At 47.3% G+C, this 144179-nt stretch overlaps 1 protein-coding gene across 1 annotated transcript; it reads right to left on the reverse strand.

Moving 5' to 3' along the window:
• Positions 1–402: 402 nt before the first annotated feature.
• Positions 403–103501, reverse strand: SDHD (succinate dehydrogenase complex subunit D). The gene is made up of 4 exons (XM_069614282.1): positions 103345–103501; positions 66036–66146; positions 62991–63135; positions 403–1262 (listed from the first exon to the last, which is right to left on the reverse strand). Exons 1-4 carry the CDS (start codon positions 103385–103387, stop codon positions 1097–1099), a joined length of 465 nt encoding a protein of 154 aa, XP_069470383.1. The 5' UTR covers positions 103388–103501; the 3' UTR covers positions 403–1096.
• Positions 103502–144179: the final 40678 nt, after the last annotated feature.

The following is a 144179-nucleotide window of genomic DNA, read 5'->3' on the forward strand; positions in this document are numbered from 1 at the left end:
GGGTTGTTCCTTCGTTTCCCTTTTGTATAATAAGCCCACTGCCTGGCCTCCAACATGTTCCACCCATGTGCCGTTACACACGGTTGACCAAATTACTTATCCTGGGGACAGACTACCAGATGTTGGGCTAACTTGGACAACCAACGCAAGTGAACAGAACGACAATTAGCCTGCAGCTCAACAAAAATACAACTATTCCATACTGGACTCAAAGCGATTTTGAATGCTTCTAATATCTGGACGCCAATTAGATCCCGAGCCAGAATGATGTGATCCGATAAAGGAATCTGTGTTATTGAACTTTGCTGAGTCTATAAGATCCCATCAAACGCCACTTTCCGCCCTTGCATTAAGTTCCGATTTAGAAGTTAGCTTCTTGTACAAAGACACACAAAAGCAGTCTGAACTTGTACAAACACTTTATTTTTGTAATTGAACACAATGCTTTCCCTTTATGCGCAAGCGCTTCACACAGAATTTGCCAAAAGCATTCAATGAGATGGGTGTGCGAATCCACATAGAGCAATCATGTTTTGATTTTTCAACATTCCCTCGACTTAATAAATAAGTATCCGCCAAGGTACCTGGAAGGAAGACACTCTTGTAATTACAAGTTGAATAAAAGAAAGGAAGCAGATGGGTGGGAAATCCCTAGCGGCTGCACTTAAAGACAAGTAAGAGGATGAGTGGGAACTACATTTGGCGTCAACAAATTCTCGATTCATCCAAGTGAAATGCAGGCTCCGCATCATGAAGCGTGGCGTGCGCTTCCTTTCCCTCAGCCTCAGATCAAAAGGCAACTCGCACATACTCACTAATTCCCTCGAGTAACTTTATAGATTCCCTGTACCATCCTCAAGCTATGGTCTCATTTTTGCACAATTAGCTCATGCAGAGATGTAACGAGCTGCTATGTATTAACAATACCATTGGTTATCAAAAGAGCCACGATAAGAGCAGGTTCGTTCGTTTACTCCTTCAGAACGCAGAAGCCAAAAGCTATCATTTTTGGTGGCCATTTGTCCATTTAGATTCACTGCACATCGAATTCTCGAGAGATTACATTTAAAAGCCGAGTCTTCTTCTGCCCTCTGCATCAGATGCTCCAGAGCATGGCCACAGCCTTGCTGATGCCCACGTCGTGATAGTTGAAGTAGCAGAGGCCAGCAAACGTTACGGCTGAAACTGCAAAAAGACTGGCATTGGCGAGTTTAATCTTGGTTTCCCCATGGACATAATCCGTCATGACCTGTCCGAGACCCCTAAAAAAAACAAACAGAATATTTAATGACAAGGAAAAATAAAAACAACATATTTAAGACTATGAAATCCCTGCTGCCGGACATTGCTTTCACGTTCGAAGCTTTAGGGATCTGTGCACATTAGAATGTGTATGTTAACAGTGTATAATCTCCACAATCTCGGAGAGCTGAGGTGTTGAAGTAATGGATGGAGATTGCCATGTGGAGCCTGCCCCATTACGGATCAACGTCATTATGATATGGCATTTGTAACGCGCCTGTACACAAGTGTTTGAAGGTGCAACGAGGCAAGGGCGGGGAACAGAGGGAAGACAGATAGCGATCCTACTAGGCCAGGTGCAATGAGATTGCGCAAATGCTGGGGGGGGGTTGAGGAGGGAGGGGCAGTGCAGTATATAGGATAACAGTAAAATAAATAAGAAAGTAACAGATAGAAGGGCGGCCAGCCGGTGGCAAGTGCGGGGGTAAGTGCAGACATCAGGTGTCAAGTGCTAGTAGGGGCTGTAGGGATACAGAACAGTCCCAGTGTGCAAGGGTGCAACTGGAGGGGAGGGGACCTGGTGCCCCGAGAAGTGCAGTTTCGGATTCAGCCAGGAGATCAGCAGGGGAGAGGAGAAGAGATAGCAGAAGCAAGTTTTAGTGAGGCAGGGAGGCTGTTCCAGAGGGAGGCACCAGCAGAAGAAAGATCTACCACCAACTTGCTGCTTGGAGAAGCGACTAACCCAGAGGGAGTTGGAGGCGGAGGAGCGAAGAGCTCGAGAAGGAACATATCTAGGAAGACAGTAGAAGGTATAGAGGTCCCAGGCAACCTTGTGGATGATGCAGAGGGTTTTGAACTTAATCTTCGCCGCCACTGGGATCTAGTGCAGAGATTTCAGTCCTGGAGAGATACGATCTCTTGGCTTGAGGCCAAGGACAAGTCTTGCAATCCTGTTTTGGATGAGTTGCAGAGGGCGGAGAGTAGAGGCAGGCATATTTAGAAAGAGGTTGGTGCAGTAGTCCAACCTAGAGAGAACCAGAGCTCAGGAGACAGTGAGCTTCTGGGGGAAGGAGAGGAAAGGAAGAGTACCTCTGAGGAGGTGCAGCTGGTAGTGTGACTTCTTGGAGATGTCAGAGATATGAGGAGAGAAGGAAAGGGTCGAGTCGAAAGATTACCCTGAGGTTTTTAGCCTCACAGGTGGGAGCAGGAAGAGGGCCAAGAGAGGCCGGCCAGAGATTGACAGGAAAGGAGGGAGAAGGTGTGCAGATGAGGAGAATCCCGGTCTTACTGCCATTAAGGCAGAGATCATTGGCGTCACACCACTCCTGGATGGCCGATAGACAGTCAGAGATGAGAGAAAGGGAAGAGGTGGCAGAAGGGAGCCTGAAAATTAGTTGAGCGTCATCCGCATAGCACTGAAAGTTGGGGCAGAGAGCAGCAATGCAGTGGGCAAAAAGTGACGGGTATTGGTTGAACAGCCAGGGAGAGAGGTTATACCCCCTAGGGAACACCACAAATAGAGATAGAGGAGAGGAAGGACCCAAGTTGGACCTGGGAGGGTCGATTGTGAGGAAGGAGGTCACCCAAGCAAGGGCCTGGTCGGCGATACCCAGGTTATCACGGAGACGGTTGAGCAGGATGGCATGGTTGACCGTGTCAAAGGCAGAAGAGAGATCAAGTAAGATGAGGTCACGGGGGGGGGTGGTGGAATCCAGGTTGGAGAGCAGGTCTTTGCAGATATTCAGGAGAGCAGTTTCCGTGCTTCTGGCAGCTCTGAAGCCAAAATGATTGTCATGAAGACAGCCAATAGATTGTGTGGAGATTAAGCTGGGAGATGGCCAACTTTTACAGGAGTTTGCCCAGGAAAGGAGCGATGGAGATTGGACGATAGTTAGCTGGGCAAGAAGAGCGATGGAGATTGGACGATAGTTAGCTGGGCAAGAAGGGTCGGCAGAGGATTCTTAAGAAGAGGGTGCACAAGGGAGTGCTTCAGGGGGAGGGGGAAGACTCCAGTGGCGAAGGAGTGGTTGCAGAAGTCAGCCAAAGCAGGATCCAGTGTGTCAATGTAATCCTTGATGGTTTTGGAGGAACAGAGGTGGACCCGTTTTGATGAAACTTTCATAGATCAGACTTGTGTCTAGAAACCTCATCGGAGGAGAACCGGGGAAAGGCAGAGGAGGAGGGGTGGCTGAAGGGCCAGAAGAAGAGCAGGAAGTAGAGGAAGGAGGGGTAGAGGAAGAGAGAGGACAGGATAGCTTGAGTTTTAAAGATGAAATGAGAAGCCAGGGCCATGCAGAGGGCCTGGGAGGGGACAGGAGATGTAGAGACTGCAGCAGGATTGGCCAGCTCCTTGCAGATTTTAAAGAGTTTAGCCAAGTTGTTAGATGCCGCAGAGACGCGGGCTTGGATGTGGGCTCTCTTCTTGGTGCAGACGGAGAGCCGGTATTGCCTTTGGAGCAGTATGTACCGGAAGCACACCATTTCCTCTCAGCCACCCTGCACTTGCGTTTAAGGGTGATGAGGTCCGAGTCGTCCCAAGAGTTGCATTTGGCTTTGGGCTTCAAGAGGTTCCTCATGACGGGTCAGAACACAAGAGTATCAGAAATAGAGTGGAGCAGGGAAAGTGCTGTGTCAGGGTGAGAGTCAGCCAAAGGGGGAGGAGGGGATGAGAAAGTGGCAGCGAAAGCCTCCACTGACACGCTTCATGGGTCGGATAACCGAGAAGGTAGGTGGCAGTGCTGGAGTTGGCTTGGCCTGAGGGATAGAGGATGAGATGAGAGGAAAGGAGAAAGTGATCACTCCAGGAGAGAGGAATGGTGAGAGGGATCGAAAGGGGAAGGTCCGAAGAGATCAGAACATACAGAGTGTGCCCTGTGGAGTGAGTCGGGCCAGCAGAGAGAATAGAGAGTCGCAGAGGTCACGAGAGAGTCCAGTGGAAGGACAGGAAGAATCCAGGTGGATGTTGAAGTCTCCAAGAAGGAGGAGTTGAGTGGTTGAGACCAAGAGGGAAGAGGAGAGGTCCACCCACTCACAGGAAGGAGGAGATCTGACCAGGTGGCCGATAGATTGTAGACACAGTAAGGGAATGGCTAGGAGAGAGATTGGAACAAATATGTTAAAGCTGAATAATTCCAAATGACCAGTTTTAATAACAAAAATAAGGATGAGCATGATATGAGTCTTTCTAGGCATAATGGGTAGGTTTATCTTGCAGCGGTATTCACAAACTTCACAACTTACACTTAAATGATGTAGGTGCAAGAAGCCCAGCAGTCAGTATAGGATTGTACTGCCTAATCGGCAGCATTTTTTGAAAAAAGTTTTAAACTGGAGGACATTTTTGCATAAAGGGCGGTTAGTGGTTAATAATTCAAATATACGTTTTGTAATCCAAATATGTGTATTGTACTCATTCATTGCGATGAAGAAATGTTTTCACTTTGTTCCAATTCCCTAAAACCTGCATACGTTCTTTCGAACAAGTCAGTGTTAAGATAATTTTCTGTAACAGCCATGTCTACATAGGATTTAGGACCCAACACAGGTGTAACTTGGGTATGATGTAAAATAAGTGTTGAAGCCCTAACCTCTGTGAATCAGTCACAAACTAAACAAAGGGTATTTTTTTAGAGTCCTCTTCATGTTTGTTTAAAGTCAGCCAAACCAAAAAGACACTTTAAAAATACATATTTTTTGTGAATGTACCTGTTAAGACAGTTTTTCTAAAGTGCTACAAGAACTTCAGAAAACTATACCTGAGGCAATACAGAATCTCCAACTCTTAGTATAAGGCTGTACCACCCAAGATGTGTGGATAGCGTAGACAGAGCAGCCAGGCTTATCTTAGGAGAGAGAGAGGGCTGTAGGTAAGCACAGAGAAACTGTAGCATACATATGGGCCACAGAAAAACCGATATGTTATGTATTGTAAAAATAATGGTTTATTTTAAATACACATAGCTTTAGTGTTAAATTAGTTCTAAACCTAATCATAAAAACCAACTCAATTATGGTATACACACAAAGTAGAACCTTATTTAAAAGAGCATTCAGCAAGACAAGTTGAGTTAAACCTATAAACACACATTCAGTATGGCAATAGGCTATTCTTGGGAAGTAAAACCAGATTAGTTCTACTTTTAGAATACAGAAAGTAATTCCAGGGCAGCAGACCCCATTGGTCCCAATTTACAGGATACCTAAATTTCACTGAATCCAATTTCACCTACAGAGAAATCTTCAAAAAAAACCTTTTCTTCGTATTTGGTTGGGTAAGTGGGTACATTTTAAAACATAGATGGGGTGGGGTAAGGGGATAGGATAAGGTAGGGCGAAGTCAGGGAATATTCAGTTTCAAGTATCACTTAGTTAGACCAACACTGCTACAAGCATATATGTATATGTAACTTTCTTCTGTTAGGAATGGATACAGTTACACCACCACTGTTCTGCATGGATTCACATGCTCATGAATATTCCCTGTCAGGCCGGGAATCCTCGGTATAGAAAAAAATAAAATAAAAAAAATCAGTATCAGTTTCGTTTCTGATCTGTCTTTCTCAGTAGTAACCAATCACTGGTCTCTGGGTCATACTGCCCCCAGCCAATGACTGCCCTCTCCCTAAGCCCCTCCCCTGGCAGCCATCCTCAGATTTTTACCGCACGTTCAAGTGTTGGGAGTCCTCGTGCTTAGCTCGAGCTTTTGCTGCGTTTTCGCGCTTTTTTCCGGAGATTTTCTAATTTTCTCGGTTAAATAGAGCCTCAAGCTCCACAGTTTTTACTTCCGATCAACGTGGATCCGTTTCAGAGTTTCTACGCGCCTCAAGGGTGAAGATTTCATCGAGTTACGCTTTTGGAGGATTCCAGAAGTTCGAGGCCTACCCCGGACATGGCCCAGGACAAAGGGAGCTTGACGCCCGGGAAGCTGTTCAGGACCTGCCCTGGATGCCAGCTTCAGAACGTTTTCAAGGAGGACGAGCATTCGTTATGCCTCTACTGTCTCCATGAGGACAAGACGCACAAGGAAAAGGACTGCGCGTTTTGTGGGAACATGTCGGAGCGGACCATGAAGGATCGCCACCTCCGTCTCGCCAACTGGCTGGAAGGTAAGAGCCCGCCAGGCGAGAAGAAGAAAAAGAAGTCCGAGCGGTCTTCTAAGTCCTGTGAGGGTTCTCCGGGGACGGGGGCCCAACAAAAGGCTAAGGTCCGCGGACACCGGGAGCGCCGAACGGTCGGGCTCTTTGGCTGCCAGGCAGGGCGCATCCTCCCCGGCGCCATCGACCACGAGCAAAAGCTCTGACTCGGGTAAGAGGAAGTCCGAGAACCCGGCAAAGCTTCTGGAGAGGCCCCGGCCGATCTCGAAGATTCCGGCAGAGGGGGAGCAAGGCTTGGACCCTACCCCCCCAAGGTGAAGGCCCCAGGCGTACAGAAGGTGACGTTGGCCTTCATTCACCCTGCTAAGACCTCGATTGAGGATGTCGCCGCGGCCCTGGCTCAGCCTGTGGAGGCTACACCAGTGGAGGCGCCCTCAGGTACCAGAGTCTCCCTGCCACCGTGGAGGGAGTTGTCTTTCAGGCCCATCGAGAAGACCCCCACAAAGTCCTTGTTGGAAAGGGTGGGGGAGGGGTTGGTGGCCGTCGTGGATACGGACACGACCTCTGAAGAGGAGCTCATCCAAGTTGTGGAGGAGGCCCAGCCCATCGGGAGGGATCCCGACAAGGCTCTTCAAGAGCCCTCGCTCCTGTCGTTTCCGGCGCCGCAGGACACCTCACCGGCCATTTTGTCAGCCATCCAGTCCTTATGCTCGGAGATAGGGACTAGGTTGCCCCTACCCCCGACGGAGGTGCCTGAGCCAGACCCGACGGAGGAACCGGAGCCAGGACCTTCGGAGAGCCCACCACTTAAGAGGAGGAGGACGCAAACTAGGCCTCCTCTCCCGCCTCTGCGGCCTTCTCTGCCTTCCTCCCGGTCCACTACCAAGGGGATGATACAGGCATGGACACGACTACGACGGGTTACGGATGACGACGGAGGCAAAGGAAAAGAAGGAGGGGTTCCTTTACCAACGGCGCGAGGCAAAAAGGAAGACGGTCCTCGCCGTACTGCTTCTTGATGACATCTGGGATGAGGGGCTCGCCCTCCTCAAGAACCCTGCCACGGCTCCGGCGAAGAGGGACCGGTACGAGAAGTACCGGGTCCCAGATGCTGCCCCCCTTGTGCCTTAGGGCGCAACCTACCCTGGACTCGGTCGTTTCGGCGGCAGCCAAGAAGAAAGCAGGGGGGGGGGGCATCGGCCTCGACTTCAACCTCCCCTCCGGACGGCTAGGGTAGGAAGCTGGATGCGATGGGATGACTGGTCATCTCATCTGCAGCGACGACCATCAAGGCAGCCAACGCCCTGGCCATCGTAGCCCGCTACGACAGGTAGTTGTGGTTCAAGATCGCCCCTCTGTTGGACTTCCTTCCGGATGCCAAGAGTGCTGAGGCCCTGGAAATCTTGCAGGAAGGTGAGATTGCCTCGGACCACGCCATTACGGTGGCTACGGACATCGCCAACACCGGTTTCCGTCAGTTGGGCAACAGCGTTTGCATGAGATGACGAGGATGGCTCAAGGCGACGGATTTCCGCCAGGACGTTCAGACCAAGGTTTTGGACATGCCTTTCGATGGGAACAACCTTTTTGGCAAGGCGGTTGATGAATCCCTTCAGGCGATCAAGACGGACACGGAGACGGCCCGTGCACTGGGTGTGCTGCAACAGCGACGGCCGTCCTTTCAGAGCTCCGGAGGCCTCCAAGGGAGCCGGCAGCAGCTCCTCTACGTACCGTCAAGCGGCAAGGTCTTCATCGCAGGAGGCCTACAGGGGACGCGGCAAGTCAGGTGGATCCCGCCGTCATCGCCATGGTGGTCAAGGAGGCAAAGCGGCCTCCAAGCAAGATTGAACTGACCGTCGGGTCGGGCCCCTGCTGAAGCACCCCGGTGGGAGGACGGCTGACGAAGTTAGTCAGAGTGTGGGAGTCCATCTCCACCGACCGTTGGGTGCTGGACGCCCTGGCCCTGGGGCACGCCCTCGAGTTCCAGAAGAGGTGCTCTCGCATTCCTCCCGTGGCCAGGAAGGAAAATCACGTCCCTCAACTGCTGTTGGAAGTAAGGGCGATGCTCAGGAAAGGTGCCATCGAGCTCGTCCCGAAGAGGCTTCGGGGCTCCGGAGTTTACTCAAGATACTCCCTCGTGAAGAAGAAGACAGGAGGATGGCGTTGCATCCTGGACCTGCGACGACTAAACAAATACATCAAGGCACAGAAGTTCCGGATGGTCACCCTCCAGCACGGGCTGGGACAGCTGGAGGAGGGCGATTTCCTGTCGTCGTTGGACTTGGAGGATGCTTACTTCCACATACCTATTCTAAAGAGACACCGAAAGTTCCTCAGGTTCGTGGTCAAAGGGCGGCACTACCAGTTCAAGGCCCTCCCGTCGGATTAAAATCGGCACCCAGGGTGTTCACCAAGTGCCTAGCACCAGTGGCGGCGCGGCTGCGCCTGCAGGGGATCCACGTTTACCCCTACCTGGACGACTGGCTCATACGGGCAAGAACAAGGGAGCTCGTCGTGGAACACACTGCGAAGACCGTCCAGCTGCTTACGGACCTGGGGTTCTCCATCAACTTTCCAAAATCCCACCTGGTCCCGTCGCAAGTCGCCCTGTTTCTGGGAGCACAGCTCGAAACAGTGGCGCGGCGGGCCCCACCGTCGGAGGAAAGGATAAGGACCATCCTAGGAAAGGTGCAACGTCTGCTGGCCACGGACGTGGCCAGAGTGAGGTCTATCAAGTCCCTCCTCGGAATGATGTCCTCCTGCATTTATCTGGTGCCCCACTGCAGACTTCGGATTCGGCCCTTGCAAGAATTCCTCGACGCCCACTGGATCCAGACGACGGGGAGCTTCGAGGACAGTATCCCGCACGACGAAGCATTCCGTCAAGCGATACGATGGTGGGATGTCCGCGCTCATCTGACAGCGGGAACAGGTTTCCTAGCCCCGGCCCACCAGGTGACAGTGACGACGGATGCCTCCCTGGAAGGTTGGGGAGCGCACACCGGGGGTCTACAAGCGAGAGGCCTTTGGCTCCCGGAGGAGAAGACTTTCCACATCAACATCTTGGAGCTCCGCGCAGTGTTCTGGGCCTTCAGGTCCTTCCTTCCGTCCCTCAAGGGCAAGGTGGTGAGGATGTTCACCGACAACACCACCACGATGTTTTACATTCGGAAGCAGGGCGGAACCAGATCCCCTGCCCTATCCAAGGAAGCCCAGGATCTGTGGCATTGAGCCGTCGCCCAAGGGATGATCCTCGTCGCACCGGTGTGGCCGAGGCAGATCTGGTCAGCGTCAACACCAGTCAAGCTGCCGACGGACGCGGATCTTCCCTCCAGAGAAAGAGGCGCCATTCCTCATCACGAACCAGAGTTGCTGAACTTGCAGGCCTGGCTCCTGCAGCACTAGAGTTTGGAGGATAGGACATCCCGGCCGACTGCAGAGAGGTTCTTGCAAAGGCCAGGGCATCCTCAGCTCTCAAGTGCTACGGACATAAATGGAAGAGGTTCTCTGTCTGGTGCCGTGCACAGAAGATTAACCCTCTGCGGATTACGGCCCCTCAAGTATTGCCGTACCTACTGTCTTTGACCAAGGCTGGCCTATCTCACGCTTCCATCAAGGTACATCTGGCTGCCGTCTCACGTTACACCAGTACTACAGGACGGGCATCCTTGTGGTCTCATCGTCTGGTGAAGGAATTTATGAAAGGACTGTTCCGATCATTCCCGCCGGTGAAGGCCCCTGCCCCGGCGTGGGAGCTCAACGTGGTGCTGACCAGGCTCATGGGGGCCCCATTCGAGCCTATGCATTCAGTGCCGTTGAAGTTTCTGTCGTGGAAGACAGCATTCCGCGTGGCCATCACCTCTGCATTACGAGTGGGAGAGATCCAGGCCCTGTCTTGCAAGCCTCCATACTTGACTTTTCACGACACAAGGGTGGTGCTAAGGACGCACCCCTCCTTCATGCCCAAGGTGCCGTTGGACTTCCACCTCAACAAGCCCTTGGTGTTGCCAGTTTTCTTCCCGTCGCTGGCTGAGAGGACTTTGCACTCGCTGGATGTAGCTAGAACGCTGAGGTTCTACGTGGACCGCACGAAGAGTTTTCGGAAGACATCACAGCTGTTTGTGAACTTTGGACCTGTGAATCAAGGGAAGGCTCTCTCTTAGACTTCCATTTCCAGATGGCTCTCCGGCTGCATCATGCACTGTCACCGATTGGCAAACCGACCGTTGCCAGGCCGTCCGAGGGCCCATTCAACCAGAGCGATCGCTGCTACTACGGCGTTCCTGTCTGGTGTGCCCCTGCTCGACATCTGCAGGGCTGCTATGTGAAGGTCGACGCACACCTTCACGAGATTCTACTGCGTCGACCGGGATTCCAGGGAGGAGTCCAGAGTCGGCCAGGCAGTGCTGCGCAACCTGTTCGCCTAAGGTGAGCCTGGTGAGGAGGTAAGAGTTGCTTAATGTTGAGTTGTTGTATTGCTTGATATTGAGCCTTTTGCCACCTCCCGTGGTTGTGCATGTGTATACTGCTATGTATTCTTATATTCATGAGCATGTGAATCCATGCCAGACCCCATGCTGGAGAAGGAACAAGTTACTTACCTGTAACTGTTATTCTCCAGCATGGGTCTGGCATGGATTCACATGCGAACCCTCCCGCCTACCCCTCTGCGGCTCTTCACTTGGTCATACTGCCACTTCACGTGCTACCAAATCTGAGGATGGCTGCCAGGGGCGGGGCTTAGGGAGAGGGCAGTCATTGGCTGGGGGCAGTATGACCCAGAGACCAGTGATTGGTTACTACTGAGAAAGACAGATCAGAAACAAAACTGATACTGATTTCTTCTATACCGAGGATTCCCGGCCTGACGACGGGGAATATTCATGAACATGTGAATCCATGCCAGACCCATGCGGGAGAACAACAGTTACAGGTAAGTAACTTGTTCTTTACTTTAGAAAACAGTTCAGGGATAGTAAAATAACTCAAACTTTTCAGAGCGGCAGTCAGCTACTCTTGGAGAGGTAACAATCTAGTAAACTATTTTAGAAGTTCACTAAAGCAATTCAAGGTAAGCATAACCCCAATGTTACAGTTTAAGAAGAGCGGCAGCTATTCAAGGTCAGTATAGCCTTTGGTATATAAACTATTACATTACTTCTAATACAGCAAGACATTTCACCAACGAAACCTTTCAGAAGTGTGGGACATAATTCTAAGTTAAGTAGTAAGACTAGCAGACGTTTATGAAAGGCAATCAGCAATTCAAGGTAAGAACCTATATACCTTTCAGAGGGGCAGTATGCAACTATAGGATAAGTAGCAACTCTAAGACTATTTTAGATGCGCACTAAGCAGCTCAAGTGAAGCAAAACCGAATGGTACACTTTGAGAAGATCAGCAGCTATTCAAGGTGAGTAAATCCTATTGGTAAGCTTTTACACTCATTCAGTTTCGGAATAATAAACAGTACAACTCATACTTTTTAGAAGAGTGAAAAAGTAAAAAAAAAAAAAAGGGGGCCTGTAAGCAACTCAAAAGTAATAACTTCAGGACACTTTGTAACTTACTGTGTTCAGGAATCAAAGCTACCAACACATTTACAAGTATGTACTTTTCAAACACTTGATATAGTTTCATGCCTCATCTTTTAAAGTCCTTCCCTATTCTAGGGCAGGAGTTATCTGAGAGGCAGAAGAGGGACCCTAGTGGTCTAGTAGCCAGCAGTAGGCAGGTCAGGATAGGGATCTGATACAGAAAAGTCAGAGTTCCAAAGGATATGTCGTTGAACATGAAAGTATGGACTATAGAGTTAGTAGAAAGGGTTCCGGGACTCCGAAGAAGGCTCCCTATATGTGTTCCAGCATTAGGCCTAGGCGAACAGAATGGGCGAACTCACAAACACATGAATCGCCCACGGAATCGACACAAGACTTAAGGCAAGTATTAACCAAGCCAACACAATACCTCAGCAAAGAAGAGCTTCTGGACGCACGTCTTCACGATACAGCAGCACAGGACCCAGTCCCTGGAATTTCGGTCTGGTGACAAAAGAAACGGACACTGGATGGGAACTTGCAGCAGTCGACAGACGAGGCTCCCAACAAAGGATTCTTCAAGGCTTCTTGCCTCTATCCATGGTTAGATTCTCTCCACTCTCTCGGTCTAGCACTCTGGTGAGGGAACTTCAGGGATTTGAATCGTGTCTCTGGAGGTCCAGTAGGAGTCTGTAGAGAAGCAGCTGATGGCATCTCTAGTGCCCACCCTCTCACCTCCATCATACTGGAAGCAAAGCAGGAAGAGCCTGTACATGACACAAAGTATTGTCCCGATACAGCTTGGAAGTTATGAGAGATATTATGCAATCAGAGCCGTATCAAATGTACCCTCATACTGGAGGTGGTGGAAGGATGTTGGCATACACCATTGGACATCGACGAGCTATAAATAAAATTGAGACCAGAGAAAAATGACGTTATGAAGAGGAGATACTAAGACACAGTGAAATGATACTTAAAGAATAATGTAACTGAAGTAACAAGACAAACATGTATGCAGAGACAAATCATATACATTAAAGATGAGTAGCAAATGAATAGATGCAGAAACGCAAGCTAGATGAGACATATAGAAGCTTGCTGCAGTAGAAACTAACATGGGGAAAGCAGCCGGGGCGTGGCTTGATGGCTACGTGAGAGGACGTTCCTTGGAGGAGCTCCCGATGATCCGATCTTGATCCTGGGAAGAAGTGATGGTTCTTGGCGGCCTTTCGAGCCCACGGTGCATCCAATGGCGCATGAAAGTGGGGGGGCACATGGTGAGTGCCCTCCCCACTAGCGAGACTGCATATCCACAGAACTAGACTTCGAAGAAGGTGGTGGTCGTGCAATGGAAGGGCAGCACCCAAGATGGCCGCCTGCGGACAAAGGGCCATAAATGGTCCGTGGAGCCGAGGAAGACAAAGTTGGTCGGAACGTGGGCGAGCCCAACCAGATAGACGTGTCGCAAATGCGCCTCTGGCTGAAGGCAAGAACATAAGGGCGAGCCCCCACTGAGGAGGCCCTGGATCGTGGCGGGCTAGCAAAGTGAACCCGGGTTCAGCAGAACCTCGCTGTGATGGGGCCGGCGAGTGAACCCCGTGAGGTACTGTGCAGCGCCGAAGATACAGCTGGGCGCGCGGGCCCAACCGACACAGCAGGAGGTCCTCCAAGGTGGTGCGACCCCGGATCAAACAGCCCACGATTGAGGCCTATGCTAGGTCACCCTCAGGCGCGGAAGGGGGCAAGAGCAAAGACACCCCGGTGGCGGCGATGGACCCACCGGGTACTATCCAGGAGGTGCTGGCGGCAATTGCCGACTTGAAGGTGGCCTGGGAGACGAAGCTGGGCCTGGCCATGAAAGAGCTGCAAGAGGGCCTAAACCTTAAGATCGGAGCGGTCCGAGAAGAGGTGAACCTGTTGCGCCAGGACGTGCGAACGATCGCGGAGCGCACTGGGGAACTGGAGAAGGAGTTGGCCCCGACCACAGAGGCGTGCAATACTCACGCCAAGGAGCTTCATGCCCTCGTGCAACGAGTGGGCAATTTGGAGGACAGAGCAGAGCAGGAAGAGGGGCGCGCCAGGCGCAACAACATTCGCATAGTGGGGGTTCCGGAGGGAATGGACGGATCGAACCCCACGGATTTCGTTGAAACTATGCTCTTGCAGGATATTACAGGTGGGGAGCTGACCCAGGGGTTCGCGGTCGAAAGGGTGCATAGGGCCCTGACCAGGAGACCGGCCCCAGGAACCCCCCCGCGGCCGTTGATCGCGAAGATCCTGAACTATCGTGACCGCAAGAAGATTCTCGAATTTTTCCGGAAAGGAGGCACGATAGAAAGGGGGTCAGCGAATATAACGGCGTATCCGGATTATAAGCTGCTTGTACAACGGAGTCGAATGAACTTTGGAACGGTGAAGAGGAGGCTTAGAGAAGCAGGCCACCGCTACATGTTGCTCTACCCCGCCAGGTTAAAGGTGTTTCATAAGAACAGATCCCTCTTCTTTGAGACGTCGACTGAAGCGATGGAATGGTTGGATAGGCAAGGTCGACCTCAGGAATCGGATGCCCAGACAGAAGCGGCTGGAGATAAGTAGCACGTTGCAGAGGCGCCCGTGAGGCCATAGTTATGACATTGGGACTGGAATATAGTATGATATTGTGCTTGGGGGGGGGGGGGGGTCACGGTATCTGCCGGCGGGTCCCGTTGAATTCACTTCTCCTAAATAGACGACTGGGAGCTCCTGGGGAGCAACCTCTGCACCCAATAGTAGTATATTTAGTTGGTCACTGTTAGAGTGGTGACACCCCGCAGGGTCCTCGTTCTCAGACACGAGACGGGTCCAGACGTGGGTAGGCCTGAGATCCAGGGATGGAGCTGGGCTATTGTTGGGGGTTGGCGGTGGGGGGGTGGGGGGTGGGGGAGTTGTGTGCAGTGGTGTGAAGTTGGGGAAGGGGGAGGAGGGCACTGTTCGTGAATAGAAGGGAAAGAGCCAGGGAACGACCCTAAGTAGGGAGCATTATGGGAAGGGATGGGATGGAGATAGACCGACCGGATGGCATCGGGTAATCTCAGAATTGTGACCTGGAATGTACGGGGCCTCAACAGCTACCTTAAACGTAACAAAGTGATGTTGTATTTAAAGAGGATGCGCGTAGACATAGCCCTGCTGCAAGAGACCCACCTCACTAGGGAAAGGCTGGAGGTGGTCAGGAGGAAATGGAAGGGCACTGCTGTGGGGGCGGCGTACTCGGCGTATGCTAGAGGAGTTATTACTTGGGTGGCGCCCCATGTGCCGTTTCGGGTGCTTGATTCTACGGTGGACCCGGAGGGTAGAATGGTGGTGGTAACGGGTCTCTTGGAAAACAGAGAAGTACACATCATAAATTTGTACGCCCCCAATAATGATACAGCGGCTTACTTTAGGACCCTCTACGGTAAACTTGGCTCCCTGGCAGGGAGTACGGTAGTGTGGGGGGGGGGGGGGGGGGGACTTTAACTTTACCGTAGATCCCAGAATGGACAGGTCCAAGGACAGGGCAGGAAAAACGGCACCGGCGGCTAAAGCGCCGAGTACCTTACTGAAAGACCTAGGCCTAGAGGATGCGTGGCGAAGGCTGCATCCCACGGATAGACAGTACTCACACTAGGCAGCGCCACATGATTTGCACACAAGGTTAGATTACATGTTTGTAACAGCCGAGATGGTGAAGACATAGAAGGGGCGGAATACAAGGCCCGAGTACTATCGGACCACTCGCCCTTGGTGGTAGACTGCCGACACCAGCCCCCACGACCGCGGATCCCTACATGGAGACTTAGGACCGAAGCTCTGCAGGACGAGGGGTTTCGGGAGGGCCTGAGGGATGCCATCGAAGAGTACTTTGATATAAATACGGGAAGCGTAAGCTCTGTGGGCACACTGTGGGAAGCGTTTAAGGTGGTGGTGCGTGGGGTAGCTATTTCCCAAGCTAAGGGGCTACAGGGCGGGGGGGTCAAAAGGGAACTCCAGGAGGTGGAAAGGGAGCTAGAGGATCTCGCGCATTGTGAGAGCACCGCTCATGGTAATAGAACCAAAGTAGAGGAGCTACAGTTGTCCTGCAGCGCACTCTGGGATAGACTGTGCAGGCTCAACTACAGGAAATATACGGAGAGGATACACGCAGGGGGGTGACAAGCCAGGCAGACTGCTGGCCTGGCTGTATAAGAGTGAGACCCCCCCCCTCGGTGATTAGTGAAATTCAGGACGAGAGGTTGCATATGCAACACCCAGAAAGAGGTAAATGAGGAATTCCTTAAGTTTTACAGACACTTGTATGAGGACACGGGGGGAGGATATGTGTCAAGACATACTGGACACATTGGGGGACATTGAGCTGCCCACCTTGGATGATCTAGAACGCACTGAGTTAGACGTACCCGTCACCTCGGATGAGCTGGAGGTGGTGATTCGGAACTTGCCCACTTGCAAGGTGCCGGGTTCGGATGGGCTGCCCAGCAAGTTCTACAAAACATACCAGCAAGAGTTGCTTCAGCCACTGCTTGCCACTTTCAACGAGGCCTATGAGCAGGGAGAACTCCCATTGTCCCTCCGTGAGGCTGTAATCATCCCACTCCTGAAACCAGGCAAGCCGGCCGTGGAGTGCGGGTCTTACAGACCGTTGTCCATGCTTAACCAGGACGGCAAAATACTCACAGCGGTGCTGGCTAATAGACTGAAGAGGGTGATTAAGAAACTGATACACCCAGATCAGACGGGATATGTTCCAGGTAGGAACATCACTGATAACCACAGGAGGCTACACCAGGTCATAGACCAAACTGAGGAAGACACGGGCGAGCTGGCTATAGGGTCATTAGACGCGGTCAAGGCCTTCGACTCGGTACGATGGCCCTGGCTGAAAGCGGTCCTGAAGGGGTACGGAATGGGACCTGGATACCTCAGATGGGTCCAGTTGTTTTATAGCACCCCGAAGGCGAGGGTCAAGACAGGGTCCAGTGTCTCAGATTCTTGGCAACTTTGCAGGGGGACCAGACAAGGATGCCCCTGGTCACCCATGCTATATATACTGGCATTAGAGCCGCTGGCAATATGCCTGCGACAACAATATGGGGAGATGGGTATAAGCACTGCCAGTGGAGAGCATCTGATATCATTATATGCGGATGATATGCTCCTTTAGTTGCGTTACCCAGAGGAAAACCTACAGTATGTGCTAGTATGTGCTAGAGGTAATAGAACGGTACGCTATCCTCTCGGGCATATCGGTGAACCCTGGAAAGTCCAGTCTGTTCCCTTTGGGCAGATATAGGAATGTCCCGGTGCAGAGGCTGCCTGTCCTGCCAATACCATGGCAGCCCGTGACATTTAGGTATTTGGGAATAAACATTTACCACAAACATTTAGAACACAAGCACAACACGGAAAAGGCGATAGAGGGGATCAAGAACAGCATGATATTTTGGTCCGGATTGCCCCTGACCATGATGGGGAGGGCGGCCTTGCTCAAGATGGTGGTCCTGCCTAGACTTTTGCACTTCTTCGTAAACGTCCCGTTTCTGATACCTAGGAGCCTATTCGCAAAACTTCATAGCGTGTGCAGGGTTTCGTGTGGGGCAGCTCTAGGAATAGGGTTGCTCTGTGGAAGCTCCAGAACCCATATGACGGGGGTGGGGGGTGGGGGGATGAGTGGGGGATAGGCCTGCCTAATTTTGAACTCTATTACCTGGCGGGGCAGCTGCAGTACGTGGCCAGGTGGCTCTCGGCTGAAGACTCGGCAGAAGCCAGGCTCCTGCGTGGAGATACAGCCCAATACTTTCTGATGGAAGTGGTGTGGTTGTGCAGAGACAAACTGGTGGGCAAGGGGCGGCTACTGAGGCTGGGCTGGGAGATCTGGCACAGGACATGGAAGATTGGCGGGGGGGGACTCTGAGCCGTACTCCCAGCAGGCCCCTTTGGCGGCGCTGTGCGGGAGTGACTCAACTACTTGAATCGGTCCGCAGATACTGGGAACAGGTAGGCTTAGCCACCCTCGGGGACATATGGCAGGAAGGGGAGGCAGTGGACTTTCAGAGGTTGCAGGAAGAGACAGGAGTACATGGTGGCCAATATATAACCTACACTAGGCTTGTGAAAAAGACTAGAGAAAGATGGCCTGAGACAGTGCTAGCGGAAGACCCAGACGCCTCCCTGGAAACCATGTATGATGTATCAGAGGGCGGGCACGAAATATCGAGGATATATGAGCTCCGGCTAGTAAGGGCAGGGAAGGAGTTGCTCCAAATGAGACAAGATTGGGAGGAGAAGGTGGGAGGACCCATGACGGATGGGCAGTGGGAACGGGCCCAGAGGTACCACACAAAGGTGTCCCGAAAGGCGAGATTCCAACAGCTTCAATTGTACGTTACCCACAGGGCTTATTTAACCCCCGGGAAGATTGCAAAGTTTGGGGGACCAACTACGCAGCAATGCCCCAGGTGTGGGGAGGTGAATGCGGGACTGCTACACATGTTTTGGGCTTGCCCGGAGGTGCATAGATTTTGGGACGAGGTCAAGACGAAACTGGCAGGTGGGGGGGGGGGTGCTGGATGTGGAATCGGCCTGGTCATGCATGCTTGGGCTTTTTCCTAGACCCCGGCATTTGAAACACAAGCAAGATGAAGGACCTGGCTTATGCTTTGGCCAAATGTAGGATTGCCATGGGCTGGAAGGCAGCCCACAGACCTATGATGGAGTTATGGTGGACGGACCTCTTGAGGTGGGCGGAAGCTGAATCTGTAGTCTGGTTTGGAGCAGTCACCGGGGGGGGGGGGGGGCGAGGAGGAAGTAGGGCCCTTGTTGGCCTGGCGGCCTCGTTGGCAAACCCTCACCAGGGTGACAACGAAACAAAGGACCCGGATGATGACTGCCTAAGTATTGTGCTACCCAATGATGCTCCCGTAAACGACATGTGAGAATCGGCTCTAGTTTAAGGGGGGGGGGGGGGGGGGGGGGGGAGTTGGGGAGTTTTGATGAAAATGTGCTGGAACATGATGCTTTCTATGTTTTGAAACAGTTGTAGTGTGTTTGTTTGATTTTAAAATAAAATAAAAATATTTTAAAAAAAAAAACAAACATGGGGAAAGCAGCCATGATGGAAAGATGGACATCGGATTGTGTCAAAACTACCTCAGAAGACAAACCAAGGCTGAAAGATGCTGAGGAAACGGTTTTCGTGCAAGGAAAAAAAAAGAATATCGGATTAGCCGAGTCTGAGGATGGCACATCAAGAAATAATTGGAATGTACAAAGGGAATCATCATGGACAAGCTATGAACCAAGGACATTTTTCTCTTGGAATAAGCAGAAGCGAAAACATTTGCAAGTGCAAAGTACCTAACAATTAAGGAGGCAGAAAGCGCATGAAAGATGGAATGACCAAGTCTCTAGAGGCCAAGAGAGGTAATGACACCCAGTATAATTGAATCAAATAGCAGTAAATTGACACATTCGTGGTCTACCGACACGTGGGGTGAAGCTCGAAAACCAGGCCTATTCATCAAGCCTCAACTGAGGATAGCGGTGCTCCTACACTCCCTTAAAAGTCCCAGAGAAGAGAACAGCCAGCAAAGTCAACTACAAAGGAGAAGCCTTGGCCCTTGGTTCATGGTCGAACGTATGAGAGAAGGTAGGCTAACTCACCAAAGCGGGCAGTGGTCTGATGTTCCCAGCACATGGGTTTCATTTTGCTTACAAGATGCCAACGAGCCGAATGTCCAAGGTTGAGAGAGTATGCCAAACAATCATAGGGGGCTCTATAGCACCATGCTATACAATGTTGCTCAGGCCAATACAGTAGTTTTCATATAATCTGTATTATACGTATTTAAAGGTTGTTTGAGGGGTGCCTAACAGATAAGGGTGCAGCCAATGGTGTCATATATATGGTAGGTTTTACTGTTTGCCATGTAGGATGACATCATAGCTGACGCACATTGAGGTATAAAGTCTTTGTACAATGGAAGTGATTGAGCTGTGTTTCGTATTGCCACCAGATTTCCATACTTTATAGGTAGCCGACAGAGTAGTACTTTGCCATATTCTTTGAGTCTGTCCAGTTATTTGGGTTTGAGGTAATTTATTATGGTAATTCCATTCTGCGCATGAGATCCGCTCCAAGGTGCTACTGCACATTTTGGTATTGGTGCGGATGGTTCAAGGGCCAGTTACCTAGGCCCAAATCTAGATTCTTGGACTATCAATGACTTTCGTCATTAGCCAGAAGATCACAGCTTCCTGTGGAGAGGTGTGTGCAATGCACACATGTGGAAAGAATCGGTCTGCAGGTGCCCCTTTGAAGAAATTGCTGTTCGGTTTACGCAGGTGCCCCGCGGACTGAAGGCAAACTGGTCGATTGAGGAAGAGTCGATGCTGAGGGACTCGAGCTGAGCCACGGATGTAAGTAGAGCATTGAAAGTGGCAAATAAAGGGGGAGCGGCTATAGTTTAAGTGTAAATATATGGTAACAGGATTTCTTTACAGACATAAGATACATAGATTATGGGTTCAAAGGGAACCAAAGAATACGCATTAAACTTTAAGTAGAGTATATGGATAGGGATTCCTGAGGCAATTGCCAATTAAGAAGAATGGTATTACACTCCAAAATGGAGTAAACAGTGAGATGAGATACATTTCCTAAGGAAAAGTAAAGGAAGGTCATCACAGAGAAAGAAAAGTGCACATTTATTTGGGGTTATAAATAGGTCAGTGTAAAACTTGTGTTGTGTATAAGGAACAAGTTACTTACCTGTAACTGTTGTTCTCGAGCATGGTGTCTGGCATGGATTCACATGCTCATGAATAAAAGAATACATAGCAGTACACACATGCACAACCACGGGAGGTGGCAACAGGCTCAACATTAAGCAATACAACAACTCAACATTAAGCATCTCTTACCTTCTCACCAGGCTCACCTTAGGCGAACAGGTTGCGCAGCACTGCTTGGCCGACCCTGGACTCCTCCCTGGAATCCTGGTCGACGCAGTAGAATTTTGTAAAGGTGTGCGTCGACCTCCACGTAGCAGCCCTGCAGATGTCCAACAGGGGCACACCAGATAGGAACGCCGTGGTAGCTGCGATCGCTCTGGTGGAATGTGCTCTCGGAGGGCCGGGCAGCGGTCGGTTTGCCAACCGATGACAGTACATGATACCGCCGGAGAGCCATCTGGAAATGGAAGCCTCTGAGAGAGCCTTCCCCTGATTGACAGGTCCAAAGTTCACAAAAAGTTGTGACATCTTCCGAAAACTCTTCGTGTGGTCCACGTAGAACTTCAGCGCTCTAGCCACATCCAGCGAGTGCAAAGTCCTTTCAGCCGGCGACGGGAAGAAAACAGGCAACACCAAGGGTTCGTTGAGGTGGAAGTCAGACGGCACCTTGGGCATGAAGGAGGGGTGCGTCCTGAGCACTACCCTCGTGTTGTGAAAAGTCAACTATGGGGGCTTGCAGGAAAGGGCCTGGATCTCTCCCACCCGTCGTGCGGAGGTGATGGCCACAAGAAACGCTGTTTTCCACGACAAGAACTTCAATGGAGCTGAGTGCAGAGGCTCGAACGGAGGTACCATGAGCTTGGTCAGCACCACGTTGAGCTCCCACGCCGGGGCCGGAGCCTTCACCAGCGGGAACGATATGAAGAGTCCCTTCATGAATTCTTTCACCAGACGATGAGACCACAAAGACGTCCGTCCCGTGGTTCTGGTGTATCGGGAGATCGCAGCAAGATGAATCTTGATGGAAGCGTGCGCCAGTCCAGCCTTGGCCAGCGTCAGTAGGTACGGCAGTACTTGAGGGGCCGTAATCCGTAGAGGGTTAATCTTCTGTGCGTGGCACCAGACAGAGAACCTCTTCCATTTGTGCCCGTAGCATTTAAGAGTTGAGGACGCCCTGGCCTTTGCAAGAACCTCTCTGCAGTCGGCCGGTATGTCGTAACCTCCAAACTCTAACGCTGCAGGAGCCAGGCCTGCAAGTTCAGCGACTTCGGGTCGTGATGGAGGATGGCGCCTCCTTCCCTGGAGAGAAGATCCGCGTCCACTGGCAGCTTAATTGACGGGGACGCTGACAAGTCCAGAAGGTCTGGGAACCATATCTGCCTCGGCCACGCAGGTGCGACGAGGATCATCCTGCACCGTGACCTCTTGAGCTGGTTGATGAGCTGGATCAGCAACGGCAATGGAGGGAACGCGTATAGAAACAGGCCCTCCAAGGGGAACGAGAAAGCATCGCCCATGCTCCTCGGCTGGGGAAAGCTGCTGGCGGCGAACCTCCGGCACTTGGAGTTCGTCGCGAACAGATCGACCTGGGGTTTGCCCCACCGTCGGAAGAGGCGGTCCACTAGATCCTGTCGTAGTTCCCACTCGTGGCACGAGCGCAGCTCTCTGCTGAGCGAGTCGGCAATGGTGTTTTTTATTCCTGCCAGATGAAACGGCACCAGAAACATCCCTTGGGCGACGGCCCAATGCCACAGATCCTGCGCCTCCTTGGACAGGGCTGGGGATCTGGTACCGCCCTGCTTCCTGATGTAGAACATGTTGGTGGTGTTGTCGGTGAAGATCCTCACCACCTTGCCCTTGAGGGACGGAAGAAAGGACCCGAGGGCCCAAAACACTGCACGGAGCTCCAGGACGTTGATATGGAGGGACTTCTCCGTCGGAAGCCAAAGGCCTCTCGCGTGCAGATTTTTGGTGTGCGCTCCCCACCCTTCCAGGGAGGCGTCCGTGGTCAATGTCTTCTGGTGGCCCGGGGTCTGGAAGTCCATGCCCGCCGCCAGATGCGCGCGGGTGCCCCACCACCGGATCGCTCGTCGGAAGCTCTCGTCGAGTGTGATCCTGTCCTCGAAGCTGCCCGTCGTCTGGATCCAGCGAGCGTCCAGGAACTCCTGTAACGGGCGCATCCGAAGCCTGCACAGGCGGATGAGATAAATGCAAGAAGACATCATTCCGAGGAGGGATTTGATGGACCTCACCCTGGCCGCATCCGCAACCAGCATCCGCTGCACCTTGCCCAAGATGGCCCTCGTCCTTTCCTCCGACAGAGAGGCCAGAAGCGCCACTGCGTCGAGTTTCGCTCCCAGAAACAGTGCGTCTTGCGCGGGCACCAGGTGGGACTTGGCATAGTTTATGGAGAATCCCAGGTCCGTGAGTAGTTGGACGGTCCTCGCCGTGTGCTCCGCGGCGAGCTCCCTTGTCTTTGCTCGGATGAGCCAGTCGTCCAGGTAGGGGTAGACGTGGCTCCCCTCCAGGCCCAGCCGCGCCGCCACTGGTGCGAGGCACTTGGTGAACACCCTGGGTGCCGACCTCAATCCGAAGGGAAGGGCTCTGAACTGGTAGTGACGCCCTTGGACCACGAATCTGAGAAACTGTCGGTGTCCCTTTAGGATGGGGATATGGAAGTAAGCATCCTCCAAATCCAACGACAGGAAATCGCCCTCCTCCAGCTGACCCATGACGTGCTGGAGGGTGACCATCCGGAACTTCTGTGCCTTGATGAATTTGTTCAGTCGTCTTAGGTCCAGGATTGGACGCCATCCTCCTGTCTTCTTCACGAGGAAGTATCTTGAGTAAACTCCGGAGCCCTGAAGCCTCTTTGGGACGAGCTCGATGGCGCCTTTCTTGAGCATCGCCTTTACCTCCAAGAGAAGTTGAGGGACGTGAGGTTCCTTCCTGGCCACGGGGGGGTAGGTTTGGGTGGCGGGACGCGCGGACACTTCTTTAGAAACTCGAGCGCGTGACCCTGGGCCAGGGCGTCCAGCACCCAACGGTCAGTCCGTGTCCGTCTTGATGGCTTGTAGGGAATCGTCCACTGTTTTCCCAAACAGGTTGCTCCTGTCGAACGGCATGTCCAAAACTCTGGTCTGCACGTCCTGCCGGAAGTCCGTTGCCTTGAGCCATCCACGCCATCTAAGGCACACGCCGTTGCCCAACTGGCGAAACCCAGTATCAGCGATGTCCGTCGCTATCGTAATGGCGTGGTCCGACGCCACTTCTCCTTCCTGCAAGATCTCTAGGGCCTCCGCCCTCTTGTCGTCCGGTAGGAAGTCCAGCAGGGGGGGCGATTTTGTACCACAACTCCCTTTCGTTGGCAGCCTTAATCTTCGTCGCAGCCGATGAGATGACTCTGCGTCCCATCGTGTCCAATTTCTTTCCCTCGCCGTCCGGGGGTGAGGTTGACGTAGAGGCCGAAGCCCCCCCCCCCTGCTTTCTTCCTGGCCGCCGCGGAGACGACCGAGTCCGGGGTCGGCTGTGCCCGAAGGCACAAGGGGCCACGTCCGGGACCCGGTACTTCTTCTCGTACCGATCCCTTCTCGCAGGTGTTGTGGATGGGTTCTTGAGGAGGGCGAGACCCTCATCCCAGATATCGTCCAGTAGAGGTACAGCGAGGACCGTCTTCTTCTTGGTCTTGCGCCGTTGATAAAGGAAACCTTCCTTCTTCTCTTCCGGGCAGAGCTGGAAAAGCTCGGATGCCCTGGCGATCATGGCATGAAACTATCCAATCTCGTCGGGCGGGGAAGCCCGGGGAGGAGGTGACGACGGAAGATCCTCGTCGTAAACCTCGTCGTCTGTACCCGTCGCGGCCGTGTCCATCCCCGTATCATCCCCACGGGTCGTGGACGGGGAGGAGGGCTGAGCAGGGCGCGATGGTTGAAAAGGAGGTGGAGGATGAATCCTTCTTCTCTTAGGAGGAGGGCTCCCAGAAGGGCCTGGCTCCGGGTCCCCCGTCGGGAGCGGTTCCTCCGTTGGTGGTAACGGCAATCTCATCCTTATCTCCGACGATAAGGACTGTATAGCCAACAAAATGGCCACCGCGTTGTCTTGCGGCACTGGTTGAGGGGATTCTGACGGGCAGTCAGGAGCCTTGTCGGCACCCTCGACGTTCTCGTCGTCTCCTACGTCAGGGTCCCTCCCGACGGGCTGGTCTTCTTCCACGCCAATGCCGTGGCTTAAGACTTCGATCAGCTCCTCTTCAGAGGTTGAGGCCAAATCCACGACAACCTCCTGCCCCCCCCCCCTTTTTCTTCTCCGGAGGTTTCACGGGGGTCCTGTCGATGGGCTTCAAAGAGGACTACCTCCGCGGTGGCAGGGAGACTCTGGGCCCTGAGGTCGCCTCCACTGGTGTAGCCTCCACAGGCTGAGACAGGGCCGCCGCGACTGTCTCGATAGAGGCCTTGACAGGGTGGATCAAGGCTTTCACCACCTTCGGTGCGCTCACCGCCTTCTCCTTGGGGGGAGGGTCACCGCCTCGCTCCCCCTCCGATGGGGCCTTCGAGCTCGACCGGGGTCTCTCCAGGAGCTTCGCCCGGGTGCTCGGCCTTCCTTTTACCCGAGCCAGAGCGTTGGCTCGTGGTTGATGGCGCCGGGGAGGATGCGCCCTGCCTGGCAACCGTAGAGCCCAACCGTTCGGCGCTCCCGGTGCCAGCGGACTCGCGGTGCTTGGCCTTCTGTTGGGCCCCCGTCGCCGGGGCGCCCTCAATGGTCTTAGAAGACCGCTCCGACTTCTTTTTCTCGCCTGACGGGCTCTTCCCTTCCAGCCAGTTGGCGAGACGCAGATGGCGGTCTTTCATGGTCCGCTCCGACATATTGCCGCAAAACGAACAGTCCTTCTCCACGTGCGTCTTGTCCTCATGCAGGCAGTAGAGGCAAAGGGAGTGTTCGTCCTCCTTAAAGACATTCTGAAGCTGGCATCCAGGGCAGACCGTGAACAGCTTTCCGGGCGTCGAGCTTCCCTTCTCCAGGGCCATGTCCGAGATGGGCCTGAGAAACTTCTGGAGTCCCCCAAAAGCGTGGCTCGAGGAAATCTTCACCCTTGAGGGGCGTAGAAGAATCCGACACGGGTCCCTGTTGATCGGATAAAGAAACGGTGGAGCTTGAGGCTCTTTTGACTGAAAAAAGAGAGAATTTTCCTATGAAAAAGCGCGAAAATGCACTAAAGCTCGAGAGCAATAGCACGAGGATCCCAACACTTGAACGTGCGGTAAAAATCTGAAGATGGCTGCCAGAGGCGGGGCTTAGGGAGATGGCAGTCATTGGCTGTGTTCAGCATGACGCAGAGATCAGTGATTGGTTACTACTACGAAAGACAGATCAGAAACAAAACTGATAATGATTTTTCTTTACCGAGGATTCCCAGCCTGACGGGGAATATTCATGAGCATGTGAATCCATGCCAGACCCCATGCTGGAGAAATTAAGAAATCTAAAATGATAGTAATAAAATTGGTTGAATACTAGGCCTTAAAAATCAAGTGATTGATGCCAGAGAAGGATGAAAGCGGAGGAAAAATAGTAAAGTTAAATAAAGGTTGTTCTGGTGGCAATAATAGAACAGGCCAGTAAGAGCCAATGGAATTGTAAAAGAAATCAAGAGAAATAATATCAAAACTTTTAAAATGTTTTAAAAGGATTGGTTTTTTGTGGTAAAGGGTGCGATTGATGCTGCCCAAATCGATTTTTGTATTGTGGGGGATTTAAGAACACGGTAGGTATTGGCAGTCAAAATCGACTGGTCATCATGGGGGACACTCCTCTTTTACATCTATGTAGAACATTACCAGGATATACACACAAAATAAGGCAGTATCACGCAGAGTGGGTGAAGGGCACGACTTGTACATTTATGCCGTGGCCTCAAGAAGGCTTGTTGTCAAAAACAGTATTGCGACATATGACAAGGTATCTATCTATATGCTACATACATGGGGAAGAATCTACAAAACCAGATGGCCATTTTAGAATTTTGGAAGATGTATCAAAACGAGAAAGATAACCCGCCTGAGCAGTGGATGCTTAATCAGCATAAAGAGGACGATGTAACGACCTCAGCCCTTCTTACTCCTCCCAAAACTGATAGCTTAATGAAAGATACACAGGGAATGTATTCTTTAAAAGGAATTAAAAAAGGCAGTATGGTATGTTAATCCAAAATATGCACCTCCCGCTTAGAACAGTGAAGACCGCATGGAAGAAAGTAAGTTTACGGAACGAAAAAAAAAAAGATCGACACGCAATGAAAATAAAGAGCGTGAGAACGAAAAAGAAGTAGACAGAAATACAGGAGGAAGTTAGGAGACACAAAGAAGGACAGAGCCAAGGAAGGGATTATAGTGCAAAACAAATGGGAGAACAGATATTACTCATATTAGATGAAAAAGCTATTGATGGTGTTTGAGAGTGGGAAGAAAGAAGAACGGGAAGAGAAAAGGAAAGGGCATTCAAAGAGGAGAAGGAAAAAGAGGAATCGAAAGGAAGAACAAAGAAGGTATGAGGAATAAAAAAAGAATAGAGTAGAAACACAGTGAAATAGAGGCCCAGAGAATGAAAGAAAGTACGTAGCAAAGAAGGCAAGAGGAAGATGAGAAATGGGAGAGGAGGAGAAGGGAAGAAGAAATGATAAGGGGCAGAGAATAGCGTCAGTTGAAGCACGAGAACGGATCACAACAGCCCTGTAGAGAGCTGCAAGGAATACAGAGATGGACCGACGAGCCAGAGGCGGAAGGCATAGGGAAAAGGACTGGGATTCTATATAGACAGATGAGAGAGAAAAGCGGTTACGAGGGTATGGGGAGCATCGCAGAACTCCACCAAAAGAAACAGGAAATACAGATAACACATTGATGGACTAGCATAGATTGATGGACTAGGATAGAACGCTGTCCCCAAGTAGACTAGCTATTGATGATGAGGAAAGGGATGACTGTCATACCAGTTGGGGTAGATGGATGTCAGACGAAGAAAGGGAGGAGAATGAGAAAACGAGAAGAGAAGGAACATGTGGTTGAATAGATCCAAGTATAGAAAAAGGGCTAAAATGGTCAGATTTAGAAGACCATAAAGAGAAAACACCAGTACCATATTCTAAGCGGCCTCCAGTAAGATTGTGCAGTGCAAGGGATATATCCCCGCCATATGTGAGCAGATTAAGATCGCTGCCAGGACCAAGACAGACGGGTGTAAAAAGCCCCCACCTGAAGAACGAAAGTGTTGGTGGGTATGATTATGGGCGAGGGTATATGCAATTCCCATCATCAGAGAAAGGGGAAGGATGATCACAATATATACCGTGGCCACAGATGGCTAACGATAACTTGAAATGTAAACTGCCTAGTTTGACTGCAGGTGTGGCAACATGGATCTACGAGTTAGAAAGGATGACAGCAGGAATGACGTTAGCAGTGGGTGATGTAAAGGGTCTCCTAGCAGCCATTCTAGGAGAGGGCGTTGACGACATTTGGAGACGAGCAGGGTATGCAAAAGTAACAGCACATGACATGACTGAGCACCATTTAATAATTACAGAGCAGATGTATGGAGAACGCTTAGAGTACAGTATCCCAACACATCCGACATGGGGGCGATTATGACAAGGAAAATGGGTGAGGATGAAGACCCTGTGGCCACAACGCTGCATCCGAATTTGAAACCAGCTTCCAGCTGCTGAACCTACACTGGTAAGGCACTCCCTCCAAGAAAGCTGCAGCACCTGATCTCCACGCCGCCATCGCCTACGGATGCGCTCCGATGTTTCTGCTTTTCAAAATTTGAATTGCCCCTTCCCTATGATGGCCGCTGCAACCTACACTTTGCATCTATTATGTTTTTGCCCCTTATTTTGTGCAGCTACTTGATGTTCTGGGATACTGTTACCATGCTAAGATAGCCCACTTTTGTTGTCTCGTTACTGTGACGAGCCTGTGCATAACTTCTTTTACGTACTAGCCTTTTTACTTGCACTACTACCAGATTTCCTTGTACACTGCTTCTACCACGAACTAGCCTACCCATTGTACTGCTAGATTGACAACACTGCACGTTGCTTGAACTTCAATCTAGCCCACTCCTACGTACTATTGTCTCTGCCCCTCTCAATCCAGTCGTCCCATGAGAGCTGCTACTCCTTGCGTGCCTAACCACAAGAGCTCCCTAACCCTGCTTTATGGCAGCCTTCTACAGAGTCGCCCTCGCCATGGCATCCCTTCCTCCCACTTGCCCATGCATGCATTCCAACAACTCCTTCCCACCACTCTATTCCATCAAAAATTACAAAAGGGCTCAGCTACTTACCCTAGGGACTTACCTGACACCATACTCAGCCCTACAGAATGGATCATGCGCTTTGCCACTCCACGTATCCCTTGTCCGGTGGATATCAGAAACAAGACACTAGGCTCACGCTTCCCTAATCACAAGGTGACCTTAAGGACCTCAAGGATACATGCCATACGCATACCTTTTCCACCCAAAAAACAATTATCAACCACTTGCCTGGCAGCTATAACAGAATGCCCTAACCCACTTACGCCCACCACCAAGACCACCTTATCTATTGCGGGACCAAGCATAGAAGGAGTACCTCATGCTTCACTGCCACCTACCATCAAAGGAGTCCTTATTAATGCTCATTCCCTAGTCGCACACGCTCTCAACATTGCTGACCTTATCTCTAACCACTTGGACTTCATGGCCATTACTGAAACCTGGCTTCACCAGGCGGCGGGCCCTGCAATCTCCTTATCCCTCCCAGAGGGATAAGGAATTATCAGAGCGGATAGAAATTCAGGCAAGGGAGGGGGGAGTTGCCTTTATAGCAAAATCTCATTTGGGCCTCAGAGCCACTTCCCTTACCAGCCTTCCTTCTGCTGAACTATTATCAGTCAAATTCCCACTCTCACCTACGCAGACCATCCTCATGCATCTCATCTACTGCCCACCAGACCCCATCTCATCTTTTGAGGAAGACATCACAGACCTCCTCTCTTGAAACACCAAACTTGGCTCCCAAACTATATTACTGGGTTTCCAGGACCCCAACGATACCAACGCCCTAGCCTTGGAAAACTCCATCCCCCAGCTTGGCTACAAGCAGTGAATCACAGAACCCACACATATAAAGGGTCGAACCTTGGACTGGGTGTCACACCTCAACTGCTCTATCACTATACACCAGAATGAACCTATCGCCTGGTCAGACCACCACTTCCTATCCACCTTTATCCAAGGATAAAACACCCCTGAACTCTATCCCCCCCCCCACTCTCACTAGAAACTGCTGAAATATCACACTGCCCAACCTTAGACCTCTAATCAGCAACATCCTTGGCGCCTCCAACTATAAGAATCTAGAAGCGAACAAACTAGTTGACCTGTATAAGGATATCCTAGAGAGTCAGCCCTAAATGTTATTGCACCGCTTAAGCTAAAAAAAAGCCAAACCAACGGCTCACCTCAACAAATGGTACACACCTGAACTTAAAATGCTAAGAAACACTGAAAGAATGGCAGAAACCACATGGCATAAATCACCTACCAGCCCCAACAAGGCCGCGTTTGCTATAGCGGCAGCTACCTACAAATCCGACGTCCTAGCCACAAAAAAAGAATCTTACAACACAAGAATCGTTAACGCTAAATCAAGCACCAAGGAGCTCTTTAGCATCCTAAAGTAACTAGAATCCCCAGCTCTGCAGTCTGAGGATTGTATAAAGGATGCAGCATGGCGAGCCAAAATCCAGCAAGCCCTTGCTAACAAAATAGCACTACTTCAAAACAAAATAGAATCCAAAATGAACAGCCTCACAAGCAACCCTACATCAAAGCACTCGCAGGAGCAACAACCCCCTCAATGCCCGCCTTTTCCATTCTCCCAAATCACTCCAAAAGAAGTGTAAGAGATTATTAGAGGCCTAAAACCCTCCCATTGCCAAGGAGACACCTGCCCTGCCTCCATCATTAAAGAAGGGGCTAAAGAATTATCTCCCTTCATCGCCACCTTGATAAATTCCTCGTTCAAAGCGAGCCTAGTCCCTAACAACTTCAAGGAGGCCTGGGTTATGCCACTACTAAATAAAAAAAATAAAAATAAAAATTTACAAACACAACATAGAACCCAACACTCACAAATTATAGGCCCATCACAACCCCTTCCTCCTAAAAATTCTGAATAAAGTTGCATTCCTGAAAATCCAGAAACATTTGGAGGAAAACAATCTACTTGGCCTTAGACATTCAGCCTAGACATGCGACGGAGACAGCACGCCTGGACCTGAAAATCCAATTGGATGAGGCTAGGGACAAAGGTAATCTGGCAATCTTGCTGCTGTTAGACCTGTCGGCTGCCTTCGACCTGGTCGATCACCAAATCCTAACGGGTCACCTGACCACAGCAGCTGCTTTTTCCACCAACGCTTCAAATTGGTTCAAATCATTCTTATCCAACCAAACTACTAGAGTCTTCTCCCCTTCAGCATCTGCTGTCCCGATACCTACACACTGCGGGGTTCCTCAGGGCTCTTTACCAACACTTTACAATATATTCACGAAGCTCCTCTTCAACCGCTTGGATAACATGGGTGTCATCTACAACATGTATGCAGATGACACTAAAGTATTCATCACGCTCACAGGCCGGTATGAAGAGGACTCCAAGTTAATTCATGAAATCTATTTGGAAATCCAGGCTTGGATGGCTGCCAACAGTTTTTGCCTCAATGACGAAAACACTGAGCTCTCGATTGTTGGCACTCAGGCACGCCTTAATAAACTAGATCTGCGGTACACCACCTTCATTATCGATGGGAACCTGATCCCAGTCGCCAAGGAAATAAAAACCTTGGGAGTCTATCTGGACTCTACCTTGTCCCTCAAGAAACAAGTCCACTCTGTAGCGTCGTCTACAGCCTACACAAACAAGCTGATCTATGGCTGTAAAGCCTATCCGTCCCCTAGTAGCTGCATGACACTAACCAGAGCTCTAGCATTGTCAAAGATCGATTACTGCAACACACTCTTCATAGGATCCACCAAACAGAATCTTAATAGGCTACAGGTCCTCCAAAACAACTCCCTGAGAGCAGCACTAAGCATTCCAAGATCCAGCCATATCTCAATTCTCAGACAGGAGTCTAACTGACTGCCAGTGCGTGATAGAATAACCCTTTGTACTCTGGCAATCACACATAAATGCCTGGAAAATGTGGCTCCCAAATACCTATCTGACAAATTCTGCAAATATCAACCAGCTAGGCCCACCAGATCTGCCCATGCACACTACCTCTTAGTACCAAGGTTCAACCTAAAAACGGCAGGAGGAGCCAGCTTCCCTGTTCAAGATGCCAAGTGTTGGAATTCCTTGCCCCTCACCACCAGACTGGAACCTTCCGTCCTAGCTTTCAAAACCAGAGTAAAAAGTTGGCTTAATGATAAGCCTCTCTGATGATGGCATTGTCCAGACGCTGATGTACCTCACTGATGTTTACTTAGGTTCATATTAACTCTTTACCTGTAATGTTTTGTCATTTAGACCCTACTTTAACCCTGGGTCGACCTAACTTCTGTTACTGTTTATTTTTTATATTTGCCTGTAACTCAAGTTTTCCAACGCCCAGTTACCTCGGGGTTTGGCACGCGATACAAATAATAAACAAATACAAAAATACTAAATTTAAGAGCACTGGCGTCTTGAGACCAGAGAACCACAGGATAAAACAGTGGCATTATTTTACCACATTTTGTGTCATGGACCGTCCGAGCCAGTGCAACGGCAGATGAAGAAGCAGGTAGGGATGGATGCAAGCCATGGCCAGAAATACAGTTGACAATTGTACATCATCGCAGATTGTTGCAAGAAAAGAACAAGAAAAAGGCTGAGGGTAGAAAGCAAGAGGAAGCAAAGTTAGTTTAGAAATAATTGTCAAAGTTTGCTATAGAAGGAGCAGTATTGACAATTGGCTACGGTGTGGTAACACAAGGTACACAGCCAGTGCAGTCAAGCAATGTGGGGTAACCTGCAGATCAAAGTGGATACAATGTCTGGCCATGAGAAAGAGGGAACGCGCCTAGAGGAGGGTGAGGGGGGATTTCAGAACCCCAACACCAGGGAGGATGCTTTAATAAAGGACAGTGGCATCAATGCTAGAATTGTGGGAGAATGGGACATATAGACAAACGGCTAGAAGTAGAGGGCATGCAGCAGAAGGGGCAGGCTCCAAGAGGGAGAGGGGGGCTATTCTCAGCAGTATAATACAGAAGCACAGGAGTATTATGCCCAAGGTGTCACACAGAATCGGACACATGTGCTGCAAATTAATCGAGGACAACAGAGCTCAGCACAAGTGCAGATGCCACAAGGGTATCTACAGCAAGCACCTATAGATGCACAGCAAGCAGCAGCACCACCACAATGGAACATGAATGTAGGAGCCTCACAAACATCCACACCTAGGATAGGGAGTGTGACTGTGGTAGGAGGAAATCCTCTCACAGGTACTGGAAATAATTTATATCCACAATAGGACAGTCCATAGAGCGACTAAATGTGTTCAGTACCATCAGTGTCACCAGACACCCCCCCCCCCCAAGAGGAACCAAGGGTCAGGGTAACGATAGGAGGCAAGACATTTCCTTTCTTGTAGCCACTGGAGCGATTCGTTCCTGTGTTCAAGAGGGAAAATACCCAATGTTTGGCATTGCCATGAATGCTTAGGGATTCTCTGGAGCAACTAGGTTAGTTCCTTTTACTGATGAATTACCAATTTACATAGAAGAACTTGATGCATCTCTGCCACTACTGTTTTCCCGACAGACACCAGTTAACATACTAGGACGTGACTTGATGACAAAATGAAACATGACAATAGCTTTTACCAACAAAGAGATTGTGTGTTCCACTCCAGGAATACATAATCTAAACGTTATAGTTAATATTGGCATTTGCAGGCCAGAAAATATTGCAAGGGGTTCCTTAAGACCCAGACGTATTCTTGTATGGAGTGACTGTTTTGATAACATGGCTTCCCAGATTATTAGGTAAAATAGAGAATATCTGATGAATTTTCATTTAGACCAGAAATACATATGGACGGTGAAGACTGACAGATAATTCCCATAGAGTTAGAAGCAGCAGCAGTCAGAGCGGAAAGGGCAGTTGTCCATGGGACAGATGAAGGATATAGACCGACAGATTTGACAGAGAAGCAGTTGTTTGGAGAGGGCTATTGGGATGATGAATTAGTAGACGAAGAGCTGTCTGAAGAGGTCTATTGGATGATGATGATTAGTATTCTTTATAAGTCTCACTTAATGGATTAAAGTAGAGAACAGAGATATACCACAGGGATTGGCAAAAGTGAGAAAGAAACTGTCATTTTTTCAGGAAGATTTAGAAAAGGTGCCAAGCATCTTCTGGACTAATAGTACTTATGATGTAGTTCTACTGAAAGGAGTAGGAGCAGTTAAAAATCAAGCTCAAGCCTGGGGCTATGCTGCCACAAGTAAAGCACTACCCCAGGTGCATAGAAGCGAACGAGGGCACATTTGAAACCATTTCTGCTTTAATGCAATGAGGAATATTGGTACCATCAGATTCTGTGTGCAACACTGCTGTGTACCCCGTGAAGAAACCAAAAGGGGGGGGCCATGGAGATGTATTCAGGATCTCTGACACACTTAATATTGTTGAAGCAGTGTTTCCTTTAGTTCCAAATATAGCTACAATAAGCCAGAACTAAATATTTTAGTTGTAGATCTAAAAAAAACCTGTTCTTCTCAATTCCCCTTCACAAAGACTCACAAGATTTGACTTCATTCTCACAGAAATTCACACCTAAAACATACTTGTTTGCTTGCCTCAGGAGTACGGAGAGTCCCCATCAACCTTTAACAGGGTCCTCCAGATGGATCTAGGAAATGTAAAGCTTCAGAGTGCAATAATTCAGTACTTAGAGGACATATTAGCGTGCAGCGAGACAGAAGAAAGATGCAGAGAAGACTCAGTTCGACTTATGACCATACTAGCAGAGAAAAGATACAAGTAGACAAGCAGAAGCTACAATATTGTCAGGAAGAGGTCCTGTATTTAGGACAGCTGATCTCTCAAGATGGAAGGAAAGTGACACCTGAAAAAGCAGAGGCAATTAAAAACACCCCTGAAACAGAGAGATTAAGGGAAATGCAACAATTTCTGGGCCTATGTAATTACTGTGGGGCATGGGTTTTTGATTACAGCATATATATTCAACCACTTTTAAAAGGACTCAAGGAAGTACAGGTGGGCAAGGATAAGATAAAATGCACAGAAGAAATGATTGAAGGATACAAATAATTAAAAAGAGCAATTTGCACAGCCCCTGTGTTAGGAATTCCAGATTACAATGAAGAATTGTATTTGTTTTACACTCAAATTGAGAGGTAATGACGGCAGTTCTCACACAGATAACGACTTTAGGACTTGGGCACAAAGCATTAGCTTATTTCAGTGATGAAAGGAGATTATCCTTGCAAGCAAGCTTTAGCTGCTGCCGCTTTTGCAATTGAAATGGCTACAAGTATTTCAATGGTGTGCTCAACAATGTTATTTCTTGAGCACTTCCTATTTGCCATTTTTGAGAAACACAAAGTACATGGACTACACAAAGAGCATTGGGATACAAGGTCATTATTTTGAATCCAGTGATCAAAATTGTCAGATGTAGAACAGTAAACTGAGCAGAATTAGTAGGGAAAGAGTACTATGTGCATGACTGCACCACGTATACAGAGTTCTATGAAGATATTCCCCATGTTAGAGAAAATGCCCTGTGGGGGTGGCGGGGGGGGGAAACGGGACGGTGGGAAGAGTTCTTTATTGATGGTGTTCTAAAAATTGACCAAACCACTGGCGAAAGGCCTACTGGGACAGCGGTAGTAAAGTTAAAATAGAATGGTGAATTTGAGGTAGTGACAAGTGAGAGACTGCCTTCGCATTGTTCAGCATAAACTGAAGAATTAGTGGCACTTATTGCTGCACTCCAGAAATACAAGGATGTGGAAGTGACGGTGTACTCCGACTCCGCCTATATGATGTCAACCGTACACGCAGGATTGTCACGCTGGAAAAGGCAGGGCTTCCTCCGCACAGACGGCTCACCAGTGCAACATGCACCGCTACTGGATAAACTCGGCCATCACAGTCATGAATTGCGCAGCCCATACTAAAAGGACAGATTTAATTTTGCACAGTAACGAAGCCACAGAAGCCGAAAGGGCAGCATATTTCCCAAACATTTCTGATTTTGATGTAGAGTGTTAAACAATTTTCAGGACGATGTAGGATGGTAAGGGAAGGATTTAAAATGCTATCCATTGTACAGTTAATTGAGCTACAAGGTCCAGCTCCAAAGGAAGAACTGAATTTATTGAAGTGGCAGGGTGTTCTTTATCCCCAACGGATGCTATATGGAGACAGGATTACACTGGAAAGCCAGTTATGCCTCTAGCATTACTGAAGGTGACACTGGAGCAGCTTCACCATCCTCCAAACACCACTAGAGTAGCTTGGTGCAACTATCACAGAAAACTGTTTCACACCAAATTTATTAGAACATGTGACACAGTTTATTGTGAACTGTATGCCAGAAGTTTGCAGCAGGACATACTTTAAGAACAGTGAGAGGAGCAATCCCAAGGTCTAATGGTCAGTTTCAGCATCTACATATAGATTATGTGGATATGTTGCAAGTATGCAACGGATACAGATATATGTTAGTGGTAGTGTGTCCTTTCTCTAGATGGATCGAGGCAAGTCCATGCACACACTGTGATGCTACATGCGCTGCCAAGTTCCTTGTGAGTGAAGTGTTCCTTAGATGGGGCGTGTGCAAAGTCCTGTGGTCCGACAATGGACTGCATTTTGTAAATGAGTTATTTGAACAGATAGTTATTCTGTTAGGTATAAAACATAGAATCACCCACAGGCCAACAGTATCTTTGAGAGATTAAACAGACTTCTAAAAGAAAGAAAAGCCAAGTTGACGATGACCGTCTGCCCCATGCTTTGTTCGCAACGAGAAACCAGACAAGCTCAGATCACCACCCGACTCTCCATTTTTTGGTGACTGGACTCTGCATGAGAATACCCCCTGCTCCTCCCACTCGAATAGAAACAGATGCCACAATGTAGCAAAGACAAAGTGATGAGATGCACGATTATTTGACAAACATAACGCCTAGTGATTTTTATTTCTCTACATGTCAAACAGCAGAGGGAAGGGTCAAAGAAGATTGAGGAAGACAGCCAAACAAGAGATACCAGCAAATTGTTAAAAACAGCCTAGTTTGTTCTGAGGGGACCAGGTGCTACTGCGAAGTTTTATGCGCACTAGGGAAAAACCCTGCTTTGAAGGACCGTACCTAGTAGAGGAGGTCACACCCACAGCTGTCAAATTAAAAAACAGAAGAGCTTGGCTGCATCTGAATGACCTAAAGCTCTACAAAGGAGAGACACCTACCCTTCCGGCAACCGATGACAGGGAAGCAAGAGAAGAAGCTCCCCGGATGACAACAAGATTGGCTACAAGGGTAAAACCAAAGTTTTATCAGAATAAAGAACATTTATGAACATTTCAGTCATTCCCAAGTCTGAAGGGAAGTGAACATTGCAGCAACTAGAGAACAACTTTAGTTAGGAAAAAGGAACAATGTGCCAGAAACAAAGCAACAATGTATATACATATATCTTCATTTGCCTATAACTAACATAACATACATTTTTGCATTCTCTTTTCACCTATATTCTCCAGTCTTACCCAGCCTTAGTAAGCCAAAACGTGGATGCTGTGAAATTTTTTGGGGATCCTAAGAATGACCCTATTATTTTAAGAGTCGTTGTTGCAATTATCCTGCAATATTTGTTGTAAAGAGGGGAAGAGGGAAGAGTACAATAAAGGTGACTAAAATACACATTGAAAGAAAAAAATAAATAGATGAGGATGCTTCAGAGTAGAAGAAATACCATGCCAGTGAGTGAGAAGACCAATAATTTCATTTGGATTGATGCTTATATTGTCATTCTGTATAATGATTTGCCTTTCCTTCCTCATTATTACGGCTTTTCGAAAGTTGATTCTCAACAATGTAGATTAAATTTTAAGTGATGATGCTGATGTTTCTAGGGTCACCCCGAGTAAAAGGGACAGACAATGTTTACCCTAAGGTTTCTGACAAATTGTTTGAGCAGAGATTCTGAAGAAGATGAGGATGTAGACACATTATCTTGATCATTCTGCCCATTTCAACAATATGTAGTAACAACACATGAATGAGGTGGGGATGAGCCCATCAGAGGAAAGCTGCTATGTGTTTTCTCTCATCCCTTATGGGATGAGAGAAAACACAGCCAGAACATTAACTGCAAGAGAAATACTTTTACATGATGGAAAGTGTCTCAGCCATCTAGCAGCTTGCACAAGAGGACAATTTGAAGGAAAATGGGCAACCCTAAGGTGGAGAACAGGAAGGACAGTCCCATATGAAGACTAATACGTTAAAAAAAAACACAGAAAGGATCCAGGTTGGATGAGCAGAATGCTCTTGTATGCACATAATGGCATGTCTGGAGACCAGCTAAGAATAGCAGAACAGAAACTACTGAATTGTGCAGACAGTTGAGAAACTCCAGCATTACCAGTATGTTGGGAAATACCTCAGATGTTGGTATATGGACAAGTGGCAACCAGCACAAGATGGGGAAATGGAATGCTAGCTTGCAATGCACATCTATTGATGGCAGCACCTGTACAACCTGTACAGATTGTGCAAATAGTGAATGACGAATACAAGTATGCAAAATTATGGACATGGTCAAGGATGAAGCAGGGCCTTTATCCATATTGCCAAAAAAAGAATGCTACAATATGTTTCTGAAATAGAGGACTGACTAAAGCTGGAGAAAATAAATAATGTAAGCAGATAATTGATGTCCCAGGAATGAAGGAACTGCTGTGATGATGGACCACTATTGGTCCTTTGGATCCAAAGCTTATATGCAGCTTCCTAAGAATTGGAGAGGAATGTGTTCTTTAGTACATGTCCCTGCATTGGAGATTCCCCAAAGTGATCTACAAATTGAAGACTTTCCAAAAATAGATGCACACCAAAGAAAGAAGAGGTGGCTCAGCCTTCTCCGGCTGAAGAGAGAGAACTACTTTGGAGCAAAATCGATAGAAGCTTAATAGTATTCCAGATGAGCATAAACCATTTAACAGCACGGTAATGATACTTACATCTATTTTTACGCCAGACTCCGGACTGCAGTGAATGCCAAGTGGTTACAGATCACTAGATAGGAGCTGCTACAAACAAACACCACAACTATAAAAAGGATTCAACGCAATTCGAGAAGAATTAATGGCCATTCGACTGAAGACCCTTCAGATAAGGTATGTCTTGGACTTCATTACAGCAATGGAAGGAGGCGTTTGAACCAAGATCAAACCTTCTTACTGTACTTGCATACCTGCCCATGATGGAGGAAATGTAACCCTGACACAGGCAATGATGGCTGTCAAATTTACACATGAAAATGGAAGAAGAGGTAGACAAGAATGAAGGAGATGACTGTTTGTCCCAGTTTTCATGGATTCCGACCTGGATGGTGAATGCCTTCAAGCTATTGGGAGCAGTACTAGTGTTGGTAATGCTTGGATTCTGTATTGTGAGAGTCACCATTGGACAGTGTCAGAAGACAGCAAAGAAAGCTATTGGGATGAAGATAATGATCGACATAAATGCTGAAACGGGTGAAAATATGCAAAATTAGACCACCACCTGTGAGAACATAAAGGAAAGTCTCCTGGCTCCCCCAGGAACGTAGTTCTATTACCCTAAGGATAGTAAGACATATATAAGATGTTTGGTATTCTGTCAACCATCTGGGGAGTGCTGCCATATGACAGAGTATGGATGGGCACACAAAAAATGCAGGTCACCTCAGGGAGGTTGGGGGTGTGCCAAGGATTTGGATTCCAAAGAAGTCACCTTGTGAAGAGACGGTAGAGAAAATTGAGGAGGTGGGTGAAGACTCGACCAGAGGAGGGAAAATGTAGAGAAGCAGCTGACATCTCTAGTGCCCACCCCCTCACCTCAGTCATACTGGAAGCAAAGCAGAAAGACCATGTGCATGACACAAAGTATTGTCCCAATACAAAATCGAAGATATGAGAGACGTTGTGCAATCAGACAGCCGTAGCGAACGTACCCACCTACTGAGGTGGTGGCAGGATGTTGGCATACACCATTAGGACATAGAACAGCTGAAAATAAAGTCAGAGCAAGGTGATGTTATGAAGAGGAGATACTAAGACGCACTTAAACAATAGATGAATACTTAAAGAATGATAATGTAACTGAAGTAACAAGAGAACCAGGTATGCAGAGGCAAAGAAATCCTATACACCAAAGAAGATAGGTAACCAGATGAGTAGCACATCTATATACACAGAAACGCAAGGTAGACAAGACATATAGAAGCTTGCTGCAGTAGAAACTATAACGTGGGGAAAGCGGCCATGATGGAAAGATTGACATCGGATCGTATCAAAACTACCCCGGAAGACAAAACAAGCCTGCAAGGCTGAAAGACGCTGAGGAAACAGTCTTTGTGCAAGGAACAAAGAATATATGTTTGGCTCAATCCGGGGATGACACATCAAGAAACAATTGGAAGGTACAAAAGGGAGTTAACATGGATAAGCTATGAACCCAGGACATATTTCTCTTAGGTTAAGCAGAAGGGAAAACATTTGCAAGTGCCAAGTACTGAACAATTAAGGAGGCAGAAAGCATATATGAAAGATGGTACGACCAAGTCTCATAGGCCAAGTGAAGTACTGACACGCAGTATAGATGAATCGAATAGCAGTAAATAAAGGTTGAAATTGACAAATTCATGGTCTGCAGACACATGGTGCGAAGCTCGAGAACAAGGCCTATTCATTAAGCTTTAACTGAAGATAGCAGTATCCCTACACTCCCTTAAAAGTCCCAGAGAGGAGAACAGCCAGCAAAGTCAACTACAAAGGAGAAGCCTTGGCTCGTGGTCTTACTGATACGATAGGTTATTTATAACACGCTTAATACCCAGATTTCTAAGCGCGGACCCAGAGAGCAAACCTGTGGTGCTCCGTGTCGTCTTGCATCCAAGGCAAGCATGTTGCCCCCGAGCTATCCTCCCGAGACAATGGGAGATGGTAGGCTAATCAAACAAAGTGGGCAGTGGTTTGATGATGTTCCCCGCAGCAGAGTTGTTTTGCTTACGTGCTGCCAACAAGCCGAAAGTCCAAGGTTGAGAGAGTATGCAAACCAATCATGAGGGCTGTGTAGTGGCATGCTATACAATGTTGCACAAGCCAATCCACAGTTACGGTTTCTCTATAATCTATTATACGTGTTTAGAGGTAGTTTCGAGGCGTGCCTAACAGATAAGGGACAGCCAATCTGCTTGGTAGTATTTACTGTTTGCCACGTAGGATGGTGCCATAGCTGACGCACATTGAGGTCTAAAGTTTTTGTATAATGGAAACATAACAGAGTGAGTGAACTGCATTTTGTATGGTCACCAGATTTCACTACTTTATATGTAGCTGTCAGAATCTCACTGTTCGTCACTCAAATCAGATGCATTCCCTTCCTCCTCACCTGCATCTTCTGAGCAGTTTGGAGGATCCTTGATCTTTTTCCTGCATAGATTCCTTTTTTGTTGTTGAAGAGATACGGTCTTCCTTGGGTCAAAGCCACTATGCCATCTTATAGTAAGAGTGCAGCAAGAGTCCCCCTCCCGAGAAATCCAAGCAGAGGAAAAAGCCAGCCAGCGGAAAAAAACCTCAGTCGCGATGGAATTCTTTGCAAGGTAAGCTGTAGCGTTGAAGATGGTATCCAAGAAAGTCAGAGCACCTATCAACTCGGCGTGGCAGGAAACAAAGGTGGGTAAACCACTCCGCAATAGTACCTCAAGGAACGGAAACGTGGCACAGAGGGCAACGTTAAAATTTCAGCTGCAAGAGAGATACGTAAAGGCCGACTGCTAGCGAAAGCACAGCAAGCTGTAAACAGCGGTAGCACTGGAGAGACAGTGTTAGGCAGAAACCTGTGCAGTTCCCTCTGGGACCACTGCAAAAGATTTAAGACTACAGGTGTTTGGCAGTAAACCCACTTGGTAGCAGTCTGTACCACACGGATTCACTTGGTAGCTGTGGCTGAGCAATCAGACTTCCCTCAAGAAGAGTTAGGCAGTATACAGAGTATTCACAATATGTCAAAAGAACACAGTAGAACAAGCAAACACTGACCAGAGCTTGGTGTAAAAGAGATATAATTATTTATTTAAAACCACATCTAATAAAACACACAGGCACTAATATTGAGCAGTTCAAAAACACGGTCACTAAAAGATATACACTCCCTTAAAAGAATATTAGACAAGTCTTAAGTAAAGCCCCACTTATTTTCAGACAGCGGTGAGCGCTTAACAAAGATGGCACTCTAATAATTTGGGTTAAAGGGAGAGAGAGGCAGAGTATAAATTGAAATAGATCCCAACACTTTCACAAGAACACAGCAAGAGAGGAAGGCAGAGTCAAACCGTGAAGTTAGAGTTCAGAAAGCCGGATCCACTTTAAGAGGATCAGAACGAAATGTGTCCAAGGTCACATGGTTGAAAAGTGCACAAAAGTCACGAAAAGGTTCAGGAAGAATTGGACCAAAAGAAAGGGACCAGTTAGATGGTCAAGGCGGCCAGCCCAGTCCAGAAGGTTAAGGGATTATTATTACCTTGTAGCAATCTTTAGAAAGGGAGGCCTGGCGGACACGGTACCTTAAAGTGGTGAGAATACTCCAGCGGGGGCAGTTGTTCCTGGCAGCGGATGCAAGTCAGTGCTTCGTCCAGGGGAAGAGAGGATCTCGTCGGGGAGGAAGACAGGAGTCTGTTGCACTGCTAGGGAAGAAACCAGCCGCAGAGTTCTCAGTTAAAAGGAGCGGTCCTTTTATTCGCGGTCCAGTGGTAAGTGGCTATCCGGTTGCTGGGGTGCTTGGCACGGGCAATTCGACCACAAGACGTCCTGGGATGCGAGGAAAAGGTAAACTGGTGGTGCCCACCAGTCAGGGGAAGAAGACTCTCCAGCAGGGAGATCTTCTCTGTCGTCGGGAAGTGGCGAGTCGGTTCCACAGGGCTCCACCGGTGGTGTCGTCGGAGCAGGTCGGCTCAGCTTCTCCCTCGTCGGATTCTCAGGTCCTGTGGCGACTTCTGAAGTTCCAGCCCCCAAAGCCCTGCTTTTATGCAGCACATCCCCATTCACTCAGCCTAGCTGTCAAACATGCTAGAGTGCGACTTGAGTTACCAAGGTAACTCAGTCCAGGGTGCCTAAACCCCCTCCCACACCCCCTGTGGTACCCAGACAGAGTGGCACCACTTTTGGAGGCTTCTGTGGAGAAGCCCGCCAAAAGTGGAACAAAGGGCTTGACTTGGGCTGGAGTCACAGAAGAGAACACAAACACCATTTTAGAATCGAGTCCTGGCAAAAAATACCAACCGGCAAATTAATATTAAATAAATAAACCGGCAGTATGTTCGAGGCTATGAGAATTAAATAATTAAAGTTGGTAGCCTCGAACAATGGGAAAATCCCATAGGGAAATATTCGCGGTCGAATATAAAAAGTAGTATCCACTGCCACCAGCCAAAACTCGATCAGGGGGGATGGAGACATGCCCCCTCGACTAACAGACCCCGGGGCAATCGAGTTGCCCCGACCAGTATGTCCACAATATGATGGTTTGTACTGGTTTCTGTTCATAATTTGGGACTAGTAAATCCAATGGTGACTTTACATGCCCTGGGAGACAGTAGTCAGTCCCAGGGTATGTAGTCTATGGTGGGGTGTCACTATGATACCCCTGTGTCACTGCACGGAGGGTGCAGTGTAACACACATAGTAAAAACACATGAGACCCTATGGAGTAAAGGACCCCATAGCCCATAAAACACATTAACAGTCAAAGGAACACCATAAATCATGTCCAAGAGTGGGAGAAAAAGAGTCTCACTCTTGGCAGGAGAAAAAAAAAAAAGGTATTACCCAAATTGTTCGAACACAACTGTTCGCATTACCTAATTGACCGAAAGTCGAGGGTTCGAATTGACCTTTGCACAATTGATATATATATATATTTATATATAAATTAAAAAATGGGGGGTTGCTGGGGGGTGGGGGGGGGTTCCCCCTGCATATATGTAACAATTGACCTTCACAATTCGGTCAATTGTGCAAAGGTCAATTGTAATTCGAACAATTGTAGTTCGAACAATTCGTATACAACCGAAAAAAAACAAACTCCAGAAATCCTTCAAAGCTGCTGGGGGACTCACTAGGTTAGGAAATTCAGTCTAAACAGAGAATTCTCCCTAACAGACAGGAAGGAGAGAGGGATAGCAAGTCAGACGGCAACAGGAGGCTAACAAAGTCAAAAGTAAAGAACAGGTAGGCGAGGGTATAGCGGCAAGTCGGAGGGAGACAGCGCTCGAAAGCCAACACAGAAGGAGGAGAAAAACCGCTGCGACAAGACGTGAGCGTAGTAGGTAACCGCCGAGAGACGCGAAGGCAAACATATCAGCTGAGAGCCAGAAAAGGAAGAAAGAGGAAAAACCGCAGCAGTATGGAAAAGAAAACAGCGTATGGCCCCAAAGAGACAAAGAATCAGGAAGGGTTATGTAGAGACGGGAGGCGGCCATGACAGTAGGAAGGCTAAACCGCTAAATCACGCAGAAATGAAACGTGACATGCATACTTAATGGTGGCGGTACCGCATCGGGTTCCATAGGCGCCAGGATGGCAGGCACGTGACAGTAGCTGACAATATAGTTCTACCATATTCTTTGAGTCTGTCCAGTTATTTGCGTGCAAGGTCCTTTATTATGGCAATTGCCTCTGTTCACGAAATATGAACCAAGGAGCTACTGCACAAGTCTGCCAAAGTATCAGCGCAAATCGGACTTCGGAAACAATGCACAGCACTCGCTCGAGGTACCTTGGTATTGGTGGTTTGCAGCCCAGCAAGGTTGCAGCATATCGAGAGATGGCTAGTTTTGCAGGTCTTAAAGACTAGTGAGTCTCACCAGCCCCTGGGTAGGGGTTATTGTCTTTCGGGGCCTCCAGGTCGTTCAGAAGGAAGGGTAAGAACAGGCTCCAGGTACACAGCAGGCTTTGCAGTCGCTGGTATCAGTTACAGATGTCTTTTCTTCCTCTTCGGATTTGGTTCCAGTGGTCGACTTGTCCTCAGCTTCCAGAATCAAACTTTTATCCAGGAACCCGCATAACGTCTGCAAACTCTCCCTGCAGTTTACAGAAAGGGGCGGGTGGTTGTCCAATCAGGGCAGCTAGCACCCTAGTGGGAACTGAAGACAAGGGCTGCAATGTTTCAGACTCCTCCCTCGCTTCCTGCCTTCACAGGAGCCTCCGCGAGAATCACAAAGGGTTCCCGTCGAAGACAAAACATCAACTAGGACAGCAGAGGAAGACCCAAGAAACAACAAGCACACTCAAAATGGCAAAAGAAGAAAGAAGCCACCATTCTAGGATAATGTTGACCCGCCTCTGCATTACCGCAGGTGATTTGACAGCCTGCGCGCAATATCGACTAAAAGGTTTTAAAGTAGATACACTTCCACCAGCCATAAGAGTTAGCTTGCCACAGTAAAAAACGGTTACTATGCCAGTGAGAAAGGGGAAACCATGCATCTCACCAGCACTCCACATAAGGTGTGGTGTGCTGGTCTGACATAAAATGTAATGGGATGGAAATCCCACTTTACCCTTGGGAACAGTAGTTCACGCAAGGTGCATGTTAAGAGATATTAAAAAGGGAAGCCCAAAGGTAACCCAGCAACGCTGCACATAGGATGCTGCGTGCTGCCATATTAAAATGCAGTCAGCCCAAATGCTATAGGGAACTATGAATCTAAACATAAACTAAACTATGGAGAGACATAAAAAGGTTACCTATTAAAAAAAAAAAAAAAAAGAAGAATGAAAGAAAGGGTGAACTAGGAACAAGGAAACATTCACCAAGTCCAGAAAAATGTTCTGGGGTTGGCACAGGTGAGGAAGATTTATCACACATACGAAAATCTTAACCAACAGCGACTTCACACATGATCTGCAAAAATGTGTTTACATACAACAATCACAATGAAATCATTGAACAGCACAGCTCAGTTTTCAAAGCGAGACATTTATTGTGAAATCGATCATATAATTTGCTCTGCAGCTTATTCAAAACAGGTTAGTGTTATTTCAAGCCACTAGGTATCATTGCAAACCCACTTTTCTCTTCCATTCATTGAGTCGTACTGAAAAGTACGATTATGGCCATTTTAGGACCTACGTGCCTGCAAAACGGGTGCAGTTCTTTATATTATGTCTCACTGTTATTTGATGCATCAACGTTACAAACAAGTAGGATCACAAAAGCAAATATTAACCACCGCCATTAACATATGTTCCATTTGCCATCAACGGTGCGCAGCAATCACACACAAACACGGAAAGCCCTTTTCGGCTATCCATTACCAATTGCCTCTTGCAGACCATCACATTTTAAACATATACGATATGATAAGCCATTTATAACGCGCCTGTACACAAGTGTTTCTATCCGCGACAAGGAAGGGAAGACAAAGGGAGGACAAACCAAACAATCTTACTAGACCTTGGGGGTCATTACAAGTTTGCCGGTCCAGGAACTACGGTACCGGTAAACTTGCCGGTACCGTAGTTCCCGGACTGGCAAACTACGAGTTGTGCTCGCGGGTGCCATTACGGCCGCCAGGTCTGTCCTGGCGGTCGTACCAGCACCGCGAGCAGAGCATGTCGGGTGCACCAGCACCATTCTAAATGGTGCTGGTGCATCCAACCTCCCCATTGAGCCGTATGGGGCCCAAATGGGGAGCATTCCATTCCGGCGCCCGGTTCTAGCAGGGGCGTAATGACCCGGTAATTGCCAATTCACGGGCACTGGAAAAAACTGCAAGTTTGGTGGCAGCCTGCCGGTTTTACCGGCAAGGCTACCACCAAACTTGTAATTAGGCCGCTTGTGTCTTTAAGATCGTGCAAGGGGGAAGGGAGAGTAGAATTGCAAGGGGGAAGGGAGAGGAGAAGTGCCAGGGGGAAGGAGGTGGGAAGTGAAATAGGGCAAAGCTCAAGTATCTGCCGCCGGGTGGCCAGATCTGGGTAGTGCAAGGATGCAGGGGACTGTAGGGTTGCAGATACAGTCCCTTAATGCGTGGTGAAACCAGAGGCAGTGCATGGGGCTACTGGTCGTGTAGGAGCCTGGTGCCCATTAAGGTTCAGAGGGTTGCCAGGTAACCAGTTAGCACAGCATACAAGTACATCAGCGAGGGAAAGAGAAAGAACGGTCTTGAGTTGCTTTCCAGAACCTTAAGTGTTCCTGCTCAGGTTTGAGAGAGGCTGGGAGGCTGTTCCAGAGGGAGGCACCCGATGAGAGAGATCTACCCCCCCCCCCCCCCAACTCTCTACCTGAAGGAGCGCCTGTCCCTCAGAGAGTTTGAGGTGGATGAGCGAACGGCTAGAGAAGGACAGTGCTTAGGAAGAGAGTTGGATGCAGTGTGGCCCCTGGCCCCAGAAACCCCTGTGGACAATGCAGAGGGTCTTGAACTTGATTCTTGCAGCCACCAGGAGCCAGTGGAGAGATTTCAGGGCTAGAAAGATACAATCCCTGAGCTTCAGTCTCGCAGTCCTGTTGTAGATTAGTTGCAAAGGGCGAGGAGTAGAGGCAGGTAGATTTCGAAATAGGATGTTGCAGTAGTCCACCCTAAGGCTCTGGAGACAGTGAGCTTCAGGGGGGGGGGGGGGGGAGGGAGGAGGGGGGGACAGGAGCAATAAAAGGAAGAATATCTCAGAGGAGGTGTAGCTGGTAATGGGACTTCTTAGAGAAGGAGAGATTGGAGTCAAGAGGACACCAAGGTTTTTTGCCTCGCAGGAAGGCGCAAGAATAGGGCCCATGGAGGGCTGCCAGAGTGAAAGAGGGAAAGCAGGAGCAGGGGTCCCAATGAGAAGGATCTCAGTCTTACTGGCATTAAGGCAAAGATTGCTTGCGGTGCACCATTCCTGAATCACGGACAGTCAGGAATGAGCGGGAGAAGAGGCATAGGGGAGCCTGAAGGAGAGCAGATGGTCATCCGCATAAGGCTGAAAGTTATAAGAGAAGGTATAGATGAGGTGGGACAGAGGAGCCAAGTAAACGTTGAAAATCCAGAGTGAGAGGTTAGAGCCTTGGAGACCACCACTGTGGAGGGGGGGGGGGGGGGGTGTGGGGGGGGGGTCCGGAAGAGAAAGAGAAAAAACCTGGCAGGGTCAATCCAGGTGGAAGGAGGTCAACCAGGCTAGGGCCCGATCTGTGATGCCCAGGTTGTCACAGACTATTGATCAGGATGGCATGGTGAGCGTGTTGAAAGTAGAGGACAGATCAAGGAGGAGGACAGAAGGAAGGCTAGAGTCGAGATTAGAGAACCGGTCTTCACAGGTGTTTAGAAGAGCATGTTCCGTGCTTCAAGCTGCTCAGATGCCAGACTGTTGGTCATGGAGACAACCAACAGATTAAGTAGGGAGAGTAAGCAGGGGAGATGGCCAGCTTTTCTAGGAGTTTGCCCAGGAAATGAGTGATAGAGATTGGGCGGTAGTTTGCCAGAGTGAAAGGATCGGCAGAAGGCTTCTTAAGGAGGGGGTGCAAGAGGGGAAGGGGAAAGTTCCAATGGCAAAAGAGCGATTGCAGAAATCGGCCAAGGCTGGAGTGAGGGGGTCAATGTGGTCCTTCATGGTTCTGGAGGAGCAGGGGAGCACCTGCTTGGACAACACTTTCATAAATCAGACTAGTCTAGAACAGACAGGAGTGAACACAGGGAGAAAGGAGGAGGAGAGGGGGGGGCCGAGAGAGGAAGAGGAGAGAGAGAGGACAGGATGTCCAGAGTTTTAGTGGTGAAGTGAGAAGCCAGTGCTGTGCAGAGGGCCTGGGAGGGACTAGGAGAGGTGGAGACTGCAGCAGGATTGGCCAGCTCCTTGTATGTTTTTGAAGAGTTTGTCCGTGTTGTTAGAAGCCTCAGAGATGCAGGCCTGGATGTAAGCTCTCTTCTTGGACAGGGCAGAGTCTGTATTGCCTTTGGAGCAGGAGGCAGGCCAGTTGGTCAGAGGATGCGCCTGATGACCCCCACTTCCTCCCAGCCACCCTGCACTTGCATTTTAGGGTGGTGAGGTCGGAGTCATACCAAGAGTTGTACTTGGAGGTACACTTCAAACGGATTATAATGACAGGGGCAAGGAGGGCGAGAGTGTTAGAGATCGAGAGATGCAGGTTAGAGAGGGCTGTGTCACCGTGTGAGTCAGGAGGAAGAGGAGGGCAGGAGTAGGAGGAGAGAAAGCAGCGGCGAAAGCCTCCACTGACACATGCTTCATGGGCCAGATGACCGAGAAGGTGGGTGGCACTGCTGGTGTCAGTTTCACCTGGGGGACAGAGAGCATCAGGTAGGAGTAGAGCAGAAAGTGGTCAGTCCAAGAGAGGAGGGGTGGGAGAGGGATGTCTGAAGAACATCCAGTGTGTGCCCGGCAGAGTGTGTCGGGCCATAGGGTAAAATAAAAAGAGTCGCAGAGACTGCGAAAGAGACTCGAGGAGGGGTTAAAAGCATACAGATGGATGTTGAGGTCTCTGTGGAGGGGAAGTTGAGAGGTAGAGGCAAGGAGAGGAGAGGAGAGGTTGTCCCACTCGGAGATTAAGAGGACGACCTGGCCAGGTGGTCTGTAAATGGTGGCCACAGTAAGAGAGGCCAGGAGGGAAAACCTCCAGAACAGGCATTCAAAGGTGTTGTAGGCCTGTGTAGAAATGACAGAAGCAGGGATCCACTCCGGAAAGATCAGAAATACTCTACCTCCTGGACGGTTGGTTATAGGTTCAGAGAAGATCTTGCAGTCATTAGAGAGAAAAGTGCCAAAACTAGTGACAGAGCTGGCCGTGAACCATGTCTCAGTGAGACCAAGGACATGCAGATCAAATTCTGCGAAGAGTCGGCAGAGGGTTTGACAGCAAAGCAAGAGTTGAGAGTAGCGATGTGGAGCAGATTACCACATTAGACTTCCATAGCGGGGTACAGGCTAGAGGTACGCCCTGCAGAGGTGGTCGAGGGGCTTGAGAGTGGGTAGGGGAGGAAGGAAATGGCAGAGTAGAGGATGGGGAGGGTGCCAGAGAGGTGGCGGAAGAAGGAGGTAGCAGAGTACCCAGAGAGGTGGCGGAAGAGGAAGGTGGTGGAGGAGCCAGAGAGGTGACGGTAGGAGTAGTAGGAGAAGGAAGTTGATAAGACGTGGGAAACGAAAAGGAGGAGATTTGACCAAGATGATGCCATTCATATAGACATTAATGATGGTCTTGTAGTGCAAGGGGGCCAGGAGGACTTCCCACTGAGAGCTACCATTATGGGAGAGGAGGAAAAAGGGGAGAGAACAGACCACATGAGGGGTCCATAGGCCTGGCGAGGGAACGACAAAGAGGATGTTGATAGGGTCAGTCTGGAGGAAGCACTGGTGTTGGTATCAGCGATAGGGAGGCCTGGGTCTGGAGACCAGGATGTGCCTCTTGAACTTCTTCCTACCAGACTTAGTGAGAGGGATAGGATAGGATAGGAGATAGAGTAGAGGTTAAGAGAAGATGGGGAGACTGAAAGCACCATAGACGGGTGCGTGGAGGAAGTAGAAAGAGGAGGCATCACAAGCAGGAGGGTTGGGGGGGGGGGTCTACACACTCGGGACACAAGCGGGAGAACAGGTACACTCACTGCAGAATACAGTAGCAGCAGTAATACAGTTGGGGGAGGGAACCTAAAGAGAGGGAGACAGTGCAACAACACAATACACTAGCAACCACGGGGGAGAGGGGGCAAGAAAGTAAGAAGAGAAATGCACACAATAGAATACAATACAATAGTAACCACTAGGGGGACCTAGAGCAGAAAGAAGAGAAATTAACACAAGTAAAAGGACAGATCCTTGGTTTCTAAAAGGCGTTAGTGCGTGGACGTAGGTGCAACGTATTACGTGTCAGCGGGCAGAGTCTCCTGTGCACCCGTGTCACGCAACGCTGTGGTCTTGTCCCCTGAGGGCTTTACAATCACAATGATTAGAAGCAGAGGAAACCCTGCAGGAAGCACTATAAATATGATGTTATTCGTGTTGCCACAGAACCGAGTGTAGAGCGCCCAGTGAAAAATGCCCGTCACACGCAGTAAGACAGAAACAGTTACCTATTGAGAGAAATTAATTATATATACCCAGATATGTTGTGATTATAAGCACAATGCACTTTAGTAGTAATAATACCTTTTTATCTCGCGAGTAAATTATCTCACGTTAGACACGCGTTTCATTAAATGAGCTAACAGGCCAGCTAAAACTAAATATGCAGCATGCACTTGTGCTTCACATCCTAATAGACATGGTCCTTGTTTTTTTAAAAATGGTAACTAACCGGATTTGCAAGGCAAGATACAAAGGTCACTAGGACCGTGCACTAGTCTGATCCACATGTCTTAAGCAGTAATTTGTGTATATTAACACAAGTCTACATTGCCGAACGCTTTTTCAGATTCTGAATGTAAAGGCAATTAGAGAGCACACATGAGGATTGAGCAAACAGAATGCATTTTTTGCACGCAGTAAATGCCACTGAATATTATCTATATTTGAATATAACATAACTGCTGCACAAGTTTTAACACTGTTGAGAAAAGAGAAATATTGTTAGCCCATTTTTGATGCTTTATTGAATGTATTGAGGTGTATTTAGAATGACCTACAATGCAATGTAAAAACGTTCAAAAATGGCGGATTGTGTAAACCAGCTTTTATTTAAGTGCACGGTGCTCTACACACTTGTACCATAGAGAGCAAGCCAGTTTATAAGTCCTTCTTCCGTGTTCAGACCCGTATCGTGACCAAGCGGCTTGTTTGCCGCGAAACGAGTCGTTTGTGTTCATTTTTCTTCTGTCCATGATATCTATTAAATTAAAGAATCATTTTTGATGCTTGGAATCTATTGGTTTTCTGACTCTGTGTCCAGTGTGGATCAGTCTCTCTGGACTGCTTTTTGGAGTGCATGCCACCCACTTTGTACTGCGGTATAAAGTAACCTATATGGGATACATAACTCACCGTAATTGTATTTCTGATGCTTGTATCTGCTTAGATTCACATGCTGTGCATAGGCCGAGATCTAGTGGAAGCTGCTACAGTTTGTTTTTCGAAACTCAAAAATGGGAGTCGACACAGGGCGTGCCAGTAATACTATCCCTAAAGTGTAGGACCATCAGATTGTATTTTTTCTGACATGAGGTAGCATGAGGAGTAGTGTGGATACAGATTATCCAAGCAGATAGAAAGATAAAGACTACAAGCATCCACGCGCCTTCTCTCAGAGGGGAGGAAGGGCGGGTTGCATGTGAATCTAAGCAGATACAAGCATCAGAAATACAATTACGGTGAGTAATGTATCCCTTCTGAGGCTTGTGGGATCTGCTTAGATCACATGCTGTGCATAGATTAGCGAGCAGTGTTATAAGGAGGAGGAGGAGGTGGGATGTGAGAAGGGTCATGAACAAATAGATGTCTTAGAACCGCTTGTCCCACTCGAGTATCTGTCTTGGAAGGAGTGTCAATGCAGTAGTGCTGAGTAGAAGTGTGAATAGAGCTCCATGTAGCTGCTTTGCAAATAAGGGGTACATTTACAATGAAAGCCAGAGTGGCCCCAATGCCTCTTGCAGAGTGGGCCCTTGGCGTAAAAAACATAGTTGGATACAATTGACTATCCATTTGGAGATGGCACTTTTAGAGACGCTATCTCCTTCTCTGCCTGTAGCTATGGAGACAAACAGTTGGTCTGTTTTCCTTAGCGGTCTGGTCTTGTCTACATAGTAGCGGACCTCTCTTCGCACATCTAGAGTGTGTAGTTTCACCTCAGCAGAGCTTTTGGGTTCTTGGAAGAAGGCCGGAAGCTCGATGGACTGGTCAACATGGAATTTAGAAATAAACTTAGGTGAGAACCTAGTGTGTTCATAGAACCAGTTCATCCTTATGAACAGTAAAGAAAGGATCCTGCACTGACAGAGCCCGAATTTCACTGACCCTTCTTATGGATGTAATGGATACTAAGAAGGCAGTTTTATAGGTCAGGTGTTTGAGACTGGCTTGGGTTCAAAGGGTGGGCCCATGAGTTTAGCAAGCACCACATTAAGGTCCCAACCAGGAGGTGGGTTTGAAATTGGAGGGCGGAGTCTCTTTACCCCTTCCATGAAGGCTTTAAACACTGGTACTTTCCACCACAAAACCTTGTTGTGGGAGTGGTGTAGGCTGACAATGCTGCCAGGTGTACCTTGAGTGAGTTAAATACCAGCCCTGCATCCAGCAGGTGGAGCATGTAAGTGACAATATTGGAAGGAGTGCGTGAGAATATTGGAAGGAGTGCAATCAACCGGGTTGATTTGCTTATTCTGGCACCAGATAACTAATCTTTTCCATTTATCAAAGTAACAGTGCCTCGTGTTCGGTTTCCTAGATTCTTTTAGCATGTCCATACATCTCTGTGGTAAATTGAGATGTCCAAACTCTAGGACTTCAGGAGCCGTGCTGCCAGGTTCATTGAGTTGGCTTGAGGATGCACTGTTTGACCTTGGTGCTGGGGCAGTAGGTTGTACCAGCACGGGAGTCTGTTGGGTTCGCACACCGCTAGTCTGCGTAGGTGTGGCAACCACGGTTGCCTCGCCCACTTGGGAGCAACTAGGATGAGCGTCATCGATTCTCTGTGCATCTTGTTGACCACCTTCCTCATGAGAGGGGTTGGTGGAAAAAAAGCATAGTCAAACATTCCTGACCAGTTCATCCACAGGGCGTTCCCGTTGGAGTCGGGCTGGGGGAAACCTGGATGCGAATTCTGGGCATTGTCTGTTTTCGCTTGTGGTGAATAGGCCTGTAGTGGGGAAACCCCACTGTGAGAAGATGTCTTCTATGACTTCTCTGAGTAGACACCATTCGTGTTCTCTTGGGAGGGGATCCCTGCTCAAAGCGTCCGCTAGCGAATGGAGATCCCCTGGAACATGTTGAGATGACAGGTAAATGTTCCGTCTGAGTGCCCATATCCAAATTTTATGGGCAAGCTTGGACAGATTTGGCAAACGAGTCCCTCCCTGTTTGTTTAAGTAAAACATCGCTGTTGTGCTGTCCGTCAGGATCTGCACTGACAGGTTCAACAGGTGGGGTTCGAAAGCCTGATGCGCTCTGAATACTGCCAGAAGCTCTAGCAGATTGATATGATTCTTGGCTACTGTGTGAGAGCAGAGACCCTGGGCTGTGTGGTGGAGGCGGTGTGCTCCCCACCCGACAGGGATGAGCCTGTAGTGACAACAGCCTGTACTTCTGGATCGTAGAAGGGTCCCCTTTGACAGGTTCTCTCTTGTCCACCAGTGAAGACTTGGAACAAGTGTTGGCGAAACGACCACTAGATCGTCCCACTGACCATTTGCCTGAGACCACTGTTTCGCCAACCATTCTTGCATGGGTCACATGCGCAGGCGGCGTGGGGGACCAGGTAAATACATGACGCCATCATGCCTAGCAAACGCATCGCTTTGTGCACCCTTATCTGGCAACCGGGCTGGTAGAGGAATTTGCAGTAGTAGATTCCAAATTCTTTCCTCTGATGGAAAGGCCAACCCCTCTTGAGTGTTTAAGACGGCTCCTAGGAACTGTATGGAGGTGCTTGGCACCAGACATGATTTTTTCTCCTTTATGGAGAAACCCAATTCGAAGAGGTCGATCGTTCTTTGAATGTTTGACCTGCAAATTACTGGGGTCTCCGCCGTGAGGAGCCAGTCGTCCAGGTAAGGTTACATCGGGATTGCCTCCCTGCGCAGGTGTTTCGCCGCCACTGCCAGTACCTTGGTGAATACCCTTGGAGCCGAGGCTATACCGAAGGGCAGCACCTTGAACTGGTAGTGCCGACTGTCCACCTTGAAGCGCAAGAATCTTCTGTGTGCTGGTAACATGGAAATATGAAAATAGGCATCTTTCATGTCCAACGTTGCCATGTAATCCCCTTTTTTAGGAGGGGGATTACCTCTTGGAGAGTAGTCATGCAAAACTTTTGGGGCTTGACATACTTGTTTGCAGGGTGTAAGTCTAAAACTGGGCGCATTGTTAATTCTTTTTTTGGCACAAGGAAGTAAGTTGAATAGATACCCTTGTTTACCTGGTTGCCCGGGACGTGTTCTATCGCGTCCTTTGTTAGAAGATTGACGATCTCCTCGAGGAGGATCTTTTGGTGGTCCAAGGAATGTATCTTTTGACGTGGAGGGTGGTTTCGGGGACGCTCGAGCAGTTCTATGCAGTATCCTGCGGACACTGTGGACAGCACCCATCTGTCTGATGTGATCCCTTCCCAAGCTTGGGTGAAGTTGGAAATGCATCCCCTACTGGGGATGCGTGAGAAGGGACCCTGAGCGCGGAGTCACTGTTTTGCGGGAGGCGTGCCGCCTCAGCTGGGGCTGCCTCTACCCTTACCACGGCCCCTCTCGTTTCCTCTGCTGTAACTTTGGGTAGACTGCTGGTTGTTACCCCACGATGTACCCTGTCCAGTGAATAATTGGAGCCTCTTTGTGAATTTTGGCCGCGTGGGCGACGAAAATTAGTATTGCCTCTTTGGTTAGGGGGCTTGTTGGTCAACTATCCCAGGGATTTCAGAGTATCATACTCGTCTTTGGCAGTCTTTAATGCGTCCTCTACCGCTTTGCCAAACAGTAGATTAGGTTCCACCGGCATGTCGATTAAGGATGCTTTTGTCTTGGGTTTAAACCCCGACTGTCTTAACCAAGCATGCCTCTTAATGACAGTGCTCTCTGCTATTAGCCTGCCCGCGTTCTATGCGGCATCAAAGGTTGCCTTAAGGATGCAACCGGACACGCCTCTCCCTCTGACGCGACCTGGGCCAACTGGCCCTTTAAAGGTTCCGGTGCGGAGTCGATGAGGGCAGCTACTTGCTCCCACTGGTGGCAGTTGCAACTAGCCAGCAGAGTGGTGGAGTTGGCAATCCTTGCCTAGTAAGCGGAAGTGGAGGCTACCTTCCTTCCCAACCCGTAGATTTTCTTACTCTCCTTGTTGGGGGGAGCCTCAGATGATGATGATAGAGGTTTTCGCACCCTCTTCCGGGAATTAGTAACTACCAGGGAGTCAGGCTTCAGTTGACCCCTTATGTAAAGCGGGTCTGATTGGGCTGCCCTGAACAATTTCTCGATTCTGGGGTTTACTGCCCTTGTGAAGTTAGGATTGAGAAGGGAAGGATCAATTCTCCATTGGATGGACTTGAGAATTGGAATGGCTTGGGCAATGGGTTTCTTTTCTCCCACTCATCCTGTAGTGGATCCTCCCTATACTGGATGCAAGGTTGGATGTAAAAAGGGTCTGAAGACAGACCTTGCGTTGGGGTCTCAAACCGAGGTTTCTTACCAGGGGGCTGCGGGTCCCTAGATCCTGAGGGAGTAGCACCGTCAGGGGTATAGGTGAGGAAGTGTTCTGGGTTCTTGGAGTAGAAGTCTGCTAGGGAGGACATTCTAGTCATAACCCTGTCTATATCCTCACTGGTCCATTTCTTGGAACTGGGAATGACCCTTTGAGAGGGTTCCCCTTCTATGACTTGACTGGACCCATGGGCCTGTGCAGGGGTCTTGGCTAGATGCTCATCAGAAGACTTAGAGCTGTATTTATGTAACTGTGGAGCAGAAGAAGGGCAAGATGGTTTCTTCTGCTGTTTCCCCCCCTTCCCCATGAGTGGAAGTGCGTTTTCCTGGTGTTTTCACCCTCTCAGTGCTTTTCGATGCCTGGCGTCGAGATTCGGGGTAGTGTCCCTTTCCTTAGAGTGAGGATGTCGGGATTCGGAAGCAGCCGCCGAACGGTCTGCTGTAGCCGACTCCTGGTGAGCAGCCTGGGGCTGGGGGGGTCGGCTTTGTCTTCTGACGAGCGTACCTCCATGGTGAGTGAGGCACTTTTGGCAACTGTGGATGGTTTCCTGGTGTCGTGAAGCGATCTTGACCGAGAACGCCCAGAGGACACCGATTCGGTGGACCGCTCTGTGTGCCTCTTTCCGAGAACTCGACACGCGCGTCATGTTTAGGTGCAGAAGTGGTGTGGGTAGCGCTTGTGTCGCCGGGTGTGTTCCCCATAACTGCCCTGCCGGACAGTCTTCCGAGGTCGGGGACTTGCGCTTGGGCGTCTTTCGACGCCTCGTTGCCCTCGCCGTCCGAAAGTACAGTGTCGCTGCCGTCACTGAAGGTGCCCTCCGCTTCCATGGCTTGCGTTGCCTGGCGTGGTGGGCCCAACGTTTGGTCGAGCGGTCCTTTAGTGTCTTAGCCTTGAACCGGCTACACGCTCTACAGTTCGCCTCGGGGTGGTCCCTCGGCAAGCAGAGGTTTCAGGTGGCGTGTTGGTCAACCCAAGGATACTTGCGGTTGCACTTGGGGCAGAATTTGAAAGGGGTACCCTCCATACGCACCATGTGGCAGCGGGCTAGTGTGTGTAGGAAAATATATATGAGTGTAGAGTATGTTTCCACCCCCCCCTCCACTCTCCCTACTTGCAGGGCCGAGGCCAGAGCCCTTCCAAGGCCCGGGCCGAGGCCAGAGGCCTTCCAAGGCCCAAAGTTCGTCATGCAGCTCTCGACGGTTGTTTCTTCTCCGGGCCGGCATCCAACTTCGATGACTCGACGTGGGAGTGGAAGAAACGGGGAAATATTATATTTAGCAAAATATGGATGAAAGCCAGGGAACTCTGCGGAATGCTTCCATCAAGTATGGCGGAAAAAAACAATCCGAGGGTCCTACACGCGTGAGGGTTCATGGGTACAGTGGACGTTACACTAGGGATAGTATTACTGGCACGCCCTGTGTCGACGCCCATTTTAGAGTTTCGAAAAACTAATACTCCGCAGCTTCCACTAATGTCGGCCTTTGCGCAGCATGTGATTAAGCAGATTCCACAAGCCTCAGATATTATATATATATATAAAAATAATGTTAAACAGAAGGGTAAAGGTGCTGGGGAGGAAAAAGCTCTCCCACAAACACCTACCAAAAAATGCCCAAGCACACAAGACTTCAAATTGTGTTCAAAATTTCATTTTATTTATCCAAAAAGAGTGAACATAGTATAAAAAGCATACATAACAATACCTAAGCAGACCAGGTGTCATGCAGCACTCACCCACAGCGGGTGGAAAACGCCACGCGTTCCGCTCGACTCGCGAGCTTCCTCAGGCTAGTATGATTCCAAACGTTTGTTTCCTTGTGTTTTTATACCCTTGCACTGAAGGTGATTGGGTCTGCACAGCTGTGCAGCTTACACAACGTAAGAAAAGTTGACAGTTACATAACATGAAAAAAAACCTTAACAGTTAATTGTTTAGAACTCTATGGTTCTGATTGCAACAAATCCGCCATTGTTCAGTGTGTAAATACATAGTAGCCCACATTTATATATATATATATATATATATATATATATATATATATATATATATATATATATATATATATATATATATATATATAGATATAGTGATCATTTGGGGAGGGGGGGGCGGGGTTAACACCACTTGTGCTAGGCAAATGCAGGATCAGAAGAGGACACTCGGCGCTCGTAATTGTGCTATATGGTTGTGCGCATGGTGGAGTAAATTCAGGTCTCAATGCGAAGGATCAAGTGGATGGCGGGGGTGGGTGCCATCTTTGTGCGTTTTTCAATGATTTGATGACACAGCGATGTGTCCGGACTCACAAGTCGCCTCAGGGCCCAGGGGACTCCGGTCACCCCTGCATATCGTTGGGTGCCTGTTGAGCGGGCCATCCCGGTCTGGGGTGTATTCCGGGCCCACGGAGTGGATTCCATTGCCCCCCGGGTGGAGGCGAGGATGCTCACGTTGTAGAAGCTTATGCAGGTCTAACTGAGGCTCAGTTACTTTTTTTTTTTTTTTTTTTAAGTGCTTCTTCAGGTTTTCCCCTCTCCTTCCCCTCATTCAGAGAGTTTTGCTCAGGATCCAGTGCGCTCAATCTTTTGTTCTTTTGGGGCATGCTCTCTGGCCTCGCAGGTGCTGGTTTCCCTCTCCTGTTGGACCCAACTGTTTCTCCCGTGCACCACCTTTCCGATGGCCTGTCTCCGGTGCACTGCCCCCGGGGAGTCCCGGTGCACTGCCCCCGGGGAGTGGTGGGTCTAAAAACTAGGTCTGCGGGGGGCCTCGAAAATGAAAGGGCCCTTGGAGGAGGTGGCTTCCTCCATTCAGTGGGATAGACGTCCTTCTGCCCGTAGGGCCCATGAACGGCATTGGAAGCACTTCATGTCCTGTTGTCCAGTACAGGGGTGTCCCTCTCCCTTGGTTCGGGGGCTACGGTTCTGCAGTTTCTCTAGGAAGGGTTCAACGTGGGGCACTCCGTCTCCACCCTCCGGGCTCAATGGGCTGCCGTCTGCTCTTTTGAGGGTCCCAAGGCAGGGGTTGAAGGTCCCAAGGTGGGGGAGCGCAATTTGCTGGATCTAGTGGGCTGCTACTAAACAGTTTCTCATTGGCTAGGGCCATTTCTGCCTCTGGTTTTCCCCCTTGGAACTCCCCTTGGTCCTGTGGGCTCTGAAGCGCCCCCCCCCCCCTTTGAGCCTCTGGGTGAGATCCACATCAAGTTCTTGAGTATTAAAACTACCTTCTTGGGTGACATCAACCCGGCCCAGCCCGGCTGATGGGTGAGATCAGTGTTCTATCCTGTGATGCCCCTTACCTGGTGGTCTCTCCTGATGCCCTGTTCCTCAAGTGCCACCTCTCCTTGCTCCACAAGGTGATGCCCAAGTTTCACATATCTCAGGAGATCATCCTTCTTTCTAATCCCGCACTCCCTGAAGGCGAATACTGGGCTTCCTTGGATGTCAAGAGGGCTGTCCTGGTGCATCTGGAGCAAGACAGGGTCTTTCGTTACTCCCCAAGCCTGTTTGTCACCTTTGGGGGCCCCTCTATGGGTAGGAAGGAGCCCGTGCCCACAATCAGTTGGTGGCTGCGGGTTGCCATCTCCCTGGCATATTGGCCCCCCCTTTCGGGCTAACGCACAGGGCAGTTCCACACAGGGCATGGCCTCCTCCTGGGCAGAGGCACATGGTGTTGGTATCCAGGACATTTACAGGGCTGAGCCGAACATGTTTGTTCGGCACTATAGCCTTAACCTCCACTGTCAGGAGGCTGGGGCTTTTGGGACTGGGGTTCTGAGTTTTGCTCTTCCGCGATCATCTAGTTGTTGGTGCTGACTGGGGCTGGGGGCTTTAATAAAATGGTGTTGGTCGATTTGCATTTGTATTGTATTTGTCTTATGTATAGTACACATTCTACCATTATTATAGTATCAATGCGCTGGTAGTGGGAGCGCCCTTGGGAGGACTGAAGTCCAGAGAGTTGAAGGTCATGCAGCAAGACTAGAATGTGTGTGTGCATTTGGACTCAATAATAAAAAAAAGAAAGGCTTAGCAGGGCTGGCCAGGCTCCGGTAGAGAAGCAACCCATGGGGTCAGGCATGTGGATGGGTGCCGAGAGGACTAGGGGCAGCATCAGTGCTAGAGACTCGCTATTGTTCAGCGTGCCTGAATTTGTCGTAGGTCTGCGCTGCATTCTGCTGTCAGAAGTGTTGGGGCCTGGTTTGGTTTTGCTCTAGGACCTTTCTCTCTGGAGTTGGCATTCCTCACTGGTTAGTACTGGGACAAGGAAGCGTAATGGCTGGATTACTTAACAGTAATCTTCCCTACTCCTAGTACTACTCTTCTTAGTCCCAGTACAGCTTTTTCCCGCCTCACCCAATGGGCGATCGTGGCAGTTGGTACTTGTGGCCAGGGGAGACGTTCCATTATGCCTGGGGGCGGGAGGCAGGGCCGAAAAAGCATTTCAAGAGAAAAGGGGTTCCTGTGGGAGGTGAGACACCTCAATGTTTAGTACTGGGACAAGGACGATAAGCACTAGGAGTAATGAAGATTACCAGTAAGTAATCCAAGCACAACCTCCCAAACACCACAAACATCTGCTTCAAGCTCATCTCGGTCCTCAAGAACTTCCCGGCAGCCCAGTGCATTTCCTGACAACCCAGTGCAGGGAGCTGCTCCAAGGGGAGTTTGAGTTCAAAATCCCACCTCATTTGCGAGTGTCACTAGTTCCTCCAACCTTTCCCTTGTATGCAAATTGGCATTTGGGGCCTAGGGAGTAAGCAGAGCAGTGTTTGCTCTCCTGGTTTTTGTGCATAGTTTTAATGCATCCAGGCTAACAGGAACAGAACACGGATGTTACTGAGGCCTCCAAGTCTGACCATCCCAGTTCCAAAGACAGGCTGAAAATACTAGAACGCGCCGTAAGAAAGGGTGCTAGACTTCACTTGTGGGAAACCTGAGGGCCCTCTCACTTCTATTCCCTTTGGATCCTATATGCAGGTGGCCAGGGAAAGGCCATCACTGTTGGATCCTGCCCCTTGGGTTGGACAAGCGAGGGAGAACCATGTTGGTGGGGCACATTATAAAACCAGACATGTTAAATAGAGGAAGAGTAGGGATAAGATACTTTGTAACAAATCATGGTATTCCCCCTTATTCTCATGATAGCCAATCTATAAACCCCTGCCTCCCCCAACCTTTGTGGGCCATTATAGCTCTCAACAACCTGATGAAGCTGGCATGGAATCTACTCATGAGATTAGATCTGACTGACACCAATTTGAGAGAAAATCCTTTGTGAAAACAAAACCATGAAACAATGTGACTGGGTTTTAACTAAATCCATGAAGATAAAATTCAAAATGGTTTTGCAATCTGCTGGGATGACAAACATCTGGATAACATTCCAACATACCTTGTTAAATCTCCCCAATTAAAGATGGCGACTGAATGCTTTTCTTTTTATGTTTAATTTAAATCCATCCAACAAAATCATTTTAATTAGAAGTAAGGTTAACACAATCTTCCCCACCTGAAGATTGTCTCGACAAGTGTTTATCAGCAACCTCTAAAGATATGTTATTGGAATCAATATGGAACCTCATTGCTAGCAGCAGTTATCCTTCTTTGTGTAATTCCATGCTTAACTTTTTAACCAACATTAGATTTATAGAACTCTTTATGTATTACTGTCCGTAAGAAAGAACATTTACTGATGCACTGATTATTTACATTTCAATTTCTTATATGCCAACATATGTAATTAAATACACGCATATATGTGCTTCTGTTGCAAAATGCAAATACAAAAAAAAACAATGTGTAAAAAGAAAACTGCTGGCGCTTGGTTTTTCTGAGACCATGAACAATCCAAAACAAACTCCAAGATGGTGGGTCACACGGTAATAACCACAAAGTCACCCACCAGTTCCGTAGAGTTTGGGGAACTTGTAGTCTCTGGGAGAGTGAGCCAATTACTCTGCTCGCTTCCATGTTTTTCCAACTGACCCCATTGAAAAAAATAAGAAAATCATTCTGACCTGCCCTCACACACCCCCCGCCCTCCTCCCAAAGGTATAAAAAGAGGTATGGAGCACAGAGAGGGCAGGCAGTCAGTTGAAGGCATGAGGGACATGAGGTAGAGGATATCGAGTTTCGGAGAGGTGATAAGTGAAGCAGAACAGAGAGAAGAATGTTGCAGAGAGTAAGAGGAGCAATGGAGGATGATGTCGGAGAGCGTAAGAGTTGCACGGGAGCAGAGGAGGTGGATTGTGAAAGCAAAGAGCAGTGGTGATGAAGGTGGAGAGGATGTTGGGAAGTGTGTGGGGAGTGCAGCAAGAGCATATTGAGAAGGAGGAATGGTGGGGACAGAAGAAGAGCAGTAAGGAAGAAGGGGAAAGATTAGGGAGTGGGATGGAGGCGGTCTGTGGGAAGAGGATCAGTAAGGGAGCACCCAGAAGAGGAGGAGTGAAGGCGGAAACCAACAGTGAGGGAGGAGACAGAAGAGAAAATAGAACCAGCAGGCAGTGTAAGAGGAAATACCGAGTTACTACCAGAGAGAGGAGGAGAGATCAAGAAGCAGGGTTAGAAAAAGAGCATTGCAGATCTTTGTCTTTGGGAACTTTTCAGTTTATTAAGGTGAACCATGTTAAACTCCACATGGTTATGCCTTCTCCCATAATCAGTCACAATAAAATAGATTCAGGCACTTGGCAGTCTCTCAGAAAAAGAACAGGCCTTACCAGTGACCATGGAGGGTGAGGGCTGCTGCCAAGGAATAGTCTACAGCTGATCCGGGGTAGAGATAGGCTGCAGGAAGAAGGCCCAGTAAGATGGCGCCAACTGCTCGCTCAGCTGTCCAGTGCAGCGATGCAGCTTTGGATCCACCTAATCAATAAAAAGAAAAAAAGCATAAACATCCTTTCAAAATACACATTTCCAAACAGGGGATATTATTTTGTAATCATGCCAATACAGGAAAGATGCCTTTCATGGAATCTTTAAAAATGACACTGAAGCATGTTAAACCATGCATTTTAAGAGTGTCATTAACCAAAACCTAGTGAGCAGTAGACCACACTGTTCGCCTTCAGGTTTTGACGGCGAATGCCATGTGTTGAGTTTCACTGACGTGCTTGACACATCACATACATATGAGAAAATAATGAATGTGTTCGAAGGAAAGGGTTCGAAGGAAGAAAAAAGTGGTCCAAGCCGTGCATTATAGACTAAACCATTATCTTTCTGAAATCGAACACAACTTAACATTTCAGAAGAACAGGGCCTGTGGTTTCATATATGTCCCATTGGACCTCAAGGACCCATGTATAGGAGTAAGAGCCCAGACATTCATTCAAACATTCTGCTTCCTCTATTCGGTGGACTGCCACCATAGATAAGATGGGACAGTATTCGGGCTGAGAGCTATTATAACATTCCCTCTAGGTAGTGGTGCAAACAGCAATACAGCCCAGACTTTGCTGCTGTGAAACCAAGAGGAAGGACCCCAGTCAGAGATCATTAATCTCTTTGTGCATTTGGCTCAAAAGTAATTTAAACATTTTTAAAAAATAAATTAAAAAAAAAAAAGACAAAGGCCAGGAAACAAAGTTACTTAATTGTATGGATGAGGAGCTTTATGAGCTAACTGTGAAAATGCAGGAGGAGTGGCAGATCATTTCAGCTTAAAACCCAATGTATCAGACAAGCTTAGTATATGAAAAAAAGAATGCCTTCAGTGGCAGGCTGTTCCATGTGGTAACTGCAGACTAGTCAAGTTGATTGGCCCAACCTCAGCCAAGGTTTTGGGTGGCAAGCTTTAACAATCTCTCTCTGGCCTGCCACTCATTCATGTATTTATTTATTTATTGTGCATTGGTAAGGTGCAAGTAAATTGTGTTTCAAAGTGCCCCCAGGGCAACATGGAGGGAATCAATTGAAACAATGAAGGAAAGTGGCAGACCTACTAGGCCTTGTGAGCATTCAGAACATGCAAGTGAGGAGAGGGAGGGAGGGAATGGGGGGGCACTAGGGAGCAGTCAGCTGCCGGAAGGAAGGAAGGAACAGTTCCATAAGAGGGAGCCTACCGAGGATAGATATCGGCCGCCAGCTCTCTGTTAAGCCAAGCGCTTGACACGTACATAGTTGGCGCCAGAGAAGCGTAAAGGTCTGGAGAGAGAATATTTAGTGAGAGCAGGTGGGGGATGGGGGGGGTGGAGGTGAAAGAGCCGGGATAATCTGGGACAGACGGTCACGGAGGAAAGAGGTCAGCCAGTCCAGTCAGTGGCCACTCTGGAGATACCCAGGGTATCATTGAGCCGTTTTATGAGGGTGGAGTGGTTGACCGTATCAAATGCAGAGGAGTGATCAAGTAGAATGAAAACAACTAAAAAGATTTGGAGTCAAGAGATGCAAGCATTTCCTCACAGTGTTCTGAAGAGCAGTTTCTGTGCGTCTGGATGCTCGAAATCCAGATTGATGGTCGTGGAGGCAACCAACAAGTTTGGTGTGCTGGGTAACTTGGAGGAAGGCTAGCTTTTCTGCCATAAGCACATTAGGAAAAAGATATGGGTGCCAAATGCATCTTATTTAGTGGTAGGGTGGGGTGCAGATGTCTGCGCCAGCCACATTTTTTTTTTTATACGAAAAATCAATAAAGATGCAAACCATCAAATATGAAAGAGTGCTCTCAAAATTGCTTATTTTATAACTCCATCGACCCATGAGGAGTCAGAAGGTAAGAAATGTGTTTTTTGGGTGGTGGGGTGCATAAAGAGTTGGGGAACGGGGTTGTTTGTATCGCGCACCGGATCCCCGAGGGTATTTGGGCGCACAAGGCAAATAGAGGATTGTTCAGCTTAAGTTACAATACTGTGCATTACATTACAAGGGTTACAATTATGATTTAAATTACGACTTTGGGGGGTGCATAAAGAGTTGGGGAACGGGGTTGTTTGTATCGCGCACCGGATCCCCGAGGGTATTTGGGTGCACAAGGCAAATACAGGATTGTTCAGCTTAAGTTACAATACTGTGCATTACATTACAAGGGTTACAATTATGATTTAAATTACGACTTTGGGGGGTGCATAAAGAGTTGGGGAGCAGGAGAAACAGGACAAAACTGCCAATAGCTTGCTTAGTGCTCAGGCTTTTTTTGTAGGATTCATCTGCCTTTCTGAGCTATCTGGTTGGCTGCACGGTCAGGCACTGGTCTCAATAGCTCATAAAAGCACACAGTAGGGTAGTCCAACACAATTGATCAGCATTGTTTTAAAGAAATAATGTTAATGCAATGCCTTAATTTCGGTTGAATGCATGACAATGATACCATTAGGTACTCCTTTGCTCAACTGCGCGCTTCAGGTGTAAAGATGCCAAATCACTATGGCATGAGGTCCCCTGAATGACATCCTCTACCAAGTGTTCAAAGCACTTTGAAGAAGCAATGTGCTACAGTGATTCCTGGTGGTCAGTCAAAATGTCGAATGACAAAAATGTAGAAAATAAAGGTCAAATCTATTATTTTTTTATTTATATGTATTTTTTGGGTTTGGTAAGTATAAAAAATGGGTAAAATACAAAAAAAGGGGGGTTTGGGGGGAACCCTCCCATTTGAAAAAAATAGTATTGAAAAAAAAAAACGTGATTCCTATTAAGGGTCTGCACAGTCAAACATCAAAAGCACGATCAGATGACTTTGTGAAGCATCTCATGCTATGGAACTGCCTCCCCAAGTAAATCTTAAAGGATCACTATCCCAGAAAACTTAAGATCTTGGTACCTACTGTGACGAACTGGAGAAATGAGGATCCGAGAAGTCAACAGGGCACGGTGATCTTGAAGGGTTGTGGAAGCAACCAGGGGTCTGATCAGTGTAGCTTTGTTGACAAGAAGAGCTGTGAAAGAACAACACACAATATGGATTTGGGCTAAAACAATACAAATATGGGCATTAGTTCAACATACCTGACCATCTACTAAATAACCATATACTAAATAGAATCCTGGCTTCCTAAATGTACAGAAGTTCTTTCGATCTTCAGTTACAAGGGTAGTCCATAATTTATTTGAAAGAAGAGGCTGTTGGTATCGGGTTTAAAGTCTACATTAGTATGTAATGAATTATGCTATCACATTTAATGCAAAATCATTTCCAGCAGCAAGGAAGGTGTAAACCTTGCATACAATTCATCATCCACGTAGACAATAACTTAAAGGTGTGCATTACAACCAATTCATTGGATATCGGCAGCAGTTGCTACAACATTTCTTGGCAATTTCGATCATGATTTGACTAATCAACTCAATCTGTATTTGGCAATAAGCCCTACGGATTTCCAGGAATACTGTTACCCAAATTCAATAATTACAAGTTCTTTTTAGAGTATATTGCCTACATGGGAACAAAAACATCCATAAACTGTATACCCAACCACATAGATTAGCAAAACAAATTAGAGACGCTAATACATCGGTTGAACTTCACCACACTTTTCACATGATAACACAGTGAAATGTTTCTACAACTAATTTAAGAATCTAGTATGTAAACTGATCATAGTCATACATTCTAAGTACTATTGATTGCAGACGGACCACACAACTTAGAACGCTCTCTCAGATAGCTCCACTTACAGATGCCTCCAAAACTCATAGGCACATGCCCTCAATTTCCATAAACATTTCTGTTCATGGAACTTTCAACTACAACATTACACTGTCAGAGAGGAAAACAGGATCATAGCTTCTGGGAATCTAGATTTAAGCTTGCAAGTAGACACACTGTCTTCATTAAGTCTGGTCACTAAACAGCCTTGCAAGGCAGCGAATTTGACAGACCAGGCCGACATACCCATCAAGAAGCACCACACATCAATAAAGCATACCGCTTTTTCAAGATGCATGCAACACTGAAAGACTACCACATCATCCTACCATCAACCGCTCTACAGACAAAACATCTTACTTTACCCTACAACCACACTAACAACCCGTCAAGCCTTGTTCCTCTAAAGGTTGTGAATGAGTAGACCGTAGACCTCTGCACCCTTGTTCACCCAAAAACTTGCAAACAACAAAGACTTTACGATATGCGTGCGGAATCATGCAAACAGCAGCCCAAGCAAACTACACAACTATTGTTGACACACCCAACAAGAAGATGACTCTCTTCAAAGCTGTCAAACACAGTCTACTTCTACCAGAAACCACAGTTGCTCAATCCATGGAGAAAAAAAAAAAAAAAACACAAACCAGTTATTCCCAGACAAAAACAAATATGAAAATAGCACACCAGAGATCACCCATCCCTACATGTGACACTTCAAGGTGGAGCAAGATCAAGACCATAATCCAGAAGGACATGTCTAGCATTCTCATAACTCTCAAAGCCTCCCCACCTCGTCCACAAAATCTCTCAGGAGAAGTGCTCACACCCCTCCTCCACATAACCAAAAACTGTCCTGATTAAGGCATTTTCTCTGTCGCTTTAGCTAAATCCTGCCTTTGCTGAAAAGGCTCACTCTAACCACATGACTAAGCCAACTACCAAGCAATCACCCACTCACTGGTCATAAAAAAGCCTCCCTCCAACTAAATGAGAGGATCCTCCAGCACAACCTTCATCTGGAATACTGTTGTGGTTCCAAGAACCATAGGCAATCAAAGAGCAGGAGACAGGCGGATGAGTCAAAGGAATGTATTATATCAGCCTGCTCCCAACAGGGGAGCCACACCTTAATAGGTGAAAGCAACCGTCTCTGTCTGTACCTTGCGCAGTACATCGCACAGTCTCATTAAAAGGATGCCTCTGCGCAACACGCTGCACAGTGAAGCAGCAGGCAGCCATGAGCCTCCAGGGGATGTTTTGGGGGGGGGGAGGGGTTGGAAGGGGGGGGGCTCGCAGCTGGGGATACAGTACACACCGTACCCCTAACTAAATACACCCAAACAGTCCTTTAATCTGACTGGTGGCCGTCGCACACGTGCACAACAATCACCTTCTCCGGCTCGCAGCCCATCAAACTTCTGAAAGCGGACTTCAACCTGCATCCCCGATATTCCTTCTTCAAAGCTGCTGTTCATCACATCACTCTCTGCCCGATCTGCACATTAACACACACCACCATTCTCACTTGGGACCGAGGGGTAATTATTTCCCACCCTACTTCCACCTGAGAACCCACAAAAATCTCTTTGCTTGCACCAACCCCGCCACCATTACCGCGCAACTCTTAGTACTTCTTGGTGCACCACTCCACTACATTCTCGCACGCCGCTCTCCATCTCATAACATTTCACCAACTGACTTAGGCTTCATTTTCCATAACAGGACCCATAACCTTGCAAATCCTTCTGTGAGCAGACAAATCAGGAGTCCCTGCACCTTTCTCTCTAGGGTTTCTCACCCTGACAAGGTCACCAACTTCAACTTGTTAATATTCACACGTTTCCTATCATACAACCCCTTATACCTCTCCTGGCATTTCTCTGCTCTACTGATAAGCTCCTCTCAGTTCACTTTAACTGTCCCAAGCAATTCTGGGGTCAATTCATCGACCAGTTTCCTGCCTCTCAAGGCTACAAAGGGTTGAACCCCTGTAGTTTAATGGGGCGCGATCCTGTAAGCCCAGAGCATATCACGGATCAAACGCACAACATCTAAATTGGACATTTTGGCCAAATGAAGCATGTCTTTCACCACTCCATTGAAACTCTCCATCATGCCATTCTTGTGCGGTATACAGCTGTAGTCTCACGACGAACCGCTGCCCCTTTCAAATAATCAGCCACCACATTGGAATTTCCTGCACACCGTTGTCGGTGAATAGGCCTGACGCAAACCCTTCCACTCTGAAAACAGCATTCAGAAACTCCACCAGAGACTTTGCAGTAGTATCATCTGACGACCCTACGCGAGGCCACTAGGAATGATAGTTCATGAGTACAAACATAAATCTCTTTCCTTGATAACACGTAGGTAACATACCAATAATATCCAGGGCTGCTCTCTCCAAAGGCCTGGAAGGAAATTTCATGGGACACAATGGAGGGTGTGTCACCATATGCGACTTATCACACGAAACACATGGTACACAATGTCTAACTAGGTGCTCCACCTCAGCATCCATGTTCAGCCACCAATATGCCCGTCTCACCCTCTTTTTAGTCAATATTCCTTAGTAGATGTCCTTTGTGAGCCATCTCAAGAATTAGGCTCCTCATGTCCTTGGGAGGAAAACCTCACCATCCATTCAAAGTTCTTCTTTAATCTACCCAAACTGTGCACATACCCCAAGAAACAGTTTTGGCCAACCGCCCTCCTATAACTGACGGACCATAGCCATCTCTTTGGCTGCCTCATTCTCCACACGCCATTTAGCCAGACCCAACACTACATGCTGACAATAGTGGCAGTCATGGAGCAGCCCCCCCACTAATTGGTTGCCCCCGTAAAGGGGATGTCGGGAAAGACCATCTTCTACAACGACAACAGAAAAACTACACTTTTGGAGGGCTAGAGCCCAGCGATTAATTCTCGGGGAGGCCCCCACATTCTTTCCACTGAATGCATGAACCAAGGGCTCATGATCAGTTTAAGATGAATGGCACAACCCACACAAAACCTAAAGTGGTTGGTGGCCCAAAAACAAGCCACTGCCTCCCTCTCCACAGTGGAATAGTTCCTCTCCGGACCTTGTAAGGCTCTGGAGGCAAATGGAATTACGCATTCGCTGCCCTCCTGGATGTGAGTAAGAGCAGCCCAAGGGCCCACCATGCTGGCATCCGTCATTAGGATGGTCTTACAACATGGATTAAACATGTTAAGAGTGGGGGCTCTAGCAATGCTGCTCTTCACATGGGAGAACGCTCCCTCACATTCGTGCCCCATATAAACCGTATTATTATTCTTTAGCAGTTCCCTTGGAAGCAGTGTCTTGGGAGGATAGCTCAGGGGCAACGTCCTCGCCTTGGAAGCAAGACGACATGGAGCACCACCAGTTCAATCCCCGAGTCCGCGCTTAGAAACCTGTGGGAATGAAGTGTGTTATAAATAACCAATCATATCATATCAAAGGAGCACAAATGGTAGCAAAGCCTTCTATAAACTCTGAATAGTACTCAGCTTAGCCCAAGAACACTTTCAAGGCATCCTTGTTCTGAGGTGCTAGGGCCTTTAGTACTGCCTCCACCAAATTAACCTTTGGCCTGATGCCTTGCCAATCAATAACATGCCTCAGGTTAGACACTGCCGTCATCCTCAACTTATACTTTTTCTTTTCTAGCTCTTAAACCTGTATGCACCAAACAGTGTAACAAAAGAAGTCAAGGACCTCAAGTCTGGATGTAACACAATCTGGTGATAAGCGCTAGATATAAAAAAAAAAAAAAAAACACAACGTGGAAGAATACTTGGCGCCATGTAGGAAGGTGATCATTTCTTGTACCTTGGGTAATGAGTGTCGATCCACCCAGATATTATTGTTGAGAGATCTGAGATCTACACACATCCTAATGTTGTGGTCCCCTTTTTTTGGCAATTACCACAGCGGACAACCATTCAGCAGTTTCAATAGGCTCAATGACATCATTCAAGCAGCACAACTGGTCAAGCTCAGACTATCTCTCAGCAACAGGGGAACAGAACAAACCTAGTGTACAACAGGCTTCGCCACCACTTCAAAAATATTTTGTGGCAGAACCCTTTTAAACAACCCAGACAGTCAGAAACCACATTGTGAAACTGAGCCCACAAATCATTCTCCACAAACATAACTGTCTTCAAAGCATTTCGGATTGAGAACAATGCACCAACGCTTTTGGTGCTTGGGGCACGCCTCCGTCAGCCACATACAAAACAGCTCTTATAGCTCGGTCCTTGAATGCAATCTCCACAGACATTGACCACAAAAGATTGATTGACAAACCCCTGCTTCCTTTGGGACATATATCAGTAAGATCCAAATCTCCTAGTGTGTCAAAGACATTCGACCCCACAACTGTGTATTAGGAACCCGAATCTGCCATCATTTTCAAGTTGTGTCCATCGAATTTCACTTCAACCACAGAGCACCAATATCCTCACCAGCCACACTGTCAATTAGTAAATCACTAACACCCTCTTGAAACAAGTTATTCTCCTCCTCCTCAATGCAGCTCACATATCCCATGCTCCTACAGACTCTTGTCATGTTCCCCCTCCTATTGCATTTAGTGGATATCGCTTTCCTACCGGGGCAACGTACACTAGTCGAAATGTGGTCTCCCTGACCACAAGCAACATTCACTCTCGAAACTTGCGGCTGGGATCCTTGAACTGAACTGGACCTGGCCAGGCCGCGTCGGGAAGGACGCGTTTGAGAGCTTAGTGTGCTTTCAATTCTCCACTGTAAGAGTTCAAATTCATGGACTACTCCAAAGACTGCTCAGCAATGTTACCATCAGGAGCCTCTCCTGCAGTTTCTTGTCCACAGTGCATCTCACCATCTGGTCACGCACAAGACAGTCAGTAACCGTTCCAAACCCGCAATTCTTGGTCAAACCTTGCAGAGCAGCCACAAACATGTTCACTTTTTCACCTGGCTGTTGCGAACGCAAGAAGAAAAATTGGCACTCCACGACAACATTTATCTGCAGATTCTAACATTTATGCAAGGACGAAACTGGGCAAGTAGGGCATGCGCCGTTGCCTGATAGATATCTGGAGCATCTCCCTGGCCATCTCCAACTGGAATCACAGGCAGAGTTGCAAACATCCTCCGCCCCTCCACTCTCAGACAATTGAGAATTCTCGGGGTCAAATTCTTTCCTACCAATGGCAATGTAGGTATCAAACATTTTCTTCCATTGAATCTAATCAATGGAAGGTTCAGCAGGTATAGGGTGAAAAGCAGGCATTGCCTTAGTCACTTTAGTGCGGCTCCCCACTTACAGGACAAATTCCCTGAAGGCACCCAAGGCCCTCCCTGTAGTTCACAATCCACAAGATGAAGGCAACCACCTTTGCAGCCAAAGAAAAACTCTGGGTATTCCTCACAATATCCTCAAAAGGGTCAGCACACCAAAGGAATATCCTCGAAATGGCCAGGACACCAAAGCAAAATGATACTCACTTATTCCTGAAAATGTGCTTGAAATGACCAGCATGCCAACAAACTTTATCTCTGCTCACCGTTTTGTAGGCTGCAGTTGCGCCAGCAGCCACTAGATAGAACAGAGTCCAAGAAAACTGCAGGTGCCTGAGCGAACAGCTGATCAGCAGTGGGCGGAGTGGAGGAAGTCCTGTAATTGCCAGTATGTTGTGGATCCAGGAAGTGGAGGCAATCGAGGAGCAGGAGACATGCCGGTAAATTAAAGAATTTATTCTATAGGCATGATACCAACATGGGAGCTGCACCTTAATAGGTGAAAGCAACTGTCTCTCTACCAGTCCCTCACGTCACAAAGAGGCATTCAAAGGATGCCTCTGTGCGACCGGTTGCACAGGGAATGATATAAGGCATTTGTAACGCGCCTATACACACGTTTTTCAAGGCGCGACGAGTGTAAGAAGATTCAATTCAACACTACAGCTAAGTCAATGCCTAGTCTGGGATACTGAATGGAAACCCTTATTAATATATCTTTATGTCCAGTTCATGAGTTCTGGATGACTACCCCTATATAACACCCCTCTCTTAGTATCCCCCTACCCCACTGAGCCAGGAAGTAGTTCTGTTTTGCAAGTTTAAAAGGTTTATTTGAGAATTTAAACAATATATATATATATCACACTTTATAATATCTGATAGTACACTTAGACATATGATGTTGATCAACAATGGGTAATCCGGCACTAGCACACTTCTTTATAATCAATGAGGAGTTAGTATAGGATGGATAAAGTAGCAAAAATACTTTTATGATTGCAAGGGAAAAGCAATGAGGAATAAAATGCAGTACAGAAATACTTGATATGATTTCAACAAAAGATAAAATAATCACTTTTTCTCTGGCGATTCACCCCCCTCCCCTATGCAATGTAAGAAATGGAAGGAGCTGGAAGTAGCGCACACACAGTTCTCAGGAATGCAATCAAATACCATACGAAATTCAATTCCCACCCCAGGAAGCTTAGAGAAAACCGGTATGAGTTTTAAAACACAGGCCCAAGTGCTTTGAATGTGGTGGCAATGAAGTGAGAAATATGCTGAAAATGCTTTTAATTCCCTTTAGGAGGTTCAGGGTGAGTGAGAGATACTAGGGATGAGTGCAGGCTCACTTTAGCAATGATTCAGAAATGGTGATTAAGAGGCAAACGAATTTTTAGCAAGGAAAGAAATGACTGCTGATGGTTACACGTGGCTGGATTTTTAACCAAATCGCGGTAAAATTCGCAAGTGCGTGAATCGTGATTGCGGAAAAATAAGGAGTAGGAAGTCTGTTCTAGGCTTGTTGGAAAGGTAAGATTCTAAGCTTTCAGAGGAAAGTTAAACCAAGTTCCTAGCCCAAATGGTTCCAGAGATACGGACGATTAAATAAAGGTAGTTTTTCGGATTTAAAGTAAACTCAAAATGACAGGTGACAGCTTGCAGCTTCAGAATTGACAAGTGACAGTGGTGCAGCTTTACAAAATAACAAGTGACAACTTCTAGGAGGCAGTTCTGGTTAGATTAAAATAGTTTGGATTAGATTATTTTAACTAAGAGATTGGTTCTGCACAGTTCTGCTAGGTACTCACAATATATTTTTGAAATAGGCCTCGCCACGGATCTGGTCAGGCTTTGGACTGGACTCCGGTTCTGGTCTCGGCACTTCACAGTGTTCTGGGTCAGCTCTCTGGTTCTGCTAACAGCGGTCTGGGTCACTCTGGATCTCTGGCCTCTGGTTCTGGATACTGCTCTGCTTTCTCTGGGTACAGCACTGCTTCTGGATCTTTCTGGCGCAGGGTTTCAGGCCAGAATCAACAGCTCAGCCCGGCTGTGAATAGTCTGCAAATGATTTTGAGGATGCTGAGGCCTGCTGAGAATAATTCTCAGTTTGTGGGTTCAGGCCCTTGCTTTAAGTTCTCAAGTAAAGTTCTGGTCTTTGGAGATTGATGGATTTGAAGTCTGGATCTCTGGATGTGAAGTCGTCGGTCAGCACGCTCCGCAGCAAATGGAATTGAATGTCTCTACCTGTTCCAGCATTCTCTTTTTATGTGTTTTGAAAATGGGTGTGTGCCTGGGCCTAGCAAAGCCTGCCCCTCTCTACTTGTCATTGGCCCAATTCTCCCCTCTCCCATGATTGGGGGAAGGAAATGTGAGTCAGAGTGATGCTGTAGGTTCTATGGGTCAGAGTATCCTCCCCTGGTCAGTTTGCCCACAAATCTATATTTGATTCAAATACATATTGCACAGATACACAGTTGTTTAAAATTACATGCACCCATCACATATCACATGAGGTATACTCTGTTCAAACTCTGCTCTTCCTGGGAGCTTGCATTCTGAAATGGCAACATTTTGCACTTTTTAACTGGTTTTGCAATATCGGACATTTACCCAAATTTACACACATGTGCGCAAGGAGTATGGACATTAATTGATGAATTAATTTTCCGCTAGCAACCCCCCAGATCATACCACCGGGTCCTAAAACCTCTTAAAATGTGGGCAGAAAAATCACAAGAATTATGGTATCATTTAGCTAATTTTGACAAGTCCGCACCATGAGTTATACATCTTTCTTAAAATCATATTCTGGCCAACAGGGGTGTGTCTTCCCAGGCCACATGGTGGAGAAACCAGTCTATCCACTTTCTTTAAGCTCAGTCTGTCCTCAGAGGGGGATGCCCCTCCCCGTTTCTGCCAAGAGGAAGCCACTTTTACGACGCCCCCAATATAACTTCTGCCTGAGTCAAGGAAGGGCTTTGTTCAAAAGGAAGCCATTTACGATCCCCCAAATAAACCATCTGCCTGGGCCCAGGACAGGCCTTTGTTCAACTCCCTGTAGCTGCTCCACCCCTAATCTAATCAGAGAGGTGACAACTCCTTTTGGCAAGGGGAAGAGTGGCTGAGCAGGTTTTAACTCCTGTGGGGGTAGATGTCAGGCAGAATTCAGTTTCATTAAGCCAGGTTTCAGCTAAATGTCACTTTTTGTCCCCCAGTTTAAGTCTATTACGATTTTTACATACACATTAAATAATTACTTCCTTCAAGTCATTTCAGAGTATAGTTTTACATTGTATCCACCTCTTAGCAAGTCTTTCCTTGGTCTGGTTTTGTTTCATTTGTTCAGTTTTACACAAAAGTCTGGTGGTTTTAAAACGCCGGCTTTCTGATAGTGGCGAGTACTGGTAATGCAACCATTTTTGGGATTTAAGAAAATGAATTCCCCACAGTTCTAGGTTGCTTTTGGCAATCAGCATTGCCATTCCCAATGGTTTCAGGCTACTGTGTGGGTAGCCCAATGGTGGTTTTAGGAAGTGCCCTCCTGTGCTCACAACCTAGGCAAAAATGGGTGGCAGCCTATTCTTCATGCATTTCCCTGTGCATTTTCTGGGAAGTTCTGGCCATCATGATGTTTTCCATGCCAGTACTGCACAGTTTTCCTATTCTGCCGTACATGTGGGCTTTTTGGCCATCTTGGATTTTCTAAGCCCACAGCACCAAATGTTGCAGCATGATAGCTCAAACGTGGTTCAGGACACCCAACAAAGCCCCCCCCCCACGCGACTGCACTTTGAATTTGAGTCGATGGGGAGTCGGTGCACAGAAGGTTATGACCCACGCACTGGTATGTCCGCATAATCTTCTTCCAATTCTGCAAATGGCACAGTTCAGCATCTTTTCCTCCATCCGGTACTGATCGATCGGTTCTCCTCGCCGGTCCTGATGGGAATATTGGGCGGTACCCCGGACCCCTTGGGTCTCTGCTCCCGGTCTCCGGATCGTCCTCCTTGGCCAGTCTCCAGGTTTTCTTTCTCCTAGGACGACAAAGGAAAAGCGGCAATACCTATTCATGGACATTTCTCCCCCACCATTGATATAGTGGGGTGGCATATATATTTTAGAACTCAATAGATATGAACATGCACTTTTTTTTAAATTAAGCGACAGGAACACAAACTTGAGAAACACAGAATTTGATAGGCTATATGTAGGATATTTTAGGGTTGGAACTGAATTACTCTGGAGCGGCCCCCTCTGGTATTGCAGAGGACTCCTCCAGTTGCTGCAGAGTGTGCCTGGGATGGCAACACTTTAGCTGATTTATATGTACCCACTTGTCTTCCCCCTCTGCCAAACCGCCTTTGGGGATGCGGATCTTGTAGGCCACAGGGGAGATCTTGTCTATAATCTCAAAGGGTCTCTTCCTTGTGACTGTCTTTTTTTAATATAATGGTTTTGTAGCTGTTTGGCCTGGTTCCTTTGGAAATTGTATAGATAGGCCTGATCACCCACCTTATATTCCTTTCGGGTAGTTTTTAAATCATAGTGGGTCTTCATGCTCTCGGCTGATCTTTCTAGATTCCGCTGAGCATAGGCAAAAGCATGCTGAAGGCGTTTCCTTAAATTCTCCACATACTCATGAGTTGTGAAGGCATTTATCAACGTTTGCTCTTGGGTTCTGTAGAGCAAATGCTGAAGAAGCACCATCTTGCGTCCAGTCATCAACTCAAATGGTGACATTTTGGTTGCAGATGAAGGGGTAGATCTGATGGCCATTAGGACCAGAGGAAATCGGATATTCCAACTTGGCCCAGAATCTGCCACAAACTTCTTTAATATGCTCACAATGGTTCGGTTATATCTCTCTACCGCCCCAGAAGAAGCTGGCCGGTAAGCAATATGTAGCTTCCTTTTAACCCCTAGTATCTCCCACATCTTTGTCATTACTTCACTGGTGAAGTGGCTACCTCTGTCTGACTCAATCCTTTGAGGTAGACCAAAACGGGAAAAGATGTGGTTAATCAGCAGGGCAGCTGCCGTTTCTGCCTTGCAGTTTGGGGCTGGGAGACATTCCACCCACTTGGTCAACAAGCATGTAACGGTCAACATGTACTTGTTTCCTCTAGACGAGCGAATCACAGGGGCTAAAAAGTCGATTTGCAAATCTGACCATGGCAGTGTCATCCCCCTCTTTTGGAGGGGTGCACGGTGCGTGAGGGATGATGGCTGAAATTGTGCACACACAAGACACCCCTTCAAGTATTGGACGAGGTCCTGCCCCATGTGTGGCCAGTATGCAACCTCTCTTAAGATTTCCAATGTTGTGTGAAACCCCCTATGACCGGCGGTGGCCGCATCATGGGCGTGACTTAACATCAGGCTTCGGAATGAGGTAGGAACCACCCACTGATCGTGGCCAGCTTTGGATTTCCTTACCAACAAACCGTCTTGGATCCGGAACATTTTTGGACATTTGATCAACACTCTTAGGTCCTCTTTCCCAATGTAATCGGTATCCGTCAGGGGAAAGTTCTCAGGGTCCTCAAGGTGTTGGTAAAACTTACCAATAATTGGATCCCCCTTCTGAGCTGTAATCAAATCAGCATCAGGGGTCTCCTTGCTCCATTGGGCAGTTGAAAGATCATTGTGAGCATTTGTCTGGGACCTAGTGATAGCAGTGACCTGGATTTCCCCCAACAGGGACTATTTCGATTAGATCCTCTTGGATAGCCCCGGTTTTGGCCAGCTGATCAGCTAAGTCATTTCCAGTTTTGTCTGGTCCCTCTACTTTGGAATGACCCTTGATCTTTTTCCAGTAGATGGTCATCCCATTCGAGGTGACTAGATCATCAATGTTTTGGATTAACTTCCCATGTTTCAGAGGTTTATTAGCGCATAACATGCCTCTGGTTTTCCAATTGACCAGGTGCTCCACGAACCCGTTCCGTACATAATCCGAATCTGTGATTATGACCAGTTCGTGGAGTTGATGCTGGACAGCAGTGAGGATGGCCTGATGCACAGCCATCAATTCTGCCACCCGACTACTTCGGGGACCAATTTGTGTCCAGCGGAGGGTTCTGGGAACTCCTTCACCCATGCATTCCCTACGCCAGCCACCAGTTCTTTCCCCCCCGTCGTTGTCAATATGATAAGAGCATCCATCCACATAGACAGTGGGCATTCCCTCACACTTGTCTTCTTCAAAGACTTTGTGTGGGGAATTAAGGTATTACTCCATGTTGTCCTTGATTTTTAGACTTTCGTCCTCGAGACAGTTTTCTCTGGCACAATCATGCAAGTCAGCCAGACCTTGCGCGAGGGGACTCTTCTTGTTTTGGCCAGATCTGACCTCCACAGGAAAGCCTTGCATTGACAGAATCCAGGAAGTAATTCGGGAATTACTCACATTTCCGGCCCGGATTCTGTCACTTTGGAGATATTGCAGAGGCTGGTGTGGAGTCTCCACTATGATGTGTTCCCCCTGGATAAACGGGCGGTAATTCTTCAATGCCCACACCGTTGCCAGGAGTGCCTTCTCACAATCGTTGAATTTTTCCTCCACAGAGGATAAAGTTTTGCTTGCATAGGAGATTACTTTATTGACCTTGTCATGCTTTTGGTATAATACTGCCGTCAAGCACGTATTAGAGAACCCCGTCTCCAGGAAGAACTCCTTGTTTCCGACAGGGTAAGCTAGGCAAGGCGCTTGTGAGAGGCTTCTTTTGAGTTGTCTTACCGCCTCAGATTGTTCTGGACCCCATTCCCAATTGACCCCCCCTTCAAGAGATGAATCAGGGGTCTAGTGATCTCTGCGTAGCCTTCAATGAACTTTCTGCTGTAATTAGTCAGTCCAAGGAGGCTCCTTAGTTCCCGCAGAGTTGTGGGGTCTTTCAGTTTCTGAAGTGCTTCCACTTTCTTTTCCTGGGGACAGAGACCCTGAGGAGTAATCTCATGCCCCAAGAAATTAACATGGGTTCTACACAACTGTGCTTCCTGAAAGGAAAGTTTTGCTCCGGCGGCCCTCAACTGGGTCAGAACATAACGGATCTCCGCTATGTGTTCCTCCACAGATGAACTTTTGATGAGGACATCTACATAAGCCAGGTTACCCCTTGCACCCAGGTCGGGCATGGGCTTATGTAGGAAAATGTTGAATTCATTGCCGGAGTTGAGGTATCCGAAGGGAGTCCGGGTCCATGTGTACTGCTGGCCCCCAAAGGTAAAAGCCAGTTTGTATTGGTCCTCCTTACTGACAGGCACGGTCCAGTATCCATTGGTCAGGTCTATTGCTGTGAATACCTGTGACCCCTGAATCTGGGCCAGCCCTTGGTCAATGTAGGGCAAAGGCCATCGGGAAGTATGGACCCGTTTGTTGAGCTCCCTGAGGTCGGCGCAGAGTCTCCACTGGCCGTGGCTTCAATATTCCCAGCACCGGGTTATTGAAGGTGCTGTGAACTGGACGGATTATTCCCCGGGACTCCAGGTTCTTAATTATTTCAGTAAGGGACTCCATGGATGCGAGAGGCAAACGATATTGCTTCACAAACACTGGAGTCATTCCAGGGTCCGTGGGAATTGTTGAGTGGAGGTCGGTGCGACCACAGTCATATGAGTCTACCGCAAAGAGATCTTGGAAATCCAAGAAAACCTGTTTCAACTTTTGCTTTTGTTCCAGAGTCACACAGGCATCAGCTAGGTTGACTCTCTCTTCCACCATCTGCCTGAAGCCTGGAAAGACTTCTGGTTTGGCTATCTCAGCGGCCTCCTCCAGCTGGGTGGAGAAGTCCCTGGTCAGAGTGCTGATTTGGACTGGAGGCCTCAGGTGGGAAAGGCAACCCTCGTGTACCTGGAAAATCATCTCATCCCTCCTGAAGTCACAGTCACATCTTCCTTACCATAGGGGCAGGAAGTGTACACCAGGAAGTTCCCCCCCATGCCGGGTAAAAATCCTGTCTGGTGTTGTATTGTCCTCACTGTCACTGTCAAAACAGTCCTTGGGGATTGGTCCTAACAGTTCATTTCCTAGATCAATGGAAAAATGTCAGTCATCAACCGCCATTCCAATAATGGTGCCTGCGGCTAGAGAAGTCGCTGTTATCCACCTCTATTGGAATGGTGTCATGTTCTATGTTGACTAATGTTGTTGGGTTTACCCCTAACCCTTGCTGTTGGAGAGAAGCATTTAGATGAATATAAGCATCAGGGTTTTGCAATTTTTGTCCTCTTAACTTTCACTTCCAGGGAGAATTGTCGGGTCCTTTCTGGGATGGTGACTTCCTCTTTGATCTGAATTTCAACTGCATAAGGTAGCAATTGAGCTGACCTAAATGCTTTTTCTGGATCATCAAAGCCCATGGGATTATCCGCTAATCGGGACCAAGCTTTGAAGTTTATTAGGTCCAAACTAATGGCAAAGCGATTGAGAATGTCACTGCCCAAGTAAAAAGCGGCAGTGACGTCTCGCACGACCCAACAATTGTGGACTATGCTCTTGTTGCCAATGGGGATTTTGAGCATACACCTGCTTGGCAGGAGATGTTTGGAATTGGGTGCTTCCAGGTCCATTTCCCATTTGTCTATCAGTTTGAATGTGGGAATGGCTGGATCTTTTGGGAGTTGGCGGAACATGGCTTCGCTGATGAAGCTCTTACCGTTGTTCACCCACACTCGAGCAAGAACAGAGTCCTTCCCATCATTTAACTGAACAGGGAACTGCTCTCCAATTTGCTGAATATCAGCCAGGCTCTGAGCTGATTTCACATCTTTCTGGACTATAGGAGTGGGAGTTTCTGATTGTGGATTAGTAAAGAATTTCAGGGTGTTTCCTTCCAGTGTGGAATACCACCTTAAACTGGAAGGAAGGTTGATTTTCAGAAATAGAGAGGACCCCCCACCACCAGTCTGTTGTCCTACTGCTATTACTGTCACGTCTGGAATTTGGTTGTCTGGAAGTGAAATTCTACTTGGTCAGATTTTTGTTCAACCATGTGGCAGGTGCCGTTTAAACTAACATGGTTGACACTCTGTTTTAATTTTATTGGTCGGCTAGTCTGGGTCCAGAGGACCTTGTTTACACAATCTATTAGGGGTGACAGCCTTCTCAGGAGGTCATTCCCTAGTAAACAAGGGGTGCCCTCTGGAGTCACTACTATGACCGGTTGTTTCACCTTGTGTCGCCCAATTTTGATGTCCAAATCTGCCGTCCCCTCGACGGGAATTTCCTTCCCATCAAAGTTCTGCAGTTGTCCAGGAAGAGAGGTGAGAGGAATACGGTAATTCTCCCCCCTTCCTGCATTTAGTTCCTCAAAGGCCCTTTTGGACAGAAGGGTAGCTTGGGATCCAGTGTCCACCAGTGCCAAAATTGTACCCTGCCCCTGTACTTGTACCGGGGCATAGTATCTTCCCTCCTTCTCCTCAAGGGGGCACAGATAATGCACATTTTTGGACAACTGGTGGGCTAATTTTCTGGTTTTGGACATTGCTAGCGAAGAGATTTGGGCAGAATTCTGTGGAGAGCCTTGGGAATCTGAAAGAAAAAGTTGGCAACTGGAGATCAGAGCCATTGTGGGTTCCCCTGGTTCCGGCTCTGGGCCGCCCCCCCTTTTTGGAGGCAGTCACCATGATGGGTTTGAACCAGGGGATTTCAGTATTGTCGGTTCTGGGATGAGATGATGGGCGGCGGTAGCTCAGTCTCCACATCTCCCCAGTCTGAATTGGCATCCCTTGGGACCCATTTGTCCTTGGGAGGAGTTCCCCCCCCCATCTCTAAAGGAGAAGATCCTTTCCCCAGGATCTTCTGAGGATCCCTCTCCCTCAAATTGGAAGACCTGTACCTCCTCCACAAAGTGGGTCTGTTTGGGTCCTTTGTTTCTCCTACCCCCCCCCCTCTGCTCCTTGGGAGGCAGGCTTTCAGGGGCAAGAGATTTTGTTTCCGGTTCCTGGTTTTCCAGGGGCTGTTTACAAGTTGGGAATGAAGCTTCCTCCAAGGCTTTACACCCCCTTCCCCTTGTGCCTCCTCCCTGGGAACCGGTGGGTTATCGGGGTGCTGCCCCCATCATTGTTCTGGAGCACCAGGTCCAGAGTTTGGGGCATTCTGTGGTGGCATGCTCATCTGAGGGTTCTGTTGAGCCCTCAGTATGTGACCCAGATCCCGTGCCATATTTTGGACCTGGGGCTCTAATTGGGAAACCCGCTCAGGCTGATACGGGGCTCTATTTTCTCCCCTGGGCTGATCCCGGGAAGGGTAGCTATCTCTTCTCTGGTAGTACCCCTGGTTGGGAAGATTTTGGTACCCCTCCACCTGTGGCCTCCCCTCTCCCGGATTAGGTTGTCTGGGCTCAGGGAATTGGGGAAAGGATGGATGGATGATTTTGGGGCGGGAAATTGGGTGGATACCTGGGGGAAAGTTCTGCCCAGGATTTGAAGAATTTCTGCCCTCCTGTGGGAAGTTGGGAGGGAAGTTCCCTGGGTTAGGTGCTTGGCCGGATCCCTAGGTTAGGTGCTTGGCCGGATCCCCCCTCCTGGGCTGGAGGAGTCCACACATAACCCAGGATTGGTCGGTTTCCCTTATAGCGGGGACTTACATAGTCAGGGGAGCGGGGGACCCCATTTGTGGGACTACCCTCCTCGACTCCCTGTCTGACTGGCCCGAGGGCCTTCTGGGCTGTGAATTATTTGGTGCAGGCAGGTTTTTAGTCCCCCCCCCCCCCCATCTCCAAATGTAAAACGGGGGCAACCTTTACCTCTGCCACCTTGGCAGCAGCAGGGGTGCTGTTGGTTTTGGGGTTTTTCGGCGCGTTATTTTTATTTTCGATAGGCTTCTGCACCTCATAGATCCGGGTAGCCTGTTCAATGACCCAGTCTAAAGATCTTTTCTCATGAAAATCTCTCACGAGCTGGGTCATTATATATTTAGGGAGGGCATGGAAAAATGTATTGACAAACTCTTTGCTGTCTGTGCGCACCCTTCTGGTGGTCTGTGCAAAAGCACGCTTTAATTCTTGCACAAACTCTTGTGGGGCCAGATCCTCCCCACATTGCAAATTGTAGGCTGCCTTGCGAGCCTCTTGAGGATTTCTGTGAACAGAAAAATGTTTCAAGATGGCCGCCTTATAGGTGGACCATCTTAAATGATTTTGATCCTCCAGCCCCGCAAAGAAACTGGAGTATTCTGGGGAGAATGTCCATTTGACGTACTGGATGCAGCTACTGCTGTCCTTCAAATGGAAAGTCTGCATCATTTGCTCATAGAGCTCCAAGTGTTCCCAAACTGAATACTTGGCGTTCTTATGATAAGGCGTGATGACACTCCTTATTGCCTTTATTTGCTTCAATGCGTCCTTAAGCAAGGCCCTTTTTGCCTTATTGGCCTTTTTGGTTCGGGTAACCCTGGTCCATTCATCCTCTGACTCAGAGGCACTGCTCCCAGAGGTTCCCGTCTGCTCTTCCAGGTTTTCCCGGATTCTGCGAGCCTGGGAATGGCTGGCAGAATGTGGGGACCTGGTCTCCTGTGTCCTGCGCCGTTCAGAGGAGTCTTCAGATTCCTCCTTGCTGCCAGGATTTGATGGGTACCCCCCCCCCCACTGACCTAACTGGACAGAAGTTTTCAGGATGCCCTTAATGGGCCTACTCTCCTGGGGTTCCCCACTAAATTGCACCGTGCTTGGGTGCCCATACCCGGATGCCCGCCCCTCCATTCCTGGGAGGTACTGGCCTATGAGCCCCATACTTCTGGTTGGATAGTAATCTGCCAACCCCGTGGCCCTGGGCTCATGTGCGCGAGGGGACATGGGGGTGGCAGAGTCCAGGGACTGAGAGATATGAAGGCCTCTGGTACTAGGGCTCCTGAGGTTATGCTCAGGAGTCTCCCTCTCCCAGCGAACCTGGTCTCTATCCGCCCCTGCTCCCTGTTGCAATGCAAGAGCCTGCGCTTTCAGTTCCTCAGTTAAGGCCTTACTCGACTCTATCAGTCTCTCCTGCATCGCTACCTGTTGCTGGAGCCTATCATTGTGCTGACAGAGAGCCTCATTTTCTCCCTGTGCCTCCTGATTGGTCCTGGAGTACTGGGCCAGTCTCTGCTGCAGGAGGGTTACCTCCTGAGCTGTGTCCCTATTGGCCTGCTCCTTTCTTGCCAGAGCATCCTCCACCCTCCTGGTGTGCTCTAACAAGTTCTGGTGTTCTTTTTGGAGGTCACCCAGTCCCTGGAGGGCCAGGTTATTTTCTTCCATTTTCCTTTTTAAGTGGCAGACTTCCTGGCCTAAGGTGTCCCTTTCCTGACTAAGAGCCTGCATCTGTGCCGCCAGGTCGTCCCTTTGCCTTTAGAAGGCACCAGCTTTCCGGTGCTCCTGATCAAACTCTGCCTGGGTATCCAGGTCTTTCAGAATCAATTCATTGCTTTCCTCTTTCTCGCTGTCTAATCGAATTTGCATGGTGGCTACCTGTTCTGTGCATGCCCTGTTGAAGTCCAGTTGTTGCTCCAGTTTTTTCTGGCTCTGCAGAAGGGAGTCCAACCCTTCTTGGTACTCCTTCTGCAAGGCCAGAAATATGGTATCCTGATCAGCCTTCTCCTGTTGCAGTCTATCCATGTCCTCTTTTATTTTAATGATATACTGCCTACTCATTTTCTGACTCTTGGCTCCCCTGCAGCCTCTGCTCAGAAGAGACCAGGTCAGATTGGACCTTCTCTAACGCCATCTGTCGCTTATTCGCCAGATCTTGGCTTTCAGTACATTTATCCTGCATGTCTCCCATATATATAGGTACAGGTATGCCGCTATCCTGGCAATCTTATTGTGTTCATCTTTGGCTTTAGGAGCCATATATAGTTCACTCAGGGCCACATGTAATGGACCCTGATCTCTCCATATGTCTGACCCTATTTCAGTGACTTGTTGCGCGATGGCCTGCAACCAGACCGTTTGGTCCTGGTGAGTCCACTCACCTCTCACAAATAGCTTATGTAAGAGGTGCTCCCTCGCTATTTTCATGTCTACCAAGGTCGTCATTCTAGAGATTGATCTCTGTCCTGACTTACAGAAATTAGTATTTTATTTTTGCAAAACAGACCTTTTCCTTAGAGTGTCCCTTTGAAGAGTGCTTTACAGCGTAAAACAGCGTGGTGATCCGACCGGATGTATGTATCCCGCCAGTTAGCACACTGTATTAAGCTGCACAAGTGATAGATCTAACCCAGACGTCCGGCTCGGGCCCCCACTTTGTAAGAAGATTCAATTAAACACTACAGCTAAGTCAATGCCTAGTCTGGGATACTGAATGGAAACCCTTATTAATATATCTTTATGTCCAGTTCATGAGTTCTGGATGACTACCCCTATATAACACCCCTCTCTTAGAATCCCCCTGACCCCACTGAGCCAAGAAGTAGTTCTGTTTTGCAAGTTTAAAAGGTTTGAGAATTTAAACAATATATATATATATATATATATATATATATATATATATCACAATTTATAATATCTGAAAGTACACTTAGACATATGATGTTGAACAATGGGTAATCTGGCACTAGCACACTTCTTTATAATCAATGAGGAGTTAGTATAGGATGGATAAAGTAGCAAACATACTTTTATGATTGCAAGGGAAACGCAATGAGGAATAAAATGCAGTACAGAAATACTTGATATGATTTCAACAAAAGATAAAATAATCACTTTCTCTGGCAATTCACCCCCCTCCCCTATGCAATGTAAGAAATGGAAGGAGCTGGAAGTAACACACACAGTTCTCAGGAATGCAATCAAATACCATACGAAATTCAATTCTCACCCCAGCAAGCTTAGAGAAAACCGGTATGAGTTTTAAAACACAGGCCCAAGTGCTTTGAATGTGGTGGCAATGAAGTGAGAAATATGCTGAAAATGCTTTTAATTCCCTTTAGGAGGTTCAGGGTGAGAGAGATACTAGGGATGAGTGCAGGCTCACTTTAGCAATGATTCAGAGATGGTGATTTAGCAATGATTCAGAGATGGTGATTAAGAGGCAAACAAATTTTTAGCAAGGAAAGAAATTACTGCTGATGGTTAGGTTGGAAAGGTAAGATTCTAAGCTTTCAGAGGAAAGTTAAACCAAGTTCCTAGCCCAAACGGTTCCAGAGATACGGACAATTAAATAAAGGTAGTTTTTTCGGATTTAAAGTAAACTCAAAATGACAGGTGACAGCTTGCAGCTTCAGAATTGACAAGTGACAGTGGTGCAGCTTTACAAAATAACAAGTGACAACTTCTAGGAGGCAGTTCTGGTTAGATTAAAATAGTTTGGATTAGATTATTTTAAATAAGAGATTGGTTCTGCACAGTTCTGCTAGGTACTCACAATATATTTTTGAAATAGGCCTCGCCACGGATCTGGTCAGGTTTTGGACTGGACTCCGGTTCTGGTCTCGGCACTTCAGTGATCTGGGTCAGCTCTATGTTTCTGCTAACAGCGGTCTGGGTTAGTCTGGATCTCTGGCCTCTGGTTCTGGATACTGCTCTGCTTTCTCTGGGTACAGCACTGCTTCTGGATCTTTCTGGCGCAGGGTTTCAGGCCAGAATCAACAGCTCAGCCCGGCTGTGAATAGTCTGCAAATGATTTTGAGGATGCTGAGGCCTGCTGAGAAGAGTTCTCAGTTTGTGGGGTTAGGCCCTTTAAGTTCTGAAGTAAAGTTCTGGTCTTTGGCGATTGATGGATTTGAAGTCTGGATCTCTGGATGTGAAGTCGTCGGTCAGCACGCTCTGCAGCAAATGGAATTGAATGTCTCTACCTGTCCCAATAGTCTCTTTTTATGTGTTTTGAAAATGGGTGTGTGCCTGGGCTTAGCAAAGCCTGCCCCTCTATACTTGTCATTGGCCCAATTCTCCCCTCTCCCATGATTGGGGGAAGGAAATGTGAGTCAGAGTGATGCTGTAGGTTTTATGGGTCAGAGGATCCTCCCCTGGTCAGTTTGCCCACAAATCTATATTTGATTCAAATACATATTGCACAGAAACACAGTTGTTTAAAATTACATGCACCCATCACATATCACATGAGGTATACTCTGTTCAAACTCTGCTCTTCCTGGGGGCTTGCATTCTGAAATGGCAACATTTTGCACTTTTTAACTGGTTTTGCAATATCGGACATTTACCCAAATTTACACACATGTGCGCAAGGAGTATGGACATTATAACATGCAGACATTTGTAGTGAAACCCTATTTTCCGCTAGCAACCCCCCAGATCATACCACCGGGTCCTAAAACCTCTTAAAATATGGGCAGTAAAATCACAAGAATGAATTAATAATTTTGACAAGTCTGCACCATGAGTTATACATCTTTCTTAAAATCATATTCTGGCCAACAGGGGTGTGTCTTCCCAGGTCACATGGTGGAGAAACCGGTCTATCCACTTTCTTTAAGCTCAGCCTGTCCTCAGAGGGGGCTGCTCCTCCCTGTTTCTGCCAAGAGGAAGCCACTTTTACGACGCCCCCAATATAACTTCTGCCTGAGTCAAGGAAGGGCTTTGTTCAAAAGGAAGCCATTTACGATCCCCCCCAATAAACCATCTGCCTGGGCCCAGGACAAGCCTTTGTTCAACTCCCTGTAGCTGCTCCACCCCTAATCTAATCAGAGAGGTGACAACTCCTTTTGGCAAGGGGAAGAGTGGGTGAGCAGGTTTTAACTCCTGTGGGGGTAGGTGTCAGGCAGAATTCAGTTTCATTAAGCCAGGTTTCAGCTAAATGTCACTTTTTGTCCCCAAGTTTAAGTCTATTACGATTTTTACATACACATTAAATAATTACTTCCTTCAAGTCATTTCAGAGTATAGTTTTACATTGTATCCACCTCTTAGCAAGTCTTTCCTTGGTCTGGTTTTGTTTCATTTGTTCAGTTTTACACAAAGGTCTGGTGGTTTTAAAACACGGGCTTTCTGATAGTGGTGAGTACTGGTAATGCAACCATTTTTGGGATTTAAGAAAATGAATTCCCCACAGTTCTAGGTTGCTTTTGGCAATCAGCATTGCCATTCCCAATGGTTTCAGGCTACTGTGTGGGTAGCCCAATGGTGGTTTTAGGCAGTGCCCCCTCCTGTGCTCACAACCTAGGCAAAAATGGGTGGCAGCCTATTCTTCATGCATTTCCCTGTGCATTTTCTGGGAAGTTCTGGCCATCATGATGTTTTCCATGCCAGTACTGCACAGTTTTCCTATTCTGGCGTACATGTGGGCTTTTTGGCCATCTTGGATTTTCTAAGCCCACAGCACCAAATGTTGCAGAATGATAGCTCAAACGTGGGTCAGGACACCCAACACGAGGCAGGGAGGGGGGAACAAGGGGAAGACAGACAACGATCCTACTAGGCCAGGTGTCATTCAGATCGCGCAAGTGCAGGGGTAGGGAGAAGGGAAAAAGTGCATGGGGAAGGGGAGGGGGGGGAGTGCAGTACAAGTAAGTAGAATAAATTAAATAAATAGGGCCAGCTGGTGGCAAGTGCAAGGTAAGTGCAGACAAGTGCTGGGAAGGGGGGGCTGTGGGGATAAAGAGACAGTCCCGCAGTGCAGGGGTTGCCAGGGAGGCAGTGCAAGTGGAGAGTGGCTGGGCCCAGGACCGAGGTCGGTGAGAGAGGCCCAGTTGCAGATTCAGTGAAGAATTTAGCAGGGGAGAGGGAGAGAGAAAGCAGAAGCAAAGAGGAAGGTTTTGAGGTGCTTCCGGAACCGGAGATGGTTCTCCTCAAGTTTCAGGGAGGCATGAAGGCTGTTCCAGAGGGAGGCCCCTGCCGCGGAGAGAGATCTACCCCCAGCTCGTTGCTTCGAGAAGCGGCTGACCCTGAGGGAGTTGAAGACGGATGAGCGAAGGGCTCGGGAAGGAAGATATTTAGGAAGAGAGAGTTGAAGGTATTTAGGCCGCAGGCCCCAGAAGGCCTTGTGGACAATGCAGAGGGTTTTGAACTTTATCCTCGCAGCCACTGGGAGCCAGTGTAGAGATTTCAGTCCTGGAGAGATACGGTCCCTGGGCTTGAGGCCAAGGACAAGTCTTGCAGTTCTGTTCTGGATGAGTTGCAGAGGACGGAGAGTGGAGGGAGGCAGATTAAGATAGAGGCTGTTACAGTAGTCCAGCTTCGAGAGAACCAGTGCTCGGGAGACAGTGAGCTTCTGGGGGAAGGAGAGGAAGGGCAGAATACCTCTGAGGAGGTGCAGCTGGTAGTGTGATTTCTTAGAGACGTCAGATATACGAGGAGAGAAGGAGAGTGTGGAGTCGAAGATGACCCCGAGGTTTTTTGCCTTGCAGGTAGGAGCAGGAAGAGGGCCAAGAGAGGCCGGCCAGAGAGCTGCAGGGAAGGAGGGAGTGGGTGTGCCGATGAGTAGAATCTCAGTATTACTGGCATTAAGGCAGAGGTCATTGGCGGCACACCATTCCTGGATGAGCTGGGTATCGTCCGCATAGCACTGAAAGTTGGGGCAGAGAGCGGCGATGCGGTGGGCAAGGAGTGCCAGATACTGGTTGAACAGCCAGGGAGAGAGATTTGATCCCTGGGGGACACCACAGGTGGAGAAAAAGATGTCAGAGAGGAAAGACCCCAGTTGGAACTGGGAGGGTCGATTGGAAAGGAAAGAGGTCAGCCACGCCAGAGCCTGACCAGTGATACCCAGGTTATCACGGAGACGGTTGAGCAGGATGGCATGGTTGACAGTGCCAAAGGCAGAAGAGAGATCGAGCAGAATGAGAACACACGGAGTGTTGGAGTCGAGGTTCAAGAGCAGGTCCTCACGGATGTTCAGGAGAGCAGTTTCCGTGCTTCTGGCAGCTCTGAAGCCAGATTGATGGTCATGAAGACTACCAACAGATTCAGCATGGAGGTTAAGCTGGGAGATGGCCAGTTTCTCCAGGAGCTTGCCCAGGAAGGGAGTGATGGAGATTGGGCGATAGTTAGCCGGGCAGGAGGGGTCGGAAGAGGGTTTCTTAAGAAGAGGGTGCACAAGGGAGTGCTTAAGGGGGGATAGGAAGCCTCCAGAGGCGAAGGAGTGGTTGCAAAAGTCAGCCAGAGCAGGAGCCAGGGAGTCGATGTGGTCCTTGATAGTTTTGTAGGAACAGGGGTGAACCTGTTTAGAAGAGACTTTCATAGATCGGACTTGTCTGGAAACCTCGTCAGCAGAAAGAAGGGGAAAGGCAGAGAAGGAGGGAGGAGGAGTGGCTGCAGAAGGGACAGAGAAAGAGCCGGGAAGAGAGGGAGGGAGGTGATAGGAGGAGAGTGAGGACAGGATGTCCTGAGTTTTAGAGATGAAGTGAGAGGCCAGTGCAGTGCAGAGGGCCTGGGAGGGGACAGGAGAGGTAGACTGCAGCAGGGTTGGCAAGCTCCTTGCAGATTTTAAAGAGTTCGGCCGAGTTGTTAGATGCCGCAGAGATGCGGGCTTGGTTAAGGGCTCTCTTCTTGGTGAGAACAGAGAGACGGTATTGCCTTTGGAGTAGGCGGCAGGCCAGTTTGCCAGAGGATGAACATGAAGCACGCCATTTCCTCTCTGCCACCCTGCACTTGCGTTTTAGGGTGACGAGATCCGAGTCATACCAGGAGTTACATTTGGCTTTGGGCTTCAGGCGGATTCTCATGACGGGGGCAAGGATATCAAGAGTGTCGGATATAGCAGAGTGGAGCATGGAGAGGGCTGTGTCAGGGTGGGAGTCAGCCGAAGGGGGAGGGGGTGGGGGCGAGAAGGTGGCAGCGAAAGCCTCAACTGACATGCGCTTCATGGGTCGGATGACCGAGAAGGTGGGTGGCAGTGATGAGGGTGGCTTTGCCTCTGGGGTAGGGAGGGTGAGGTGGGAGGATAGGAGAAAGTGATCACTCCAGGAGAGAGAGGAGTGAGAGAGAGGAAGGTCAGAAGAGATCAGAGCATCAAGAGTGTGCCCTGCAGAATGAGTAGGCCCAGACGGGAGAATAGAGAGTGAGAGAGAGTCACAGAGGTCACGAAAGTGTCCAGTGGGGGGGACAGGAGGCATCCAAGTGGATGTTGAAGTCACCAAGAAAGAGGAGTTGAGGACAGGAGTGAGGAGGAGAGGTCTGCCCACCCAGAGAGGAAGGAGGAGATTTGACCAGGTGGCCGATAAATAGTAGCCACGGTAAGGGAATGGCTAGGGGGAAAAGAAAAGAAAAGAAAAGAAAGAGACATTCAAAGGAGGAGTAGGTCTGCATAGGAGTGACAGTGGCAGGAATGCACTCAGGGAAGATAAGGGCTACACCCCCCCCCCTGCACGGTTGGGCCTGGGCATGGAGAGGATCTTGTAACCGTCAGATAGGAGTGTGCCAAAGTTGGTGACAGAGCTGGCCGTGAACCATGTCTCGTGAGACCGAGGACGTCAAGGTCCAGTTCCTCAAGAAGGCGACAGATATCAGAGGAATGCTTGATGGCAGAGCAAGAGTTAAGAGTGGCAATGTGGAGAAGGTTGCCATCCTTGAAGGACTTCCGGGGAGGGGTACAGATCAGAGGTACGCCCTGCAGAGGTGTAGAAGAGGGAGGTGAAGAAGGAGCACGAGAGGGGGCAGGGAGGGAGGGTAGAGGCAAGGTAGCCGAGGACAGAGGAGGGGGGACAGCAGGAGAGGAAAGTAAGTTGATGAGGCGTAAGAAGCGTCTATCAAAGAGGTGAAGGTTGGCCTGAGGGCCTTGGACCAAGACGGTCCCATTAGCGTAGACATTAATGATGGCCTTAGAGGAGTGGAAGGAGGCCAAGAGGACATCCCAACGGGAGCCACCATTAATGGGAGAAGAGGAGAAAGGAGAGAGCACAGAGACCATATGAAGGGTCCATAGGTCAGGCGAAGGCACGAAAAAGAGGATGTCAGTGAGAGTTTCCTTGGAGCAGGCACTAGTGTAGGTGTCAGCGATAGGGAGGCCTGTGTTGGAGACCAGGATGTCCTTTTTAAACTTCTTCCTACCAGATTTAGTGAGGAGAGCAGGATAGTCAATAGAGAAGCAGTTAGAGAAGATAGGCGAGATAGAGAGCACCATAGGGTAGGAGGGAGTGGGGGGTGGGGGGGGGGGGGGGAGACAGGATACGAGAGCACGCAGGCAGGAAGTGAGCGGCAAGCCCAAGTTTACCACAATTCAGAACAGTAAATACGTATTAGGTACAGAGGCCACCTAAGTTTGAGAATCCTGCGAGGGGAGAAAAACCCTAGTTTATCACATTTCAGAACAGTAAATGCGTATTAGGTACAGAGGCCACCTAAGTTTGAGAATCCTGCGAGGGGAGAAAAAACCCTAGTTTACCACAACCGTGGAACACAGTGAGGAGAAGACACCATGCGAATGAAGTGACCAGGTGTAGGTGGGGTGGGCCGGGAGAAGGTGGAGATAGCAAAGTGGAACTGGCGCCTGGCGTCCCCTGCGGACACCTGCAGACACAGAGGGAGCCGCAGCTGTAGGAGCTGCCCTTTGCCTGAGGGGCCCTTAGCCGTGGAGGCTGCCGGGCAGTGGGGCTGCCCAGGAGGGTCAGTAGATAAGGGGGTGTGGGCGGGCACCAGGAAGAGGCTGCAAGGGGAGGGGGGGGAGGGAGAAAACACACAAACCACGTGCTCGGAGCGCGAACAAGTAAAAAAAAGAAAAACAAAAATAACTAACAGAATAATCTCACTTCTGGCCCAGATGGAACCGCAGGATTTCAATCCTGAAACTGGGCTGCCCGGCGAGCTGCTCTCACCCCTGGAACTGCGCAAAAGAGCAATGGACAGTCACAAGCCTCCAGGAGGGCGACACATGGCTGGGGATACAATACAAATACCAGATTAGCTTCCAAACAAGATGCAGCACAAACAGCCCCCATTCTGGTAATCGGTTAGGCCCTTGATATTTGCAGCGATGTGCCGAGGTTTGTAAAACATCATCATCAAGGAAATTATCAACATTAGGAAATGAGTATTGTATCCACCCAGGACCTACCGCTCTGCAAAAGAATGAAAGTGGCAACCCAGAAGGGAACAGCTAGTTGATGAAGAGGGATGAAGCTCGAAAGATGCCGAAGACTGTTCACCACATTCAAAGGAGGTTAATGCTGGAAAGCGGAGTTTATGAAACGAGGCGAGTGAAGGCATGCCTCTTAAAACGCTAGGGGGAGGGGATCGGGATGAGGGGGCAGCAGTGACAAGATGGAGAGTGTTATATTGGATCTTAAGATGTTACACATGCACTCATGTGACAATGTATGTAAGGACTATCACTCCTCATTACGTGATTTAGGTAGTGGTTAGGTAGATAGGATCTGCACTTAGAAACTGTGGAATGTTTAGGCCACAGCAGTGTTACAGATTAACAAGTAATGTGTTTTCCTGTTAATGGACTACATAAGAGAGAGGCGAGAGAAAGAGCTGATCAGGGGAGCAAAAAGCAGGTACGGCAAGACAGAACCTAATGCAGAGAGGAAGAGGAGGGCCGGTGCAGACACCAGATGGCAATACCCGAGACACTTAACTAACCTATCATATCATACCATATATTCAGAAACGGGGAGAATGGAGACCATCACAAGCGCGAGAGCTAAAACCTAAACTCAGGCCTTGAGGACCAAGGAACAAGGTAAATACGAAGACCAACCTAGGAGGGATTGTGAAGAATAACCTGAGAAGAAACGACTAGCTGATGCACGTTCGGAACTGAAGTCAAACTTTCAAAGAGCTCTGAAGGGGAGGTTGAAAGTGCAGACATGAGGACACATTCAAATGGACTGTGGGAAGGGAAATCCGACTTCTTTATATATCTGAATAAGAGTTTTAAATTTGGAAGTGAGAAAAGTAAAAGACATAGATCTTGTGCAAAGTGAAGTTCAACTCACCATTACCTCTGATGGGGAGGTTTCACATTCTAATTCCAGACCATTACACTGTGTAAACTAACAACCGGATTACCTAGACTTATGGGAGAGGAGGTTGTGTGTAATGAACCAAGAAAGTCGAATCATTATGCTATTTATTGAAGTCGTAGTTCTACCAACACCCCCGCAACATTTGAGGGAAAGGATCATTAAGAAAGTGGGTAAGTTCCTAAAATTAAGATAGGGCCTTAACCCACAGTGAATGTGGCAAAGACAAAGCAAACGTAACCCTCCAGGACAGCCTGAAAGTACAATATATATATATATATATATATATATATATATATATATATATATATATATATATATATATATATATATATATATATATATATATATATTATATATGCTCTTGTCCAACGTCCTCCTTTACCAATTCGCCACACAGACAACATGGTTCAAATTCAGTTCTGCACCCTTAGAAACCGTCGAAAAAACAAAGTCCTCCACAACATCTTGCAAACAGACAGCCAAATGTTCAGATGATAAAAATAGTGATGTGGACACTGCAAATTAACTTGTATTGTCCCATCTGTTAGCACATATACACTCTCCCCCGTGATTTTCAACCTTAACATAGAATCACTGTAGGAACTTGTTAAGATGGATTTCTGAACTCTGACCTGGAGGGGCAGAGGTTTAGAAGGCCAGCCTAGTTTCTTGGAACAGGGTAACCTCTGGACAAGCCAGAGCAATCAAGGTAGCTATGGCGGTGTTCAAGACTAAGTCTCAGGAGGGGTGAGGGGGACTGAAGGACCTCAATGAGCACACACAGCAAGGACACTTACTCCAGACAGGTGCTTTATTAAAAATATAGACACATTTATTACAAGGCCTTTGTAACAGACCATAGCAAAAGAATCACAGTAACACTAAGTAAACCAACACAATATATATATATATATATATATATACACACACACACACACACGACCAATGGGGTCTAAAGGGGTTAAATGCACTAAATATGTCGACAACCTAGATGGGAAGGAAACAGGCAGTGCAGATAGTCTTTAGGCCCCTTCGACATCGACAACACACCTAAGAGGCAGTCCAAGCCCTAAGAAGAGAGGAGCCTTGTGCTCAATAGTACATGCAATGCAAGTGCACGCGGTTGTTCTAATGGGCAGGATATGGTCTCTTCAGGGGTCTCTAGCAGCTCGGGAGCGATGCAGAACAAGTTCCCACTATTCAGGGAGGACCTCCACTTGAAGGCAGAGGCCGTTCCAGGGAGCGGGATGGAGTCGCTAGTGCACTAGCAGTGGAAAGGAGAGGGACCCCCAGGGGCCACCTGTGCCTAAAAGGGACCCTTGGCACCAGGGGCCACCAGTTGGTGTTGGAAGTACTCACCGGTCCCAGGCGCACTCAGACCCAAACTTTGCCGCCCGTTCAGTCCACCCGGGTTGCAAATTCAAACACAACAAAAAAAAACGTCTCTGCGGCTTTCAGTTCCTGAGATACAGCGATGATTCCCAAATGGGACAGTGATGATTTCTCTGCTGTGGGTGGATGAAATCGACCCAGTTTCACTGCAGCAGGCTTCAGGGGCAAGAGGGTCACAAATGCAGCGTACTTGCAAAAGACATTGCCGCGGCAGGGCAACACAGTAACCGTGTTTTTACTGTGGTCCTGGCGCACTCTTCTCCCTTCAGACCTGGGAATGCCAAGTGTAAGAATTTCGGTGTGAAGGTGCCGTGGACACAGAGGTAGCAGTATACCAATTTGAGGGTCTCCTCAAAACGGCGGCGGTGACGGAGCAAAAGCAACTGGGTAAACTGGTCAGTCCACTGGTTGGCCTGGCGACACTTCGGAGAAAGCTTGCTTGCAGGGTTTGATGAAGGTGCCGAGAATAGTTGGTAACACTATTCCAATAGATCGAAGCGTCTTCACAGACCTAAGATGATCAGATGCAGAGGGGTCCCACGGGACGACAGCGGGCTCAGGGTGCCAAACCTTCCAGCGGTCACCAGCGGTTCATAGTTGCAGGATACTTGGATCCTATCCTTTGTTTAGGGAGAACAGGAGATCGACATGGTAGTGGTGTTTTCAGCCTCCTCTTATCCAAAAGTTCCCTTTGCGCCAAAACAGAGAGGACCCAATGGGAGATCTGCTCACAAAACACACACACTCCATACGTGGACCAATCATAGACCACGTTGGTCCCAGTCATTCATGGCACTCCAGACTCTCTGGCACCCTGGATGTGTATTGGATGACGTTCCAGCGCACATCCTGGATGCAAACACACAAGGCATGCAGAAGCCCGCAAAAGCATTGGGTTTTGTGGGAAACTGCATGACCAAATAAGGACTGACCTGGATCGACTCGACCTGGGGAAGGTGCAGGGGCAAGATGGCCAAAGGACAGGACAAAGAACCTTGTAGCATGGCCATTTTGGAGCCAGGCCACCTCTTCGTGCCAACCGCGGTTAACATGGCAGGAAAGGGTTAAAAATAATGCAAAAATATAGCTGCCACCAGTCCTGTCCATGATACATCTGCACAGTTCATAAAAAGTCCAACGAGTGGATCTAGGGCCTTTGGAAATTGACTAGACGGTTTAGGTCGAAATGACCGGAAAAAAGAGGTCAAAACAACCAAAAGTTCTAAAAATGCTACCACCAAAGGATCGAACACCAAAAGTTCGATCCTCTGCTGGTAGCATTAAAAAAAAAAAATAAAAAGAAAAAATTATATATGGGCTGCGGGGGGTGTCCCCCGCATTGCCCCGCTCACTATACTTTAAGGTATAGTGAGCAGGGGCTGCGGGGGACACCCCTGCAGCCGTCCGTTTAAAAAAAAATAAAAAAATAAAAAACACAAGAAAAGAAAAGGACCCTGCAGCGCCAGTTCCCAAACACAGAAGTGAAAGGGAACTGGCGCTGCAGGAACCAGCGTGATGGTAAGTGGGGTTTCTTTATGTTGGTGGTGTGGGGGGGGGGTGTTATGGGTGTGTGTGAGAGAATGTGTGTTTTAACAAATTATCGGGGCTGAAATGTCCGAAAACAAAGTGTTCGAACTTTTGGTCATTCGAGCACTTTATTTCGGATATTTCAGCCTCGATACTTTTTCCATTCGGTCAAATCACTGGTATTCGACTAGACACAAGTACACTGTACTGGAAGGTACATGGTGTACTTGTTGCAAGTTGCAACATTGGAAAAGGACTAAGGGAAACAAAGTCTCCCAGTACTGACTGTCTTAAGGGCATGTGAGTTTCCCCATAAAAAGTGAGCGAAAGCCCAGAGGAGTGCAGTTAAAGGCTTTGCTTCCCTGGCAAAGTCAGCCAATGGTGTCTAAACAGCAGAAAAAAATTTGGGGGTGTACACATGGAGGGAAAATTACATACAATTATGAAATCTTTCCTGACAGAACTCCTTGTAGATCATGACAAAGATCAACTCACAACCTGATGAAACGCAGTTCTGCCTAAAGGCAAAGTGCGTCGACAATATCCAATTGATTGAGGCACTGCCTCCATTTCATGCAACCCTGGATGCCAAGCACAAACACAGAATTCCTCCTACAAGGACATGCCACCATGCACGATCACTCCAGAAATGGCAACTAGAAATGAAGAGCTGTTCACCCGGGCTAGCATGCTGTGCAAAACGTCTGGAATTCAGGATCGATTGCATTCTCTCTCTAAAGAATTGCAATGCCAAGAAAAAACAGACAGCATGCACCAGCTATCACTCAGTCACAGAATCAAGCCATTCATCGCAGGTTCAGATTTTAGAACAGTCATTCAAGCTTTGGTCCCAGCAGACAGTGACAACATCAGGTGCTTAGTTGTCTCTGCTTCTATCCTGCAAGCCCAACATGGAGCAGCTGCCGCATCACAAGTCATTAGAATTTGACCACATTGCTCCCACTTTCAGGGAACTGCACTGGCTACACCGATAGGGCTACGTAATGTTTATTTCAGCAAATACCAGGCCATGATGACGGACACAAGCATCTGCAACTCTTTCCAACCAAATACTTACCCTCTGGACACCTGCATTTCTCCGGCACCAACTCCTTGCGTGTAAAGCGGTTTGCTAAACAGAGAGCAGGTGGTCGTTCGCTCTCCTCAGCGGGCTCCCTTCTTTGGAATAGCTTCCCCCTCCCTCTTCGTCTTGAACAGGCCCTCAACAAAGCCTCAAGACCTTCCTCTGCTCCTCTCCTCTGCTAAATCGCACAGTAGCTTGACTGAAGTGCAGGTCCCTCATGCACCTCTGGGCCCTGACATCCCATTTCCCAAATCAGTGCCCTCCATCCAGACTACTCATCCATCAACATTGATTGGTCACTGATCCCAGTATCAAAACTGTAGGTGTCTTATTTAGATGCCAACCTTACTAGGACCAGACATAAGCGCCTTATTATCGTCCACATCCTACACGTCCAAATTGATTGCCCTGAGCTGCCAGTACCCCACACCCACTAACTGTATCACCCTAGCCAGAGCCTTAAGAACTATCCAAGTTGGACTACTGCAATGTACTCCTACTAGGGACCTCCAATTCCAACCTAGGGAAACTACAATTAATGCAAAACAAAGTGCTACGAGCAGCCTTAGGAATCAAAAAGTCTGACCATATTTCTAACATCAGAAGGGAGACTCATTGGCTACCCATCATGGCTAGAATTATTTTCCAATCACTGTGCACCACCTGCAAATGCCTTTCTAACAAAGCGCCCATTTAATTCAACAACTCAAGTAAAAATGTTTCTAACAGATCGCTCGGATCCAACAAAAAGTTGCTCATTGCTGTCCCCAGTTTCAAAAGCTACAGAGCAGAAGGCAGTAGTTTCCTAGTCATGGCCCCGAAACTTTGGAACAAGCTTCCACTAGACATCAAAAATTAAAACTCCTTCCACTGCTTTAAAAAAAGCTCTAAAGACATGACTATTCAACCAATACTAGATAAACATACAACCAAAATACTTATCCGATGTAGGCCCAGACAGTTGCCTCCCTAGGGTTGACTGTCAACAGAACTTGTATATTTTGTAAATGACCATGCAATGTTTTAACCCTTGTGTTTTGTACCAGTGTTTCTCTGGAAATAATTGGAATATTGATAAATGTTTTTGTAATATGTCTAACAATGCTGTGATACCTGAGGGTTTGGGTGTTTAATAAATAAAACTAAATAACTAAAATTCATGTCAGGTAAGTGTTGCTGCTTGATTGCAGCGCTGACCCCCTACCAGGCACCTCTTTGCATCAATCATCACCATCTCTAGTTAAAGGGGTGCCTGGCGGGGTCAGCGACAAAAAGGATATGCTCTTTTCTAAAGCCTGAATATCTCACTTATACAAGAGAGCTTCAGGCTTTAGAAAAAGCCTTTGCTTCTAGTGGTCTGGGGTTACTAGTGGACTTTAGGGTGCTGCAGCAGGGCCCCACCTCAAACACGTTTGTAGATTGATAAGTCTCTGTCCCAGCCCCATAAAGCCCATAGTGCACCAACAATTGTCTGAACATACAATGCATGTCAGTGCAGGAAATGGAACAAATTTACTGGGGGAACTCTTACATCTTTGGAGGGGTGGGGCTAGTTGGGGTGGCACCCGGCCAGGTTGGCAAATCTCTTCATAGGACCCAATCCTGGCAATTTGTATAAAAGCAAAGAGCATTATGGGAACATCAGAATGTCCACAATTTTTAAATGTTAACCATGTCTTACCTCACTCCATCCCCAGCATCGCCAAGAATGACAATATACTAGCCAGTACAAAGCACAGTGAGGCAACTGTTTCATAGGTTGTGTACCTGTTGGCAATAAAGTCCTTGTTCCAGTTAACCAGAGTGTGCACGTTCTTTGTTGGCCACAACAAGCAGGTTACTTCTGTGCGATAATTCCACTTCAGCGGGTTGGCAGATTTCTGTGCGAGCCCCTGCTACTTAGAAGAGCAGACTGAAAGCAGTCCGCTTGCTGAGAACAGAATTTGGGACAATCATGTGCTAACCCAGCTGTGTCTGCAGGGAACGGAGCGGCCATCCAGCAAGAACTTTTTACGTCTTGCCGGAGTGCCACTCCATCTTGTTCCGGCCCATGCACTGTCCCGATTATCCTCATATGGGGTCACATATATTAATGCGTTAAAACTATTTCTATAATCAGAAAGTCTCGAGCATAGGTGAACGTAGTATTTCAACAACGTGGGGCATCAGTTTCAGAAGCACTAGAAATGGTCATGAAAGCACATAAGAACTAACTGTTTTAGGGTCGCGTCAAGGTAGTTTCAATCTACACCATTCCGGACAAATTCAACATCCCCAGGGAGCTGCCACCGCCTTGGAAATCCCGGGTGGAGCTGTAAGAAACGGCATTGATTGCGTTAAAGGGTAAATAACAGCAATTTTGCAGTGCAAAGGAACGTGAGGTATTTAGCTGGTGACTCACTGGGGACGTCTATTTGTCCAGCTAAGGCTTTGGGAGGATATTCATTAAAAATTGTACAAACCAAAATTCGTCCAGACCAAACAGTTGTTTGGTCTGGACGAAGACAAGATTTCCCACAATGGTTTCAATTGAAATCCTTAGCTATAACATCATAAACGGTTCAATTCATAAACTGGAAGGGGCATGAAACATACTTGCCAACCCTACTGATTTAGGCAGTAGGCTACTGTTTATTAAGCAGTCCTACCGCCTACAGATTTGGGTAAAAGATCCTACTGCTTTTTACAGTGCCAGGTAATTGTGACTCTAAGGACAATTAATCTGTCTGTGCGGTGGGCGGGTATACATTGGAGTGATGGGCTCAGATCAATCCACTGACCCGACAGCTACATGACTGTCCGGCACTCTTGCTTGGACAGACCTTAGGTGAACCACCAGTGGAAGGCAAGTGGCAAAGCGTACCACAGCATCTGCATATCAGACTGAGGAGGGTATCAGTCTCTATGTTGTTCAGTATTCAACCTGCACAGCAGGAATAAACGTGTTGCCCGGGCTGCTGCTACAGAACAGTGGCAAACATTGCCTACCAGTTCTGTGAAGTTAGGTAATTGAAAACTTACCCTTCACAATTATACATTTTAACCATTTGAGCATCTTTCCATGTTATGCTGTATGATGGGTTGTGCATTTTAGAATGCTCCAGTGGTGCCAACAATGTATGTGATTCCATCTCTGCGTTGCAGATGAGTGTGGCACTCCAGGTAAGGCTGGGCATGGGCTGCCTCCATTTTGGCAAGCAGTGGCCCCGGCAAGCCCCCGCCATGCCCCGAAGCGTCCCTCTCCTGCGGCTCCCCTTCCTACCCTTCCCCCGCCTCCCTGCCCACCCGTTCAACCCTATTGGTCCATCAAGGCTCTTAAGCCACCTTCCCAGGGCAGCCCCTACCCGGCAGCCCCTACAGCTAGGACGGATACACGAAGTGTCTGCAGGTGTCAGCAGGGGAAGCCAATGAAGCCAGCAGACACCAACAAAACAGTGAGTGTGGCAGGGGTGGGGTGTAGAGCAATCACTCTACTCCAGAAAGCCCCTGTCACTCTACCTTACTTTCCGTAGCATAGACTGCCATAGACTTTAATAATATATACTTATGAAGGCTTGTGACCTCTGTAAATGGAATGTAAATGTTGCCATGAGATGAATATGCTAGTGCCACACATCTATGGAACTGAACCCTAGCTTGCGTCGCATCTAGATAGAAGTGTGATTGCTAGCATTTGCCACACTTAGATGGAATTTCTCAAGCCTAGTCTGCGCCAGATCTAGACAGAAATGTGATTATTAGCATATATGATTCTCAGAATACACCACACTTAGAATTCTGAACCTAGCTCGTGTCAATTCTAGATAGAAATGTGACTGTCTGCATGTGCCACACCTAGAAGGAATCCAACAATTGCAAGGACAGCAATGCCAACTAACCAATCAACTAACAATTCCATCCCTCTGCATACACCTCTCAAACTATAACCAAACACAACGACAAACCTAAAACGCAGCAATCCGCACAAACTTCATAACAATGCAACAACAAAACAAACCACTCATAGACTTGCACAACACCACACAACGACTATGGACCACAAAACACCCCAAGCCCAGCGAACTGACCCAATGGGTTGAGGCTGTCAACAGCACATCACTGCTCTCTTGCACTTTTCCAGCTTATTCCTACTAACCCACCACCTCTACTCCCCTTTTTCAGAGTAGCCAGAGCGCCAGGGGACCACTTCGGTGGTGATAGTGTGTGGTACAAATGTCCTTTAACATTAACAAGTGTTCCCAATTGCATTTAGAAGTTGTGACCAATAGCCTCTCTGTGAATTTAGAAGTGTGCCCAATAGCCTCTCTCTGAAAGTTGCATCTAGAAGTAACATGCTTTGGAATGCAGGGAACATTTGAAAGAACATATACCATTCCACACCCCAGGCTTACTCTCTTCTTTACACCACCACTCAACTAGAACACAGAGATACTATGTCACCGTTCGGTATAACTGTTCTCATATCAACATCTCCCGCTCACTCCCCATCACCCGGAGTAAACACTGCTGGTTTCACACCCCCCAGCAAGGCGTTCTCCTCAGGCCTAACGCAGCCATACTCGGACTGGATAAATCCTGCCAGAGCGAACACACACTCCTGATCTCTCAACCACCACACCTACCTCTAAGAAGCAGCTACCACATGAATTCCGCACCAGCTGCACACATACCTGGTGTGCACACGCACCTTTGGACTCTCTCTACTGACCCGAACTTCGGTTCCCAAGGGCGTTCAACCTACCAGCACCATCAGACCATACAAATGGTATATAAGGCGCTATATAAATGCAAAATAACATAACATAACATGTTTTTTTTTAATTTCCTGTTATGTCATTGTTATGCTAAGTATTATTTTTGAAACTTGAAAAATCCTACATCTTTTTGGTCACAGAATGTATGAGATCCCCTGCAAGATTCACAAGCGAAAACGCAGAAATGCTATAAACCGTAGTTGTGTATGTTCTTAGCAGGACACAATAAAGAACAGCTGTGCGAGGTTGGGAATCTAAACAACATTAGAGATTTCCTGTGCACAAATGTACGAGTGTGTGTTCAAACTCCGCTACGCTGCCCACTACTGAAATATTATGAGGGTTCCTACATATTTCTCAAGAAGCTATGACATTGGGCATAAATCAACCCTCTTTAGCTGCTGCTATGTTGATGGTGCCACGACTTGGACAATGAAATGATGGGTAGTATTAAGGGAATAGAGGATGCCCCTCAGCACCGTCCGGGGAAGGCTGATGTAAAGGCGTCCCGTGAAATAAGCAAAGTTGCGTTCGGTACCATTAACTGAGCTGTCAAGGGCACGGAACTGGGAACACAGCAACACTGACCTTTCACACCCCTGGAGCAGTTCAATCTCAGCAAAGCCGCCATGATGGGACAGCTTCGCAGTGAAGGTTACTTCACGGTGTGCGGCTATTTCCTGTCCGAGAAAAGGACCTTAGAGAGACCCCGCCTACTCGTCTTCACGTGACTTGGTGCACGTTGCGTCCCCCAACATGCACTTAGTGTCCCACGTCATCGTGATTTTCACCAGCGGGATGAACTGCTGCTGGAGTGGGAAAGGCTTCGGCTGCTGCTAGGCTGCAAGAGCAAACGGCATCTTCGTGGTGTTGGATGTCTGAGTTTAAAATGGGCTTTTTCTTCCTGATACCTGTAAGACAGCAGACGAAGATATGGGAGCGGAAAATTATATTTACTTCAAAAATCATTTTCATCTATTCAACGTGAAAGCTATGGCGAGCTTAGAAAATAAACATTGCAGGCACAATGGCTGGTGGTGTTTAACTGATCAAAAGGGCTAATAAAATATAATTTAGAGTACTGATTAAAAGGGGAATTGAATGTTTTTTACAGTGTGTTGGGAGGGCTAGGATGGGTGGTTTTAGAGGGGGTCGCTGGGGCTATCTGTGTGCGGTTCACAGGCACATGGGCATCTTGGTGTGGATCTGCAAGGGGGATGGGGCATTATGGTATGGGTCTAGAGTGGGGTCATCTTGGTGGGGTCTGAATGGAGGGGTGGGGGACATTGGTGTGGGTCTGGAGGGGCTTATAGGGGCGCGATGGTGTGGGTCTGGAGGAAGGGTCTGTGTCCTTAGGTATAAAAGAGAGCGGCTGGGTGGAAGAGCTTTTTCTGTGGCTGGGCCCAAGCTATGGAACTCAAAAATGATGATAAAGAAATAATGATGATTTTGTATCATTCAGGAAGGGACTTAAAACCTTTTTCATGGTCGCTTTTTTTTCATTCTCTCGGTGTAAGCGCCATGATGCCTTTGGCGAAAGTGTGCTCTAGAAGAAACAAATTGATTCATTGAAAGGATGGGTCATCTAGGTGTGAGTCTGGGGGTCAGGATGGGAGCATCTTGGGGTATGCAATGGATGGAAGGGGCACATTGGTGTCGGTCTGAACAGGTATGGGGCATCCATAGCTCTCAACTCACACGCTTTTGGCGGGTGTCACCCGCCTTGTAAAGGGCTGACTCACCCGCCAAGCCTCCTGCACGCCCATTCATTCCAATGGGTGCCTCACCCGCAACAAAAACAAAATCCAGTGATTTCACCCGCCTTTGCAACACAAATGGTTGAGAGCTATGGGGATCTGTTGCTCTGGAGGGTGGCATGGGTCATCTAGGTGTAGGTTGGAGGGTGGGATGGGGCATCTTGGTGTGGGTGGGATGGGATCATGTGTGCATCTAGAGGGTGGGATGGGGCATCTGCATGGGTCTGGTGAGTGGGATGGGGCATCTGCATGTGGGTCTGGAGGGTGGGATGGGAAAATCTTGGGGTCTGGAATGGAGGGATGGGGCATCTTGGTGTGGGTCTGTAGGGAGGGGATAGGGGCACATTGGTGTGGGTTTGGAGGGAGGGATGGGGCACATTGGTCTGGAGGGAGGGATAGGGCATTTTGGTGTGGGTCTGGGAGGGATGGGGCACATTTGACTTGGTCTGAAAGGTGGGATAGGGCATCTTGGTGTGTGGATATTATGGTTATTTTTCAACAACTTTATCATCACTAACAGTTGTTTCACATTTCAATGCATACATGTATTTCTGGTACAATACAGCCACTTTTCCAACGTAGTATATGAAATGAAATCAATGCTCCCCCAGGACACATCCACTGCACATTGTTTCAGGTAGACATTTCAGAGAGATACAGATGAAAGTCTTGCCATATATCCCTGTGGCGATTTAGCACACTCGAAAGTTCCACATAGAGTTCCTCAGTATTATTCACCCACACCATATCGTCTAACCACTCTGGGTTAGGCTAGGTGGGCGTTTCCAAGTCCAGCACATCAAGATGGTCCTTTTTGCCATCAACAGACCCAAGTTCAATAGTCTATACTGGGATGTGGCCAGCCTCCCCATAAATTCCAACCTACAATCAACCACTGAGCGGTCCAGCTGTCACCTCCGTATATTAATTGCTTGGCAGACATTGCCCCAGTACCCCACCAGATAAGGGCAGCTCCACAACATATGGAGTAAGTCTGCATCGGGTTCCCTACATCTGGGGCATTTCCAGTCCTCATCAGGTCTGAATTTCATGAGCCTCGCAGGTGTATAATATAGCCTATTCAGCACTTTAAAGTGTATCAGCCAGTATCATGCATTAATTGATACAGTTTTGTGAGCCTCCAACTTTTCACCCATTGCGTGTCTGACAACTCCTCTGCCCCAAGATCTGCTTCCCACCTTGTCCTAACATTTGTTTCTTGTATTGTGCCCAGTGCTTGCACCAGTTTATATAGAGCTGATAGCGAGCTTTTCTCCCTCCCTGCATGCATCTGTATATATGCCAGGTCAGGATGTGCAAGCGGTTTATTTGGAAACGACGGCCACCTCGCTGCTATTGCCGCTCTGAGGCGATGATAACAAAACGTTTGTAGCTTTGTGCCCCCAACATGTGATTTCAGCACATCCCACATCACGAATACACCAGATATAAATAAGTCGCCCAATGTCTTGATGCCAGTGTTTCCCCAACTCCTTTCCGCACCTTTGTCTTTGGTAGTTGCTACCGCTGACATCCCCCATAAGGGCACATTTTTATCATATGGCGCCGTCTCGCTCATCCGACTGTTCAGTTTATCCCATGCCTCACATGTCGCCCCCCCTACTGGTTCCAAGAAGTGCGTGCAAGAGTGTTAATTTCCGACCCAAAGTTAAATCATGGGGCTATGGCCCGCACATAGCCTTTCAAGACCTGCATGCGGGATGGTAAGGCCACCAGATAACCAGTAGACAGTATAGTGTACTTGTGCAGTTAGAGTATAGTTCAAAATCTGGAGCGGCCGATTCCCCCTTCTCAGACGGTTTTGCCAAATGTCACCCCTTCATCCTGACCTGTACATTCCAAAGAAGTGTGGAGCAAAGCCCTGTCAACTCGGAAAAGAAACCCCTCCCTGGCCACATATGTATATTATGGAAAGAAATAAAGGAGTTTGGGCAAGATCGTCATCTTAATCAATGATAGGTGGCCCATGAGTGACAATGGTAGTTGTTTCGATCTATCAAGCTTAGTCCTCGGCTTTCCAATACATGCTCCAAGGTTCAGATCAAATGTCAGTGAGCGTGTGCGCGCTACCCTTATCTTGAGGTACTTGAAGTCTTTGGCAGCCCATTGTAATCCCAGTGTGTTTATAAGCCTTTGTGTAGCCTTGATTAAGTCGACTATTTCTAATTTGTTGTCGTTGAGCTGAAGGCCAGAATACCTACCAAAATCAATCACTGTCTCGAGTAGTCGTCACAGATGCATCACCGGGTCTCACACAGAAAGCAAAATATCATTTGCATATAGGGAAACTATCTCAGTTTTCCCCCCAGTTGAATCCCAGCCCTCCGGAATCTGCCACAAATTATATCGGCTAATGGTTCAATTATTAATACAAACAATAGGGGGCATCCCTGCCTCATAGCCCCTCCCATACTCAATATAGGGGCTAGCATGCCATTAGCATACACTTCTGCATATGGTTGCGAGTACAGAAGCGCCACCCACAAGATAAAACTGGGTTCAAACCCGTAATTAGTCATGACCCTAAACAGGAACAGCGTGCAAACCGTGTCAAAGTCCTTCTGTATGTCTAAGGATACTGCCACTGTGCTGCTATCTTGTGGGACCTGCAACAGTATGTTATAGAGACAACAGGTGTTGAATGCCGGGGGCCACCCAGGTGTAAATCCTGCTTGGTCCTCATGGACCATGTATGGCATCAAGGGAGTTAGTCTGGTCGGCAGCACTTTTGCAAAGATTTTTGGATCTATATTTATTAGTGACAAGGGCCTATATGATCCGCATTCGGTAGCCGGTTAATCTGGTTTAAGGACAAGAATAATTATGGCCTTGCGTACTGTATCAGGCAATATGCCTACCAAAACTAAACTCCTTATAAAATTCGGCGCCAAAGCCATCTGACCCAGGAGACTTACCGTTAGGGAGTCCCTTAATAGCATCATATCGACGCTAATAGGTATTTCTAGGGCAGTTCTGACTTCGTCAAACAGCAGGGGTGGCAGGATCCCCTTCAGATGCTCGTCAATTTCAGGGACGGTGGCCGCGCCCTTTGGAGCATAGCGAGCTGAGTAACATTTCTTTTAAAACTCATTAATGTCCATGTGTGCTGTGGACCCATCCTGCCTAGTGATGCATGGGATGTGTGGCCCCCGCCTCTAAGCCAATCATATGGGCCAACACTCAACCCGGCCTGTCTACTTCCCCATAACATCTGGCTGCCGTTGGTTTATCAAAGTACCTCAGCTCTCTACTCACTGCCTCCCTGAAAGCATCTAGTTCCTTCTTTATGTCCCTTCGTATTTCCTGCGAGAAGTCTTGTGCATATCTTTGTTGTAAAGCATGCAAAGTGGATTTGTAGATTGTATACTTTTCAGGACCCCACATTCGGTTGAGATAGCTATCCTCCTCGTGTCTTAAATGCTTGCCATACAGTTGCGGGTGAGGGCACAGAGCCCACGTTTGTGTCAAAATATATTGCCACATACTCTTGCAAATGTACCCTATAGGCAAGATCTTGCATCGCAGCTGGGTTGAACCACCAGTTTGGCCAGGCTCAGTTGCCCTCCAACAACTGCAAGTTCAACAAAATGGGGGAGTGATCTGAGTATGTGCGTGGAAGGATAGAGCATCCCACAACCCCAGTGAGCAGCGTAGCAGCGAGCAGCAATACATCTATATGCGAATGCATATCGTGCACCAAAGAGTAATATATGTACTGCCTGCGGGTACCATTCAATGCGCTCCATACATTACATAGCCCTAGATCTTCCATGTGCAGCAGTATGGTGTGAGCAGTGTTCGAGAGGGCCCTGGATGACGGTGATGTGCGTTCTAACTCCAGGCTAAGTGTAGTATTAAAAATCCCCCTCACAGATTATTGAGGCCAGTGGGCATTGTGCACACAGTTGCAAGAGGTCAGCGTAGAAATCTGGGTTGTCTATGTTAGGGCCATACACATTGGGCAACAATCCCTCCTGTCCACTCAATATACAATGCACCATTCTCATCCAGTTTAGAATTCATGCATACAAGTGGGCTGGAGCGGTGTATCAGTATCATATCCCCCCTGGCTTGAGACAAATAATTTGTGTAAAATCTAGCTCCTCACAACGGGACCAGTCGCTCCGCCTGCGCACCTAACATGTGAGTCTCATGTAAAAAGAGAACATTCGTCTTCAGCCTGTTGGCATAAGCTATTACCTTACGTGCCTTCACTGGGCACCCCAACCCTCTGACATTCCAACTAAGCAAATTAATTACTTGACCTGCCCCTTCCGCTTTTGCCATCTGACCTCCCTTGTTTCGTTATGAGCTGTGGACGAGGGAAACCATCCATCCATGTCCAACCAACCTTTCACCAAGTGCATTTTACAACCCCGCCCCAACCTCTAAACCACAACTCCCTGCATGCCTTGATTATCATTTTGCACGTTCTGAAAACCCCCTTGGTTATTTTGGAAGCCTCCCTAATTATTCTGAAAGCTTACCATTCCACTGAAACCTGTTCCTCTGCCTCTTGGCACAAATCTGTTTCCTCTTTGGTCTGGCTGTCACTGATTATTCGTCTGTGACATACCGGCTGTTTGCTGCGTTCACAGCCCTTCTCCACTTGTCAACATCGCCCCTTCTATAGCATATTTCAACAGCTTCTTCTGAACTAGTTTAGCTTGCTCAAGCTTCCTAGCATTTTCCCTTTTCCGATTTTTCTCTTGCAACAATCGGCAATGGTGCACAATGTTCAGCTGTATTTCTGGCCATGGCTTTGCTTCCATACCCACCAGTCTTCTTAAGCTGTCTTTGTACCTGTTCTGGCAATCCCTGACATAGAATATGATAGAATGCCGGTATTGATTTTCCCCACGGTTCTCGAGTTTCCAAAGACCACTGCTCTTGAAAATTTTTAATGTAAGCAAGCGGCTCTTCGCCTTCTTGCATCTTACGTGCCATAATTGCACCCATATCCGACGTATCAGGATATTGCACTCTAAGCGCTTTCCAGACTTCCGCTCCACAATTATTAAATGGCGCGCCATCATGCGCTGTGTTCTGTGCTGTGACACTTGAGTATCCTGCTCTCGACCAAATGTCGTCAGCCCTTTCCTCAAGGGTAGCTGTTAGAAGACCACAAATGTCCCCTATGGCTAGAATATTCCCTCCAGTCATCTTCTCTAGCTCACAAATCAATTTTCCAGCACCTGGCGTTAAGCTGGGCAATTTACATCTTAAATGATCTTTATCCATCTGGGGCCAGGGAATATACTGCGGTCTGACCCCTCCTTTCTCTAACAAAGGGAATTGCAAAATCCCAAAATCTCTCCTCCACTGCCAAGTTCTCCCCTGACGCCACTGCATGGATCACTTCCTTCCTACAAGACAGAACCATGCAAGTATTCTCTGACCTAGCCTCCGCCTCACCCTCCTTCATACTCTGTGGTGTGCCCCAAGGCTCCTGCCTCTCTCCCACCCTGTACAACATCTTCACACGGCCCCTCTTCCTCATCCTCGACGCTATTCGAACCATACACTAACTATGCTGACGATACCCAGATCCTCCTTACCCTCACTGGCAACTACGACACTGACTCCTTGACCCTTAACAACCTCTACAACACCATTCAAGCCTGGATGGCAGACAATGGACTATGCCTCAATTCCGATAAGACTGAACTCCTCCTGATAGGTTCCACCGACACACTAAGAAATCTAGACTCCCAATTCAGTCACTTCACCATCGACACCATCAAAATACCTGTCTCAGACTCAGTCAAAACCCTTGGAGTCTATTTGGATTCCAACCTATCCATGGAGAGACAAGTCAATGCAATAGCCTCCTCAGCTGCATATCATGCTAAACTAATCAACGCAGTCAGGCCCTTTCTCTCCAAAGAGAACTGCACAAACATAGCCAGAGCCATCACTGGCTCCAGGCTAGAGTACTGCAACGTACTCTTTCTAGGAACCTCCAACAAAAATCTGGAAAGGCTACAAGTCATACAGAACAGTGCTCTCCGTGCAGCCCAAGGCATTGCTAAAAGAGAACACATCTCGGAGGCTAGAAAACTAGCCCACTGGCTCCCAATTAAGGAAAGAATCGTCTTCAAAGCTCTTACACTGACCCACAAGTGCATTCACCTCACTGCTCCCGTTTACCTCTCGGAAAGGATCCACCCTGTCTCCTCCACAAGGCCAACCAGATCACCCTATACCAACATGCTCTATGTGCCGCTAGTAAAAAGAGCCAGAGCGGGTGGTTCCAGCTTCCCATATCTTGCACCCACACACTGGAATGCCCTACCTCCCACTATCCGAGGTGAGGCCTCCCTCATCGCCTTCCGTAAAGCTATGAAAACCATCCTCTTCACATAAGGCCCCTCGCATCAGCATGAATACTATACATTTTGACCCACTGCATAAACTGGAATGTAATGACCAATCGCAGAAGCTGTAAGTATTGTATTATGTCTGTAATACTTATAATGTACCAACAACTGCTACCATTCCTGTACCTCTGTAACTAAGCTCTCACAAGTAACAGCGCCTCAATGCCCGTAGGCTGCTTGCGCGCTATATAAATTTAAATAAATAAATAAATAAAATTGCGCTCAGTTTCTGTGTTTGCTTTTCTAATCCTTGGGTCTGGGGAAAATAAATCCTTGTTGGATTAAAAAAAAGCATCATTTACTATGGTACTAACTACTTCCTTGTTTCCTTTGAGTGTTTCCTTCATCTTTCTGATTAATGTTATGTTTGTTGCCTTCCTGCCAATTTTTGCCAACAGTTAGATACCTGTAGGCGTATTCTACCTGTGCATTTGTTCCCAACGATCTGTGATATTCATTTATTTGTGTCATTCTTACATCCTCTTGGGTAGTTAGATACCTGTTGGCGTATTCTAACTGTTTGTAGTCTTTCACATAATTTCTTTAAAAATCTTGAAGTACACATTATTTCGTAAATTCTGGCTTTGAGAACATTAAATAAGCATTTGTAAGATTAGCTGGCAATCTCTGCTTTAGAGTAATGGTGCTATCATTACATTAGAACCATCCACAATTCTTTTTAATGTATGCAGTGTAGTGACCTGCATTGGTTGTAGCTCCTGCATGGTAGATTATACCTACTGTTATAAAGGTTCTCTTTCCAAGTGACACTTGACCGTGTGTGAATCCAGTCAGTTTGCAGTTGTTTTTGGTGCCATCTGCATTATAACGTAGAAGCATAAGTATTATGTAGGCACTATATGATTGTATCAGTAAGGTGGAGCGATTGTCTGAATTGCAAATAGTACATAATCTGCCGTGGTTTGCATTTTGTACAAGTTGATGAAATGGAATGCTCTCACAATTTGGTATGGAAACATACACAAATCGCTCATTTGGGATTTCTTCCTGTATCACTTTGCTATAGAGAGTGCATGTATGTTTCCACAGCTATGAAATCTGGAAGATTTAATTTACAGGTATGCTTTTGTTTTCCAATACTAATAGTATGTACATTCCAGCACAGTCGTCCAATTGTTGCCTTACTCCATGAACACTGTATGTGTTGTCAGGATTGCTTGTTGCATTTCTATGCAGCACTAACATTTGCAAACACAATTGGTCTGTACTGTGCAGGTAAATATTGTTAACAATTGGTGGAAATTGAAATAGAATATTCATTGCTACATATGCATAGCAATTTACCCCACTTTCATTTGCAAATTTGAATGGTCCAGCAAGTTCTGTATCTGAGTGCATTTATTGGAATTTCTGTTGCTTCTTTGCCGACGTCCCTGGTTTACATTCCCTAATAGGTTCTTCTATGTTTGCGGTAATTGATGAAACTTTGGCTTCTTTTCTTTTCTTTCCAGAATTTGCTGTTGGATTCTTTTGCATTTCTGTTTCATTTCGTTTTCTTTTACCACGTTTTACTTTATCTGGAACAGGGTTTTGTTTTAGATGAGGCATGTACAGTGAACGCAACCTATTGTATTCTAGAATGCAAGGAATATCAGCTTTGACTTTGCTTGCATCAAAGTTCATTAGCAATAGACCGTCAAGTGTACGTAAGCGTGATAATGCTACGTAGCTCATGCCTTCCTTAAAGACTGTGTTTCCTATATCTATCAATGCTTTGTCTAGGGTAAGACCTTGGGATTTATGAATGGTAACTGCATATGCAAGAGTTAGAGAAAATTACTCTCTACGTACATACATGTCTTTGAAGAGAAGGAATGGAGCAATTGAGCGCCCTATCCTTTTCACTTCTGAAACTTTATCAAAGCGAATATTGACAAACTGAATGTTGCTATCACGTGGGTATGATTGAAAGCCAACAACTGTGCCCAGTGCTCCATTAATTAGCCCTTGCTCTACGTCAAGGTTACGTTTTAAGCATTACACTACAATTTAAGGATAATTTCAATATTTTTTCCAACCCAGCTGTGTTGGAGATTGAATTTTCTAAACTATTTAGTCTTTTTGTGGCTTGCTCACACATGGGTACTGTCATACCATGTACGTCTAGTTTGTCTGTGGTGCTAATTTCCAGTATTGGTTGCATTACTTTATTTAACATTGTTTCATTGAATTTGAAACAGCTTGCAAGAGTTGGCATTAAGGCCATACTATTGACATTTTTGTGCGCTAGTTGTTCCATAACATCAGTTGTACATGCATTGTCGCCATAAAGTGCATGTATGTGCCGGTTTTTCAATACAACTTGTGCTTCTTGCGATAATACACCAACTCTAATACTTTTTAAGATGTTGGCATAAGTGAGATCTGCAGATTGACGCATGTTCTCAGTTAATTCTCTATATTGGAAATGTTGCCAAAGGTTAACATTACCTATGCTACCAACTGTTTTCCGGCAGAGTTTGTGGCCTAGGGTTTTAAAAATCGGTTCACCTTTCACTGGTGTCAATTGTAGAAGATCTCTGAAAATGATAATGTGTTTCCCTGAAAAGAGTTCTTCGTTGTTACTTTTAAGTACTTCTTGCAATCTGAGATGAATCAAAGCCAACATTAGGTTGGAGACCATGCTCACTTCATCTATTAGTAGCATTTTCATTTGTTTCAATACTCTGCGTAATTCCATTGCAGCTTCTGCAGAAAGTTTGTAGTAGTCTAATTTATTTTGATGCTCTACTGGAAGCAGTAGTAATCGGTGTAAAGTGACACCGCCTATGTTGTAGGCAGCAAAACCTGTGGGGGCCGTTACAACAGCTGACAATTTGTTGTTTGTCAATTGTTGAAGGAACTTGCTGATGATTTTGATTAAGAATGTTTTCCCTGATCCAGCTTCACCCCTGACGTACAGCAGTATAGGTTTTTAATTTTGGCAGTTACATTCTTTATTTTCGTGTTGTACACCATGTACAATTTGTTTTGTTACGTCTTCAAAAATGGTGCACTGATCGTTGTTAAGTTTTGCTTGTTGTACAGTTAACTCTTCTGTGTCTTCTTGATACTGATACATGGTGTTTTCTACTTCTGCCATAGCTACCTCAGCCTCATTTGCTATTAGTGGTTGTCCTAGTGGTTCTTGACTTCCTGTTACAGAAGGTTGACTACTGTCAGAAGAGTCCTTATCTAGTTGGGCCTGAAGTTCTTCTTCCTGTTGCTGCTCATTGTGTAACATTGTTTTGTACTGCGTAAAGTTCACATCGGTGATAGCGCTTTCATTTGCTTTGAAAGCATCTTCATAGCAGTCATAGTTATCTAGTATGTCTTTCTCTTTTCTCCATGGTTTGAAAAGTTGTAACAGAGACACGTAATATAGTTCTTTCTGTTGAGGAGGTTTTAATGACAATTTTACATGATTAATTAAGCTTTGTTTGGTAAGTTTTACTAAGCTCCCTTCACAATCGGTCACTCTATATCTACGTTTGATTTCATCGGGTTTTACATTATTTTTATATGCAAAGTTTTTAGCTATGTGGTATAGACACATGCTTTCCATTTCTACTCCTGTTCGGATAGTATGTGTCCAGTAAATTGTTTTTTAGATTGTCTTGGCTGTTGGGATCATTTATGGCAATTGTTTCTATGTCCTCAAATCATTTTAGCACTCTTTTTCTAGATTTTGCAGGACCAAGACTGAGCCATACTATGTTGTCTGATTTTCCATACAAAGCAGTACCGGTTAAACGATCTGCTGCTTCATAGGTGCCACATTCTCTATGAGAGAGCATTTTTATGCCTAGGCTGTACAATTTATGTGATAATGTTTTGTATGATACTAGGTCATCCCAGAGGTCTTGAAGCTCTGTTTTTTCTGCTTTTAAGTAGGCTGTAACATGTTGTGCAACAGCAGTTGAATTGTCTGCAATGTACTGCACATCTATGTTTGCATTCCATAAGAGGGCAATGATTGCATTGTAATTATCGATATATTTTGATTCTTCCTTTCTTTTTATGTAATACGTGTTGTAACAGCCAGACTGCATCAGAGGCCATGGGACGCCATGCGAACACCAAATACCCGGAAACAACAGAGGGGCCCGCGGGAAGCAGTGAGGCGGACACTGGAAAAACAAAACTCGAACCTGAAGGTACAAGCCGAAAGGAGGAGGAGGAAGACACTGAAGGAAGCAGTCAATTGTGGTCAGAGGCAGACCTGGGTGCCATCCGCGAATTGTGTTGTCTGAATACAGATAGCGGAAAACCTTACGCACGGCCGGTAGTGGGGTTGAGAAATGGCGAGAAACCTACGGGTAAGGAACGCGATAACCATGACACAGGCGATAAGACGGAACAAGGGTCTGCTGGAGTGTGCCGCGTGTTCCGCAGTACGAACGACCAACGGGGAGAGGTTGTTGGGCCAAAACGGCACAAACGGGGAACGGAATGAAGAGAAGCAAAAGAACCGTATAACCTCACACTCGTAAAACAGAGACACGAGAACAAAAAGAAGGATATTAGAAAGTCTTTAACCTTACCAAAGCCTGGGTCTTCTGACTATAAAAATCCCAATCTTCACCTCGGGGCACATGGCGGAGAGACATCATGGCGACTGGGAGCACGGAAGGAAGGGGGCGGGGCTTGGGAGGGTTTTTATATCCTCGGACAGAAGGAGAGTCCCGATTGGGTCAAGAGTGGCCAGCCCCTACATAAAGCAAAGAGAGACAAAGGACTGATGGGGTGTTCTCTTTCTCATTGCATAATTGATTTTGAAGCAAGGAGTCAACAAGTCAATACCAGTAGGCTTACGAAGACTAAATGGAAATTTCAGCCCTACACTCACAGAAACCCGATCAGAGTTATCTCGGCTGGAAAGAGAACTGATACTTGAATGAATATTTTTTCCTTTTCATTTTCTTAAATTAGTCAATAAAGACTGATTTTTGTTAAACTTATCTACCTGGTCTGAGTGGTCTGTCACAATTTGGTGGCAGCGGTGGGATCGTAAACACCATGGAGGCTCTCATCAAGGCTCTCACGGACGGACAGCAACAACTTCAGCAATCGTTACAGGTGCAGACCCACCAGGCTCAGGCAAACAGACAAGCTTTACAGCAAGCGCTACAAATCCAAGCGGCTAATCAAGATGTCATTAAACAGATCGCCGAAACGATGACAGCCACCAGAGGAGCTTTCATAGCCCCTACCAACGTGTTACAGAAATTCCAGCCAGGAGAAGACCCGGGGTACTTCTTTACCAATTTTGAAAGAGTAGCCAGAAATTCCCAGTGGCCAGTGGAAAAATGGGGTCACTTCATTGCTCCCCTCTTGACTGGATCCATGCAAGGAGCCTACCAGGCTGCTAACCCTGCAGGCGATGCCACATATTCAGAGATTAAGAAAACCATACTGGAAAGGATGGGGGTAGACGAGGAAGCCTACACGGCTAGGCTAAGAGAGACCCGTCTGCGCAACTGAGAGACCCCCAGGCAATTGTATTATAGAATACACGACTTAAGTGATAAATGGCTAAAACCAACGGCTAGCACTGCTCAAGAAATCATGGACAAAGTTAAGCTAGAACAGTTTGTGGATGCTTTACCCACTGCTATGCAACGGTGGGTACGTCAACACCACCGGCCCACTTTATCAGAGGCCATTGACATTGCTATGGCTTTCCAAAAGGCCGGCCCCACCAGGTTGGCTCCATTGGATGTACATAGACCAGCACCTCGAGGAACTCCAGTCCCGGAAGTCAAGAACAGCCGCCCGGAAAACCATATGACAGCCTGGTCCTCCCCGAACAAGCAACCTCAGTGCTTTGACTGTGGTGAATGGGGACATATAGCCCGGTTCTGCCCGAGAAGACCTAAGCCAGAGCCGATGGAAATTGGATGTGCTCAGGCCAGAGAATTCCGGAGAAGAAGGGAGCCTTATCTAGTGGAAGCCCGAGTGGATGGCATTCCAAGACAAGGACATCTGGATACCGGAAGTGAACAAACAGCCATAAGGCCGGAAGTAAGTGGGGTAAAAGGGGTGGGAAGACAACCAATTCAAATAAGATGTGTACATGGGGACACTAAAGAGTATCCTTCTAAGGAAGTAGACCTAGAAGTTAATGGGATACATTCCAGAATGAGAGTCGCCATAATGCCTCACTTGCCAGCCCTGGTGTTATAGGGTACTGACTTACCAACCTTTGGACAGTGTGTAAACGAAGCAGAATGGTTAAAGTCAGCACCACATATTCAGAGCGAGATTGAACCAGGCGTTCCCAACCATATAAAGAAAACCCGGAAAGAGGTTAGAGAAGTTAAACGACAATGGGAAGAAGGGAACAAATGCATTGGAATGATAGACTGGTTACCAGAGGACAGAATAAAGTCATTTCGAAGTGAATTGTTAACAGATCCTACTCTGAAGAACGCAAGAGAACAAGCCGTACCTGTCCAGGATATTGGAACAGGATACCCCTGGTTCAAAACAAAAAAAGGCTTGATATATCGCGTAACTAACAATTCAAGTAGAGGGGAATTGGAACAATTACTGGTGCCTAAAAGTTTTAGGTCAATTGTGTTAAGTTTAGCTCACGATGACGTGGTAGGCGGACATCTGGGAAGGGAAAAGACTCAAGAGAAATTGTTAAAAAGGTTCTTTTGGCCAGGGGTGTACACTGAAGTGACTAAATACTGTGAAGAGTGCCCGATTTGTCAAAAGACCAGTCCTCACAAACCACACAGAGCCCCTCTACAGCCAATACCTCTGATAAAAGAACCATTTACAAGAATAGGAATGGACCTGATTGGCCCCTTGGAACCCAACAGTCATGGACACAAATTCATATTAGTCATAGTGGACTATGCAACCAGATACCCGGAAGCGTTCCCAATGAGGGGTATTAGTGCTCAACAAGTATGCCAACAGTTGGTTCCATTCTTTTCGCGAGTCGGACTGCCTAATGAAATAGTAACTGATCAAGGACGCAACTTTGTATCGGGAGTTATGGAAAAAGTATGCAAACAACTAGGTATCAAGCAGCTACATACTTCTGTATATCACCCTCAAACGGATGGACTAGTTGAGAGGTACAACAAAACTATTAAGACCATGCTCAAAAGAGTAACAGCACCATCAGGAAAAGATTGGGACAGAGTGTTGCCTTGGGTCTTGATGATTCTTAGAGATACTCCCCAGTCATCTACGGGGTTCTCACCGTTAGAACTATTGTTCGGACATAAGCCAAAAACAATCCTGGACATAGCCAAGAAAGATTGGGAAGAACAAGAGGAAGAAAAACCTCTCACAGACTATGTAATAGAAATGAAGGAACACCTGACTAAACTTAGAGAGCTGGCCAAAGAAAACCTGGGAAGAGCTCAAGTGTCACAAGCTACCTATTACAACCAGAACGCCAGGATGAGGTCCTTTCAAGTGGGGGATAAGGTATTGGTATTGTTACCTAACTCATCCAATAAAATGCTGGCACAGTGGAGAGGACCATATAAAATTACAGCCGTTTTAAGCCCCGTGAATTACCTGGTTGAACAACCCGATAGGAGGGGAAAACACCAGAACTATCATATCAAAACTCCTAAAAAGTTGGAAGGAACCTGGAAGAGAAACCCTAAGGGTCAACCGACTAGAGGTGACGAATACGGAAAAGGCTTTCCAGGCGGTGAACTGGGGGGCACAACCTGAGCACGAGAAAAAAAAAAGGAACTGGAAAGACATTTACAATCCTTGGAACAAGTGTTTTCTTTCTAACCGGGAAAGACGTCCCTTGTAGAACATGAGATTCACACTGACCCCTCCCAAACAGTCAGAATCCGCCCTTACAGACTGCCTGGATCAAAAAGAGCAGCAGTACAAGCTGAGGTAGAATAAATGTTACGTCTGGGAGTAATAGAACCATCCACCAGCCACTGGTCTTCTCCAATTGTGCTAGTTCCCAAACCCGATGGATCCATCAGGTTCTGTATGGATTACAGGAAACTAAACACCATATCAACCTTTCAAGCGTATCCCATGCCCAGGATCGATGAGTTAATAGAGCAACTGAGTACAGCCAGTTACATCAGTATGATTGACCTGACCAAAGGATATTGGCAGATTCCCCTACGGAAAGAAGACAAGTTGAAGACGGCATTCTCTACTCCATCTGGGCTCTATCAGTTCACCATATTACCCTTTGGTTTACACGGAGCACCAGCGGCTTTTCAGGCCTTAATGAATAAAGTCTTGGCCCCACACACAGCTTACAGTTCAGCATATCTGGATGATATTATTGTGTTTAGCAAAACATGGAAGGACCATCTTGAACATTTGGTGAAGGTAATAAGCTCCCTAGGAAGGGCAGGACTACACATCAATCCTAAAAAAACCATCCCCGGGGCCAGAGAAACAAAGTACTTAGGTTACCTGGTGGGAGGAGGGGTTATTAAACCCCAAGTGGACAAAGTCGAGGCTATTACAAAGCTGCCCATGCCTAGTAACCGGAAACAAATAAGAGCGTTTCTGGGATTCGTAGGCTATTATAAAAGGTTCATACCTATGTTCTCAACCATTGCCGGTCCATTGACGGATGCCCTTAACTCCAGCTATAAGGGAAACGTGTTACAAGACGACTCAGCCAAAGATGCATTTCAGTCTCTTAAAACTATCCTTTCAACCAGACCAGTCTTGAAATGTCCAGACTTCGGAAAACCGTTTTTTGTGCAGACTAATGCTTCCGGAACAGGATTGGGGGCTGTGTTGTCACAGGGAACAGAAGAGGACTTAATACCTGTATCTTTTATCAGCAGGAAACTTCTACCTCATGAGCAAACGTACTCTACATTAGAAAAAGAGTGTTTGGCCGTCAAATGGGCCATTGAAACCTTACGATATTACCTGTTTGGAAGAACTTTTACAGTTTTCACAGACCATGCTCCCCTACAGTGGTTGGCCATGAACAAGTATTCCAACCAAAGAGTTCTTAGGTGGTTTCTCACGCTGCAGGCATTCTCCTTCAAAACGGTACATAAACCGGCGTCATTTAAGGTGGTTCCTGACTATCTGTCCCAGAGCATGGATGGGCCGAGCTGCTCGATTCCTGGGATGGTGCGTGTAACAGCCAGACTGCATCAGAGGCCATGGGGCGCCATGCGAACACCAAATACCCGGAAACAACGGAGGGGCCCGCGGGAAGCAGTGAGGCGGACACTGGAAAAAAAAAACTCGAACCTGAAGGTACAAGCCGAAAGGAGGAGGAGGAAGACACTGAAGGAAGCAGTCAATTGTGGTCAGAGGCAGACCTGGGTGCCATCTGCGAATTGTGTTTTCTGAATACGGATAGCAGAAAACCTTACGCACGGCCGTTAGCGGGGTTGAGAAATGGCGAGAAACCTATGGGTAAGGAACGCGGTAACCACGACACAGGCGATAAGACGGAACAAGGGTCTGCCGGAGTGTGTCGCGTGTCCCGCAGTACGAACGACCAACGGGGAGAGGTTGTTTGGCCAAAATGGCACAAAGGGGGAACGGAACGAAGAGAAGCAAAAGAACCGTATAACCTCACACTCGTAAAACAGAGACACGAGAACAAAAAGAAGGATATTAGAAAGTCTTTATCCTTACCAAAGCCAGGGTCTTCTGACTATAAAAATCCCAATCTTCACCTCGGGGCACATGGCGGAGAGACATCATGGCGACTGGGAGCACGGAAGGAAGGGGGCGGGGCTTGGGAGGGTTTTTATATCCTCAGACAGAAGGAGAGTCCCGATTGGGTCAAGAGTGGCCAGCTCCTATATAAAGCAAAGAGAGACAAAGGACTGATGGGGAGTTCTCATTCTCATTGCAGAATCGATTTGGAAGCGAGGAGTCAACAAGTCCATACCAGTGGTCTTACGAAGACTAAACGGAGATTTCAGCCCTACACTCACGGAAACCCGATCAGAGTTATCTCGGCTTGAAAGAGAACTGATACTTGAATGAATATTTTTTCCTTTTCATTTTCTTAAATTAGTCAATAAAGACTTAAATTTAAACTTATCTACCTGGTCTGAGTGGTCTGTCACAGTGTTCTTAGGTGATTTACCTTTAACACTATGTCGAACTGAAGACATGAAGTTGTTTACTTCACCTGTTTCTGTAACTGGTCTAGGGAAACCAAAGCAGCATTTGGTGTGGTATTTACCTTTGTTTTTGTATTTACGGTGACAATATTTGCCACATTTGTGTCTTTGAAATTGTAAAATCTGCCCATGCAGCTCACTATGTGTCTGTTGAGAAGGGATTTCACAAGTGACATATTTTTGGATAAACTGCAAAACAGCGCTGTCACTGTCGTGACCAAATTTCGGTGCACCTTTGATCCATAACAGCATGTGAATATGTGGTGCTCCTCTCGCTTGATATTCTTTTCTCCAAAAGAAGTGTTGCACTTCTCCAAGGGGATAAACAGTTTTATTGCAAATAAAGTGTAGCATGACAATGAAACGATGATGGAAATATCTTGACACATTAACTGGATATAGAGAGCAAAGTTCTCCAGGTGTTAATATATCTATGTTGTTTTTGTTGCTGTTTGCTATGCGTAGGAACTCATGTAAATCTTCCCATGCATATTCGGCACAACTTAGCGTAACAAACCAAGTCGGTGGTCCAAGGTTTCTGATCATACAACGCACGTCACCGTGCCGTCGGAACCAGTATTCCTTTGTACCACGCATGTTTGCAAACAAATTTGTTATACTTGATTGTAAAACCTCATCGTTTTCCTGTACTTTTTGTATTAACTGCGTAGCTGACATATTTTGAAAGTGGGTACCAGATTTAAGAATGTGTGCAACTCTGTAACATAGTGTTGCTAATTCACCTTCATAGAGTAGGTGGAATATTTATTCCACATTTTGTCTAAATCTGGGATCTTGCGAATACATTCGTAATGAACGGTATTCTGATGCCCCAATCTGAGTGGGTCTATCATCGTATCTTCCACCTTTGCCAGTAGGAAATAGCAGTGGAAAAGCCCATATACTCATTGGTGACCCTTTGGTTTGTCGCATTTGGTAAGTTTCTAGTGCATCATCAATGTTTTCGTTGGAATGCAATGGATGAATTGTGTAATGGTCCAAAAGAGTGGATACTGTAGCAGGATCCAGAAGTTCGAATTGTCCAGTTCCTGATGGCTCTTGAATTATTTCAGTTGTTTCCCTTAAGCTTTCATCAATATTTATTTCCTTGCAGTACTCATTATTGTCTTTTAGATATTGCAATGCTTGTCTAACTTTGTGTAAGTCCACTAATTGTTGCCAAATTTTTTTGTCCTTTGTTGGTACTCCATTTACCAAGTCTATTAAAGAATGCTCTATTGAACGTTCCACTCCTAGAGTGTGTACATTTTCCGTTAGATCTAATGGCAAATAAATTAATTTGCCACGAATGCCTTTCACCAATTCAAAGGAAGGTAATTTTGCTGTTTTTGGATGAAGGCGTATAATTGCTTGAAATGGGTGAACTGTTTAAATTATTATGCTCTCATACAAATTGAGCTGTTGCAGGATTTTTGGTAATGGAAACAATTCCAAATTATTTGTAATAGCACGTGAAGGAGTGTGGTTGTTGTCTAATTTTGTAGTACAGTAACTGCAACATATTAGGCGTTCAGTTAGTTCATATTTGTTTGCTGCTAAAAGGTAGAGAGCTAATTCAAACCATTTAGAATTGTCATTGTCTTCTATTTTGTATGCTATGTTCCTTTTGTAAAACCTTCTGCGGCAACACACACACACATGGTTTGGTACTTCAGCCGATGACATTTTAAATTTTACTATTTCTTTTCTGTATGTGTGTAATAGAAGGTTTCTATGTGCAGAATTGTTGCTACTATGTTCTAAAACTGTTGCATTCTGTAAGTGGCTCTCACTTCCAAAATACTTTCTCTGAATACGGTCAATTTATTCTTGTAAGTATTTGGGTGTACCATGCAGAAGAGTGGTATTTAAGTTGCCTAATTCTGAAGCTGGACTTTTTGCATAGTATATTTTATACACTAGATTTCTTACATTGGAATGATGTATTGAAATCTTTTTGATATCATGGAAGGTGCTTTTGCAAATAGGCCCAGAAATGCAGGCTAATGAATGTCCTTTTAGTCCTGTGTTTTTCCACACTGGACAAATATCCATATTTTGCAGCACTTTCATTTGACTTTTGTCTTTACCTTTTACATATTGATTGAGGAACTGACGTAAAGATTTGAACGCTTTGTTTGGAATGGTACATATTGATATGCACGGCCATTTGTATACTGAACAGTGTGGTTCTGCTGAATCGAGAGGTAATTCTGAATTTTCAGGGAATACATTTGTAAGCAGGGTTTCTTGTTCCATGATGGTAGTATTGATTTTCTGATACCCTCGTCCACTGCTATGGATGGCAATTGTGTTTATTTGATTTTGTTTGTATGCTTCTTCATTAAAATATGGTTCTGTGGTTGTTGTGTGACTCCATTCACCACCACAAACATGCAAGAAATTATTTTTGTTCACATTCCGTTTATTGCTGAATTTCTTTTGTATTTTAGTACTTAGTTTTGCTAGTGCTTTCATCCTATTTAACACTAATATAAACAACTTCCTTTTGAGAAGGATTGTACTGTCCACAAGACCTTGTAGGATTAACTTTCTACGGTAGGTTTTAAGGGGTGAGGATGATTTTGGTCCTCTTCTTAGTAGATTCTGAAGGACTCTGTGATGAAACATTTTTGAAAAAATACATTTTTTACTATGCGTTCTTGTTACACTATCAAGATTATTAGGAGCATTGTTAGCTGTACTGGTAGTCGTTTTTTTGACAACATTTTTGTGTTTTGTGACACATTTTGATGGAGGAGGTAAAGTTTCGGTAGTTGAGACATCCTTTGTTTTGCTAACCAACTGCATTAGCTGGTTTGATCCAACATTCTCTACAAACTCTACAACAGGTGGATGCTTACATTGGGCACTTTTATTTTTATTTGCTCTACTTTTGCGTTCCTTTCTACGGAGTTGCTTTTTGGTAGGCATTCTTTGGTGTCTGTAGAAAAAAAAGGTATACTTTGGTCTGTTGTCCAATGTCTGTGTGCTGTGTTCATGTGTGCATGAGTCTGATGGGGAAGCTCTTTGTCATGGTGTGTCGATGTGCATTGGATTCTTGCAATGATTTGGTAAGGCTACTTTATTGTTTGTATATGACTACAATTTGCTTCAGATGAGAGTACAAAGTGGGCTACTTGTGACGAGAACCATTATTAATAAACAAAATGCCATAAACTTGCAACAGCAACTTCTTTTCTAAATCTAACCTTCTAAGGATTACGTATGTTATTTGAGTTCCAAACAAACAGGGATTTGTGAGCCATTCTGCCTGTTATTCTTTGTTCAATAAATGGATATTTGTAGGTAGAATGGTTTAGGAATCAATGTTTGCGTTGGCGCCCAAAATAAACAAATAACCCACACAGCCTCTTTGAGGAGTAGTTACAATATAAAGGTAGTACTATACTTACTTTTTTTTGCAAAATAGCCAGGTTTCTTCGGATATGTCATCTGCAGTGTAGATCCTGTTGATTCTCAGGAGAGTAGTCTTCAATGAGGTGTAAAAAAACAAAATCAATTACTTTGTGTGTTTACAGCAGTGATGATACTGCACACATTAATTGTGCTTCTTTCATCACAGCATTCTACTTTCATAATTCAACCCAGTGCATGTGTGCATTTCACTTCACTCTGTGCAGTCTTTGCATGGTATTTGCAATATGGTACTTGAAAGTCCTTCAAAATTGCTAACAATTTTAAGTTTATGGAAAGGCCTCATTTTTTACACAGTGTACTATGTATAGGAGAGAGGTTTGTAAGCGATAGGGCACAGTAGTAGATGTGGAAACATTTTCTACTTGCAAATTAAAAGCACGATGCCGAGAAATCGGGAGACCCTCAGAGGGAGATGTCACCACAGCAATCGGGAGCGCTTATTTTTCTCATACGATTACATTACAAGTAGCATTACTGTAGCCCGTACACAGTACACAACTCTGACATTTTCACATACAAAATTGAGTAAATAGGAATGCTTGCAACGTAATTATAGGTTATGCGGAAGACAGTAAGCAGTCGTGCGGTTTGTCAATGATAAATCGGACATCTTGCACTTAAAAGGGGGAGCGTTGTTATGTATTGCCTATGCACATTTAGCAGCATTAATTTGTCTAAATGAAATCATAAGGGTTGCACATGTTCTCTGATTACAATATACATACCTGCATTCTATACTCATGCATGTGCGCATGCATGGAGCTGTATGTAGAAATTCACAATACTTGCACAGTTGCTTGTGAAGTAGGTGCTTTGCAATGATATGCGACATCGACAGTAATTTTGAAGTACGCAATGTTGATGACGGAGTTAGAATTAGCGATGTTCAATGTGATTGGTGGATGGTTGTGTGACTGCTTAGTTGTGTCCAATGAGGGGCTCAACTTGCTACCGCTGTGGAAAGGGTGGAAGGACTGGGTAAGAGTTACGTGCCACACGTAGGCAATGCTTGTCCGCAGGTAGGGCGTGTCACATACGGGTTTCTACAGCAAATCCTGCATGGAAAGGAGACTGTAGGCATCAGCCAATCAGATGTTCATTTTTCTCTTTTGTGTCGAAAGACGGTGCGTACACTGAAGATGGCAGAGGTGGAGAGCATCAGGGTTTTGGTGCTTGGAGACATTTTTGTGCATGGCTTACAACACTATGCCGAGAGTAGGCATGTGGCACACCATTTCGATGTGAGAGGAGTGGAGGTGGTGTGGAGCGCTGACTCTGATGCTAATGCTGCGGCAATTCTGCAAGTTTGCAGAGACATGCGTACAATGACCACTCCTCATGTGGTAGTTTTGCACTACGGTGCTTCCCATCTGGGATACGTGAGTTCACGTACTTTGTTGGCAGATTTGGCACAGTTGGTTGAAGCACTCATGACCATCTTCCCAACAACGAATGTATTTTTCCTGCTTTACTCCCTAGAGTAAAATGGGACAACAATTCTGTTTTCTGTCCAGATCAAAGTATTGGGAGGTGTATCATCAATCGCGGCATGCGTGCATTCATGTTACGAGCTGGTATGTTTTTCTGCAGCCACGATAACATTGCTTCAAGCAATGCGGATTATTTTGAAGCAGATGGTGTTGCGCCATCTTCTTTGGGAAATGTGATGTTCTTTTGGAATGTAAGGCTTGCTTTAGAGAAGGTTCTGTAATGGTTGTAGGAGTAAAGCAAGGACAAAAAATACAAAAAAATAAATAAAATAACAGATGTCTGTAAGGTATCTGGCCAAAAATGAAAAGAAATGGCTCTTTTCAGAGCCCACCTTAAAGGGGAAAAAGGGGAATAACACTTTAATGTACCGTCATCACGCTCTGATCCTATACATGTCCGCGAACATGGCGGTACTTTGCAGCCAGCGCATATCACGAACGGGGATTCAGGGGTGGAGACGCATGCAAATGAGAATGAGCGGAGCTAGGGATTGGTCCATAAAGTTCAGTAGGTGTATTCTGAACGGCACACTTTAGTAAGATGATCTTCTCCCTGATAGGAGACCACATAGCCATGGCTTTCCATGCTTGAAAACAGATTATCTGGATTTTGGGAGACTCATGGATACATTGGTTGAAGGTGCATGCAGAAAGCTGCAGTTTATCTGCATATCTCGGATTTCCTCATGTGGAAGTGCACTGGTATTGGCGTGCTTGGCATGAGGTGGCTGGACTTGGTACCTCTCTGTATTACTTTACTGACAGAGAGTCCTCCAGATATACTTATCATTCATTGCGGAGGAAACAGTGTAGGCCATGTCTCTGGAATTTCTTTACAATTTGCAATGAAGGAAGGACTTGCAAAGTTCATGGACATGTTTCCAAATTCTCAAATACTTTTTTCCCGTATTGCACAAAGACAAATATGGCTGCGTTCTTCTGCTTTTGGTCCACAAATGGAGAAAGCGAGACGAAATATGAATAAGGCTGTTTGTGCCTTTTTAAGAGATGTTGTCATGTCCTACTTCCACAATGAAAATGTTTTGTTTCGCAGCTCTTTCATTTTCCGCAGAGATGGAGTCCACCTCACATATGCTGGCAATCAGATTTTTCTACGCAATGTACAAAATGCATTGCGACCTCTTTTGAATTCACACTCACCTATCTGACAATCCGTTTTCTCCAATCCACAGTTTTTGACCCACACAACACACCACCGAAAGGCTCTTTTCAGAGCCACCACTTACTCCCAGCGTGCACTTCATTGTGTTTGCTCCGCTTGCACCCTCCCTTTTCCCCCTACGACTGTCCGCAAACTTTTCCACCACTCTGCGGGGGTCTACGACCATCACTTCATAGTTCTATCTTTAAACTGAGGAAGGCGGCTCTGAAAAGAGCCTTTTCTGTAATTTTTGTTTTCACGTTTATTGCTTCACAGCACACGACACACTAGGAGAAGAGGCCAAAGGAGGTTAAGGAAGGGACACCAGCCATGGGGATAAGAAAGGGCAAGTGAACAGAGAAAGATATAGGGTGAGCTTTACTTAGGTAAGGAGCAGATCTTCTGGTGCTCTGTGACCGTAGCCTCAAAAGCACTTCAAAAACTCTCCGCCCTGCAGAGTACTGCGTCACAATACTTACACACTATTGTCACCTTTGAAAGGTAAGGGTCAACAGCATTGCAAATGGCTTGTGAGGCAGCTGGAGCAAGGTGCACCCCCACAGGGGTGTCTCTTGTGGTGGGAGGATCAGACACAGAGGATGCTGTGGAGGAACTCAATCGACTACGCTCTTCACATGGCACCACCTTGCGAATGTCCGCAGTGTGGAATGAAGTGAGGTGTCGCTTCATGGTTGTCGTACCAAAGCTGTACGAACCAAGACTCCCGCGACTCAGCACCACCTCGCACTGGTTACACTTCACCAGGTTCGCACGTGCTTTTGGTACGTTCCCATAAACGGAAAACAACCGCCACACCCACGACTCCCGGCGAGTGCTCCTAGTGCCGAGTTCCTCCACTTCATTCTCTTCCTCCTCTTCTTTCTTACTCTCTACATCCTCACCCATATATCTCTCTGCAGGCCCTTGGGGAGGTGGTGGTGGTGGCGGGTTTGGGGGTGGTGCAGAGGCTAATGAACCAACAGCAGTCATGGAAGCCATACCGATTAGTTTCCTTTTGGTCACTACAGCAGTAAAGACAGTACACCTCAATCTGCTATAGCTATAAGGACAATGAAGATGCGCTCAGGGGTGTGGCCATTTGTAGGGGTGGAGGGGTGTGCCTCGTGACCATCTTCATCACTGCAAAGCGGTACAAAAATTTTACACACCAAGCCCTCAGGTCAGCTATTGTCTGGGATATGTGAAATTATATTTTTACACTCTACAATACTTTGCCCTGTGTCGACAAGTTCTTTTGGACCTTTGCGGAAGCACACAAACTGCACAAATTAGTCCACACACTCAGCGTGGGTGCGGTCACATGATGACGTCCTGAACACATCCGCGCCAGAAATGGGAGTCTGCTGGACAGCAAATGCAGAGTACCAAAAGTGCGCATGCACGCAAGTGTCCTACGGACAGTGTTCGGGTTCTCAAACTAATTCAAAGTGCAACACAAGTGAGACGGACAGTTAGGGACAGGAGCGATGTTCGCTATACTTACGGTTGTAGTGCGCATGTGCATACATGAAATGTTCACTGTACGGACAGTTCCAGTGTCCTTAGGACAACTCCATTTTGTTTGACTACGAACTTGCTGGCCACCGTGCCTGTTCTACGGACGGCACCATTTTGGCTGCACCCGATACGGACAGGTATACTGTCCTTCACACACTCCCATTTTGCTCATTTACAGCCATCCCGGACCTCTGGTGTGTTCTACGAACATGTTTCATCTCTTTTACAAGCGGTATGGTGAGGTATAATGTCCTTAGGACGCCCTTTTCTGTTTATGTACGCACAACTTCAACATCAAGTCCATCGTACTTGACATTAGTAAGGGTATGTGTACTGCCTTTACAGCACCCTCATTCCATTCCTTACGGATAGGTCGAACAGGCGCGCTGTTCGCGAACATTTAACGTCTTTTTAAAAAAAAATGTTTTACTCACACTCTTTCACTGCAACTACTGTACACAAACATTCCAAACACACACACACACTTCAATCCAAAGAAATAGCGGGGGAAGCGAACACTGACACAAATATGGGGGAATTAGGATTCAACACGGGCTGGTTATGAGGAGAAGATTTGTGAGGGGAAGAAGGGATGGATATTTTGTCAAAACGTCTATTTTCCTCTTCAAGGTTTGGGGAAGGTTCACTACGGAATGGAGTAGCGGGGCAGGTACAGGTGGGGCAATGGTAACAAACTTTTCCTCTCACACAGTCCTTCACAAACTCCCGTAAACTTTTAAAATTCTCGTTCAATATGTCCATTTTCTGCTCAATCCTTTTTATCCTATCTTCTTCTTTCTCGTTTGTTGCCCTTTCTTCTTTTCTTTCCTGGTCTTTTCAAAAATAATATACATATGTTAAATGCCTATAAAATACTGGTCATTATTTTGCATATGCAGATCAATGTGTACCATTATTGTCGCTGTCTTCAGACATTTCCCCATGCAGAAAATACTCCTCCAGCCACTCCAAAGTACTAGCCATTTCTGAGTCAAAACAACAGAAAGAAATTATTATTTCTGCACCACATCCCAAAAAAAACACACATATACAAAAAAATGACCTCCACTCACTTTTTTGATGTAATCTCCCTTCTTCCTACTGCGATGTCATCAATGATGTTTGTGATGTCATCTTTGATGTCCTGGGTGTTCATCTTAGCAATGCGCGTAGATGGTGCGAGTTATGGTTGCTTAGCTTACCATAATGGGGGAATGAGCAGTGTTTTTTTGGTTTCGCTGTGAAGTATAACATTCCTTTAACAAAGTTTTTTTACTGAATGTACATATATATATATATATATATGGCAGGGAACGAAAACAAAGGGACTGAACATGTGATGTTATCAGTGACATTTGAGATGACATCTTTCATGGTCTGGGTGTTAGTGTTCGCAGTGCACAGGGGCGGTGGCAGGTTTGGGGGCTTAGGTTACCATAACTGTCGAATTTCAGGGGTTTTTCGGTTTTAATTTCAACCATAAAGGGGAGGTTGAAATTATTTTTTTAGTGAACTGCACAGGTTTTTGGTAGGGCAACTTAACCATAACGTCCCCTCAACAATGTTTTTTTTGTAGTGATATATATATATATATATATATATGTATGTATGTACATTGGCACATCGCCGCAATCTATTCACTCCATAGACAGCATAGGATTACTAATTTGTCTAGTTGCATTTCAGCATCTGTACAATTGTAAAATGACTTTGCATTTACCTCTGTGGTTCTTCGCAGAAGTACCTTCATTTCGATCCCGAAATGTTGCTTAACTTCAATACCTCATCTTCAGTTTCTATAGTGTCGATATTCTTTCTTCATTGACATCTCTTCTGGGTGTGTCAGTTCTACTTTGCATGACATCACCAGTCTTCTTTCTTGCTCATTTTCACACTTCTTCCAGAGCTCTGTCCAGAATACCATTATTCCTTTGTGCATGCATATATGTTTTTATCAATGGATATCTTGTCTCAAGAATTCCTTGCAGTATAGGCATCCTCACTGGTATTGCTCGTGTCGCAATTTCTGGTTCCTAACATATAGGCAACATAGGGGCGGAGCTTCTGGTACGGGTACTTAGCTCCTCCTCTATAGTGTAGAGGGAGGATGGGGCATCATGGTTTGGGTCTAGAGGGAGGGATGGGGGTATCTTGGGTTCTGGCTTGCAGGGTTGTTGGGATCTGGGATGGGGCATCTTGGTGTGGGTCTGGAACAGTGAGAAGGAATCTTGGGGTCTGGAATGTAGGTATAGGGGTATCTTGATGTGTGTCTGGAGGGAAGTATAGGGGCACATTGGTCCAGGTTTGGAGGGAGGGGACACATTGGTATTGGTCTGGGTCTGGAGGGCAGAATGGGTGCATCTTGTTGGAGTCAGGATCGCAGGGAGGGGGGCACCTTGGTGGGGTCTGGAATGGAGTGATGGGGCCATCTGTGTGTTGGTCTGGAGGGTGGCATGGGGCATCCTGATGTGGGTGGAATGGGGGCATCTGTGTGTGGATCTAGAGGGTGGAATGAGGCATCTGTGTGTGGGTCTGAAGAAGGGCATGGGGGCATCCTGGTGTGCCAGAGGGAGAATGGGGCATCATGCTATGGATCCAGAGGGAGGGGTGGGTGCATCCTGGTGGGGCCTGGCTTGGAGGGGTTGGTGGCATCTTAGTTGGGTCTGCGATGGGGTATCCTGGTGGGGTCTGGAGGGAGGGATGAGGGCATCTTTGTGTGGGTCTGGTGGGAGGGCTAGAGGCACATTGGTGTGGGTCTGGAGGGAGAGATGTGGGCACATTGGTGTGGGTCCAGAATGGAGGGGTGGGTCATTAGGTGCGAGTGGAGGGCAGGATGGTGTGCGGAGGGAGGGATGGTGAATCATGGTATGAGCCTGGATGGTTGCATGGGGGCATCTTGGTGTGGGTGTGAAGGGTGGTATGGGGCTTCTTGGTGTGTGGAGAGGGATGGGGCATATAGGTGGGGTCTGGATCGGAGGGACAGGGCATCTTGGTGCGATCTGGAATGGTGGGTTATCTTGGTGTGGGTCTGGAGGGCAGGATGGAGGCATCTGGGTGTGTGGAGGGAGAGGGTGTCATAGTATGGGTCTAGATCGAGAGATGGGGCATCTTGGTGTGGGTATGAAGGGTGGCATGGGGCTTGGGGTGTGGAGAGAGTTGGGGCATCCAGGGAGGAGTGGAGGGCAGGATGGGGTGTGGAGAGAGGGATGGGGAATTGTGGTATGGGTGGTCTAGAATGATTTATGGTACATCTTGGTTGGAGGGAGCATCTTGGTGGGGTCCGGAACAGAGGGATGGGACACACTGGTGTGGGTCTCAAGACATGGGGACATCATGCTATGGGTCTAGAAGGAGAGATGGGGCATCTTGGTGGGTTCTGGTTCAGAGGGAGGGGGCATCTTGGGGTCTGGAATGGAGGGAGGGCATTTTAGTGGGGTCTGGAATGGAGGGAGTAGAGCATCTCAGTGAGGTCTGGGGTGGGGGCATCTTGGTGCAGGTCTAGGGTGAGGGATGGGGACGCCATGTTATTGGTCAAGAGGAAGGATGGTGCCATCTTGGTGGGGCCTGGAGAGTGGCATGGGGGCATCATAGTATGGGTCTGGAGGGATGGGGCATCTTGGTTGGGTCTGGATCAGAGGGAGGGGGCATCCTGGTGAGTTCTGGATTGGAGGGATGGGGCATCTTGGTGTGGGTCTGGAAGAAGGGATACGGGCACATTGTCTTTCTGGAGGGATGACTGGGGGCATCTTCTTGTGGGTATGGAGGAGGGATGGGGCATCTTGGTTTGTATCTGAAGGGTGGCATGGGGAATCTTGTTGAGTGGAGAGGGATGGGAGCATATTGGTGTGGGTCTGGAGTGCAGGATGTGGGCATCTTGCTGTGTGGAGGCAGGATGGGGCTTCTTGTCCCTTCTTTTTATTGTTTTCTGTGTGTTTTTGTTTTGGCATCGTGATGCCTGTGGGCTTTGGGCAAACTATAAATGAATTCATAAAAAATGGTATGGGTCTGGGAGGAGGGATGGGGCATCTTGGTGGTGTCTGGATCGGACGGGGGCATTCTGGATCTGGAATTGAGCGACGGGGCATATAATCATGTCAGGGAATGATGGGGCATGTGGGTCTGGAATGAGGACTGGAGCACTCTGGTGGGAAGGATGGGGGCATCTGGGTGTGAATGGAGGGATGGTGTATTTAGGTCTGGAGAGAAGGATGTTTGTCTATGGGAGGGGTGGGAGCATGTGGGAGTAGAGGAAGGAATGCGATAATCCCGGTTGTGGGTCTAGAGACACGGCAGATGTCGACATCTCTGTGCAAGTCTGGAGGTAGAGGTGAAGCATCTGGGTGTGGCTCTGGAGAGAGGGGTGGAGCATCTTGGTGTAATTATTGAGGGACGGATGTTGGCGTCTTAGTGTGGGTCTGGAGGGGGTATGGTGGCATTTGAATCTGCAAAATGTGTTTGGATTGCGAGATGGAGCATTTGCTTGTGAGTGGGGGCATGGAGGGCTGGGGCATGTGAGTCTGGATTGAGGGATGGTGGTGGCCAGGCTTGGGGAGATGGATTTGGCACTTGGGCCTGGTAGGATGATTGGTGGCATGTGAATGTGCAGCATGTGGTTAAAGGGAAAGGAGGGATGGGCATCTCATCTGGGTTTGAATGAAGGGATGGGGCATCTGGGTATGGATGGACAAGGTGACGAAGAATGTGGCATGCAAAAGTCTGAATGTGGGATGGGGCATCTGGGTGTAGATGGGGACATATAGGGCTGGGGGTATCTGCATGAATGGAGGGATGGGGCATATAGGTCTGGGGAGAGGGACTGAGACATTGCATGAGAATCGATGGATGGGGTATATGGGTGTGTGAATGGGGCCATGGGGGACATGAATATCTGGAGGGATGGGACACTTGAATCTGGAGCACTTCTCTAGAGCAGGGTATGGGGGCATTTGCATGCAAATCTAGGGAGTAGGGCATCTGTGTTAATGGAAGCATGGTGGTATGTAGGTCTGGGAGAAACAAGGCAGCATCCGGGTGTGAATGGAGGCAGGTGGGGCTGGGGTCATCTGCATGTGGAGGGAGTGATTGGGACCTGGAATCTGGAGGGAGGGCTGGAGCACCTGTGCATTGGACTGGAGGGAATGGTGGTGCATCTGGGTGTGAATGGATGGATGGGACATGCAGCACTGGAGAGAGAAATTGGGCCATCTAGGTGTGAATGGAAGGGTGGAGCATGTGAGCCTAGAGGCAAGGTTGGTTGCATGTGGGTCTGAAGGGAAGGATGGGGCATGTGTGTGGATGGGGGGCAGAGGGCGAGTTTGTCTGGACGGATGGTGCCGAAGTTCTAGAGGGATGGTTCGGAGTGGTGTGGAGTTGGTAATCAACTAAGTTCTCCCCTCTTTACTCCACTCATGGATGGTCCTCGAACAAAACTATTCCCTTCTCTGCACTTTTGATGCTAGGTCCAAGCCCAATGCAGGGCCCTGCCATCAATCAGCGTGCGTTGCCTGCTGGAACATTGATGTGTAAGGCTCAGGCTCCGGATACGTAGGAACGAACTGCACTCAATTTTGCACTTTCTCATTGCTGGCACTGCAGGACGAAGCACTAGGCGTCGTCACTTCTCCCCTAGGGGGCTGCCCCTTCCCATGCGACCAGGGAGGTGAGGCCGCTACCTGATAGTCCCCTTGTGGTTGGTGTAATGCAGGATAATCTCATGGGGAGGGACTCCCCCTCTGGGGATAAGGGCGACCATCTAGGGTATAGCCCTTATGAACACATCTCACACCCACATACTCCAGCTCTTCGTTCCTCTTCTATCTTCTTTATAGACAGTAGACCTATGTACTGTGGTAAGGCTGAATATCTTCATATCCTTGAAGGTACTGAGACAAAGAAGAACCACAGGAGCCCATGTAATCTAAATGGTGGGACAAGCACTACACTTGGGTGGCATGTCAGGGGCAGGAGGCCCACAAATCCCCTCTTCCTCGTCACTGTGGCAGAATAAATCCTGCTGACCTCCAGAGAAGGAGTGAAGACTCTAAGCATATTAAAGTGACCCAAGGAGGGAGAATCCCTCACAACGGTGGCGGAGAGGAGCCAACTGATAACCAAATGAGGGCTATATACCCTAACCAAGAGAAAGGGCATCTGAGAGGGAGAGTCCCTCGTGACATGGGTAGAGGGAAGCCCATTGACAACCAAAGGAGGGTTAGACACCCTCCCCAAACTATGAGTTATCTTCCTTGTTGGTAAACCGGATTAGTAGGAAAGTCCAGAAGTCTGGGGAAGAGAGCCATTCCCCCAGACTGTGTGAAATCAAACACCGGGAGAAGGGAGACAGTCTCCTTGTCCATCCAGAAGGAGTATAAAGGTTGTTTTGAGAACTTGGGGAAGGGAGACATTCCCCCAGGCTGTGTGAAATCAAATGCCAGGAGAAGGGAGGCATTCACCTGGATCATCAAAAAGGAGAATACCAGTTGTGTTGAGAACATTACCATCAGGGGAAGGGAGTAATTCCCCTGATAACGTCTGAGACTATGAAAACTGGTTTTGACAAGCCAATGACACTAAACCCATGAGAAGGAAGTCATTGTCCTGGGATAAGAACACAGATGCTTTATTTTATAGTTTGTAGTGTAAGACATAGGAGTAAGGTTTTCTGGCACCGGGTGGTGGGCACTCTTGATATCTCTTTAGTTGAGGTAGGGACCCCCCCCCACATATAGGGATAGTCAGGTTTTCTCTTTCCTTTACTTCCATAAAAGTTTTTAACCCCAATCATGGCACCTTTTTGTCAGTCTCCTTCTTCTGCACCCTTACACCTGGCATCCCCCAAACTCCTATCCAACCACATCTCACTTTGACTGCGTATCTGTTTCACGTCTTCGGCCCATCATGTTGTTTTTTGGGGATGTTCGAGAAGTGAGCAGGCGACACAGGAAACCGGGACAGCAGCCCCACAAACATGGTTACCTGGTTATACTGGACCGACTCCCCACACCACGTGGTTGCTTCCCCTGATTACCGTGATGCAAGGACAGTGCAGTCGAGATTAGAACAACAGAGACGTGCCATTGAATGCAGCTGTTGAGCCCGTATCCACAACAGCATTTGACGTAGGGTGTGGACGTGGTGATTTGTGTTTCTACACTGAACAAACGGGGTCGCAGTAGAGACGGCACCCCTGATGGATGAGCGCTAACAACATAAAACAGCTGCTCACACGGTATCAGGCAAGTGTACTTATTTGTGTGTGCATCATGCCAGACATACACCAAAACGCACACAGTGTGCACAGCAAATCAGCCGTGACACCTTTGGTGTATTTGACGCCATTATCGACCAGACAAACCAAACAGTGAACCTGCGTGCATAGACTTAGGGTCACACTCAGCACTAGCCATAGAGGCGCATACATGGAGCCCTTGCGTTCAACTCCACGTGATTCTCGAGACACAGCAACAGACGCCACCTTCAAGCGACTCCGCACCGGATTGAGCATTGGTGAGAATACGCCATTTCTCTACTTGACTAAGCAACGTGGGTCGCTGCAGCAGGATTAAGCTGAATGCCACCATACATGTTTTGGAAGGACTGTTATTTTGTGCAAAGACCTATTGTCTGATTTATCGAGTTTGGTCTTGAATTTGAAGATCATTGTGGTTTTCTTTTTTCATGCAACACATTGCTGTTTACAGGCAGACTAGTGCCCCTGAAGAATTTCCCCTGATTTTAGTGGATGAGAAGAGCGTGAGGAATGAAACATGTTGGGCTGAATGGGAATAGAGTGGTATGGTAATGAATGGATATTTGTGATTTTAGTAAACCCCCGGTCAACCACCAAAACTCTCGGGTTGACTGATTAGCTTGACTATATTGACTGGTCTAGCTTGTAAACCTCCTTTAATTTGTTTTTTTTCCCTGTGCATTCTTTTTTCCCTGTTACATTTCTGCTAAACCAACAGAAGATGCAATGTATGTTGAGTTATTGTTTGTTGTGATTTCATAATTCTAATGTATATGAATAAAATTGTATATTTTTCTACTCCATGCGTGTTCTAGCATCTGGTTGAATTCTCCTTTGCTAGACATTTGGTCACCACACAGATCTCTATTGTTGTTAGTCAAGGTATTTCCTCTCTGTGCAGTAGAGTGTGGCAGTGTTCCCACCAGTGGTTCAACACTGCTCACCAGCACTTGTCGTGCATTTTTTATAGGTTTCACCTATTTTGGGGTCTTGCTATTGGTGCAGCAGTATAATAATTCCCCTTACCTCCTCTTTGTGTTAAAGGCAAGGACAGTGCAAACACTGACAGGGGAAGCAGAATGTTCTTGCCAGAGGATAGAGGTGGAGGCTCTGAGGGATGGTAGCAGGATGGAATCCAGCTGAAGCGGTAGCAGACATGCAACAATAAGAAGGTGGAAAGGAACTAGTACCAACAGGAAGCAGGGAATGTTCCAAATACGAGCAGGGTGGCAGGAGAGGAGGGAATAGGAGAAGGCGAGACAGGAATAGATGAGAAAGAGGGACTAGTCAAGGCAAACGGAAAAGGACAAAAAGTAAGGCTGGAACTGACAAAGGAGAAGTCGGGACCACACTGCATGCAGGGAACAGGATGTGTGCATTAAGACACGCTCAGCCGAGTGAGAGAGAGTTTTAAATACCCCCTTTATTTATTTTTCAATTATAGCAGCGTGCAAAGCCCTAAATTATCTAGGTGCTAGTTACATTGGATAATGTGTGTAGGCAGGTGTTAGAAATAGTTATCATATACAGCACAGGGCTGAAGGTAAGTCAATAGTAGGTTGAAGATTAGTTACATATACTGCACGATGCAAACTAAAACACATAGTGTAGGTAGTCAGCAAGTTAAGTTACATGAACAGCGCAAGGCTGAGGGGGTCAAACCCTGTTGGTTACATATACAGCACAGGACAGACGAAATCATAGAATGTGTGCAGCAGACAAGTTAAGATATATGTTCAGCGCTGGGCTCACAGGAAAACAGGCTGACAGCACAGCGTTGCTGTGGAGACCCCCGAGGATGGCATACCCACACATGCATGGAACCCAGGACTCGGGCCACCGCGTATGCCGCAGTGAAATTATCATGGCGACATACAGGAGAATCTGCATCCCTGGGCAGCCAATCTCCTGGGCCTTGCTGGGTGCAGATGCCAGCGAGGATAAAGACGTTAAGGTGGGCACTACAGGTAAGGTCTACCAAAGGTATGTGTGCATGCCTGACTGTGAGAGAGCTGGATTGAAAGTGGATGCACGCGTGCTAGCTAGTATGACTTGGGTGTGTGTGTAGATCTGAATAAAGCTGTGTGGTAGAGTGCAACAGTACTGGCCTTCAGCTGCCTCCCTACGTCACATGGTAATCGCATACAGAGCTTCGGGACCCAGTGGCTACCTTGCAACCCATTTGACTCAAGCACCACTCCTGGTAACTTCATGGTCGGTCTATCCAGAAGTAAATCTGAGTTACTACGTATTTGTGAATCGTCTCCTATGACTTTAGGAAGTTAATTTATTGAATGCTATGTAAAGAAAAGTTACATCTTTTAAAAAAAACTGATGTACAGGTGGACATTACATCCAGAGTTTATTGAATGAAAAAACAAGTGTTAATCATGGTGCATCCATTCTATTAAGAGTTGATCTGTGTTTGTTGGTCGCAAATGGCTCCACTGCCATTTAATAGATGCAACAGGGCAGCCCTCCACAAATAGCCACTCCAACGCTGTCAGACACTCCAGTGGTGTATATTGGCGATTTGTACAATGAATACCTGGTTGAGGGTTCTTACAAATGGTATTTAGGGTCTACCAGGTTCTTAGGGGATGTTTGGCGATAGGGCCATCCCTTTCTCACTATTGCTCCCCAGCCTTCTAGCCACCTCCCTAACCCAGGCATCCTTAAAATGGATGTTCGTTGGTGGCCCCTATCTGTCTGATGTTCTGACTAAGGCTGATGGTGGTTTCCCTAATTTGGTGGCTAGCTGACTCCCTAGGGGCCTTCTAGTCTTCCCCGGGCCTATCCTGCTCAGTGTTCCGGGGAGATGGGGATGATGCCTTCTTCCACTCCTTGCACACACAGTCTCAGCTGACCCCCTCTACACTGGGTGTCATGATGCCCTCCTCCCACCATGTTCCAATCCCTCTGATCTCTCACTCCCCCTTTCCACCTCCAACCTTTGTGATCTTCTCTTCTTACTCCTGTTCTTCTATCAATCTTACCTCAAACTTCCCCTTTATGTAGACATATACATATGCTGTTATCTTCTCTTCCTGCCTTCCTCTCAATCTACTTCCTTGCCTCTTGCTATTCCTCTGTATAGGAGGATCCAAATGCCTCTACAGGAAGTCCCGCACCCTGCTACCTTTTTTGCTGGAAACCAGAGGCTGTGCCAAGTTTTATCCCAGTAACTGTGACAATTCCAAGACAGGTCTTTCAAACAAGGTATCCATTAAGAAGACCTTATATGAGGTACTCTCGAAGAGATGGTGATCTAACTCCTGAAGGAATATGAGAATAAAGAGAAAAGTGGCTGGTGACGTCACAGAAAATGAGTGTGACACACTGAAAAGGAGGACCGAAGAAGAAAACGTATAGATAATGAAGAATCTGACGTCAAAATGAAGAATCAAGCAAACGTTTATGTGTGGAATAAACATTGCACGTGTGAAGAACACTGCAGAAAACACAAGTCGGTTTAAAATTGTACAGATGCTGTAAAGCAAGCAAAGTAAGAATTCTTGAGGCTGGCTATAAATAGTATATAGATTGCAGGTGATGCCCCCAACATGTATAGAGTTCTGGATATTTGATTACATAAATTAGTAAGCGAGTCTCTATGAAAGAAGACAAATCGAAGGATATGTGTGTCGCAGCAAAGGATAGGTCCAAACTTGAAGCAAGCACAAAGAGGTTGCCTGGCTTGGTGTCAAGGACTGGAAGCAGCCAAGAACTGGTTATCGGCTGCAAAGAACAGCAGACGCGAGAAGCCGAGGCATCCCTTGTTAACTTGTTAACTTGCAAAAGGGGAACTCAATGATTGCCAAGTTTTTTCATTAAAGACTCTTAAATGCTAGAACATGAGCAAATTCACAGTCTCTGATCACGTGAGCTGAGGCTGGAAATGGACGAAGAGCGTGGTGCACCAGCGAAGATAACGAGTGCCTATACTCCCTTTTATTGCCAGAGAGGAGAAGCTACTACAAGGCAGAGTTCAAAGACAATGGGCCTCATTACGGGTCTGGCAGTAAGGAAGTCAGGCGCCAGCAATTCTGTTACTCCCCATTCCCATAGAGTCCCATGGGACTCAATGGGAATGGGGAACACGCAGGCACCAACACCATTAACAAGGCACAGCAACTCCGGCAGGCAGACCCGTAGTGTGCTGGACCAGCACACTTGTAATGAGGCACAATGACTGGCAAAAGGCATGAGAGATATGGGCCGAATTGGGTGGGGTTGACGTGGTCAGGCTAACCCACCAACACCTGGGGTACCATCTTAGGTGCTGCTAGAGCATCGAATATTCCAGAAACGTACAATTGTGCCAACCAATTATAGAAAGCCGTATAATGAAGAGCCTTATAATTTGAGAGCCAATACAATGATGCGTTTCTTGTTGTTGAAGATGACTTGTACTATGACTTTGTACAAAGGGAGGGCAAGAGTGCCCACCTGACTATAGAGAACCAATCACAATAGTATCCCCTATAAAAAGTATACTTAGACATTCCCTTAGAGCCTATCACAATCTCACATAGGTTTTCTCAGTTTGCCACGTAGTATGACGTCACTTATGACAAGCTTTTAGTATAAAATTGTGATTTTTACAAAGTTTTGATGAGAATTGTTGTGCGACGTCTGTTGATATCCGTTGCCAACTTCCTGAGTCAGTCTTGTCATTTAGTCTAAGAAGTTATTCTCTGTCCCATCCATAGTACGACATGTTACCTTGAGTAAAAATGCCCATCGGGTGCGCATGGTAGCATGTCGGATGGTTCAAAACAATACCCATCAATCTTAAACTCCAGCGTTTTGGACGCTTTTGCGCATCGTTACCTTTGTACTGCTTTCTTCATTTTAGTTTCTTGCTTACTATTTCTGCTTTCCGCTTTTTGCTCCGTGCCACTTTCAAATCTGCATTTAGCTCTTGCTCTTTATTTTCCCCACTCTGGCTACCCGCACGCTCCCGAGGTTCTCTCTCTCATGCTAAACTCACCAGGTAGCGCGGTGCTGGTAAGTGGTTTCACAGGGATGCTGTGGGTCGACGTCCGGGTCTCACCACCTGCCCCTCCGACACCCTTGGGCCCGGCATGTGGCCCAAGGGAACGAGCACTTGCACAGACTCTGCCAGCAGAGTCCCAGCTGCCTTCATCTGTCTTGCAGGAGGCATGGCTACTCCAACATGCTGCAGCCCACTCTGCATACCAGGCCAGAATTCTAGCATGTTGCGCTCCTCCAGATTCTTCCTCCAGATTCTTCCTCCTGCAGCTCCCAGCTTCTCGGGTCCTCTGTGCTTCCCCAGCTCGCTCATTTCGCTGATTATGAGTGCACCTTATATAGGGAACCAGCTTGTTAAGTGGAGTCAGTTGATAACAGTCCGTATTGGATGCCTGACTCTGCCTGACTATCAACAGGACAGTGAGTGTTTTCTACAGTCAGTTGCCCTTGCTTTCCCCATGTTATTCTTAGGGGTAATTTTCATGGATATCAGTGGCCTCCTTGGCTCAGTGTTTCTTAAGATTGGGGAGGGCGAGATGAGGTGATTGTAAACACCCCACAAAGGCTTAGGGGGAGTAGGTTAAGGTGTCTTTTGGACTTGGAAAATCCCATGTCTTGCCTGAAGACATTCACCTCCCAATCCCCCATGACCCTCCAACCAGGTGATCCTCCCTCACTTGTCCACATCCAGGGTTGGGGTTCAAAAGCAAAGGCCCTTCCCTGGCCACCTGAATGGTAGACCCTGAGGGAATAGTTGGGAGAATACTGTTACGCTCACCTGGTTCCCACGGGGGCGTCGACCGGAACTGGGCCGCTGTTATTTCCACCAGCGTGACGTGTAGCGCCGAGATGACTGAATCCCATTGATCACTCTTCATGTCCCCTCCTTAGTCTCACCTGATGGTTTGGAAGGATGAGCTCTCCATCCTGCGTCGACCGCAGGGGCGCGTTGATTACCAGTTACTTCACTGGCGTAGAGGAATTGGTGAGTTCCAGTATTGACTCTAAAGTCCAATTGTTCATAAGAGTTCAAAGGTCTGCTCTTCACTCTGTCCGATTCCTTGCAGGTTGCCGATTAATCCACTCGAAGATTTCCAAATGGCACTCGGTAAGATTCAGGTAAGTCTATTGTATTTTTCCCCTTAGGGGCCGGGGTACGGCGATGAAGCAGAGTTGACTGTGCCGACCCGAGATGAGGTGAGTACCTCCCGTGGTAAATCAGGTAAGTCCTTGGGGGTAGCTTGTATGGCCTTAGAGAGTCAGTCCCCTTGCTCACCTTGCTGTCTTTGTCTCCTTAGGTGTCGGAGGGCGGCCGCGAGATGGAGAGAGCGTGATGGAATGCTGAAGTACCGCCAAGCAGGTGAGTTCAGCGCGGCGCCGTAGGAATGCGAAGCGATGCTTCAAAGACTTCTGTCTTTCAGTTCCGTGGCGAAATGGATCAGGATTCAGGTAAGGATTAAAGTTAAAACTCCTGTTCTAACCTTTATCCTTTTTGTCTTCTTGTTTCATGAGTCCCAGGACTGAAGGGTGCGTGGCTGAAGACTGGAGCTGCAGAAAACACAGTGAGTGTTACGCTGCAGCAAGCAGAATAACGCGAAGCACGTGTGGCTGTCCGGGCGTGGTTTAAATAGCCTTGGAAGAAGATCCAGGTAAGTATTCTTCCACAGCCCCACCCAAGTAACAAAATAGTCCCTTCAGTAAAATAGTCCCTCCTAAGCCTCATTTGGCTTGAGTCTTCATGCAGCATGATCTGCCTCAGGTGAGTATGCAGCATGGTCTGCTTCAGGTAAGTTATCAATAATGAGCCTGGCGCCCATGGCGCCAGGACTGACTTTATCTTTATGAGCCTGGCACCATAGGCGCCAGGACTGTACCCAAACAGCCCCTAACTGGGGCTTTTGGGCATGCTCCAAGTGTCATGATGCATGCTTCTGGGGCTGCTGGGCCTGGTCTGGTCTTCCGGGGGCAGGCATCATGACAAATACAGTCAGGTTTCTCACACCATAGACATGCCAGAAAGACATGCTGTCACCATATTGTAAGATTCCACCTAAGTCACATCCACGTTGCACTCAGGATATTGCATTGATGGAAAAGGGGGGGTTCCAGAGGAGCGATGGCTCCTCCGTGCATCGTGCAGATTTATTGCCCTGGTTAATTGACGTACTGCACCTCCGAGTAGAACTGACAGTAGTAAAGTGCACCAACCACACAAATGGCATAGATTTAATTTCCCAAGGCAATGACGGGGCCAATTCTGCAGCAAAAGAAGCAGCATATTTGACACTACACACAACACTGTGAATGCCCTACCTTTGATGGTATTATTGCAAATGGAGCACCCGACACTTGCTGAGCCATTTAATGCATTACCCATTGCCCAAGAGATACAGTTACAGGGTGTGCACCCTATCAAGAGCAGGTGTTATGGACAAGGAGGGGCTGCTCACTGTCACGGATTTGGTGTGGAGACAGATGTGACAGCATCATGAAGTAAACACAGACAACTAAATAATATTTTGGATGTAAACTTTTACTAACTAAAAGAAGGAGGTTGGGAAAAGGCCTAACTTGCCCTATGCTAAAGTGGGATTTCCCTACCTGAATAAAATTAATGATGGACTGTGTCAAGAAGTCTAAAGCAAATGTCTGTCTGTATCCAAAACCTATGTTTGCCCTCACATCTAATGGTACACAATATGTAGTGATGTCAGCATCAAATAAGTAGTGTTCAAATAAAAGTTCAGAGCTTCGTCCAGCTCTTGGAGGAAAACGGGGTTTCCCTTGCCCAAGGTTCAAACAGTTCACTTCAGCACAGAGGGGTTCCCTTCACCAAGCTTTCAGCTCTGTCAATGTTCCAAATACACCACAATTCTTTAGGATATTTAATGTTCCAAAATAATAGTTCCTTGGGACAGCTCCAAGCTCTTCTTGTCTGATTATTTCTCACCAGCTTAGAAAGTTCAATTCTCAATTTCAATTCACTCAGGTTTTCCTTTATTTAATTACCAAGTTGCTTTTCCGTAGGTGGATGTATTTGGTCTAATTGCGTTGGACCACACGGTCCACCCATTACAGGTCACACAACTGACACACCTTAATATTTGCTTCATCAGTATTTTGCCACCATCTCAGCTTCACAATAAGGATTAACTTGTTTTCCTTCTAAGTGCCCCTGAAGCTTTATTGCTGCTTTTTTCATCACCATTCACTTGTTTAAAAGCTTTGACTTACAATGACCAACACAGGCTTCCCAGTGCACTCTCCTGCTAGGAACCTCAGTTTAAAGTTC

This window comes from Ambystoma mexicanum, chromosome 9 (genome assembly GCF_040938575.1).
Source record: "Ambystoma mexicanum isolate Mex_15411 chromosome 9, UKY_AmexF1_1, whole genome shotgun sequence".
NCBI lineage: Eukaryota > Metazoa > Chordata > Amphibia > Caudata > Ambystomatidae > Ambystoma > Ambystoma mexicanum.

Coding starts and splice junctions, on each gene's coding strand:
- SDHD (XM_069614282.1), bottom strand. CDS start 103,387: ATGGCGGCTTTGCTGAGATTGAACTGCTCCAGGGGTGTGAAAG. Junction 66,147..103,344: donor CTGCTCCAGGGGTGTGAAAG/GTCAGTGTTGCT, acceptor GTTCTTTCACAG/CTCTTCTTGTCAACAAAGCT. Junction 1,263..62,990: donor CTCACCCTCCATGGTCACTG/GTAAGGCCTGTT, acceptor TGTTTTTTTTAG/GGGTCTCGGACAGGTCATGA.